The sequence below is a fragment of the Rattus rattus genome, chromosome 2 (genome assembly GCF_011064425.1).
Source record: "Rattus rattus isolate New Zealand chromosome 2, Rrattus_CSIRO_v1, whole genome shotgun sequence".
NCBI lineage: Eukaryota > Metazoa > Chordata > Mammalia > Rodentia > Muridae > Rattus > Rattus rattus.
Window position 1 is genome coordinate 195773006 of NC_046155.1, and position 120681 is coordinate 195893686.

The 120681-nt window shown below is 46.3% G+C and overlaps 1 protein-coding gene across 1 annotated transcript; it reads left to right on the forward strand.

The window, feature by feature from the left end:
- Positions 1-11594: 11594 nt before the first annotated feature.
- Cnksr3 (CNKSR family member 3) lies at positions 11595-102819 on the forward strand. Its single transcript, XM_032894769.1, has 13 exons — positions 11595-12187; positions 60200-60363; positions 67613-67815; positions 69139-69226; positions 77422-77463; positions 79745-79864; positions 81692-81751; positions 86606-86674; positions 87070-87216; positions 91956-92080; positions 94056-94264; positions 94728-94817; positions 100111-102819. Exons 1-13 carry the CDS (start codon positions 12136-12138, stop codon positions 100407-100409), a joined length of 1668 nt encoding a protein of 555 aa, XP_032750660.1. The 5' UTR covers positions 11595-12135; the 3' UTR covers positions 100410-102819.
- The last annotated feature ends 17862 nt before the right edge of the window (positions 102820-120681 follow it).

Sequence of the window (120681 nt, forward strand, 5' to 3'; positions counted from 1 at the left end):
TCATAACTGATAGAGGACCCAAAGAGCTTTTAGATGGATTTATGTGAATTGTAGATGTCAATATTACCTCAAGCAGAAATTAAAATAGAGAAAACTATGAAATAATTATGATTCACTAAAATGGTTGTAGTGATGTTAACAGAAGTAGCATGTTAGTGCAGGAGGCATGTATGTATTCATATGTGGGTGCATGCATGTGGGTGTGTAGGTACGAGTATGTGAGGTCTGAGGTCAAAGTTAGGAGTTCTTCCTCCATTGCTTTCCACATTATTTTTGAGACAGCACCTCTCATTGGATCTAGAGCTCAATAATTCAGCAGGCTGTGCTATCAACAAGTTCTAGATATTTGCTTGCACCCACCAAACTCTGGGGTTACGGCCACTATATTAACTCCTAAGTGGTACTGGGGATCTGACCACAGAGTTACATTTGTGTTGTAAGCATTTTACTGATTGTACTGTCTCCCTTCCATGGAATAACATATTAAACAAACAAAACAAAACAAAAAACAGGTTAAAAGAAGGGAGAGCTTGTTTAATGCTCATGCAAATGTCTTACATTTTGGTACAATAGAAGACACTGTTATCTGGAAAATTCTACTGGCAAAAAAAAGCAAGTATCATTGAAATTAATTTTGACCATATGAAGCTCCTGGAAAAGTATTAGGGACCAATGAATTCCCCAAACCACACTTAGTGTCACCTGATATAATCATGCCAAGGCTTAACATTATCTAAAGTGGTTGCCACTTAACAAACATGGCCACCCTTAGCAGCCCACGAATGTCACTTTACAGGCACATCTGCAGGTTGCCTTTTGGGGACTGTGTTGCTAAGCAATTTCTTATTTTAAAGTAATCACTATGTTTCCTCAGGAGAGCTTGGTATTTGGACAGAGGCAACGCAGAAGATTAAGAGAAGCGTCTTGGGGCTGAGGAGAAGAATCTGGAGGTCTTGAGTTTGAATCCCTAGCCCTCATTCGCCTGTAGTGCAGATGCTGGGGAACAAAGACAGAGGGAGTGCGGGGCTTCGCTGTGTAGATGGTCTAGCTGACCGTATCACTGACTATCTCTGTAATCACCCTCATTCCCAAAGAAGTGCATTCATGGGTACCGTGAGCAGGAGTTCTGTGTGTGTGTGTGTGTGTATGTGTGTGTGTGTGTGTGTGTGTGTGTGTGTGTGTGTTGTATATGTATGTATTTGTACATGGAGGCCAGAGATTAACATCTGATATTTTCCCAAGTCTCTCTCCATCCTAAATTTTGAGATAAGTTTTTTTGTTTTTTGTTTTTGTCTTTTTCTGAATCTGGAGCTCATCAGTTTGGCCTGACTGCCTGGCCAGCAGGACACAGGGATCATCCCATCTTAGCCTGATAGGCATGAGGTTATCATGGCTGAATTATGTGGTGCTAGGGATCCGAACCTGGGTCTTCATGCTTGCATTGTGAGCACTTTACCAACCAAGCCACTTCCCCACCCTTTGCTTTTGCTTCTGTCTTTGCACAGTGTTCTTAAATTATCGACCAATGTGGAGACCAGGAGTCTGAGTCAAATCTAGTTTCTATTTAAAGTAGTTAGTCTTAGAAAATGTGGAGAAGAGAGTAGCTAAAACTTTCCTGCAATAGCATGCAGACTGTGAGACACTGGTGAGTTGGAAGGCAAAAGAAGGGAGGAGGTGACAAGATGGCTCATAGGATAAAGAAGCCGGATGCCAGGACAATAAACCAACTTTGATCCCAGGGATCTACACAGTAGAAGGAGAGAACTGAACTGATTCTTCAAATTTATTCTTCTAACTTTGTGTGTGGTCATGACATATGCATGTCCATACACATTCTCATTTATGTGCACAGCAAACAAAGACACGAATGAATGAATAAATGAATGAATGAATGAATGAATGAATAGAATTTTCAAAACAATGGGAAAAGCAAGGACAGGAAATTGTAGAGCTAATGATGTATAAGGTGGAAAAAATAGATAAGATGTAGCTATCTATATATATATATATAACCTCTGTCTAAATTTTTCACCTTGGATTAGGGTTAACATCTTCACTTGCTTGTATTTTACTGTTTCCAAATAAGGTCACATGCTGGGGCACTGACCCAGAGGGGGTCAGGACTTTGTAATGTCTTTAATGGAGATATTCTGAGGTCTCAGCTACTTGGCACGGAGTCTAGAAGGTTTGCCTGGGTTCCAAGTGAACCTTTCCTGTTAGGTACATAGGTTCCTTTCTTTTCCCCATAGAGAGGGCCAGAGCCAGAGAAGGGACACGAGGGCCCCACATTGGTGTGTCAGGGAGCAGTGTACTCTATAACATGGCATATGTAATTAGTAAACACCAGCCTTCCCTTTCCCTCAGGTAATTCTGTGACCTACTGCCAGTAAGGACCTCTGGCTGGCTGGCACTTTTCTTTGACTGATGTAGCCTGCTTCCTGCCAGGGAATGAATTCTCCCCTGGGGAGTTCAGACAACAACTGAGCGGTGGTGGAGTAGGAGCACCTCTGTTTCCTCAGCCTTGGAAGCTTAATTCTGAGGAAAGGAAAGTATGTGGGTTAAGGTCAGACTTTCCTTCCTCATTTTAATGTTTTAATAAAAGGTTTTTATTTAATGTGGAAAATTATATATAATCACTGCATAAATATCTATTTATTTATCTGCTTTATTATTTATCTACCAATGATCCATCTACCTATTTTCTATCTATCGTCTATCATTTATCGTCTATTGTCTTATCTATCACCTATCATCTATCTATCATCTATCTCTATCATGTATCTACAATCTATCCTTGTATAATTGTCTATCTATACACATGTATTATTGATCTATTGATCATCCTATCTATCTATCTATCTATCTATCTATCTATCTATCTATCTACTACTTACCTATCTATTCATTGCATAAGTCTGTAAACAATGCCTATCAAGAATGTTCACTCCAACAGAGTAGACAATGGTAGTTTTCTTGGGCTAGGGAAGGGCTAGGTGGCAGAGATAACTTATACTATATTTTATCTAATTGTTTTCTTTCTAAAATGAGTTCTTCTCACCAATATTATGGTTTTTTTTTTTCTTTTGAGGGTTTGGATCATGATTTTTTTCTCTGTATTTTAGCTTTTGAAATTACTGACCAAAGGGCAGCTATGACTGTTCCCTGACAAATTCCTTTATACCACATATACATTTATAGCCTCCTCCCCATTGTCACCTCTTCCAAACACAAGACTGTCAACTCATTCCTTATCTCTACAGGTAGCAGCTGTTCATAAGGAGTTAATTGTCCCTTTCAAGATTGGCTTCCCCCCATGATTGGTTTATTGTTTTCATGTCTCTGACTCACACCCTCTCATTTCCATAGTTCCATCTCTCGTTTGTTTTCTACACTCTAGGAGTGTTTTCTCAGGGATATGTCAGCCAACCTGGTTTTAGCTCACACAACCCACACAAGACCTGGCATTTTCTCTTCTCCCTCTGAAGAGTCCACTACAGCTTGTGCAGTTTACTCTGACCCAATCCATCCCCAAAGCTGTATTCACACATGACCTCTTCAGTCACGTTCCGTAAGACCAGGATAATGATCCAGTTTCTAAAGTCACATTCTTTTTGACCAGGTTATTTTATTTTAGAAAAAAAATCTGTCTTTACAATATCTATATTATCTAAATAATATTTCATTGACGACTCTGGTACAATAGGGGATGGTGGTAGACATTCAACTCTCTGTTGAATGGAGAATGAGATGAGCACAAGCCTTTAAAGCTGCTTTAGATTTGCGTGACAAGATACACTGTAAACACAGAGCAGTGTTCATCAGTCTCCCTTGAATGCAAACACAGTAGAAGACACAATCACTGTGACAGACAACACAGAGAAAATTATATTACTGAATAAAGAGCCAATTTAGCAGAGAAGGTATTTGGCTGGGCCTAGTGGAAAATAATTAGATCCATTGAATAGATCCTTGGATGGAAATAAGAACGCTTTGGAGACAAAGGAAACCCACTGTCCCGTCTCTGCAGCTTCTCCAGTGCTGAAGTGTATCTGGCCACTCAAGACTTACCACACTATGCTCATGTTACTGCACCTCTGCATTGTCTAGTCATCAGTACAGTTGAACAAGCTGAGAGACCTTTCAGTCCATCTTCCCATACCAGACGATAGTTGTGGAGTTTTGCCTGCATACTCTCTCTAACACAAGAGTGTAGATAGCCTGGCTAGTTCAGAACTTATGATCCTTCTGTTTCAGTCTACCGAGTGCTGGGCTTATAGATGTATACCAGCACATCCAGCTATGAACATTTTTATATGTTCCAGAATCACACTTATTACCCTGATATGTTTAAAAACAAATTAAATGATCTCTTTCAGAGATTGCAAAGTCAGCCCTGTCTTTAATTGTCAGCTTGACACAGCCTAGAGACAAGCAGCTGACAAGAGAGCCTGGATTGAGGAACTGCCTAGATCAGATTGGCTTGAGGGCATGCTTGGGGCGGGGGAATGTCTTGATTGTTAATTGATGCACCTGGACCCAGCCCACCGTGGGCGGCACCATCCATAGGCTGGTGGTCTTGGGCTGTCTAATAAAACTAGTGAAGTGTGACCCTGAGCTTTTCTCTTATAACCATCACCTGTCAATAAAAAAAAAGCATATGGCCAATGATCTGAGGAAGGAAATAAGAGGTGGGACATCCTGCAGGGATAGAGAATTCTGAGTAATAGTAGAAGGCGGGAGATTCACCTGGAAAAGGTTAAAGAGATAAGACAAGGAGAGAAAACCAGCCATGTCCTGAACCCAGGTTAGAATAAAAGGGATAATATGCTAAAAGCAAGTCAAAGAACAAGTCAGAGCTTTCGGCCTAGGTGGTTTATTAATACATAATTAATCTCAGAGTTGTTATTGTTGGGAACTAAATGGCCAGGAGAAAAAAAAATGGATTTACTTTTTACATTTTTCTTCTTTTTATTTTTCTTGCAAATATACAATCTATTTAGAATTTCTTACTGAAACTACTTGATTTTTCTTTTTCATTTCTGAGCGAGCTTGTGAGCATAAACTTACACGTCATTAATTCACACTTATATTGAACAATATTCATTTTCTGGAATTATATGATCTATGGTTAAAATAAAATCCTTACATACTTTGATTTCGCTAGGATTCCACTCAAACACATCAAGCCAGTATGTTGAACAGGATAAACATGCAATTTTTATTTAAAAAAAATCTCCTGTGGTTCCCAAAGCAGAGGATTTTGGTGGTATGTCTTCCTAGGTCCTTGAAAGTATAGTTTCTATGTGGAACCTCATTACACAACTCTTCCTGGAGAGACATGAACACATTATTTACCTCAATAGGACACCAGCGACCAAATAAAGAAACCATTCCGCCCAAGTGTATCTTGGTGGGCTGGTGAGCTTTCTGAGGTTACGTACAGGAGCACAGTGACTCAAAGACAGCTGTGTCACTGAGTGGTCCATCCCAGCATCAGCCACAGCTTATGAAAGCTGTACACTTGCCCAACTTGAAAGCCATTCGATCACACAGTCTCTGTCCACCAGCAACTGGTTAATGTTGGGGAGGGGTCTCGTCAATATTCTCATTTTCTCAGCTTCCTTCCGAGTTTAAGGAGCCGCTGGAGCCCTGCAGGCTTCCTCAGCTTCCTGGGTCCCCTCCCTCTCTCTTCCTCTTTCAGGAGGAAATGTTTCAATTAAGTGAAAATAGCTAACAAAACAAAACAAAACAAACAAACAAAACAAAACAAAACAAAAAAACACCCAAAAACCAAACAAACAAAAAACAAAAAACCCTGCTTAGGGTTGTTGGCCTATAAATGCTCTAAAATGTGGTAAAAATCTAATATTATGTGGTGAGTTACTTTTTAGCCGGGAAAGCAGGCAGGAGACAATGCCTCAGGATACAATAAGATAAAGAAGTGGGGGGGGGGGAGAGCTCTTGTCAGGCTGCTTGGTTGAGACTCTTGTATGTGAGAGTGGAATTGCAGAGAACTCTGAACGCTGTGGCCCCGTACGTGTTGATGTTACAGGGCTAACCTCTTACTGAATGAACTGGTATGAACTGGTATGAACTGGTATGTATGGAGTTTATCAAGTTCACCCTGTCTTCAGGACAGCATTCCCTTTGGGCAGTCTGCCATGACTCTTTTTTTAAGGAGACAGGGTTTCTTTGGGTATCCCTGGCTTGTCCTAGAATTCCCTCTGTAGACCAGGTTGGCCTCAAACACACAGAGATCCACTTTCCTCTGCCTCCTGAGTGCTGGGATTAGTCACGTGCCACTACCATTTAGAAAGATACTGTGGCAGCTTGACTAGGGATTGACCAGGAATTTCACCTCTGGGCTTTTAAAGACAATAGGCTTTTCCCTTCTTTTCTCAGAAGAGAATGTTTTAAAGTTTCTTAGTGTATTAATTAGTAACCGAAGATAATACCATTCTGTGAATTACACCCATTTTGAAAAAAAAAAAGCTGTAAAACTCAGTGATACAGGAAGAAATGAGAAAATTGTGTTAAAGATGAACTTCACACTGTGCTGGCTACATGGAGGCAAGACAGACAGTTGTCTTCACATTGGTGGGAAGTTCAGTATCATGGAATCTGAGACCCTTTCTGGGTATGAATTGATAACCGGATTAACAAGGATGTCAAGAGTAGGAAGTGAGAGATGCCCCTGATAACTGAGGGAAATGTAACCTTCATCTGTCTTCTTGTTCTTGGTTCCTGGTGGGTCAGTGAGGAAGCCTCTCTGGTGGGGTTGAGTCTCTGATAGGTTGGTGAGAGAGGGAGCCTCTCTGCTGGGTCTAATGACTCTAATGTTAATTTCTTCCAGAAATATCCACAAAAGAGCTTTATCAGCTTCTGAGTGTCTCTTAGCTCATCCAGTGATGCCGAAAATTAACAAGGGAACTGGACCCTTGAACGAAAAGCTAGTTCCATCTGATGACCAGAGATGAGAATGAGTTCCTCTGTGTGTTTAATACTTCTATTGTTTTAAAAAAAATTGATGTTGATATAAGTGAAATCCTTAATTTGATAACCAAAGTATGAGCCATGATAATTGCAATTTTGATAGTTCTTGTATTTGCATATCTTTATTTTGTTTTAAACTCTAACTAGGAGGAGGGGTACTTGGGATACATCTTAGTAAAAGAATATTAGTCCTCAGCACTGAAAAAAAAAATCACGAAAACATACAAAGTTCTGGAGCTGGTCTTCCTTCAATAAAGCTCTTAACAGGACTGGCCTCTGCCTCCAAGTGCTGTGATTAAAGAAGTGTGCCACCGTACCCAGCATCTGTTTGACTTGAAATGGCCTTATAAAATATTTCTGTAAGCCAAATCAAGTAAGAAAAACATAGAGTAGTACAGACACAATTATTTGTCTGTCCTGTTAACATTAGTGAATTGTGATCTTCAAATCTGTGTTTTATTTCTAATGCTCAAGATTTATTTGGGATAATTTAATTTTAAAAAAGAGACTTACAGTGGTCTCTGTGCTTTCTCACCCTCTGCCTTTGTCTGTTGATATCAACATAAAACTTGTGTTTGAAACTAGGATCACTGGGTCTGGAACTGACGGTGTCATGTTTACTTGTCCAGAGAGATGATGAGTCCTAAGAAGTTGCATGGAGCTGTAAGAACAACAGGTGGGAATGGTGTTCTGTTCTTTTTAGATAACCTGACAGCTGCAATAGAAAATATCATGCACCCCAGGGGTCAGGGTGGGGGTGGGGGACAGGACTCACAGTCTGTCTATGCACTGTGCTCTTGTAGACTGCCTTAGCCTCGGAGGGTAAGAGGCTTAACTATTTGCAGGCGTTACTTCATGTAGCAACTCTTCCAAAACATGCCTCCAGATCTGTGGTTCTCAACACAATACGTGGGTTGTGACCTGATGGGGTTGCACATCTGCTGTCTTGAATATGGGATATTTACATTATGATTCATACCAAGAGCAAAATTACAGTTATGAAGTAGCAGCAAAATAATCTTATGGTTGGGGTCACCACCACCCGAAGAAGTGTGTTAGAGGGTCACAGCGTTAGGAAGGTGGAGAACCACTGTTCTAGATCCTTGAAATTTAGTGGTCAGTGTTTTTTTTTTTTAATTTGAATCAGCTCTTCTGAACAAGATTTCAAATAGAGGAGGCAGAGGGTGAACATTTGCTGGGCTCTTGCAAGGCCCTGGGTTCCTTTCTAAGCACTGGAAAATAAATCAACAAAAGCAAATCTGGTGTACACTGCTAAGACCTCAGGTTTGTAACCTGAGGCAAAGGACCACACATTCACCGCTTCAGTGGCCTACACACCGAGTTCAAGGTCAGCTTGGGCAATTTACTCAGACCCAGCCTAAAAGTAGAGTCAAAAGAATTTTGGACATACAGATTAATGGTAAAGTATGTGCTAATGTGTATGAGGCTCTGGTTTCACAAACCAAAGAAAGATAAAATAATGGTAAGGACCGATAATTGACATGAGGCAACTTTTATACCACTGACGTTGGTCTGTGAGATATAGGTGGGAGCCAGCAAGAGAAAGCCCAACATTAGCTCTCCTACTGTCTGGGGGATGATGTCATTAAGATTCCTGAATGATCAAAAGAATTCAAACAAGTAAGGATGCATTTATTTCAATGAAAAAAAAATGCCTGAGAGCTTTACCTCCTGGATTATCTGATGGGACGCTTGTGTATTTAGAGAGATAATTTCATTACTGTGGTGTGAAGAATCCAGGCCCATCGGAGCTGAGCTCGGAGACAAGCTCATCAGCAGCCTAGGTCATTTCCTTGACTGATGACTTTGCAGCCAGGTGACATCATAGATAAGAACACTTGTACTTCTCTGGAGGAACTCTGTACAACACTAGTCAATTTATGTGTGGGAAGGATTAAATGATTCTAAATGTTCTGATTTGGAAAAGGAATCTCATGATGGAAAGACAACCATCAAAAGAAGGGACCTCAGCTGAGAGGAAAAGCATTTGGAGCAGCTGGCATTTGAATACCTTCCCATTTCTCTCACTATGGGAAGTGTTTTGAACTGGGAAAGGAAGGGCTCAGAATCTTTTACACGAATGCCTATCCAGTAGTCATAGTAATGACTTTGTCTCCAAAGTGTTCAGGCCCTACTTCTCAACTAAAACCAATAAACTTTGAAGAGACTCAAATTATTAGTGTGAAATTGATTCCAGAACTCGCTGTTCTGGGTTCCTCTGTACCCCTTTGGTTTTTGTCTTCTGATTAAAAGCAACAGAGGGAAGAAAACCCTTCCTGATAAACACCTATGATGTCCAAGAGTACTAGCTGTGAGATTTTTTAATCTTCTTCACATGGTTCAGTATGGTACAAGCATTTATAACATATTTTTGTTGATTGAATAAATGACCTGAATATGCAAGGAGGCTCATAGAGAAAAGGAGAGAAGGAAATACAGAAGAACGGAACCTAGTCTCCATGCTGTAACATATCAAATTCAATCAGAAGATTTGTTCAGTTCCTTAGTTATGTGGGAGGAACCCTGGCAAGTGTACAGGCGGAAAGGAGGAAGGGTGCTCCTGCTGAAAGTGTGGGTACCCAAGAGCAAGGCCACTAGGGACAAGCAGGAAGAAAACTGGCAACTGTATAAATGATTGCTTTTACATACACATCTATTTCCGTAGCTGCTTATCTAAAATCCCTCCTCTTTGATCTGCCAAACTTTCTCTGTAAAGTTTGCATTCAGGCTGGCAGTCAGCACACCCTAGAACTTTCACATGCTAACAGCTATAATTAAGGTAGAGGCCTTATTTACATAGTAATTAGCCTGCAGGACTGGAAGAGTAAACACATTGCTAATTCATTTATATAGTTAATTGGTCTTTCGTGTTGGAGATTTTAAGTTGGCTCTCTTTGCATATTTTGTTTAATGTGCTGAGTGTAGATTGTGCTATCTGTGGGGTGAAATTCAGCAAGCTGGACTCTGGAATTCCAGCTTTTTAATGTTCCAGTACAACAAATGTAAAGGAACAAGAGGACATTGTCAAAACACCAAGTAAAATTCTACAGCAAAATCGTTTGATATAGCATTTGATCCTCTTTGTGATCCAGGAGTTATATGGCCAGATTCATAGTCTATCAACTTAGTTATTGTTGTGTCCCCTTTCGTAGGCAGCACTGTTTTGTAGATGAGTTACTTGCTTGGTCATCCTAATCATATAGTTGTTTTCAAAACTGTAGGCATAGTTCCCACTGTGTAAAGGTCAAGACGGTTCTTCACTCTGGAGGCCATTAAAGATGGTTAAGGAAAGACAGGTGTCAAAGATCATTTCTTTAAAAGAGGGCAAATACCAGGAATCTTCTCAAAGTCTTTGTCAAGTTTCTGGGTTGGGTAATTAATTACTTTTGTTTTAAAAAAAATCGCTATTTTTGGTACTTGTATGTCTTTGTTGCATAGACAAATTGCACAGGAGGGCTAAGACAGTTTGTACACTATACACCCAGAACGCTGACTGTACAACAGAGATCTGGGTACTAGTGGCGAGTCTCACGTGTAATAAAGAACACCTATCCTAACAGAGCAAATAGGAACGCAGTGTTTAGAACAGGGGAGGCAACTGCAGGCATTTACTGAATGAATAAACACTCCCTTACTCCAGAAGCTGAGCAGTTGGAAGAGGAAGAACAGAACCAGATCAATATACCCAAATACCAAGCAGCCTCTTCCTTGGATAGGGTTAATAGTAGCCAAGGGGAAGATGGGAATCAATAACTATAATTGAAAGAAGACTCACTAGGGGCCAGAAGAGTGTCTGCTTGTGTGTGGGAGGGAAAGCAAGGAGGGCAGGAGGGAGGTAAACACAGGTTATAGGGTTTTCCCCAGACCGGTGCCCTGTTTCCAAATTGAGGCTTGCAGTACAGAAAGGGTTTTCCTTCTCTTGTCAGAGACTGAAACTGGATAAGGTTCTGTTTTTTCTTTCTTTTCTTTTTGGCTCACTGACAAATTTCGCCTTAGGGTTAATGACTAATCTGAATCGAGCATTAGGTCATTTTGAAAATATGACTATTGCATTAAAACACAACTCGAAGAGCTGCGGTTCTAGTGTTATTAGAGCGAAGAGTTGATACAATGTAGCGGCCTTGAGAGCAGTGGTATACCGCCATCTTTTTGTCCAAAGCACAACTGGCCTACTTTAGGAAACTTAAAAGACCCCTGAATGGCTAAATGAGATTGCGACTTGAAGCTTTTAAAACAAGAACGTACACATCTCCAACCACGAAAAAAAGAAAAAAAACTGTTTACAGGATTCAGATGGTTCGGCTGCCACTAAACTGGGACCTCTTGGGAGCCAAGCGGCTCTCCAGGACTCCAGCAGCAGCTACAGCTCACTCCTTGAAAAGGAAAAGTAGAGCCGGGGAGTCCCAAGCTGGGATGCAGAAGGACAAGCAATTGGAGTCCGCGTCATCGCGGCCCCGCCCCTCCCACGTGTTGCTCCCACTCGGCTCCGCCCCTCCCACGTGTTGCTCCCACTCGGCTCCGCCCCCTCCCACGTGTTGCTCCCGCTCCGCCCCGCCCCCGCTCTTATTCCGGGAGCAGCGAGCGGAGCAGAAACTTTGCTACCCGAGCGCGCAGGCTCCGCGTTTTTCCCCTCCCGAGCGGCCCGCGACGGTGGCGCAGGAGGTGGGACCCGCTGGCGGGAAGGCTCGAGGCACCGGCGCACGCGGAGTGAGAACCTCGGGAGCGGACACCGCTCGCAGGGGCTGCGGAGGGCGAGCCGACCTAGAAGTTCCCGGCCAGGAGAGTTCCACGCCTGAGCAGCCCCGGGCCTGGGGTCTGAGGTTGCAACCTTACGCCCGCTGCTGCGGTGGTCACGGAGAAGCAGCTGTATCCGAGAGCGGCGTGGGGGAGAACTGCAGCTGGACGGCGGTAGCTGCGGGGAGCAGCCGTACCGGACATAGCTGTCCCGTACGTAGGGACCCAGGGCCGCACTCCCCTCGCTGAGCCGCTGCGCGATGGCTGGCTGACTGCGGCCATGCAGGCTTGAGCGGACGCCCGGGACACGCAAGGGACAACTGCGGGCGCAAGTTTCAGGACTCCGCCGTCGACTCCCCAGCCCAGCGGGCAGAGAAGTATCTTACCATGGAGCCCGTGACCAAGTGGAGCCCCAAACAAGTGGTGGACTGGACTAGAGGTGAGCGGGCCGTAGAGGACCCCGGCGTCCTGCAGCCGGGGAGATGGGGCGGGCCAAGAGTTGGGCACTGGGGTGCTCGGCCCCTCCTGCCGGCGACAAAGCAAACTTCTGCGGAGCGGCTTGTGCGCCCCTTTCTGGTGCGCCTGCTCCGATCGTTTTCTTTTCGTGGGGGTGCGCGTTGTGTGCAGTCGACGGGACACCCATATTTAAGCCAGGGAGTTATAGGATGGGAAGATCGTCTGGGAATGTGGGACTAGGGATTTGGCGCCAGGGCACTCTCTGCTCTGTTCGGGTACGGTGCCGGAGACTTCTGCCTGTCGTCAAACGCAGAGGCACAAGGCGTCTTTGTGTGGGTGACTGCCCCTGGATCTAGTAAAGGTTGCGGGCCAGAAGCAATCCGCGGGCGTGACCCGGCAGATGAGCAGGTAGACGAAGACTCCTGCGGCCAGCCCAGCCTGTTTGTTTGGGTTGGAGAGGGCGAACTGGCTTTCGCGCCTGTGAGAACCTTAGCGCCAGGACTCCCGCAGAGGCAGGGACTCAGCTCTGAAGGTGCCAGGACCCCCAAGGGCGCAGCATTTTGAGGCCAGTTAAGCACCGAGAGGGAGCTGAGGGTCTTGAATACAGTCCGGTTCTGTACAGTGCTTGGGAAGAGGAAACCAGTGGGTGCTGGGCGGTGCAGCAGGAGTGGAAGTGTCCCTGTTACTTTATCTTGTCTCTCATGATTGCTAGGGACAGTTGCCAGAGGTACTCAACTCTCTTTGTCCTCACCCTTTCGTGAAATCAACCACTGGAGTCTCAGGGGTCCCACTTCCTCACTTCAACATCTGTTTCAAGTTATCCAGACCCCCCTGGGTCCCCCCACTTGGCTCCCCCCTCCCCGTTGGTCTTCCAGGTGAAGAATAAGTCACAGGAGTTGTAGTGTGCTTCACAGTTGGCTAACTGCTCTGTCTTTGTCCATCTCCGCAGATGTGAAGTAGGTGATGCCGGTGTGTTCAGGTCATCTTTCAGACTGCCCTACCCATGGCTGTGGCACAATGGAAACCCCATCCTGTCATTTCTCAAGCCAGAGTCATATATAGGTCACTGGAAGGGGCTGTCCCAGCAGTGAAGTGTCTGGTGTATGTCCCATTATCCCTGGCTTCTCTGGAGGAAAACACAGAATACTGTCTTAGGAAGTAGTTTTTCCATTGGCCAGACTTTCCAGGACTCCCAAAAGTAAAGCCATGGTGAAAAGAGTGAAGACATTGGCCCTGGTGACACTGGCTGGGTGAGCAGTAAACCACACGGTTAGCAGCAGTAGACGAGTTATTTTAAGCCCATTCCCTTAACTTGAGTGTAACTTGTACTGAAGACAGTACCAGGTGCTCCGGCTAGCTTGCTGAGATGAAGCAGATAGATGGCATGTGTGACTGTACCACCACCATTGAGGGGTCCTCAGAGCCTGCCGAGCCAGTAGCTACATTCCCTCTCAAGTCCTTGACCTGTGGCTAATCATAATTGCCAGGTACTGTGTATGCAATGCCCAGGGTGTTTGAAGACTTGGTGTGAAGGAGTAGAAAATATTAACAATTTTCATACTTATTGCAATACGAGATGGTATTTTGAATAAAATTTACTACTAAAATGAGTTCCAGCCATTTACTTTTTATTTTCTTAATTACGGCCTCTAGAGTTTGTGGTAACATGGCTCAGGCTTGTGGCCCACGTTCTCTCTCTGTTGTATGGTACTGTTCTAGTCTCATGAAGAGGTGACAGAGGATCATGCTGGCTTTCCTGTGGCTCTGCCAGACTTGATAAGGTAACAGAAAAGTGGTAACAGGCACATAGGAGATAGGCAGACAGGCAGACCTCAGATAGACAGACCTCTCTCTTCCCTTTGTTTTTCCCTTCATCTTCTCTTAGATGGGAGGAAAATGTTAATTCTCATCCTATTATTATTATTGACTTAAAAGGAAGAAATGTTGTTAAATATTGGCCTTACGGCTTGGTTGAGGTTGCTTTCATCTAGAAAAACTTTTGTGCTGCCCTGAAGGAGAGCAGCCTGGCCCTGAGTGGCTCAGGACCCTGGATGCTCACTCTTTTTAGGTTACATATCTGTGGTGGCACTTGGTAGCATCCTAGGAAGACCTGGATATTTCGTGTTAGAATCTTCAAATAAACAAGCAAACAAACAAGCAAACGAAGGGTGGGAATACTTGCTGAACTCTTGAATGGCAAGAGGCCATGTTCTCCCAGATTACATGATCTATTAAGTGAAGGTTCCTTGCTATCATGTTGCACAGGTATTGACCTTGTGATAAATAAACAGTTGGTGTTGTTTGCTCAACAGGTTGTTTTTAGCTGTCTCGCTAGTCAGGCCCTGCTCTTTCTTTATGACTGCATCCCCCAGGAAAAGCAGCTTGTCATGTAGATAGATGTTGCCCCTCTTGCTCTTCTGTGGCTGTGGCAGTTAGGAGCACTGTCAAAAGCACCAACTGTAATCAGCTACAACAACAGCGTGTGCGCTTGTGTAAATATCACAAGAGTCATGCTAAGAAAGAATGCACTGTGCTGGATAAACACACCCATCTGGCTTTTACTATTAACTTTTGGCTACATCGTTGCCAGCTTTACCATGATATGAATAGATGTCTAGTAAATATTGACGGTCTCAGGCGCAGGGCTGGGTATCAGGTAAGCATCGGCTCATGTAATGGATACTATCACCTTTGAGGCAGGAGCTGCCATTTCACTCGCCACTTGGGGAAACCGAGGCACAGAGATGAAAAACTTGTGACACCCAGCCACTTGGTGAACAGTATTTGAACGAAGTGCTTAGATGCTGTTTTATACATTTTCCCAGAATTTCCTTCCCAGGGCAATGCAGACAACATACCAAGACTCTTCAGCACACTTAGGAGTGGGCCTGCACTGTTCTCATGATGTAATTTATTAATACCCTGTGTTGGTGAAAGAGCGCCATCAGCCTACAAGTATTTTATGCTACATGGTCTCTGTGTGTCAGAAAGAATATATGAGATGAATGCCTACTTCATGGTACCTGTCCAGCCAAACAACTTGGCTAATGGTGTCTTTCTTCCTCCCCTCCCCCTCCCCCTTCCCCCCCTCATCTTCTTTTTTTTTTGCAAATTTTATAGCATGTAGAGGCAGCCCCACAACAGAAAACCAGTGGGTTAGGCAACTGTGAGTTTTAGTTTTCTCTTGTATAAGAGTGAGGTTGGGCAGCCCACGGGCTTCTGCCATCCTGGCCTCATGTGGTATATATGCGGTATATATGTGCGGTATATATATGCGGTGTATATGCGGTGTATATGCGGTATAGTGTGTGCTGTGGTACCTCAGCGTGGATGGCTGTGCTGTCCCAGGTTCTTCCTGTGTCATGCCGGAAGAACAGGCTTAATGTCAAACCCAGTGACAGCCCAGACTCCTACTCTTTAGAGGTTCCCTGTGAAGGGCTGGAGGGGCTTAGTGGTTAAGAGCACTGGCTGCCCTTCCAGAGGACCCAGGTTCAATCTCAGCACCCACATGGCAGCTCATGATTATCTGTAACTCTAGTTCCAGGGGATCTGATACCTCACACGTGTAGGCCAAACAATAATGCACATTAAAAAATAGTTCCCTGTGAAACCAAGTCCAGTCTCTCTAGGCTGGAGAGGAAGCTGACTGCCTTTTGTGTTTATGTGTGGTGCTGGGAATTGAACCTAGGGCCTCACCAGTGGTAGGCAAGTGCTCTCCCACTGTGCCAGACTTTCAGTACCCAGTTTGGGAACATTGTAGCGATAAAAAGTTGGAATGCGGTGGTTAGGAAGGAAGGGAGTCCAGATCATTGATAGGCAGTGTGAGTGGATATCACGTGGCACTGAACATGGAATATAACCTACAGCCATAGATGTACTCCAAGTAGGGCATGAGTCAGTTTCCTACTTACAGACCAGCTCTGCTGCTATATTTTCATTTCTCTCGAGTATCCTCAGCTCAGAACCTTAAAATAGACGAGGTCTTTGTCTCAAAGCTTGGTTTAAACACTAGTTTTGTAATCCGCTTCTGCCCACAGTTATGTTTCTGCTTTCACACTATTGAGCAATGTGGTCAAGAAGGGAGATGCTGCTTTGCCCAGCGTTCCTGTCCTTCCCTTGGCTATGATCATCGAGAACTGGCAGCTCCTGGTCAGGGTGGTACTGAGTGAGCACACTGGGACACTTTTCCTGTCAGAACCCTCCTACCTGCTAGCCCTTGCTAGCTGGCCTCAGCCACTGTCTCCCCGCCATCAGACAGTGAAGGGGGCTCTTCCCTTCCAAGGCTGAGAGGGAAGGTGGGTGGCACTGGGGGCATTTGCTTGTCCACCACTCTTTCCCGGAATGCCTGAGCATGCAGCATATGGGCAACCTTAAAGGGTCTCACTGTGTGCTCATGGAAGGGCTTCACACTGTAGGTCAACTGGAGTGTGATATCTCACACTGTTGGGCACTGTCATTTCTCCCAACAGCAGCATATGGGGGCCAGGGTTTTGCCCAGTTGAGGGCCCAGTCCAGTTGAGGGTGTACCTGTTCTTTTAGCCTCTGTGGTCACTAGAATGGGGAGCTGTAGGCTCATCATTTTACCCTACGTCCAGAAACTTCTTTCTGAATATACATCTCCCTCTGTGGTTCTCTGATTTCCTGGGCTCCAGCATTAAAGTCTTCTTAATCACCATATTGGAAAAACATTAAATGGAGCATTTATTGTGTGGCACTCTGTTCCAAGAGCTTGCTTTAGACACCCTTCTTTGAATCCTCAGAAAACCCAACCAAGCATCAAGGTAGGTACCATTGTTAGCTCATATTAAAGAAACGGAGGCAGGAAGAAGGTTTGCTCAGGGTCATGGGTTTACAAGCAGGGTGTGCTTTGAAGCCTCCTTCTTCATCTCCGTGATGCCTCTCGCCAGCCAGAGGAGCTGAGTGGCGGGGAGCGTGGGCTCGGTTGGCTTCCCGGTTTGTCTCTGACTGTGTGATCTTATGCAAGTGCTCCATAAATTGCTATACCATGTTTTTATTGCTTCCTTCTCTTCATCCTGTAGCTTCAGGTCACGAACTGTTTGGTGAGCAGTGAGGTCTCCTGTGGTGGATTCTGACCATGCAGGAGAGACTTCTCTGCCGGTTGCCAACGGGTCAGAGTTGCGGCAGCTCTTACAGCCTATCAGGAGGGTTCTAGATTAGATGGTGATGCGTGCCCCTTGTGAATATGGCGAACAATTGGTCTGCCTTCCTCTCTTCCTCTGTGTGTGTATGTGAGTGTGTGCACGTTCGTGTGGACATAGGATCAGAAGTCAGCCTCTGATGTCATTCCTCAGGTGCTCTCTGACTTGTGTTTTGAGACAAGATCTCTTACCAGTACCTGGGGCTCATGTATCAGCTGGGCTGCCTGAGCAACTGGCCCCAGAGACCTCCCGGCTCAGCCTCCCTAGTTTGGTTTTACAAGTGCACACCCTGATGCCTGGTTTTTTCACTTGGCTTTTGGGGCTCAAGCTTGGCTTATCATGTTTGATTGGCAAGCACTTTCACCCAGTTGAGCCACTTCCCAGGCTCCTTGGCCCCTGCTTTAATAGCAACTCAACTTATAGCTAGCATAACATTAAAATGGCCCTCCTATCTCTACCCACACCCACCTGACATCTGGTCCATGAACCCTGCTGTTGACGTCTGGGTTTTCCAGGCCTACCATGTCAGAATTTTAACCAGATCACATGCCCTTTACAGTTAGAGGAACCCTCTTGTAGCACATCGCTGAGAACATGTTTTTAAGCTTAGCTGGGAGGCCCTGCCCCTGTCCTTGGGGGTTGCTGGTCTTCACACAAGCCCTGTGCCTAAGTTCTGAGTACTCACTCTTCGTCTGAGGATGCTTGACTTGGCCATGCATTAAGGGAAAAGCACCTTAAGGCCTCTGTTAATAAGCATCACCTAGCAACAGCACAGGTACCTCTCAGCGAAGTCCCGGAGCCTCTGTGATTCTCTCTCCTCCGGGACTTCTGGAATGCTCGTGACAACCTTGGATTTTGTTTGTTTGTGTGTTTGTTTATTTATTTATGGTTGTTGTTTAAGATGAGGTGCTGTGAGGGGCGGTGTTCACCGTGGCTGAAGATTATTTTCATGCGACTCAGCAGTACTTAGGACAAAGTGGGCCTTTGGCCAGTCGTATCTTCTACACTGACGTAGAGCCGACCCCTTGTAGCTGACTTTGAGATTTGTGTGTTTGTGTCTTGTTGGAGGGAAGAGATGTCGAAAGTCATCTCTGGAATAAATAACCAGAACAGTTTTCAAAATTTAGAAGTCCGTGTTGTTCTGAGCTTAGCTGCCCTGGGTTTTGTATCGTTGGAGAGGGGGCAAGGGCACTCCTTCCAGTGCAGCCTCAGTCTTCAGAGACTCCCTTGTTAAGCTCACCTCAGAGGGCAGAACTGTGAGCCTTCCCTAGCATGGCTGTGCCTCCTCTTCCTGTGCTCATCACAGCTGTGAGCTTTGTGGTCTCGCCTCCCTTTTCTCTCTTTCTCTCTCATTTCTGCTTTCTCTGGAGGTTTACCCCTGGGTTAGCCGTTTTCTGGGCTTGCATGAGGAAGTGTTTTATTTACATGAGCTCTGCAGAGTCCTTGGTTCCTTTCTTCCACCATCTTCACAGGCCTTTCACACACATCTCTGCGGGTTCTGAGTTGAGGCTTTGCAAGTTAGATGAGCCGTCCTAGATCTGGAGGCCGGCGTCTGCCTTGACAGGCTTTGGCTCCTCTGCCAGTCCTCTGGGACTGAGTGTCCGATTCCTTCTAGCCAGCACAGTGGGAAGAAAGGTGCGACTTCAGGGAGCTGCCCATGGCCTTTGCTCTGGCCACAGCTCCCTTAGAATCCTTGATATTAGGAGCTTCACATTCTAGGAGTTGGGACTTAGTGAAGTCTTGATTTTGCTCTGCTTTGTCAGATGGAATAAACCATTTCTCCTCTGGCTTTCTTAACTGTGCGTGTTTTATTTTATTTTGTCTTATTTTTTTAGTGGTGGGAATCAATCTTGAGCCACAGGCATGCTTAGATACTGAGCTACATTCCCCAAACTAATTTTATTTTTATGTTGAAGGCCACCCTCCTTGTCTGAGTGATATGGTCAGCACACGCGGCTGGTAGCATCGCACACATCTGTACTCAGGTGTTTAACTTTCTTAAACAATACTCGTGGCTGCTACGGGCTTACTTGGTGCTCCAGCTGCCTCGTGAAGTGTACACTACGCCTCGGGAGAGAAGGTTGGGCAAGTTGAGGGACTGGAGATGCAGAGACTTTGAAGGGGAGAATCAGACTCAAATTCTGCGTCTGACACACAGATGTTGGAAAGCTTTGTCACATGATTTTGCCAAGCTCCTCTGTATAGTTAGCTGTCCCATCTCAGAAAAGGGGCAGATCGTAAGCAACGCCTAGGGTTTTAGTTAGAATGAAAAGATACGGTCCAGGGAGAACACTTAGCATGATATGAGGTATATAAATATCCACACACTTACTACTTACTAATTCATAACGCTTCACAGTGAATGAATGGCATATAGTGGATGATTTTTATTTAGATATTAAATCCCCCTGTGGCTGACTGTCACCTCCCCCATGTCTCATAATCATTTGTAACAGGACAGCCTGCTTTTTATTTATTTATCTATTTTTATTGGTGAACAGGAGGCAAGTGAAGTAGACTTATCAGCTGTTTTCTGCCCTCTGCTGTTCCCGGTCACTTCCCTTTCCTTTCTTGAGAGGATTCCTTACATCCTCTGGGAAGAATGGGATACGAACAGGTGGGGTGGCTTCTTGTTTGGAAACCGTTCAGTGGCAGCTCTTACCGGGGTGATGGTCTACGGTGTGGTAGGAAGATGTGCTTCAAATTAACTTAACAAATGGGACCCCACCTCTGTCTGCACGAGTTTGATTCTAGGATGCCTGGATATTAACGGGTCTGGAGGCTCATTCTCATGTAAAAACATGGTGTTTGCATGGCACCTACATGGGTCCTCCCCTTGTGTTTTCAATGGCCCTTAGACTATTTATAATATACAATGTAATGGATATGTGAATCATTTTGAAACTATATTGCTTGATGATGATGATGATGATGATGATGATGATGATGATGAAGTGTATATATATTTGACACAGATAAAAGTTTTCCTCTCACAGTGATTCGTCGTGGGTCGCTTCAGTTTGCTGAAGGGGAGCCCATGGCTATGGAGCTATGGTGATTCACGAGGAAGTATGGAGTTCCAGGTGGTGCTCTGGGTCAGGCTTCGGCTGCTCTTAGCTGGATGAATGTGACGTGAGAGACAAGCACCACTCCACAGGTGAAGGAGAAGACATCCGTGCTAAGTGTGGAGCAGAGCAGAGGTGTGGGGGAGACCGGACAGCTGGTGAGGGCTCCCTTGGATGCTGTGCTCACGGAAGCCTTTCGGAAAAGGTGTCACACAGACGTCAGTGAGAGGAAGGAACTGGCTGTGGACAGAATAGGGAGAGGACCATCATGTGCGAGAGCAGTTTGTGCCAGGGCCCTGTGGAGCGGGTGAGCTCGCTGGGGGGAGGGGAGGGTTGAGGAAAGGAAGGGTGGTGGGCTTGCGAAGAGGAAGAATGACACTGTGGCAGGTGGAGTGGGAGAGGGGCCTTGAGAGAGAGGTCAGGCCATGTGGTTTTGTGTACATCGTGGACAGGTACCAGAAAACTTTGTCCTTGGGATGAAAAGCAGGGCCGTCTGTGGCCTTGTCTGAGGTGGCTCCTGAAAGATGACTCTGGCTTCTTGCCATAGCAGTGAACTTGGAATACAGCTGCTTGTGTTGTCGTATTCTGGGGACGATGTTTTAGACTGTGATGTGGGTCATGCTGGACTCTGAACTCAAGTTTAAGCCAATCCATCCATCTCTTTAAATCTCAGTGCTTTGAACACCACATTTGAAATTGGGGTGCCTGTCAAGTTCTTTCTCTCCTACAGGGTTAGATGCATCCTTCCCCCCCCCCCGCCCCCCCTTGTCCTGATTCCTCTCTCTCCACGTGAGCTGGCCATTCCAGCTTTGTCTCATTGCCTTCACATGCTCTGGTCACGTCATTGTTCTTTTCTGGCGCATTCTGCACCAGCTCCAGTGTCTGAACTTGCGCATTCCTCTTTGAATAGAGTTTCTGTGAAAAGTGCGCTTAGCCTGGTTCATTTTCTTTGACATCAAATGTCTAACTGAACAGTTTCTAACCTGTGCCCAGGAGGGCAGATGCAGATGTGTTTACTGGGACAAAGCAGCCCTTTAAGTTGCAGATCAATAGACGGAGAAATTAGAATGCTTTGCCTTTGAAAACTTTGAAAATACTTGAGTACAGGAACTCGCAGACCTGACTGAAGATATTTTGCCCAGACGATGGACTGTCCTAATTTTTACTCTAGAAAACAGAGCCATTTTAGGCTGAATAGATGGTATTTTGGGAAATCCTCAGCAAGCAAGGAGTTGAGCACATTTTTATAAACATGTAATATCTCACTTCTCAATAGGCAAGCAGGGAGGGAACTGAAAGCAAGTTCCCTTTTAGACCCAGTTTCTTGGTCGCCTTGAGTCGAGAAGACCGGCACTCTCCTGATGGAAAACCCCTGTGTTATCTATCGAAAGGAGGCAATATGGTCACCTGAGTCATGTTTTCCTGAGGAAAGGGTTGCAGTGAAAGGAAGCAATCTATTTCCTGTTTTAAGGGGTTTGCCGTACAGGGAAAGTTAATGCTTTTTAGGTTGGCGCGCGTGTGTATGTGTGTGTGTGTGTGTGTGTGTGTGTGTTTGTGTGTGTGTGTGTGTGTGTGTGTGTGTGTTTCCAACTGAGAGAGAATGTGTACTTCCAACTTAAGTATGTAATAATTGAACAATCTTGTGTTTTCTCCGATTTGTTTGGGGAGGGGTATGTGTGCATGTGTTTGTGCACCAGCGTTTTACTGAGTGTGTGAGTGCGTGTGAGTGTGTGTGTGTGTGTGTGTGTGTGTGTGTGTGTGTGTGTGTGTAGGTCAGATGATAATGGCAGGCACTGCTCCTCGCATTTATCTACCTTGCTGTTTATCTATCTACCTACCTACCTACCTACCTACCTACCTCCCGTCTGCCCGCCCGCCAGGGAATCTGTGGTCCTCCCTGTCTGCTTGCTGCTGCAGCTACAAGGGGATCTCACCGTGCCTGGCTGTTTGTGTTTTTACTGTAGGTTGCAGGTCCTTAAGCTTGTGAGGGGAGCACTTTACTGACTGAGCCATCACCCGAGCTCCTCAGGTAATTTCAGGTCACAGTGTCAACAGGAGAGTCTGGAGCATGCCTGTGGGAGCATGATGTATGTGGCAGAGGAGTTTGAGCAGGGAGTGTTGGGAGAAGCTGCTCCCCAGCACTCGCTGGAGCTGTCAGCACCATCTTGACATGGATTCCGACAGGAGCCTGTCACTAACTGTGAACAGACGATCATATGTGAGCAGCATTTCCGAAGAGCTCTGTCTATACCCTGAAGCTTAAAACGGTTAAATGAGCATCAAAAGCATACCTCCTTTTCTCCACTAGCAAGATGCCTAACGACATAGGGGATAAGGAGGCTTAAACCGAGAGCTAGCACTCAATCAGCCTGAAGCACTTTATACAAAGGCGACAGTAAAGACAAACCTCTCTGTGGAGAAAAAAGTCTTTATTCTTGTTTGTATCCGAACAGGAAACCATGCCTGGTGCCTGTAGATATATGATCATTGTCTTTTTTTTTTTTAATTCACTTTACATCTTGATTGAAGCCCCCATCCCTTCCTTCCTCCCAGTCCCTCTCCCTCCCCCAGTTTTTCCTCCCCCACCTCTTCTCCCTCCCCTCCCCATTGTCTCCTGAGTGAGTGGATGAAGAAACCTTTCCCTAGCCAGGCACCTGTGCACCCTCCCAGTATCTAAACCCCACTGTCCTGGAAACAGCTTCTTAGATCAGCATCACCTGGGGGTGTGTCGCATGTCAGGCCCCCAAACTGCATCTTCAGGTGATTCTGGTGTGGGCTGATAAGTCCAGAAACATTTCAGTCCATCCCTCTTCAGAGGGGCCAAGCAGGAATGAATGGCACTAGGCAGTCCCTCTGCATAATTCCTGCTGACAAGGTGTCTTTAGGTTGAGTGGTTAGGAAGGAGAACTCTAGCAGGGGCGGTTTTTGATGTGCCTAAGTATGTGGGTCACTGGGCCCGAGTTCCTAAGTGCTCTTTCTACGGGTGTGCAGGGGCCAGGTAAGGCTTTCGTCTCAGCGGATGCCCGGCTGGCAGCTCTGTCCCATGTCCAGTCTGCACCCATTGGTTGTGATTCTGCGTTGCTCCATGGGGGAACCTAGGACATGGGGGGGGGGTTTATAGGCCTGCTGCTTCCTTCTCCTAGGTAGAAGTACAGATGTGTAAGACAACACTTAAGTTATTTACTTATTTAGTTTTTTTTTTAAGTGGTGCTTAGGATGGAAGCCTGGACCTCGTGCATTCTTTTTTTTTTGGTTCTTTTTTTCGGAGCTGGGGATCGAACCCAGGGCCTTGCGCTTCCTAGGCAAGTGCTCTACCACTGAGCTAAATCCCCAACCTCTTTTTTTTTTTTTTTTTTTTTTGGTTCTTTTTTTTCGGGGCTTGGGGCTGAACCCAGGGCCTTGCGCTTCCTAGGCAAGCGCTCTACCACTGAGCTAAATCCCCAACCCCGACCTCGTGCATTCTTGTCAAGTAAATGGCCACTGAGGCGCAGCTTCAGGCCCTTCCTGAGAAAGGGCTCACTGTTATGTGTAGGTCAGGCTGACTAGGGCGTGCTGCCATGCCAGACCCAAGAAGCTCTTTTATCTCAGTTTAGACCCAGATCAGTTAGATGCTGCGGGAGTCAAGAGGGCCACACCGAAGTGAGCCCCGGAGACTGGGTCATGCATGAGCTTTGCGCCAAGAGTCTCAAACTCAGATACTGTAGGGTGAGGTGCAATGTTAGAAATGGAGCTGGGGTCTTAGACAGCATGGCACGGTGGAGACTGTAGCAAACCAGGCACAACACACGTTCTTCAGTTTCTTCTGATTACGGACCTGAACCTCCGAGTCTTTAGACTTCTGTTTTATGTTGTTTCAAAAGAAAACAGCTGGAAATCTGTGTGTGGTTGGTATTTCCCAATGTTAAGAAAACTGTTGGTGTTTTTGTTTTGTTTTTGTTTTTGAGTAAACTGGCTTCCTATGCAGTAATTCTTTGGTTAATTGCCTCTTTTTTTCACCTGCAGCCCACCCTGGTGTACCCATTTCCAATACTTCTAAGATGCAACATTTGCATGCCAGTATTGATAAGATGGATACCCTTGCCTGGGTGGACCCAGAGGACCTCTGGGTAGCTGTTACTCAGTGAAGATACGGGCCCTGGGCTTTCTTGGTTCAATTTATCTCCAGAATCCTGGATATGCAGTCGTGGCCCCCAGCAGGAGCTGTTTCTATCTGTATTTTGAAATTTTAGGTGACACTTAAATTGTATTATATTTCTAAGCTTAGGGGCAACTAAATGGGGTCGTTATTGGGTTATTAAATCACCAATTGTCTTAAAGTCCTTTTTTTCCCTTACAGTGCTCTGAATCGGCAAACAGAACCAGGAAAGACCGATCCCAGTATTAAAAACAAAATTGGAGTACCACTCCTCCATATAAAAATTTTGAGACTACTCTCAACAAATTTTGAATCATTTTAATTTTTCAGTTTGATCTGTAAATGTATAGATAATGGACAGGCTGAGTGTATATGTGGGGGCTGGAGAGATGGCACTGACTGCTCTTCCATAGGTCCTGAGTTCAATTCCCAGCATCCACATGGTGGCTCACAACCTTCTGTAATGGGAGCTGATGCCCTCTTGTAGAGTGTCTGAGGACAGCTACAGTGTACTTATCTATAATAAATAAATAATTCTTTTTTTAAAAAAGTATATGTGTGAACACAGATTGTATGCACACATTTATCTATGTGCACATATGCGTAGGAGCAGGACTGTAATTGAACTGAAACCTGTCTCCAGTCAGCTTACACTTGCTCAGTGATATGATGCTTATGGAAGCTCTCTGTAGCCTGCCAGTCCTTTGCACCGAGAATTACATGTGGAACACATGGTTAGGTACATGTTTTTCAGTCTTTTTTGAATCATTTGTGGTCATCTGCTGTTGACAACATCTGCTCTTAAATCATGAGATAATGAGATAACACATTGGTCGGGAAAGATGTTGGGACAGGGCTATGGAAAGTGAGGAGCCCTTAGTATGAGAGGCATGGGTAGAGGCTGAGGTAGTAGTTGTGAATAGTAGAGCCCTTCACTAGGGCAGAATTGAGGAGAGGCCATACCCCAGAGGAACACCGAAGTCAAGGTTTGTGACCCAGCATGGTGGTGTCATTAAAAGGTGTTCTCAAATGGGCAGAGGCCCCTTTGGGTGCCAAATGACCCTTTCACAGGGGCTGCCTAAGCCCATCGAGAAACACAGATATTTGCATTATGATTCACAACAGTAGTAAAATTACAGGAGTAATGAGAATATTTTGAAGGAGCAATGAAAATAGTTTTATAGTTGGGGGTTGACACGATGTATGGGATTGTATTGTAGGGCCCCATCATTAGGAAGGCTGAGAACCACCATGTGAGAGGGACCAGGGGAGAATGGTCAGTCAGTAAAGTTTGCCCTGTAATCATGAGGACCTCAGTTCAGATCCTCATCTCAAATAAAAAGCTGGGCAGGATGATGTATGCTTATTGTCCTAGAACTGAGGAGGCGGGGCCAGACATGTCTGAGGCTTACTGGACAGCCATCTAGCAGAATTGGTGAGCCCTGGATCCCAGCTCGCATTTGTGCTCACATTCACACACATACACACGCCCCTGCCACATTCATAAAAGTTAAGTGATGGTGCAGTTTGTGTGGTGTACCGTCTTGCTGGGTTCTATCCTTTAAGATGACAAAGTTCCTCCTCTCTTTGCAGGGCTCTGATTGTCTCATGTTTTAATGAATGCAAATGTCATTCTGCTTGGTACAGGAGCTGTGTTAAGGCAGAGGAGTGTTAGCAGGAATTAGGGTCCTCAGACTGAAGTGTTGTGGTACACAGGAGCAGGAAAGCCTGGATGCATCCTAAGTGGTTGGCCACAGAACAGAAGAGCACAGAACATTCAGGCCCCAGGACGGGTCTAAACAGGGCACAGACGGAGTGCTGATGGACAAGCTGTTTCTCTCGGAAGGATCAGGGAGTCTTGTCTGTTGCTTAGTGTGGTAGCAGCCGTAGCCAGCACAGCTGTCTTCAGAGGCTCTGTCGACAGGGGAGCTGGTTCTCTGAGCTTTCTACCTCCTTAGGTTGCAGTGCAAGCTGTGGGTAGGAGTGCAGTCAAGGGGTGGTCAAAGGTGAGGTCTCTGCACAGCCTAGCACTGAGCAGACGTGGCCTGACCTATTTTCTTACTCATCACCAGCCTGTCCAACCTTTCAGAACAGGTGTGACTTTTCTCATTAACAGAATCCCTCCTCACTTAGTGATGTCTACTATAAAATGAGAGATGGTTTTTGCCTATGATTGGTCTCATTTCTGTTAAAGCTTGCTAGTCTCTTAGCGCTGATTGGCCCAAACGGAGCTTTCAGTTGAGTGCCATGTCCCTGGCACCTGCCAGGAGCTGTGCATCTCTCCTCCGGGAGCCAAGAGAGTCCCATTTTCTCACCTCCCAAGTGTGGTAATGGGAAAGACTTATTAAGTTAGTGAGTGCTGCTGTGAGCCGAGTAACAATTCCAGGTTCATGATTTAAGGGTCTATCGATGGCGGTGTGAGGTGAGCGAGCCTCAGCTCCCACCCCATGTCCATAATCTCCCAAGAAAGACTCTCAGACCAGGTGACAGGTCTAAGAGGAGCTTGTATTTTGCATATCCTGAAAAGCCAGTAGGATTTACTGGATAGGGCTAGGAGTGGGTGTGCCAAGAACTGTCGTAAGAGCCGAGGATATGGCAGAGAGCACAAGGCTACAACATCTTTCTGGAGCTGATGGTCTAGTGGGGTAGACTGCTGACTGGAATAATTGATTGCATAGAGATGTGATAGATATATCCTGTATGGAAGGACCGTAGATGGGTATGAGGAGCAGCGGGAGTGGGGAGCGGGGTATAGTTTTAGCCAGGCTGACCAGGGACATTTCTCAGTGAGCACTGTGACCAACAGGTGGGAGAGCAAGTACCGAGTGCCCTTAGGCGGGGTGTGGCCGGCATGTTGAGGGATCGAGGGAGTGAGGAGGGTGGGAGGAGCTGGGATGGGAGATGGTGAGGTGCCTCAGAGATCATAAACTAGACTTTGGCTTTACTAGTGTTTTGGGGAGCCATTGGAGGGTTGTGAGCCAAGTGATGATACTGGGCTCATGGTTTAAAGGTGTAGCGATGGCCTGTGCACAGTTTGTCACACACTTTGTCCATGATCACGTGAGAGAAGACTCTTAGGCCAGGTGTAGCTCTCGCCGCCCTGAGGGGAGCTTGGGCTTTGCATATCCTGAAAAGCCAGTGGGATTTACTGAAGGGCTAGGTGGGTATGAGAAGAGATCCCTACCGTGTTCTGACTGGGAAGTAGAGTAGCCGGCCTTAGAGAGGTAGAAGAGAGGGGGAGGTGGGCTCCGTAACACTGTGGGTTTTAAACTTGTGATGCTTTCTACCTAATGTGTAGAGCGAGAGGGTGCATACACTTGTCTGGATTAGTGGAGCTGTGTATACTAGCTTGAGATGGGATGACTTCTCCAAGTGAGGGGACAGGAGATGGGGAAGGGATGGGGGAGAGGACACAGGGGAGGGGTGGGGGAGAAGGGACCAGTGCAGGCCCTGGGGCCTTTCAGATTTCTCTCAAGCTGGAGAAATAAAGGCCTGGGAGACAGCTGCAAGGACCTGAGGAGCCTGAGGACGCGAGTTCGGCCCCCAGAACTGTAGAGGAGTAGGTCTGGTGTGCTGGTTCACACCTGCAGTCCCAGTGCCGGGGAGGCAGAGGCAAGCATAAAGGAGGTGGGGGTCCCTGGAGAGCAGAGTGAAGAGCTGCCCAGCATTGCCTTGGGGATGGTAAGAGAACCGATTAACACCTCTGGCTCTGGGCATGACGAACTTGATAAAGTAGTTGGTGGGTTGGTGGCAGCAATTATCTCATTACATTTAAACACGGATGGAATTGGACTGAATGGATGTGCGCTGCATGCTTCTAAGTCTGGCATTCAAGCAGGCTGATCCAGGAGGTCACCACCAGTCAGGGCTGTGTCAGAGATACTGTCCAAGAAACAAACAAACAAACAACAACAACATCAACAAAAAGAAAGTAAAAAAAAAAAAAAAAACCAAATCAAACAAACAGAAACCATAAGCATCTTCCCAGATAAACAGCGCTCTGATAGATTTTCTCCTGTGACAGGTTGTTGTTTGGTTGTGAGATAGCTGATACAGTGGGAGAGGCTCACCCTCCCTGCACAGTGCACAGCACAGTCTCCAACTTTAGAAGCCATTAATCTAGTGAGTGATTCTGGACGAGTGGCTTTTAGAAGAGACTCGTTCAGAGAAATACTCTTTCCCCACTTTCTCCAGCTGTTCCACCTCTCCACGGTGTTCTAGAACCGAGGATTTAGAATGAGAACAACTGGCCGTGCACCTGGCTTCCGTGTTACCCTGTTGCTTACCCAGTTAAGCAGGCAAGACTTGTTAATGCCAGAGCCAAAACCTTGCAGGGAGTCCAGGTTGCCATTGATTGTCCTTGGAGTCTTGTATGATTTATCTGGTGCATCCAGAATGCTATGAGATCATATATAAATAATGTTTCCAGCCCATGGCTGGAAACTGTTAGAGGAGAGTTGGTGCAACAAGAGAGAGCCAATCAACTTTGAATATATATAGTCCATGCAGTATTTATTGACCCCTACAGAACTTGTCATTGGGAATGTTCTTGTCCAAGTGCAATGGACAAGAAGTGCCCCTGTTTCTTTAATTCCTTCTATCAAGTAGTGTGGTGCATAGGCAGGCCCACAGGTATTCAATATCCCAGGCACCCTGGAGGAGTGGGGGATGGGGTAGTGTCTAAGTCAGGTGTGAGCAGGTGCTTCAAGGAGAGCTCCCCTGTAGGAAAAGACATCCAGGTCAAGACCCTCGGATGAGCGAGAGGCAGCGAGGCTTACTGGAGGGGATGCATCTTCTTGGCAGAAAACCAGGAGTCAAGAAACAGTGACATTGTGCTGGTTCTGTGCTGGAGCTCACAGTGGAAAGAGAGGGGACTGGAGAGCTGGGAGAGGAGTGGACTAGATCACTAGGGTCCTTTTTGTGTCTCTGAGAGGCTGGAGCCAGTAAGTCTTCATGGCCTGTGGTTATCTTCCTTTGTGCACACACACACTGCACACATAATGCATATCTATATTATAGACTCACATGCATACATATAAATATATATAATTGTATTTTCAGACCCTTGCAAGTTGTTCTTTGATTCATAGTAAGGCACTTGCGCGCGCGCGCGTGCGCGCGCACACACACACACACACACACACACACACACACACACACACACGTTGGCCTTTCAGAACCCTACAGAACTTGTCACTCTGAATATTAGGGAAATATCACCTGAGGGCTCTGGAGGAAGGAATGTGTTTATTTCCTTTGATTTGTGAAATGTAAAACTGATCCTGACTTTAAGTATAAAGACATAAAACAAAGGTCTTTGTTTAAAAGAAGGACCCAAGAAAGACTGCCTGGAAAGACAGGAGTGGGGTTGGCGGGGACTGGGGAGAAGGGGAGCTGGCAGGGTACAGAGGGGAGTAGGGTACAGAGGAGTGTAAGCCCAGCTGGGGTAGGAGGGCTAAATCCATACTGTGGCCCTGGGCATATCTGGAGTCCAGGATGCCTGGACACTATCACCTATGATCAGCGTAGGTCTCCAGTTAATGGTTAATAATGGTTTGGAGCTCAGAATGTAGGCTTAGTATGTTCTGAGACTGCACTCCAATGGGATCAGCCAGAGCCTCGAATTTATATGCTTTCAAAGTGAACAGGAATATGGAGACCATTCTCCCAGCACCCTAGGGCAAAGTGCAAAGTCCTGAGATGAGCAGTAAGGTCCAGCACCTCCCTCCTCCCTCCCTTTGCCCTCGATGTACTTTGACCCAGTCTTCATGTTCACAAAACCACACACAGCAAGGACTTTAACCCAAACCCCAGAGATAGAGAGTATCTACTGTGACCATGTCAGACCCTAGCTCGGATGAGTCACCTACTTGCCATCCCCAGTGGCATGGGTGACCTTTCAGAGTTTCCAAACTCCTTAGGACGCAGTTTACACTTCAACTGTCGGAGCCTGATCACGGCTGGGTACAGAGAGACAGCTTGGGTGTCAGCTCAGGGGTGTGACTGCCAGGCGCTCACTGTCTCCCTTTCCAGCATGGTTGCTTTCCTCCCAGGGTTAAGCATATACTCAGCTCTGGGAAAACATCCATTCTCAACAGCCCGAAGTTATAATTCAGTGGAGTGTGGTTTTGAAACAATTTCACAGAGTAGACTTTTAGTTTTTAGCAATTATTGTGTTTAGAAAACAGTCCTTGGATTTTTGCTCCTGCCCGTTCCTCCCCCAACTTGATTTCCGACCACCCTTGGAGGAGGCGCATAGATGCTTTAAATGCCAGTTTAATACATTTTTTTCTCTTTATTTCAGCAACTCAGGATTCTGTGCTGTAAGTGCTTTTTGTATCTGTTAGTTCATGTTCGAATTGAGTTTTGTTTTGTTTTTTTTTAATTTCTTCTTCATCTTAAAGAAGTAAAATTCTGGAGCTGGAGAGATGGCTCAGTGGTTAAGAGCATGAGGACCTGAGTTCAACCACATGGTGGCTCACATCCATCTGTAATGGGATCTGATGCCTTTTTCTGGTTTGTCTGAAGACAGCGACAGTGCACTCATATAAAATAAATAAATCTTAAAAAAAAAATGTAAAATTTTTGCAATTGTCTTTCAAGTTGAAGGACCTGGGTTGGGCTTCTAACAAAAACACACACACACACACACACACACACACACACACACACACACACACACACACGATGGGTTTGGGATGGAGGGGCAAACATATTGGCATTTCAAAATTAACTCGATAACAGGTGGTATTTGTTTCTGCTGTCAAAATTCTGTCTCTGAAAACTTTGGTCCTGAGAATCAAAGAGAGGAACATTTTCATTACAAAGGAAGGAGACAAAGACACACCCCCTAGACAGCCTTATGGAGTCGGGGCGTTGGGGGGGGACACATGAAGTGCTGTAGCAGAGGATTTGTGGAAATGGTAGGGGGTGGGATCAGACCTTCCTAATGATCTGATGGCCACTAGAGCTCCTCAGACAGTTTTGTGGCTCACTAACCACCATGCAGTAGAAGCCAATAAGCCTGTCTTAATTTTCTTATAACAACAGATTACCTTGTTTAGGCCTCCGTCCGATTCCCTGGGCAGACTCCCAGAGCTATAAAGTGGTCCGGCGAGGCACGCCCACATTCTACTTGATCAGCTTGATTTTTTTTTTTTTTTTAATTGTCCAGTTGAGATCACTTTCACCTGCAGTGTCGGGCGTATCGCTTCGGTTCCTGAGGTGGATGAGGATGGTCTCAGATGATCAGGTCAAGGCCTGCCAGGTGAAAGAAAACCTTTGGCCTGCTGGTGAGGCAGCATCAGGTCAACCCTGGACGTCTCAGGGCAAGAGCAGGAATTGTCTAAAGGTGGTGCTTGTCACTGGAATGTATCTGGAGTGTAGGGTATTGCAGAGGACTATGGTTAATTACCTGCTATAGAGGCGTAGTGAAACTATATTCTGGGGAGAGAAATACATTACCTAATTCATCGTCTCTCTGCCTGCCTGTCTCCTGCTCTCTTCGCCGTCTTCCTTCTGTTTCTTACCCACCCCGCCTTCTCTGTGGCAGCTGCAGTATTGCACAATGGTTCTGTGCCAGGCTTGCCGGTTTGGTAGAATAGCTGCAGCCGTTCTTGTCCTTTACTGTCCCCATCCGTATGTGCCGTGCCCCACAGGCCAGGCAGTGCTTATGCTGTCGCTGAACTTTCATGGTTTGTGCTGAGAGTTGAGCGAGTGAGCTTTGGTCCCAACATCCATTTAGCAAATGCTTCTCACAGGGAGCCTCAGGATGCTGTACCTTTGTCCTGGCAGAGACAGCTCACCTTTTCAACCAGACAGTGTCGGTTTCACAGTGAATGAGGATACCCTACACTTCGTGGATAGTAAGTTACATCTCAGAGAGCCGTGGGAGAGAGAATACTGGGTCATACTGACTTGGTGCTGTGTGCCCAGCCACTGAGAAGAGAGGCCAAGTCTACCTCTTGGCTTCCTCAAGGTGGAGGGGAAACAGTGAGTGACTTCTTAAATGCCTCCCCTCAGTTCTCCACGAACAGTGTCTTGAGACTTGACGGTTGCCTCTCCTGGTGGGTAACTCGCACAATCCAACAGCAGAGGGGAGGCGTCCACTTCAGGCACCCTGCAAGGCCGTATTTCTGGTTTTATCAGAGTTCGTACCCGAGACTCATTTCCTTCTTCACCGAGGCTCTTGATAACTGGTGGGTGTGATGGCAGCATTAGGGTGTGTCCATTGTGTGACAGTGGCCTTTGGGTGTGTCCACTGTGCAGTGTGCACATCGCTGAGTAATCGCCCTGGCAGAGCAACCCCACATGGAAGATGTTCACCCTCGCCAGGCTCAGGTAAGGAAGCCAGCCAAGAAGTCATTTCGTAAGAGCAGCACCTATAAGCCCTGTGGGAATGGCTGTCGGGAGAATGGCAGTGGTCACTGCACCTCAGTTACCAGAGTCACATCATGACCGATCCCTACTGGTGTCAGAGGTGCCAGCCCCGGGTAACAGGAGAGTGTGCGTATCTGAGATGCTCCCAAACTTCAGACTCTGCTGTTTGACTTCACAGTTTAAGAACACGCACACAAAACGTTCCATAGAGAGTTAAGATGCAAGCTAGCCTGTGTGTGTATTCATGAGAATTGGCAGGGTAGTGTCCCTGGAGAAAGCCCCCTGGATACTGTGATAGTAGACCAGGGCTGTTGGCAGTCTCTGTGGCTAATATGCTGTCTTTCAATGCTGAGACCTGCTTACCTGTCAGTGTTCCTCTGGGACACTTAGTAAATTCAACTTACAAAGAGGCCTTGGCATGATGTAAGATGGGGGGCATTTAATACTTAAGTTTGAAGAGTTCTCTCCTCTGACTCTGTCTCTGTCTCTGTCTCTGTCTCTGTCTCTGTCTCTGTCTCTCTCTCTCTCTCTCTCTCTCTCTCTGTCTTTCGTATCCATGTATGTGAATGAGAACATACTTAGATTTGAGACATGGAGGACAAAGACAGTCTGTTTAGCAGAGGCACATTAATATCAGGCAATGCTGGGATTTAAGTCTTTTTTTAACTCTGTGACCTGTAAGTCAGCCTACCTGTTAGGAAAACTGGGTTTTTCTAACTTTGGGAAATGTAAGAAAGGGTACTTTTTCTGTGGCTGGAAGTTCAGCTCTGTAATCCCCACCGCCAGTATAATTTTGAGAAGCATTGAAAGCCTTAGATCATCCACCCCAGTGCTGTCCTTAAGAGTGAATACATTGGGGTTGGGGATTTAGCTCAGTGGTAGAGCGCTTGCCTAGGAAGCGCAAGGCCCTGGGTTCGGTCCCCAGCTCAAAAAAAAAGAACCAAAAAAAAAAAAAAAGTGAATACATTGTTGCCTTTTACAGTACAAAGGAACTGTGACCCTGAGGGTTCCATGGCAAAATGGCTTGGTGGAACTGAAATTAGAACTGAATGCTCTAGACTCTGGTTTCAAGATATTTCTCACTGTGCCGTTTCCCCATTCCCCAACTGTTAGTTTCTCTCCCTGTCCCTTGGCCCCAACCCCTAGGAAGTCCTTCCCACCACAGTATTTGTGCTGGAGGGGAGGGGAGGGACTTCCTGTCCTTCAACCAAGATGCCTGGGCCGTTAAAGGTGTGGATGCAGCCTTGCACACTTAGCTTCTGGGAGCAGACAGAACCACCTCAGAAATTTCCATGGCCTTGGAGGAAACAGGATGAAGGGTCGGAAACAGCTGCCAAGGGCGCAGAGGCAGAAGTGTAACCTCACAGAGTTCAGCAACCGCAGGGATGTCAACGGGAAGGCCTCTGACTAAACATTTGGGAGCTGTGGAATGGGATTTGTTTTCAGACATTGGCCCCTCCCTGCCTTTGTTCTTCAGTTGCCTGTAGATTTATTCTTACTTATCAAATGATCAGAAGTGCTTTCTTTAAAGATTAAAAAAAACCCCACACATTGTGTGTGTCTGTGTGCATGTATGCATACCTGTGTGTGTGTCTCTGTGTGTGTCTGTGTGTGTGTGTCTCTGTGTGTGTCTGTGTGTCTGTGTACCTTTGCATACCTGTGGAGGTCACATAACAGCTTTTCAGGCCTCCCTTGTCTGCTTCCACCATGTAGGTCCTAGGGATTGAATTCAAGTCCCCAGGTCTGGCAGCGTGTGCTTTTGTCTGCTGAGCCATCTTGTACACCCAGGCGTGCTTTCTCATAAAAGTTAGACAGTGTTGCTGCAGATAGGCTGGAAAAGACAGCCCCCTCCCTCCCTGCTAATCTCAGAGCGGGTGCCAGTCTCTTCCCAAAGCTGCTCAGACGTCCCCGTTCCTGGTCACACTCGTGTGTATCGCCGTTGTTCTTTGTAGACACAGATTGGTGCGTAGCTTGAGTCCGACCCTGTGGTACTTTCATGTTACATTCTGTCTTAGAGCTCTTCCATCACCAAACGTAGACAAACCTAAATCATTTTAGAGTAATTTTTGTGTCATCAAATCTAATTAACTTTATCCATAATTTGGATGTGTGTGTGGAGATCTAGACTCTTTGGAGCAGGCGGGTCCCTGGGGCCACCCAGCTGGTGTGGAAAGGGGACTCTGGATGTTTTGTGGCAGGCTGGCTGGCACCTGGCAGGGACTCTTGAGTCAGTTTGACAGGGGGAACAGATCTTCTCCAAGAGATTGTGACTCACACCAGTTCTGCTCAAAACGTCCAGTCATTTGTGTGCTGGGCTCTTGTGTGAGAGGTGGCTTGAGGGCCTTCCTTGAGATCTGAGCCGAGCAATGAAGAGCGCAGGGAACTGTTCTCCTGAAGCCTGCTTCATACTTTTGCAAATCCTTCTCAAAGGAGATTGCTCAAGGGGCTTGGGGACGGCTCGATGATGAAGTGCTTGTCTAGCAGGGTTTAAGTCTGATCCCAGCACCCACACACAATGCTAGCGTGTCAGCAGGTTCTTGTAAATCCAGCGCTAGGGAAGGAGAGACACTGCTCCTGGCGAGTCAGTCAAGCCTGTTGGTTAGCTCCAGGTTCACTGACAGACGCTGTCTCAAAAAGAATAAGGTGGAGAGTGAAGAGGAAGACACCTGACATCAAAATCTGATCTCATGTACATAGACACGGACACATGTACACACACACACACACACACACACACAACATACACACACATATATACACATACACACACATACAGACACACAAAAGACACATTTGCACACAGACACACATACATGCACACATACATATATTCAGTAGACACATATACACACAGACACATATACACAGATACACAGACACACGCAGCAGACACAGATACAACAGACACAGATACACACAGATACACAGCAGATACATGCACACACAAAGAAACATACTCATACATACACACATAGATATACACAGACACATACAGACATACACACAGGGGCATACACAGACATACACACACATGCACATACACACAATGGGGAGTTGGGGGAGCAAGGTACCCTTTTTCTGTTTCGTTGCTGAGATGAGAAGGGAGACCCAGGAAAGGAGGACAAAACGGGACTAAGCATTACATCATCACTGTCGTGGGCTGAGACATCGTGGGAAGCATCTGATGACAAATTGTTAAAACTGTCTCTGTGCTTGAGTTTGCCAAGCTCCAGCAGACCTGGACTTGACATTTCTGGCTACACCCTGGTGTGCAATGACAGTTGTCCCTAGAGTAGCAGTTGCTGTTGGAATGCTGTCATGACTTTGGTCCTTGTTGCTGAGACAGAGAGATGGCATGCTTTCTTGGCTTTACAGTTTGCAAGCTAACTGTTGTCGTTCTTTTCCTTCCAAGGTATAGAGGACAGGCCCTGTTTCTTTTCAGAATAGCAAAACACAGACACGCATAAACCCATGGTGTAAGGATGATGCCATTACAAATATGATGTCATCACAAATATGACACCATCACAAAGATGATGTCATTACAAAGATGATGTCATTACAAAGATGATGTCATTGTGAAAATGATATCATAAAGGAGATGTGATAGCCATGCCCAGTGTCCTGACTCTCTCTGCTCTTATTTCACAACGCAGTTAGTTCCATAGGGAGGGAAATTCCTCAAGGAAGAAAGACTTCTTGTTTTTCTTCTTCCTTGAATATTATTCCCCCACATGATATATATCATGTTTTCCCCTCCCTCAACTCCTCCCAGATCCTCTCTTCCTCTCAACCTACTCAACTTCCTGTTCTCAAACCAAAAGAAAACAAACCAACAAAAACAAAAACAAATAGGCAAAAAGTGTCCAAACCAAAGAAAAGGAAACAAAAATCAAACCAAACCAAACATGGAGTGTGTTTGGTGTTGCCTAACTCCTCCTGGGTATGAGGCCGGCCTGGAGTGTGGTAAGCAGTGCCACGCCGCTAGGTCTCCCTTTCTCAGCAGAGCAGATAACACTTTGGAAGAGCTTCCTGTGAAGGATGGGAGCTGCTGTCCATTTTCCCTTCTCAGGGCTGGGATTTGCTCTGGTTTGAGCTCATGCAGGTCTTGTTTGTGCTGCCTCTGCCTCTAAGAGTTTCTGTGTTCTGTTGTGTCTGGAAGATTTCCTTGGAGTCATCTACCTCTGGCTCTTACAACCTTTCTGACTCCTTACTCATAGATCCCTGAGCCTTGAGTGCTGGGGAGGGATTGATGAAGGCATCCCCTTTAGGACTGAGTGCTCCTAAGTCAAGGGAAGAGAGACTTGTGATGCATTGCCTGGATATTTTATAGACCTGTTGCCATCAAGTGAGTTCAAGAATTCCTCAGAGCTCTTGCCCATGTGATTTATAATCTGGTTCTAATCACTGACAATGGTGGCCCGACACGGAGTTGACTGTTTCTGGCCTTCAAGGAAACAGGCTTGTGGGAAAGAAAGATGTTAGGAAGAACATGGTGTATGGTGTGTTATCATAGCTCAGGAACTCTGACACTGGACAGGGCATGTGCTTCCACAGTGATTTCCTCTAAAGATACATCCATCCCTTAAGCACTGTCAGGTTGATCACACAAAGAACAAGCCAGAAAGATAGCTATCTCTTTATTATCTGTCTTTTAGCTTTGAGGAGTCCAAGTATATCCTGGAGTAGCCACACTGTAGCACAGGAGCCATTCCTACTGAGTTACTCAGTTTTCTGTAACTGTAACAAAATGCTTGAGGCAGATAATGATAAAAGGGGGGAAAGGTTTACTGGGATTTGCAGTTTTAGATGTTCCAGCCCATACTCATTTGGGACTGAAGTGATAAACTTACCAGGAAGCATCATTATGGTAGCAGTGTGTTAGGGTACCATGGCGGAAACTTTCATGCTTGAGGGACATCAAGGTCATGACCCTAATGACCCAACTAACTCCCACTAGGCTCCACCCCTTAAAAAAGGCTCCACTGTCTTGCGACAGTGCCAAGCTGTAGTATGTGCTTTTAATAGGTGATACTGGGTAGGACATTCACTACTAAAACTGTGCCATCTGCTGCAGGGAGAAGGCAGAGCCAGCCTGAGGCAGATGGACAACCCTATCTGGAATTCGCCCTCTAGCCCTTACCACATACCTGCAGGATGAGGACTCATCCTGGCCACAGGGATGAGTGTCCAGCGTACATTAGCCTCTATTTGCTGTATTTCAGACTAGCCCTGTTTGTTTGTTTGTTTACCCATTCATTCGTTCATTCATTCATTCATGCATTCATGCATGCCATGAAATGGGATGACCTAGCACTGCACACCCAGTGCTCAGTTTTCAATTCTGCTCCCCATGGATCGCCTTTGGTTGCTGATTACCAACAGAGGGAAGGTATGCTTCCCTTCAGCCCACCCTTCTGTTTCTTTCTGCCCCCCCATTACCCCTGCCACAACCCCTGCAGTTGAGTAAACCCAGAATCTGTCTGTCCAACCTCAGTATTAATCCCTCCCAATGTGGAGTGTCCCAGGGAGCACGAAGCTAAACACACAGTTGCAGTAAACTGCCTACTGTGAAAGCTCAAGGTACTGTGGCCCAAGCTTTTAATTGGAAAGTCTCTTCCAGGTGCTGCTTCTCTAATAGCAGTGGAGGAAAGTTAAAATTGCATGTGAAAGCACAATTTGTTATTATCGTTTTTAAAGAAGCCATTTTGAAACAGTGCATCAGAAACAGAAATGTTTCCTGGGTAGGACGCCCACAGTCTTGGGTTCTTGTTGCAGGCTCTCATCCTTAAGTGCAGCAGGGGGCTCAGTACTAATCATTGTCAGCCCTGGGTGACTCATGCATTCCTGGCCACTCTGTGTTTATGTGGAATATGGAAACCATTGCCCCCTCTTTCTTCCATGCCCTGATTGAGCAGCTGAGGTCCTCACTTGTTATTTTTAAGGGGCCTTACTTTCGGGGCTAGAGGAGGGACAGCTGGCAGTATGGCCCAGGCTAACGTTCCAGAAGTTATAACCTCCTTGGGATCCGAACCCAGGACCTCCCACGGGAATGTGAACCCTTCTCGTCTATGGCTCATTTGTCCACCACGGGGAACACGGAAACTGGGGTAGCGGCAGAGCAGCTGAACCGAGGAAAAAAGGACTCTTGTCACCTTTATTGGGAGCCTTGTGCTTTATGTCCTGTGGTGTTTTCTTTTCTCCCTCACTCCAGATGCCCATCTGTTTGGGAAGTACAGGGCTGGGGACAGGGTGGCTGAGTTGTGAGAGGCTGCTGAGAAGGGGAAAAGTGTGTCCTTCTCCTCCACTGCTTTATGTGTTTGTCTTTATGGGTGTGTGCGTGTTTTACTCGCAGTGCTTACATGTAGGTGCAGAAGGCAGAGGAAGTTACAGGCTTGTGTGCTACCTGATGTTGTGGGTGCTGGGGACCCGAGCTGGATCCCTGGAGCTTAACGGCTGAGCCACCTCTTGAGCCCGCTCCTGTTGTAAACAGCACGCTCTTTTTGAAAAGAAAGTTTTAACCCACAAGATTTAAGGGCTGAGTTTGGCAGATGATCACAGACTGTCGAGTTGAAGGGAGGCTGCTCCCCCGGTGGCGTCTGTGTGACATTCCCATTCCGCCAGCTTTCCTGTGTCTTGGCAGATGGAGTTTCTTCCTCCCGAGCAGAATGTTTCTCCAACTGCACAGTTAGAGCCGCCCCCTGCATGCACCACGATGCGTGGCTAGGTGTCAAGATCATTTATGGGGGGAAGGGCCCCAAGTGATTAAGGCATCCAGCTTCTACAAGAAAAAGGAGTGAGCTATTTTTGTAGAAGTTTTCTATAAAAGACTTGTTTGGAAGCTTGGGTTTTGTATGAAGGCAGAATTTTTTTTTCCTATGGAGGCTTAAATATTTGTGTGTGTAGGTTTATGTGCTTGTGTGGTGTGTGTGTGTGTGTGTGTGTGTGTGTGTGTGTGTGTGTGTGTGTCCTTGATTGTAGTTTTGATGATTGAACCTAGTGCATGCTGGGCAAGCACTCCTCCACTGAGCTCTTTCCTCAGCTCGGGTGCTGGCTTTATATAAAGAAAGTGAACGTTTCACACATTGGTGAGCTGAGCTGCGGCCGTCTGAAGCACCTAGTACCATGGACCCAGATGTGTGCCATAGCACAACCCTGAAGCCATTCTTTCTGAGGGATCAGACAGTAAGTACAGGATGCCAGGTCCAGGAGGGCAGAGGGCAGGGGCTGGGGCTGCTGCAGTGGGGGGCAGAGGTTGGGATGTGAAGAGAGGGCCTTGAAGAAGAGGAGGAGCCTCAGGGAACTGTGGGATGAGAGAGTCCTCTGGGCGCACAAGGACAGATAGCACAGCAGTGCAGAGGTGTGCTTCATTTCAATGGCGAGCAGGAAGGTATCGTGGGAGAAAGCTGGTTTATAGGTGGCAGGGGTGGGGGTGGGTTGGAGGTGCAGGGGTCGGCTGCGGGGAGGAGTTTGGTTCTCCACTTGGGCCAGCTTTTTGAAGCCCGTGGCTTGTTCAGTGCAGTTTCATCCTGTTATTTCTGTGGGAGTTCCATGAGCTGAGCAGGCTGATCTCAAGTTGTCCCTCCCAGTGTCTGCCGTTTGACTACAGGAATCTGAACCTCATCTGCAGCAGGAATTTGTAAGCTGCTTTGTGCACCCGACAGGTTGCCTGCGCGCATCGCAGGAGCTATCTAGATTTGAGAATGAAAGACAGACAGACAGACAGACAGACAGACAGACAGACAGACAGACACACACACACACACACACACACACACACACACACACACACACACACACACCCCAGTTAATTTTAATATGCCTTGATTAGCTCCAAGGCTGGGCAGTTCTAGTCCTCTACTGGGCTAGCATACATTTTCCTCAAGTACTCCTGGCTCAGCACCTTTTAAATCTGTATATTTTATCTTTGCTGCCGTTTTACATTCTGGGCAGTCCCTCCCATAGAGCCGTTCCCTTTCCACCTACAACTTGGACTTGGATGAATTTTCTTCTCCATCTCTAAATCTGATCCATTTCCCTCTGACACATAGTGATCTTTCCTCTCTCCCAGTTCCTAGCCCTTGCATACCTGCCCAGCCATTGGCCATTGTCTCTGATCGATCAAAAACCAATTTGGAACAAGGATCTTCAGCAGTTTGGACATGGAGATTCCTGATTTTTGGGGGTGGATTAAATACAAGCATTAGAACCAGTCCCCAACACTCATCCTTTGAACTATGGAAAGGAAATTGGGGGAGCCACACTGGTATATTGGGGTCCTGGGAAGATACTGAATTAGAGAGAGCTGGTCCTTCCTTGAGACACTAGGTCTGTGCATATTGAGGGGAAGAGACCATTTAACCTACAAGCCTGTGCACTGGGCTGCTTATGATGTCCCAAGCTCCCCTACATTGGTGAATTGTCAGTACTGATCACTCTGTCCTACCAGTGAAGACATACTATATAGAGGGATTTAAGAGATTGTGTGTTTTAAGTAAACGGTGGCAAACCAGGATACTCCAGTAGGAGTCGTGTGTGTGTGTGTGTGTGTGTGTGTGTGTGTGTGTGTGTGTGTGTGTTCAAAGTAAATGGTGGCAAACCAGGATACTCCAGTAGGAATCATGTTGTGTGTGTGTATTCAAAGTAAATGGTGGTAAACCAGGATATTACAGTAGGAGTCATGGGTGTGTGTGTGTGTGTGTGTGTGTGTGTGTGTGTGTGTGTGTGTGTGTTTAAAGTAAATGGTGGCAAACCAGGATACTCCAGTAGGAGTCTGTGTGTGTGTGTGTGTGTGTGTGTGTGTGTGTTTAAAAGTAAATGGTGGCAAATCAGGATACTCCAGTAGGAGTCTGTGTGTGTGTGTGTGTGTGTGTGTGTGTGTGTTCAAAGTAAATGGTGGCAAACCAGGATACTCCAGTAGGAATCTGTGTGTGTGTGTGTGTGTGTGTGTGTGTGTGTGTGTGTGTGTGTGTATTCAAAGTAAATGGTGGCAAACCAGGATATTCAGTATGGAGTCATGGTGTGTGTGTGTGTGTGTGTGTGTGTGTGTGTGTGTGTGTGTGTGTGTGTGTGTGTGTATGTTTAAAGTCAATAGTGGTGAACCAGGATACTCCAGTAGGAATCATGTTGTTAATCAAGCTGTACCCACATTGATTGGTTAGTAATGAAAAGGTTTTAAGGGTGGGTTTTTCTCTGAAATGCAGTGGATGTTTCCAAATGAAGTGGGGTGTTTCATGTAAAATTGTTTTTTTTTTTTTTTTACATCAGTGTCAAGATGTGACCCTGTAGCCACCGGAGGCTTGTGGCTATGCTGTTTGACAGTTATGACAGATAAACCGAGAAGTTTGTAGTTCTCCTACAGGACTGTGTGGGTTATAGCATCCCATTTGCTAGACTCAGTGGACTGGGCTGTCCTCTTTATATATATGTCCTTTCTCATGTATGTGAATCTTCTGATAGCAGAACTTCATAATATTAAGTTGTTTTCCCCTCTGATTTTGGGGGGGGGGTCTTTCTAAGGCATTTCTTTCCTTATTTTGTTCTCCTGGCAGGCGTTCAGACTACTCATGGGTTAATGATCTCTCCATTGCTTACGGAAGAATGAAATATTCTCAGTGCTGGTGTCAGGCATTCTGCTAGTGGCAGGGCCTGTTGGGACCTGTGCAGGGCCTGTGTGCTTGTCTTGCTGAGCGACCTCAGAATGTCACAATTGTAAAGTCACCATCCTTAAATTTTAAGGTGACTGATGTCTGTCTTCATTCCTTTCTACTTCCTTTTGCAGGTGGAAGATATTTTTGCTTTCCAGAGGAAAAGTCAGGCAGCCCTGGGAAGGTTTCTGGGAAGGCCTGTGGGTGTGCTTTACTGCATGTGCAGACGAAATGCTCATTGAAGCACTCACACTATGCGTTTCAGGGTTATAGAACAATGGATTATCCTTACTGGGGAAAAGGGACCCGGAAGTGTCCTCGCTCCCCTTCAGGGTCCAGTGTGGGTGGGGTGGAGGGTACTGGAGAAGTATCTCTGATCACAATTTATTTTTCTCCCATTATCTTTAGTGATCGTGGTTATTTGTTGAGCATCCATCTCGTTACGGCACAGCCGCTGGCGTGATGAATAGTTTCTTTCCAAAAAGTAAAGCTGGCATCGGCGGAGGTTGGGCGTAGGGAATGAATACAGGTTTAGGGGTGGTGCCGAGTTGCTCAGCTGCAGGGACACTGTCCCGTCCCTTGAAGGGTGACATTTGTTAGAGATAGGCTTGTAAGGTGACACATGAGGTATAGAGGGTGTCAGATGTAGGGCCCAGCCTGCTCATCGCTGTCCTTTGGCGGGTGCTATCCTAGAACATCTGTTACTGTGGTGAAACCCTGACCTAAAGAAACTTGGGGAGCAAAGAAAGGGTTGCGTTCACCTTAACTGACAGTCTGTCATCCAGGGAAGCCAAGTGAGGAACCTGGAGGCCGGGGCAGACACCATGAGGGAATGAGGCCTACTGGCTTGCTCCTTCTGCTTTGCTCAGCTACTCTCTTATATAACCCAGGCCCACCTGCCTGGGGAGGCGACTGCCCACAGTGGGCTAGACCCTCCTGAATCAATTAGCCATCAAGAAAATGCCCTGCAAACATGCTCAAAGGCCAGTCGGATGGAGGTAACTCCTCAGTTGAGTTTCCCTCTTCCCAGGTGACGAGACCTTCCCAATTCCATCAGGACTCTGCTGGTCAGGAGGATTGGGGGAGGGAGCTTAGGGACTTTCCAGATGGCTGTGAGCTGCTGAGTGCCATGGCTGGGTAAGAGATGGTGTGGGCCCCAGGAGAGACTGGGGAAGCTCGGATATATTTCCTGCAAGTCAGGCTACTGGGTCTGAGCCTCCCAGGGAAGACAGTGGGTTCTGGGGTTGCATGAACCTGGCCTTCTAGACCAGTTCTGCCACTTTCTGGCTATGTCATTATCAGGAGGTTTCTTAGTTCCTTTCGCTTGCTTTGGTTTCCCTGCAAGGGAAAGGGAGACAGTGAGACCCATCTCTTGGCTTCTAGGTATGGTGGCTGGACTTCTGTTTCACCTTATTTTATAAGTACAGTGTGTGCTCAGAGAGGCCAGCCCCCTCAGGCTCTGCCCGCCCTCTGGCTCCTCCCACTCTCTGGCTTGCTGATAGCCACTGTGACCCCAGCAGGAGATAACACATCACAACACCCTCTTCCCACGCTTCTCACTTCCTTCACCACACCGTTGCCTGTCTGGTGTAGACTTTGAACCTGGTCTGAACTTTTGGTATCATATTTGATCCGTCTCACCTTTTGTTGATGGTCTTGTCCTCTCACCTTCCCTCTGTGTAGCCCTGGCTGTCCTGGAACTCACTTTGTAGATCAGGCTTGCCTTGAATTTAGAGATCCGCTTGTGTCTGCCTTTCAAGGACTGGAATTAAAGGCACGTACATCAGCCCTTCTGTGTAGCTTCGCCCTTTAGCTTTCCAGCCATTCTTTCCAGTCTGCTTGTCTTGTGTATGTACTTGACTAATGTTTCCGGCCCATGCTGAACTGGAAATGTGTTCCTCTGAGAGTACCAGCTCCATGTCTTGGAGCAGTGGGCTAAATTTTATAGGTCTAGTCTGTACCCTGGTGATAACCCACGGCTCTCCCTGGTTTAACTGAGGAACCAGGGGCAGTGGGAGTCGTGGCATGCTGTCCATCAAGCTTGATTGCCTTGTCTCCTTTTGTCCTGCACCATTGTCGTCTCTGGCCAGCAGGCCCTCCATAAAAGTTGACTGAGAGATGCCTGCCTCTAACTTAGTATTTTGGAAGTTACACAGGAAAAAAATAAAAGAGGGACTGGACTGGGCCCCCATCAGTTATTGGGAAGTTCTAGAAGGTTGTAGAATCACGGTACTGTACTCCCGTGCTGTTTGGAGGTACTATTTGTTGTAGTTCCAAACGTGACCAGGTTCCACACTTACTGCCTCGTCTCCTCTGTCGCCTGTGTCTCTAGGAGAGCTCCAGTGTGTAATTTCTTTTTTTCTCCTATGTATATATATATGTGTATGTGTGTGTGTGTGTGTGTGGTGCATGAGCACATGTGTGTGCACCCATGTGCTCTTAACAGTGGCCAGAGAAAGAAGTCAGGTGTCCTTGGCCTGTCAATTTCCCTGAGACAGGTGTCTGAGTGACCCTGGACGGGGGCTGGCAGTCGGTGAGACCCAGGGGTCCTCTTGCCATCTCCCCGCACACTGTTGGGCTCATAGGTGTGTGTGTGTGTGTGTGTGTGTGTGTGTGTCTTTCTTTGTGAGGCTTCTTATATGGGTGCTGGGGATTCACACTCAGATTCTTGTTCTTGCTTAGCAAATGGATTTACCTGTTGAGCTCTCTCCCCAGCCCTGGCTCTGGGGCTGGAATGCTACAGTCGGGTGATCATGTCTAGCAAAGTCCTCAACCCGCATCATATGGGGGTGGAAAAACAAAAGATCCACTGGGTGTGTAGAAGACAACACCAAGGTACGCTCCTTAGGCATGCTCTCCAGGTAACTAATCCAGTCCCATGAGAACGGCATTATCCCTCTTTAAGGCCTAATCCCCTCCTAGAAGCCCCGCCTCCCAGTACTGTGAGGCCGGCAGCCACATTGCAATCAGCATTTTCAAGTAACAGCACCCGCCAAGTCTTACACAATACCCAGCAAAACCTAGGACATTTGAACTCAGGTACTCCACAAATAAGAACCTACCCTATGTTTGACTGTCGTCCTTGTTGGGGAAATGGTGTTGAGCCAAACACCCTTGGTTCTTGTCCTTATAAGCTGTGGTGTTGTGGAGCCATGGTCCACAGGGGAGACCCGAACATTGGCTTCCACAATGAGTTGTTGAATGAAGACCCACAGGAAGGGGCATGCGCTGTGGAGGGATTGAACTGAAGTCTGAAGGCCCAGACACAGAGGCTGTGGGAACTTACCATTTAGTAGCCATTCCTTTCTGTTCACAGAGTTTGCTATTCAGTGCTTTATTGAGCTTAGCTGGTGACAGATAATAATTAGCCTTGAAATCTCCGTGTATCCAAATGTGCTATTATGGGCTGTGTTTTCTAAATCTAACTTATGTGTGAATAATATATGTGTTGGGCTGAGTGAGAGTTACTGCATTTCATGTAAAGGGCAGCCAGCCAAGGCACTATGTGAGCTTTTAAATTTGCACTTGGGGCCAGTTCTGTCTGTCAAACCTATCCAGGCAGTTTGTCACCTCGAGGATAGCGCTGTCTGGGCTTGCCGTCCCAGGGCAGGTGCTCCTCACTGTAATTCATATGATGTGTATTTGTTCTTGAAGTTGTTTTTGTTGAAACCTGAAGAGCCAGGTGCCTGCTGCTGGAGCGCGGACAGATAGGTGTATTGGAAATTTTCTGAGTAAAGCTGGTTAACACTGACAGGGACTCCCGCTCCTGCCCCTCAGCTGAGCACAGTAGGCTTCCTCAACCTGAGAGCAGCACGGAGATGTGTCTGTGTACACACACCAGCATTGGTGGTGGCTGCTGTGCAGTGCATCTGCTGGTCCTGCCCACGAGTGGGGAGGCTAAGGCAGGGATTTCTAAAGTGTGAGACAGTTGACAGGAAGGGCAGGTGTAGCTGCTCATGGCTGCCTCAGTCACAATGTTACAGCCGGCCTGTCTGGTCTGATCAGGTCAAGGGTCAAAGGAAGCACAGTCAAACTGTTACTTTCTTCACTTGTAAGTTTTACTCAGGGAAGTCCTGAGACAGTTACTTCTGTCTGTCTGGGTCTTTCCACAATGTTGATATTTTATGGCAAGTTATTACTGATATATGGCCATGACTTAAAGTTTATAAAGTAGCATTAAAGTGGATACATTTCAAAAGAGATTATTTTCTTTATTTTTAATTACCTGTCTCTGTGTGGGTCTGTGTCTGTGTGCGTGCAGTTGCCTGCAGACCCCCGGAAGCCAGAATTGCAGGCAGGTGTGAGCTGTGAGTGCTGGCTGCTGAATTCTGGTCCTTTGCAAAAGCAGTACATACTCTTAATGGCCCTCTCCAGCCCTCAAATGAATCAGTTTTTAATAATTCAGTAGTCCACAGAGTGATGCAGATTTGGCAGAATCCTGAAGATGGTGCTTGAATGACCAACATTTGGAAATATCACTTTGGTTCTGTCTGTATTGTCTCTCTGTCCTTTAACATTTGGTTTTGTTCATGTGCTAATGTCTGGTAACATGGCTAAGGTACTACTTCCTGTGGCTATAATGAAACAGTGAGTGCCCTGGTTGGTGAGGAACTGGAGAATTGAGAACCTTTATAAACCTCTGATAGGAAAGTAAATTGAAACAGCTCTTCAGAAACAGTGTGGCAGTTTCTGAAACCGTTAAATGTATCATTACCATAGTTACCATGTCTCAATAAGAGAATTAGACTTCTTTTTGCATAAAAACCTGTACACAAATATTCATAGCAACATTATTTATAGGATCTAAGACATAGAAACTGTCCAATCAGATGTCCGTCAGATGAATGGATTAATAAAAAGGACGTAGTATCTCCATCAGTGTAATATTAGTCATGAAAAGCACTAAAGTACCCATGCATAATGTACCATGGATAAACTTTGAAAGCATGCTTCTCGAAGTAAGCTAGGCACAGAAGTATAGCTTGTGGTGCTTATTCTGTTCATTGTGTGTATTTAAGGTTTTGTTTCTTGTCGAACTAAGGATCATCTTACAACTCCATGTATATGTAAGTTCAGAATGGGTAAATCTCTAGGGGTTGGTTAGCGACGACTGAGACTCATGAGGAAGGGGGACAGAGGAGTGACAGCTAACGCTGATAGAATTTCTTTGGGAGGGGGTGATGGGCATGTTTTCAACTTGAACAGTGGGGTTGGTTGTACAACTCTGACTACTGACAACCACCAGCAAAGAACATTAAAAAGGCAAATCTTAAGGTATGTGAGTGGTATTTTAGTGGTAAGTATCTGGGTACAGAAAGCTGGTGGCTGGCCACAGGAGGCTTTCCCTTACGTTGTGCCTCTGCTGCTGCTGGTATTGGTCTGAGCTGACTCAGGGGGCATCTCCTGTGTGTGGAGGGAAATGTCTGTCCCACCCAAAACGCGTTTGTTCCGTGGGAAGAGCCATGCCTTTCCCAACAGGAAGAAGCGGAGATGATTAAAGCCCCATTATCCGTGAGTCTTCCAAGCAGAGGGAGGAGGGGACACGAGGGGGAAGCCTTCAGTTGCTGTTTGTCTTGCCTAAGGACTGGTTTTGAGAACCCAGGTCTTCTGAGGCTCTCCATGGAAACAGGATAGCCGTTGTCTCCAAATCTTCCCTTCTTGGCTACCTCCCATGTTCCTGATTCTTCCTCCCCACACTCCTTACCGCAAGCTTTCTCTCTGGAGAGTAGTTCAGACTGTCTTCCTCCCTCATTCTCTCTTGACTTTCCTATCACAGATGGTCTATAGCTTCTTTGAGCCCCAGACATGGTCCCGAGGACCCCGGTTCCAAACTCTCCAGTATGGCATTCGTGCTGCTGTTTCTCTGGGCCAGGTGCTTCCTTTGTGTGTAGTGAGGCACAAGTCAGAACACGAGCTGGAGCCACTTGAGAGCTGCGCAGTCCAGTGTCTGTCCTCTGCCACTGTAGGCTGTACACACATACACTGATCTGTGTCGACTTATCACTTCTTCCCGCTCGTAGCCATGAGTCTCTGCCTTTGTTTTGCTCTGAGATGGTAATGGCATACAGAGACGGTCAAGTATACTATCCCATCCCCCAAAGGGGATCCTTTTTTGGTGCAGATGTTTGGGGACAGCTAGGAGAGAGTTGAGAATTCTTCCAATAATTTTAAATCTTCGAAACAGGTCATTTTATGTGGGGTGTTCCTTCCCTTCCCTGTCAGATGTCTAATGCTCTGAAAGGCCTCTTCTTGGAGTTCGTAAGTAAAAGAGCTGAGAAGGAATCCTACCCTGAAACAATATTGAGTCTGTCTCCTCAATATGGAGCGTCTTAGAGAAACCCTGGGCTGACAGGTTCTCAAATGTGTTCTCTGACCCCCATGGTGGGAGATCCATTGCTTTGTGCATGGCTGTGAAGACTCCCAGGGGCCCACAAGGACACTAAGCTGAGTCTGCTTAAGTGATGAGTGCCATTTCCTGCTGCATAAAACTGTCTTTTCCATAGCATTGACCGGGATGCCTGTAAGTGTTCTGTATCAGAGGTCAGAGGGTGACATCTGGCCTGGAACGAACCAGCCCCCAGCTGTGAGCCCTCGCTGTGCAGAGGTGTGTGTGTGTGTGTGTGTGTGTGTGTGTGTGTGCTGTCCATCAGGTGGAAGGAGACATTGAATTGCTACCCTGTGAATGTGGTTCTTGTATGCTGATGAATCTTAAATCTGCTTTATTCTTTTGAGTTTTCTTTCTTCTTTGCTTTTTCAGTTTTTTTTTTTTTTTTTTTCCTAGACAGGGTTCCTCTGTGTAGCCCTGGCTGTCCTAGAACTCACTCTGTAGATCATGCTGGCCTCAAACTCAGAGATCTGCCTGTCTCTGCTTTCCAAGTGCTGGGATTGAAGGTGTGTGCCACTATACCTGGCTTTCTTTGGGTTTTTCTATCAGAGAAAAATTAAGTTTCATTCAACCAGTCTTGGGTGAGATGTCTGGATCCGTTCCATTCTGCATCAGAGATAAAGTTAGGTAAGCAGTTGCTCACGTGGACCAACGGAGACTGAGGTTGTAGACAAGCGCAGAGCACTCCGAGGGCCACACGTGCATACTGGCTCCCACACGGCCTCTTCCTGGCTCAGGGTTTTGCTTCCTTTCTGGTATGGGATGCAGGCTGCGTGCACTTACGATGTTCCCATAGGCCCTGCTCTTCTCCTGTGAAGCTCAAAAAGCCTCTTAGATGTGGTCTCTCTTCCTGTGTCCTCCAGCTTTGAGGGAAGGCCAGAAGAGAGATGTGGTCTCTCAGGCTCTGTCTCTGGGAGGCTGATGGCTCTGCATCTCTACAACCAGCCTTAGTCTCAGCTGAGCAACACACAACCTGGCTTTATGCACAAATGGTATTTTAAATTGAACCCAGAGCCAGGAAATATGTGATATTATGAGTGCTTGCTCTCACTGGGTCTGTGTGAACACAGGCTCCTCACAGGTTCACGGTGTACAAATGGTGCCACTTCCTTGCCTTGGTGTGATGATTTGAATGAAATGTCACTCATTTTCTTGTACCCGAATACTTGGCCCCTAATTGGTGGTACTGATTGGGTAGGTTTAGGAAGTTTGTCCTTGCTGGCAGAAGTATGTAATTGGGGGTGGGCTTTGAAAAGTCATGTGTTGTTTCCAGTGAACTCTCTCTGCTTCCCGTATGTGGTTCCAGATATGAGCCAGCCCTCAGCTCTCACCTTCAGGTCCAGTTGCCATATGCTGGTGCTCTTGCCCTCAGTGATGCTGATGCCCTCTGGAACCATAAACGCAAATAAACCCTTCCCTTTGACAAGGTGCTTGGGTCATGGTGTCTTATCTCAGCAGTAGAGAAGGAACTAAGACACCTAGTGATGGGGTTGGCTTTGTAGTAGGCAGCTGGAACTTTCTGTTCACATGGCTCTGGATGAAGGTGCGAAGAAGGCAGCATGGGAAGAGAATAAAGTCAGAATTCGGTACAGCCTGGGTGGAGAAGATGGGGTTGATGAAGTGACCATGTCATCTATGCCTGCCGGGCCCCATGGCTAGTCAGAGCCACAGAATGGGTCTGTTCCCAGCTAGGACATGTAATTAGCAACACCGAAGTAGCAGCAGGCAGTGGGCATCTGTGTTGGTCCTCACAGTGTGGTACAACCAGAATGTCCTGGAGAATTGCCTGCCCATGTCCAGTTCTCCCCTCGGGGTAGCCAGGCCCACTGTGCACAGGGCTGGACTGGAGAGAGGGAAACTTAGCTAGGCTGCTTGTTGGTGAGATCATACAAAGAACATACACTGGGAGCAGCTTAGGAGAGCTGGTTTAGCTTTTTGGGGGGCTGTTTAAGCCTTTGTGGGGTGAGTAGAGGCTACCAGGGTGAGTGCACATTATTTGCTGGGGCTAGGGTGCTGAGGATGCCTCATTTGTATGAGGAAGAATTCTAGGTGTGACTGGACATGATCTTATAAGGGGGAAATGAAGTTAAACCTGGCTACCAGCTAAATGCCCTCCTGTGGTGAGGAAAGGGTGGAGAGTACAGGGTTATATGTGCACTGAGACATGCAGGCACAGGGCAGTGGGGGAGCGATCTTACTCCTGCAGATCTCAGGACCAGATTTCCTTGGTTTGGACACGACCCTACTCTTGTTATAGACTTGCTCCTCCTTGTCCCATGGCTCCCTGGCCCTGCAGAGACTGAGTAGTTACTTCCGTTAGTAACCTTGGTCAGGACTGGGGAGATGGTAAAGTATCTACCATGCAAGCATGAAGACCCAGGCTCATACAGTGGAGGGTGAGCAGAGACAGGCCTGGAGTGTGCCCGCCAGCAAGTCTAGCCAATTGGTGAGGGCCAGGTTCAGCCTCAAAAGATAAATGGTGTGTGTGTGTGTGTGTGTGTGTGTGTGTGTGTGTGTGTGATATCAAAGATAATTCCTGACATTGATCACTGGCTCCCAATATACATGTACCCCATTCCCCACACTCCCTGGTTGTGAGAGCTGGCATTCTCCAAGCCACAGTTAGAGCAAGCATGTGGGGATTTTGTGCCAGAGAGCTAGCGGGAAGTGCAGTGCATAGCTGGCAAATGAGGGAAACCTGCAATGAAAACAGGGAGCCAGGCAAGTGGATCTAGAGGGATCATGATGGGTGGGGCCTACAGCCTTACCCATCACCACCAGCCATCCAACCAGCTCTTCAACCTCGTCTGCGCCTTTCATTTTCTTTGTCATCTATTGAACCTTTGTAACAGTGCCAGGGGAACAAATTTGTCCTGTGCAAGAGCAATCTCTCCCTCTAGGCCCCTATTCTGTGGTCTTGTGTGTAAAGTGTGTAGAAACCATATACATGTGAAGCATCTAGGCAGATCCAGACATGAAAGGTAGGCATGGAGGATCAAGGGGACTGACTGTGGAAAGTTCAAGATTTTCTTGGTTGTTAAGAGTCTAAATTTGTAGCATAACACTGAATATACTAAAAAACACGATGAATCATCCCCTTTGCCATGGTGAATTGTGTGAGATCATGGGAATGATCTCAGCAAAATCTCTGGTAAAAGCTCACCGTGGAGGTCGACGTGGCCTGCAGAGAGAGTTGCTTCACTCTCTCCATGGCAGCTGGCTGTCTGGCACCACAGCTGTTGGGGCTTCCTCTGCCCTCCACACCTGAGTGCCCATCTTCCCCCCTCACAGCCCGAGCAGCAGCTATGGGAGTCACTTTCACTTTTCAGACCCTCAGATGTCCCTGAGGCACACCACCTTCCAACAGTTCAGCAGCCTGGAGAATGGCTGGGTATGTGACCAGCCTAGTAACGTACGGGGCCCTTGACAATGCTCTGCCTCTCTCTCCTTTCTCCCCTGCCCCTAAACTCTTACCTTTCCCCTCTCCCTCCCTTTCCTTTCTCTTTTCATCTGTCTTTATTTTCCAAACATTTAAATTATGCATTATCTATGCAACTGGCCCGGTTTTAAGGGCTTTGAGGATCATAACCTCTTTATACATTTTAATACATTTAATCATCCAGCCAACCCCCATGAGGAACATACTGTAAACCTTGCTTTCACACTAAGAAAGGCACAGAGTCAGGCAGCAGTGGGGCCTCCCGCTTCTCCCCTGGGTGATGAACTGGGTATGTTGTGTCTTTTCTGGCTGCAGTTATTGACAGGTGACCTGTAGCTCACACCATGGCACCATTCCTGCAGGACGCGGAAGAAGTAAGCACTGAGCATGCATGATCTCCACAGTCTCTACTTGCCTAACCCTCCCTACCCCCTCACTAATTTCTGCTTCGAGCACTCCAGGCAGGGATCCGGTGCCTAGAGAACAGTGTCCTGCCTTAGCTTTGCCTCTGGACTGGTGCTCCAATGACTCCCTGTCATTGAGCTGCTTTAATAGCAGCCTGGCCAGCATGCCCTAGGGCCACCACAAGGATCCAGGAGAGCTGTGGGGAGGTCCCCTGGGAACAGAAGCCCTTATTCATTCAGGTTAATTGAACCCTCAGCCTCGGAATTTGGACCATGCAGTTTGATATGATGACTGGGCTGGAAGAGGCTTATCCAGGGGCAGTTTTCCATGGGGTTCCTGAGGGCAGGAGATAGATCTATCTCATGTGGAACTTTCCACTGGATAAGACTGACAGCAAGAAGGAGTGAGGCTGAGGCCCAGGTGGCAGGCTTGTTGCTGGAACCATTATGTCAGTGTGCTTGTCCCTGATGCTGTGAGCTTAAACTTGCTGTGTAGGGGACTGGTGAATGCTCCTTTTATTCAGCCTAAGATGGTCAGCAATGTGTGTGTGTGTGTGTGTGTGTGTGTGTGTGTGTGTGTGTGTGTGTGTGTGTGTGTTGTTGGTCAGGTGGAAGGAGACATTGAATTGCTACCCTGTGAATGTGGTTCTTGTATGCTGATGTGTTTGTACGTGCTGGCTAGATCTCCAGCTTGTGTCTGGTAGCTGTGCCCAGGGAAGGGGTGGGATGGGGAGGGTGCCCTCCCTGCCTTAGAGGGGAGTGTGTGGATCCCCAGCCTTCAGCTCATGCGGCAGAAAGCCTTTCTCCTCCACAGCTAATACCTGTTTCTCTGAAGATGGAACAGATTTATTCATTTGCTAATTATTCTCTCAGCTCTGAGGATGTTTGGACTTTAGGTTTTTGAGTGGTTTCTTCCTTTTCTCCATAGAAGTAAAGGAAATTTGTTCCCTTTTCCTGTCTCTCGGAATCGTTCATTCTTAGACTTGTTGTAGGACTCCTGGCTCCTTGGTGCTTCCAACCCGTTGTTGAGACCTGATGTCTGGTCCTGGTCTGGTCTTCAGAGTAGCTTAAATCCGCAGCTCTCAGGGGACAGGTCAGACCAGAGCTACCACTGGCAGTCTGAACCGCATGCTTACTGATCTGTAAGTGAGGTGCCAGGAGACACACTCAACCTGGATGACAAATCAGGTTCACTTTGAGTCAGCCATGGACAGGGGCACCTCCATTGGGGAGGTGGAACTGCAGCATGGATCCACGACTGTACATATCAGTCAAAACTCGTCAAAATACATATCGGATATGGGAAATTTTACAGTGTGCAAATTATATCTCAGTATGTAACTTCAGGAAGACAAAGGGAGTCTCCTGGAACATGTTCAGAATTTAAAAATTCTCTGTCAGACATATTAAGAGAAGTGAGGATAATTTGGGTCACTTAATTTCAGATAGACTGGCTTGGTCTGTTTTTCTGCCTGGTTGGTGTGTCACCACTGTGAACATGTCACCGCCGGAAGCTTAAGGAGGGGCCTGCGGACTTTTCTCTACAAAGGGCCAGGCTCCCAGGCTCAGTCCGGCCTTGGCACACCCACTCAGCACTGCTGCTGCGCATTAGTATGCAAAGGGAAGCATACCTGTGCCCCCCTGACGGGAGACAGGCCCACACCGGAACTGACCTCAGCAAAGCTGAGTGTGAGCAAGGCTGTGATGGGCACCATTGGTGCTTTTGGGGGAAAGTCATCAGAAATGAGCATTCTCTCAGCCTCAGTTACTGGGTGAGTGGGTAGAAGGTGGGATCGCAGAGAAGTAGCACTATGTTTGCATGGCCTTGGCTGTGAGAAGGATGGGTTTGCTCAGAGGACTTCCGGAGGGTCGTGAAGAGGAAGAGGAGACTGAGTACCTGTCTTCTAGATTCCTGTAGAAACCCAGGCAAGGGCCGAGTGTAGCTGTGGCAGTTCAGAAGGAATGGTGGGGGTGAGGTTGAGTTACCTTCTGTTCCTGCAGCAGAATACCCGAGACAATCAGCTTCAGAAGAGGAAAGCTTTCAGTCGGCTCTCAGTTTTGGGGTTTTGTTCCTTTGCTGGTTGCTTTTAGGCCCTTGGTGTGGCAGCTCATGGTGGTGGGAGCGCATTGGTGTTGATGAGACTGTGTACACATCTCGACAGCTAGAAGGAGCCCAGTATTTCCTTCGTGGGTAAGTCCTGAGTGACTTACCTTCCTCCCCAAGTCACACTCCTAAAGTGTGGGTAGGGACCGAGACGAGACTTACATAGAGGCCTTTGGGGAGCGCTCTCTCTCTCTCTCTCTCTCTCTCTCTCTCTCTCTCTCTCTCTCTCTCTCTCTCTCTCTCTCTCTCTCTTGGGCCGTGTGAATGATGAGGGATGCCTAGCAGGTACAGGTGACTGCAGCGATGGACAGAGAGTGGGGACCTGGGATTGAGACCCAGGGAAGATGGTTTTAAGAATTGAGCCTAGCGTACTTTGTCAACCTCAAGGTCATTAACCCAAACAGGAAGATAAAGTGGCAGTGGGGGCCAGGGGGAGCTAGTGTGTGTGTGTGTGTGTGTGTGTGTGTGTGTGTGTGTGTGTGTGTGCGCGCGCGCTCGTGCATTATCATGAGAGGTGGTTGGTTCTTCACACATATGGGTCATGCTTGCTTTTCCTTAAGCAAGTGACTCTTGTGCACATAGCTCCTATAGGAAGTAGACTTTCAGGGGCTAGAGAGATGTCTCAGCATCTGGGGCTTCCAGTGGACTCAGGTTTGATCCCTAGCATGCACATAGTGGCTAACAACCGTCTGTAGCCCAATCCCATGGAGTCTGATGCCTCTTCTGACCCTGAGGTGACCAGGCACACACATGGTGCACATACATGTATATAGTCAAAACACCATGACATATAAAAAGTAATGCAAGTCTGAAAAAAATTGAAACCATTTGTTTCTACAAGTAATATAGCGAGTGCTACACTACTAGGCACATGGTGTTCTTTAAGAAAGAAACATTTTTAAAACCAGAAAACCTTTATATTGGTTACTTTTCTGTTGGCTGTGCTAAAGCCTTCAGCCAAGGCAGCTTACAGGAGGCTTGTGGTTCCAGAGGGTGAGAGTTCGCATATCAGGGTCACAGCAGGAGTGAAAACTGGAGCGGGAAGCCAAGTGCTCACATCTTGAACTGCAAGTAGGAAGCAGAGAGAGCGAACTAGAAATGGCATGAGCCTTTAAACTCTCAAAGACAGCCTCCACTGATACTCTTCCTCCAAGAAGACCATACCTCCAGCCCTTTCAAACAGTTCCACCAGCTGGGCACAGACATTCAAAGTCCCAGAACTTTGGGGGTTGTTTATCATTTAGACCATCACGTGTATATGTGTGTGCATTTGTATGTGTGCACATGTGTGTACCATGGGAACCAGAAGACAACCTGTTCTAATCAGTTCTCTCCTGTTACTCTCTGTGTCCTGGGGTTTGAACCCACATCCTAAGGCTCGACGGCAGGTGCCTCTGTCAACTGAGCCGTCCTGCCAGCCTGGTTTTGATGTTTTTAATAGCTTGCCTTATATTATCTCTGATGTATAGCCACGACTTTAAGAATCTCGCTAGGACTTGGTGTGACAAAACTTGTGTTAAAAGTAAATAACAAACATTATAATGGGCCAGAACCAGCCATTTGGACTTCAGCATTCTTCTTTCTCAGTATAGGGTGCTCGTTGGGTCCCTACACTTTCAAGCACATAAGAATCTGAGAAACCCAGTGAGCTTACCAGAGTTGGGTCACATTAGTAAACTGAAATTCTTCCTGATTTTTTTTTTTGGGGGGGGGGTCATGACATATAAGTAAAGTTTTTACATTTTCTTTAATTTGTTACGTGGAAAAACCTAGTCTTCCCTGCAGACTGGGAAATAGAATTTAAGTTCTTGGTTGCTAAGGGCCCACCCCTTTCCCTGCCCCTTGCACTGCAGACCACCACCACCAAGAGGCTAGGTAATCATACATCTCTTATAAGTTCCTCAAAGACTAGATTGACAGTAGGTACACTTGTGAGCAGAGCAGCAGAATGGCTTGCAGCAGGCCCCAAAGCTGTTAGAGTGGTTTACTCATGTCTGAGCCCCCTCTACTGTGGGGCTGTGTAATAGTTTAAATTAGCTGTTTGTGAATGCCTAATTGTATTCTAAACAATAGGATCAATGAACAACAGTGCACTGGGATAATACAGCTCTGTGGCAGTGCTGTTTAAGAGACAGCCATTCAGTGTCTATGCTACCTTACAGGAAAGAGTGTGAACCACACTAGGGTATGTCCTTACAATGCTTGCACTCGATAATCCAGCTTCTCCAAGCTCCTGGTGACTTGAGCTCAGACTGCTTACGCACCTTAGAAACCTCAAGGCTATGCTCAATGTTCTGTTATCTTCAGTTGTCAGTTTCTGACTGTTGTAACCTGTGCTCTAGAATGTTCATTAAAACCCATTTAGGCTTTTCTAGGCCCCAAGTGCTTCCTTAGCGTCCTAGTTCTGCTTCTGACACCCTGTTTCCTCTGTTTTTTGTGGAAATTCAAGCAGGACTCTGGTCTTTTTCCTTACTTCTTACCTTACTGGGTGCTGTTTACCCAGTAGCCATGGTATATAGTTTGTTCAGTGTAAAAAAAATTTTTAAGAGAGGTTTTAATGTATCCCACCTGGCTTCAAACTTACTGCATAGCGGAGGCTGGCACTGAACATCTACCTTCTTGCTTATCCATCGGTTGAGTTGGGGGGTGCAGGTGTGCTTTACCATGCCTGGTTTTATGTGGTGCTAGGGATGGAACCCCAACCTATGTGTGTTAGCCAAACACTGTAGCATCCAGGTCACACACCCAGCCCTTTGCTGTGAGTTTAATGGTAGAACTGATTCTATCGCACAAACTAACGTGAGCCAGTCTGTTAGCACTGTGCCTGAACTTTGAGTAGTGATCTTTCCTGGCACCACGAGCAACATCTGTATGAGGGGAAAGGTTATACGTGTGGATGAGTGTGGACTAGGACAGCTAGCTAGCTCTGTGTGCTTTGCCTCCAGCTCTCCTGTCAGAGAAGTCAGCGATTGTGAGGCTGACTGGACACATTTATAGCTTCACCCTGGCCACAGCATGGCCCCTCTCCTTGGCTTACAGATGGCCACCTTTTCCCGTGTTCTCAGCTCTATTTGCCTTGCAAGGACAGGGGTTGAAAGTGTGCCAGCAACTTCACTGGAGCCTCTCTAAATATATTCTGCGGTCTTGGGAGTTAGGCTGTCTGTCGGTATTCCAGTTTTAGTTGGACACTGTTCAGTCTCGAGAAGGTTAAAGGGTGATGTAATTGTCATCAACTTTTATGGCGAATGAAACATCCTTTTAAAGTTTAGGAGTAGGCTAGGGGAGGCCGCATCTTGGAGGAGAGGAGAGTGCTGGGTTTGCTCATGACAAGGCTTAGAGATGTCTACATTTTAGGGCGGTTTGTCTTCGCTTCCTCCATTTTTGATCATTGAGAACTGAAGGTCCTATGGACTGCTAAGGGTCTGCGGTTGGACATTAGTTGGTAGGCCAGGATTGGGGTGACCTTTGACCCCAGTTGGGGCATCTATCTCCATACGTGCAGGTGCTCTTAACTTCTACTGTCTGACTAATTTGTGTGCCACAGACAGCACTCAAGGATGTTGGGAGTGGGTTGGGTTTGCACCAGTGTCTGCAGCATCCTGCTGTGACTAGGCCCCTCTTGTATAGATATCTGCTTAGTTAGGGTTTTACTGCTGTGAACAGACACCATGACCAAGGCAACTCTTATAAGGACAGCATTTAATTGGGGCTGGCTTACAGGTTCAGAGGTTCAGTCCAGTATCATCTTGGTGGGAACATGCCAATGTCCAGGCAGGCATGGCACAGGAGGAGCTGAGAGTTCAATATCTTCATCTGAAGGCTGCTAGAAGACTGGTTCCAGGGAGCTAGGACAAGGGTCTCAAAGCCTTTGCCCACAATGACACACTTCTTCCAACAAGGCCACACCTCCTAATAGTGCCACTCCCCTGGCCAAGCATGTTCAAACCATCACAGCTGCTTGTAAGTTTCAGAACCCTTGTTCTCTTCTGAGTGTCCTGTCAGGAGGACGGTGGCGGAAGTTTGTGAGGCAGAGACAGAGTTTATCTTCCATGTCGGATTTTAATATCTATGGGCTTGAGCATTGCCAAAAGTAAATGAAGCAATTTATATATACCTTTTCCAACTTTGAGAGCTACCCACTCGCATGACACAGGTTTTAAAAAGGTCGAATGAGATACATACATATGCTTGCAAGAATGTCTGTGTGTCTGCACACATGTGTTCATCTACGTGTATCTGTGTTGGGCTCAGGGATGTTTTCCACAGGCTTTGATCAGTTATATTGAATGCTTGTCCTTCATGTAGAGATTGAAGTTGTATTAATAGTGTCTCTTTGCACCTCATATAAATATAGTCTTTTGAAATACTAAGACAACTTCTTCCTAAGATCAAACAGATTAATTGCTTGGGAGTAATATTTTTCCCCCATAATCACATGATAAGAAGTTGGCCTGGGAGTTCCGTGTTCAGGAGTAAAGATTCCCAGGGCTGCTGAGTCGCCTTACTTTAGCCACTTTATTAACTTTAAGATGAGACATTATTTGAGTAGTGTTTGACCTGGAAAAATCCCTGGTGCTGGGGCCGGTGTCTTGTCCCTTAAAGTCTGTGTTCACCACAAAATTCCCAGTTACAGTGGACAGACACGCAATACAAACAGGCTTAAGCTAGACAGGGAATTTGTTTCAATTTTTGGGATAGAAGGCTCTCAGAGCATTTTCCCTTTCTTTCTCAAAGGAGTTTATTCTCAGAAAACTGACCAAAGGAGTGCTGCCCCACCACCAGGGTCGTGTCCTGTGACTTCTGACTGGGTTCTGTCTTCTCGTATCTGCATATCATGTATCAAGGAAGATCATGATTGGCTCGGCTTAAGTCACTTGATTGTTACTGGGGTATTGTTGCCAGGCGGGCTATGTATCAGTCACAGTTGCCAGCATCTTGATTGGCAGGCCTATTGGGAGAGGAGTGCTGTCCCGGGAGGGGAGTTGGTTAGAAATCAGATAGCTTGTATTTAATACAGATACACATGCTTCAAGTCTGTGGGGGTTGGTGTTTACCCTTTTTGTTGTCCGGAAATGGGAAGTGTCTATCCTAAAGCCATGCTGGGCTGGATCCACTTGAGAATTTGCAGTGCCCATGTCCAACCTGTTCGAGATAAGATGTCACAGGGAAGGGAGGGGCCCGTCGGTCGGAACACATGTCCGACAGTTGCTAAGACTGATTTAACGTGGGCTCTGGGCCACCATGGCAATAACGGGCTTTTCATGTTTTCTTTTCCTAGGGTTGGATGACTGCCTGCAGCCGTACGTCCACAAGTTTGAGCGGGAGAAGATAGATGGGGAGCAGTTGCTAAAGATCTCCCACCAGGATCTCGAGGAACTGGGGGTCACGCGGATCGGACACCAAGAGCTGGTGTTGGAGGCTGTGGACCTTCTCTGCGCACTGGTTAGTCTGGGAGAAGGGGAGCTGCTCTGTGGTGACTCTCCAGTCCTCTTGGGCTCAGCCCATCCTCACATTCTTAAGAGGATGCAAAGGAGTACCGGCAAAAATCAGAGGAGGAAACAAAGCAGCTTCTAGAGGAAAGGCTAGCAAACGAGGAGCCGTGAGCTTAGACTGGCACACTTTTATGCACATATGCATGCGTATGTGTGAGTGCTCGATTAAGTGTTAAATGCACATGCGTGTGTATGTGTCAGGGCTGAAGGACAATTTTGAGTGTTACCCATGGAAATACTGTCCACCTTTGAGACGGTCTTTCTCGTCGGCCTCCAGCTCACCAGTTAAGAGTAGATTATCTGACCAGTAAGCCCCAGGGATCCTCCTGGCCCCACCTCTCAAATCCCTGGAATCCAGGTTTGTGGCATTGGGCCTGGCATTTTTATCTGTGTGCTGGGCATTGATCTTAGGGCCTCACACGTACAGTAAGGTGAGTATCTTACCAACTGTTTGAGCAATCTTCCCCAAACCCTTTCTTTTCCCCTTGAATGAATGCACTTAAAAATCAGCACGCAAGGTATTTGTAACACAGTGTTTTTAAACAAAGTGCATTTGAGTAGGTTCTGCTCCCTTCTCTCTCCTCCATCCTTGCCTCCCATCCTCTTCAATCCCACCTCAGGCTCTTTTCCTCTTCATTGGCACATTTATCTCTTTGTTTACCCGCGCTTCCCTAGCATCTATCTTTATCCTGGTCTTCATTCTAGCGCCTTAGCCTTCATCCACGTTTACACCCGCTCACATAAACATCACACCCCCGTCAGTTAATAAAGTTTTATTAGAACCCAGTGTGCGTAGTCATGGATGCATGTATTATCCGAGGCTGCCTTTGTGCTGCAGGAACAGAACAGAGCCTCTCTAACAGAGACCACGTGTCCCTCCAAAACCCAAAGTGTTTACTGTCTCATGTACAGAGAAGTGTGGTCTGTTACCAAAAAACCGTGTCTGTGTTAGGCTTATTTTCGGTCTTTTGTAAAGCACAGAATGATGGGGACAGCTGTTAATGAGGATGCCGTTTTCAAAGTCGAAACGAGAAATGCTAAATGTTCACGTCTGTTTCTGTTACTATAAGAGGCACCGTGAGTTTCACAGATACTCTGTTTAAATAACCGGTGTTTGTGCTCGACACGACCAACCAAAGAAATGGCAGCTGGATGGGCAGGAATGTGAACTTTGCTCCAGAGCTTCGGTGTACAGGGTGGGTGTGTGAACCCTGCCCAAGTCCTGTGTGGCTGTACCTGTGGTTCCTAGGCAATCCATTCAGCTGTGGCGTAAAAACACCCATAAAGGCATTTGTTTACAAACCGGCTGGCATGGGTGAGGCTCAGGTCCCTTGTCATGGTGCCATGCTTAGGAAATGTTCACTTAACTGTCGGGCTTGGGTGCCCTCCCCCTCCCCAGCATTCAGGCCGGGTTAGTAATACTCTGAAGCTGAGCCAAGTGGGATATACAATTACATCACCCAGCACGGTGGGAATGGAGGTGGCGTGGTGATGTCGCCCCTGCTGGTCTGCGTTCCACCGATTATATAATACTCCCTGCAGTGTGAGTGTCCTTTTTTCCTTAAAATGGATAGAGCCTTGTCTTCTGCTCTGAGATGCTCCGCTCTTGTTTAGGAGAGTAATGGGGAAATTATTTGTGGTTGATAAACGAGCTGTCACAAGGGAGACGCAGTGGCCAAGTGGTCTGCGTGCTGGCCTGGGAGACAGGATTTTTGGATCCTAATCTTGGCTCCGCTCCAGGCTACTCCTCCTGTGATCCCCGGGGGAATGTGGTGTCTGTTCCCCTCATCTGTACGCTAACTGTCACCGTCGGTGCGGCCGTGGACTCGTGGGTGTTCTGCATTGCTGGGGATATGCCCAAGCATCCTGTTTATTATTAAAACTGTCTGCTCTTCAGAGCCAAACATGCTTGGGTTTACTTCTGTTACGCTTTCTGGGAAACACAGCTTTGCAGTCTTTGCTGCTAGAATGTTCTGCGCATTGTGTCTGTCTTTTCGGTTGCTGTATACTTTAAGGACAAGAAAACTGCTTTGTGCGTCCGGGGGTTGGGGGAGGAGAAATAGCAGCGGCCCCGTGGACAGTCTCTCTGCGCTTTCCTTTTTGCTGCCTCTGAAAGCGTTGCACCAAAGTGAACAAAGCTGGACCCATGCCAGAACTAAAGCCGTGTTTCATCCCCTACAATTTCCTACTAATTTCCTCTGTAGACCAGGCTCTGACCTCAGTCTCACGGGGGCTACTCTGAACAGCAGTGTACCTTGTCTGCATTGCCGGGGGAAGAGGCTGCAAGTGAATGGTTGTCTGGGTGGGAGAGAGTCTAATATGGTTTTATTAAGTAACTTTAGTCTTCATATAATCTGTAAAATGGTGCTACTTTCATCCGCTGCCCTGTGCACGTTTGGATGGTTACGTGGGTGAGTGTCTTGCATTGAATAATTTGCTTGCTGGTCAGTTAAAGTGGAGCTGTAGTTTGGCCCTGGTTCTGTACAGAGGTTTCTAGGTAAACTAGTTTTAGTGGCTGATTTTTTTTTTTTTTTTTTGATGGGCAGGAAGTGAACAGAATTTGGATTAAGAAAGGATGTAGGGTTAAGAAATCACTGGAGAGTTTTGGAACAATGATAAGGACAGATAGAATGGAGAAGGACCTAAACAGAGAGAGGGAGTCTATAAATAACTGGTGAATTATAGTTAGATAATAGTTAGATACCATCCCAAGTTCAAGCCGCCTCCCCCTTCCCCCACTTGCAGGGGCAGAGGGTGACTGACACACACCATAGCTGCCCTGTTCTCATGAGGGAGCTTTTGCCACATCTGACTGCTCATGGGAGGACTAACTACAATTAAATAGAAGTCAGCTTTTCGTTGTGCTAGCTTTATCACAAGTACTAAGTAGCTGTGGGTGTCAGTGGCCGCCATATTGGAGCACAGGACTGCCGATGTTCTGTTGGACAGCATTGGCCAGAAACATTCAGTGGGCAATGAGAAACATCATGGAGACCCATGTTCTTTGCAAAGCGGGTGGAGCTCTGGTTTCTTGAAGATGGAGGTGGAAGATAGGTGTCTCTAAGGTTCATGGAGGATGAGGTGTGAACAGGGTTAGAGTTGTACCAGTGTTGAGTGATGCCACCCCAAGCTTGTAGTTCAGGGAAATGGCTGTATGGACCAGCATAGTATGTCTGCATTGTATCCCTCTCAGGCCGTTCATTGGTCATCATTTACCTGTGAATCGTCATTCAAAAAAATCTCTCTCTGGTGGAGAGATGTTAGGCAGCGGGGAGTCTTTGCTGGTCATTTTTATTTGACTCGATCTTGCTGCGACTGATAATGTACAGAAAACTATAAGTGACATATTTCTTGGGTTGCCATGCAGTAATGGAGGCAGTGGGTTTACCTTGATTCCATGTTACTTGGTCACACATATTAGAGCATGATCAGAGCTTGAAGCACCGTAGAGAAGAAGAGGCAAGGCTGTGTGTGGTACCTTTAAAGTATGTTTAAGCTCAGTGTCTAGAAGCCTAGTGATCTTACCTCTTTCCTTCATTTCTGGCCAGTTGAGAAAGCCCCCAGCTCCTCACCCAGACCTGGAGAGGGTTGGTGATGACTAGGTCCTAACAAAGTCACACCAAGGCAGAAGGAGCCGGAGAGGGCTTTTAGAGCTGTATTTCATTTTTTAGTTTCTCCTCCTCTTTCTCCTCCTCTTGCTCCTCTTCTGCTGAACACTCTGACACTGAGGTACCTTAGCTCAGTTTGAATCCTCATGGCACCTTGTGAAGAGCAGCTTGTGAAGGAGACAGGTTCTAGGAGAAAGACTCATGAGAACAACCATCAGATCTCCTCTGAGAAAGTGTTCCTTTTCCATTTGGTTGTGGCCCTGAAAGCCCCACATTTCCTGATGTCCCAGCCACACTAGGACTCTTCCCAGCTAATTCATGTCTTGTTCTCTGTTTTGAAGTAGAGACAAATGGGAGGGGACGTCTCCCCACTCCCAGCTTTAAAATTATGCTCAAGTGTACATATACCTCATCTTTCTAGTTTTGTAGTTTATTTAGAGGGGAAAGAAACCAACCAGAACAAACCCAGCCGAAAAAGAAAAGAACCAGTTGTAAAATAAGCCTTTTCCCCTTTGTTTTTATTTAAAGCCAGTTAGTGTCTTCTGCAACAGTAAGATGTATTCTAATTTCCACTGTGCCCTGGAAGTAAGTGTCATATAGGAACAGAAATTCCAAGTCTTCCTGGTAATGTTGGCTGTCGAACACTGGCCTCCCCTGCTTTTAGTGAATGTCCATAGATGTCGGCACCTGGGTAATTGGCAGAGTGAGGGAACGTTCCCTGGCATCCTGGGCACAGGCTTTCCCTTCCAAACACTCTGTGTCCAGTAGACGCCTTACCCATCACTTGTGAGGTTTTGATATTAAAAGTGATGGTGGGAACATATCCTTATTTCTTCTTCTCTGCTGAATGAAGATATTCTATTTTAGACTTTAGGGGAAAAAACGTCAGTGGCAGGGAAAAAAGTGAATACAAGATTTAGATCGAATATTGATGTTAGTACAGGAAATAATTTTAAGTTTATACAAACTTTAAAAGCTGCTGAGCTAGCTCTTCTTTAACGTTTTAAAACGTTATTTTCAATCTGTGTGTTTGGGTGTTTTGTCTGCATATGTGCCCAGTGTCTGCAGGGGATAGAAGAGGGCCTTGGATTGCCTGGGAAGGAAGTCGTGATGGCTGTGAGCAGAGAATAGAACATGGGTCCGCTGAAGAGCAGCCTTAACCACCAAGTGATTTCTCCAGCTCCGAAAAGTTTTTTTTTTTAAATTTTTTTTTAACTAGAAGCATTATACATTTAAACCTCCCATGAAGTCTGTTTAGAGTCATCTTCACTAAAGCCAAAGCCCTGTGTTGTTACTAACCTATCATTTCTTAGTGAAAGAGAAAGTTATTGCAAACTCTTGAATGTGTGTATACTGTAGATGTATATTGATTGTGCATGTTTGCTGTGGATGTGTAGACTGTGCATGTGTGTTGTGGATGTGTAGACTGTGCATGTGTGCTGTGGATGTGTAGACTGTGCATGTTTGCTGTGGATGTGTAGACTGTGCATGTTTGCTGTGGATGTGTAGACTGTGCATGTTTGCTGTGGATGTGTAGACTGTGCATGTGTGCTGTGGATGTGTAGACTGTGCATGTTTGCTGTGGATGTGTAGACTGTGCATGTGTGCTGTGGATGTGTAGACTGTGCATGTTTGCTGTGGATGTGTAGACTGTGCATGTTTGCTGTGGATGTGTAGACTGTGCATGTTGCTGTGGATGTGTAGACTGTGCATGTTTGCTGTGGATGTGTAGACTGTGCATGTGTGCTGTGGATGTGTAGACTGTGCATGTGTGTTGTGGATGTGTAGACTGTGCATGTTTGCTGTAGAAGTGTAGACTGTGCAGGTTTGCCCCTCTCTGTCCCTGACAGGGGTGGCTGGGGTCGTTCAGACATGTCCTGATGCTCCAGAAGAGCTAGGTCCATGACTAGAGAACATCCATGAATTAAGCTTCTTCGGTTTGCACTGGGTCTGCCAGCTCTTCCTCATTCTTCTGTTTCTTTGGTTTTTGAGATGCAGCATGTAGTCCTACTTCACTTCAAACTATCCATGCTCCTGCCTCAGCTTCCTAGTTGCTGGGTGAAGTGTGTGTACCCACACACCTGGTCAGTTTGTCTTACTCTTGTCTGCTGTCCATCCATCCTATGTTCATCTCGTGTCTTGGCTTTCCCCTGGGTTGTGTGTTGGGAAGTGGACGGACTCGGCATGCTGAGCCAGAGGTTGAATCCCAGCCTGTCTTTGGTCACCCGTGTAGTCAGGTGTCACCATTCTTGGGCCTGAGTCTCTTCAGCAGTTAAAGCGTAATGCAGGCGGAGCCTCTGTCTTCTGAGGACGGGAGACCTGTGAAACATTTGGAATGTCGGCGCGAGATGCTCATCTCATCTTCTCTAAGGTCACGGTCAAGGCACAGACACTCTAGCAATACAATATGTGATTGCCTCCCTGTATAGAAATCAAAGATGAATAATTTTACGTTTATAATTGAGTACCATCCACAAGATATGTTATATGCATGCAGATATTCCAAAATCTGAAACCATCCAGAATCTAAAACATTCGGATAAGAGACACTCAGTGTGCTGGCTAGCTTTGTGTCAGTTTGATATTAGCTAGAGTCCTTTGGGATCAGGGAAACCGCTATTGAGAAAATATCCCTTCCAGATTGACCTGTGGGCAGAGCCTGTGGTGCAGTTCCTTGGTTGATGATTCACTGGAGGGTGCAGCCCACTGTGGGTGGGACCACCCCTGGGCTGGTGCTGAGCAGGCCATGATAAGCAGCACCCTCCAAGGCGGCTGAGTCAGCTCCTGCCTCCAGGCTCCTGCCGTGATTTCCTGAAATTGATGTTTCTAACGCAGGCCTGCTTGTAAGCTGAACATGGCTCAGAGAGCACAGATTAAATTGTGGGTGAGCAGATAGAGTTGCCGTTTCTCCTTCCCTTTCTGTTGGAAATCCATCTCTTCATCACCTGCGGTGCTGTGGTGAGCGCCACACAGACAACCCTGGCTTGGCCTGTGGTCCAGATGGGGCACAAATAGGTGTCAGGCTGGAGAGTAACCAGAGGCACTATACTTATCCCAGGGAACACATGCAGTGGTATGTTCAGGAGACATTGTTAGTTGTCGGATCTGGGGAGTGAGCTTCTGATGTCTGATATGTGCGTGTGCATGTGCATGTGCATGTATATGTGTGTGTGTGTGGGTGTGTACGCGCAAGTGTGTCTGTGTATGCACACACATGTACTTGCTAGCATCCTGCTGCTCAGGAGAGCTTTCCTCACAAGGGTAACCCTACCACCTATCAGTTAGACAAAGTTTGCTCTGGACTGAGTGGTCAGGAGTCCTGGCCCAACGAGGTCATCTGCCCAGGCCTGAGGGATAGGGATGGACTCTCTTTCCTTGATCTACCTGAAGAGCATTTCACAATAAGGGGCTGGGGAGAACACAGCCCCATGAGACAGGAGGAGGCTAAGGGAGAGCAGAGTACAGGCCAGAGTGTGGGAAGGTTGGTGGGGTGGGTGGGGTGACTTACTCCAGCTACTCAGGGTCTCCCAGGTCATTTTGAGACGTTGTTGATAGTTTCGAATTTTTCTCTCTTGAATCTGTTTACTGCAGAATTACGGCCTTGAAACTGATAACATGAAGAACTTGGTTCTGAAGCTGCGGGCATCCTCCCACAATCTGCAGAATTACATAAGTAGCCGGCGGAAGAGCCCGGCCTATGATGGGAACACGTCCCGCAAGCCCCCCAATGAGTTCCTGACTTCTGTGGTGGAGCTCATTGGTGCTGCCAAGGCCCTGCTGGCTTGGCTGGATCGGTAAGCTGTGCTTTAATGCAGCCTGGGGCAGGGCACACGGAGGGCCTGGGTCACTCAGCAGCCTCAACCTTGCCTCAGGAAGAGAAGCCATTGTCCCTGGGTCTCCCTCTCCCTGGAATTCAGGGGTCATGGGTCAGAGGTAGATATTAGGGTGCCTTGGAAGGTCAGCAACAGGAACAAATGAGCGCTAGGTCAGAGGCAGTGGAACTGAGCTAAAGGTTACTTTACTGAGATAAAGCATTAGCGCTGGAGTGTGGGGATGGCATGGAGCAGTTAGTGGACCCGGCTTGACTCACTTCAGTTCAGCGTCTTGTCTTTTTCCATTCTGATTCTTGGTTTGTTTGTTTGTTTGTTTATTTTATTTTTTTTAAAGATTTATTTTTATTATATGTAAGTACACTGTAGCTGTCTTCAGATACACCAGAAGAGGGTATCGGATCTCATTACAGATGGTTGTTAAGCCACCATGTGGTTGCTGGAAATTGAACTCAGGACCTCTGGAAGAGCAGTCAGGGTTCTTAACCACTGAGCCATCTCTCCAGCCCCCTGTTTGTTTATTTTTAAAGTAGAATATTTTTATTAATTTTTTGAGACTTTCATACAATGTTTCTTATTCCTATTCAACCTCCCTCCTCCTCACAACTCCTCCTGGATCCACTCTCCTCCCCTTGTGCCCTCTTCCCCAGTTTTCCCTGAGCCTTGGCTGTAGGTGTTGTGTTGTAAATGTTTCACCCGGGGGCAGGTACCCCATGACAAGTTGATCTCTGCGTGTTGACCAGTTTGTTTTCTGTAATGATCTCAGTCTACTGTTAAAGAAACTTTTTTGGTGAGGGGTAAGAGATACATGTATCTGTGAGTTTAAGGACAGGATTAAGAACTCAGTTAGACATTACACTGGTTTAGGAAACTGCAGTTGGGGGCTCTCCTGGATTCCGTGGCCTCAGCAGTCACAGGAAGTTGGCTAAATTTACAGGCGTGAAATCATTATTGAGCAGGCCTTAAGTGCAATTAGACAGCTGCTAGTGCTGCTGGGATCTTTCAGAATAGCTCACCATGATGGTTCTTGCTGCAGTTCATAGGTAATACAACTGGACAGTTTACCGGTTGCTTTTCTGCCTTGGCAATTTGCACGGCCTCTTTGGATGCTGTAAGAAGAGCAGGTCCTCGGGTCAGATTTCTGTATTATATGTTCAGAAGAAGATGCACAATGCAAGAAAACCTAAGCCTGCAGTGTAGCCATGCATTACAGTGTTGGGGTGGGACTCTGGGGGCGGGATGTCTCCTCTCCATCCCTCATTAAAGAGAGTTCTTGTTCCTTCCCAGGGCTCCATTCACAGGGATCACGGATCTGTCGGTGACAAAGAACAAAATCATCCAACTGTGCCTAGACCTGACCACAGCAGTCCAGAAGGTCGGTAACGTGTCATCACTGGCTTCTAGAACGTTCTCCTCATGTTTCTTCTTTTTCCAAGGGGTTCCCATATAGGTACAAAGTGTTCAATCCTCCCCTCCCATCAGAGTTTGATGCTTCTGTGAGAAATGACCAGCAGCCTCAGGCTCACAAATGACTGTCTTATACTCACAGATGCTTCTGTATCTCTTTGAAAAGAAACTGGAATTGTGGAATAACCAAGTCCCACTGTCTTCGTGTTCTGAGTGCTTTGCTATGCTTTGCTGATTCTGACTTCATTTGACCTCAGTTGTTGGGGTTAGAGGTCAGGATGGGACAGCTCATGCGGCTGTAACAAATAACCCCAAACCTGTAACAAATAACCCCAAACCGGAGCAGTTTATTTACATGTAAATGGATATGCCCCTGGGAGATGAGCTCTGGTTCTTCTTACCTCCAACAATCAGCATCCTGCTTAGACTGTCCCTCTGTCCCCCAGCAGAGAGACACCGCCTTGGTGGTTCTTACGCTCTGGTATTGAACTGATGTGTCAGTTCCCCCATGCCTTTCAGTGAGACATGGATGTTTTCACCTGTAAAGTTTTGTGTTACTTTGTAATTTGTCTAGCTTCTATGGTATTAACTAAAAAATAGGATTATGAGTGCTAAGACCAATTGCAGTCCTGTTACTTGGCATATATAGCAGATTCTTAAAAATCATTTTTGGATTGAATTATGAATATATAAGGAGGAGATTTTTCTCTTTTCTATCTATTTGGTTTTTTTTTTTTTTTAAAGATTTATTTATTATAGATGAGTACACTGTAGCTGTCCTCAGATGTGCCAGAAGAGAGCATCAGATCTCATTACAGATGGTTGTGAGCCATCATGTGGTTGCTGGGATTTGAACTCAGGACCTCTGGAAGAGCAGTCAGTGCTCTTAACCGCTGAGCCATCTCTCCAGCCCCCTATCTATTTGGTTTTAAAGATTATCTTTTTTCTTTTTCTCCGTCCCCTGTGTGTATGTATATCTCTGTGGATGTTTGTGTATGTACATGTCAGTGCACATGAGTACGGATGTGCAGAGTCTAGAGCAACAGATCCTTCACAGCGGGAGTTAAAGGTGCTTCTGAAGCTCCCATTTGGATACTGGGAATCGGACTTGGGTCTCTGATATTAGCTCCTAGCTACTGAGCCGTATCCCGGTCTCTCCTTGTGATTTTAAACTCTGTGATGTGATGATTGTTTCTATGGTTGATCTGATAAAAACAAAAAGTCCTTCCCTTATTCCTGACTGCAGCAACAGAGGCAGAGGTGTGTGTGTGTGTGTGTGTGTGTGTGTGTGTCCCCGTCCGTCCATCCCTCTGTAAAACAGAATAGAGTGTGGCTTCGTTTGTGCCAGTTCTTTGAGATCCAGTCGTGAGCAGCCACCGAGTTTGAAGCACATTTGATCTGCCAGAGGTGCCCAGAGGCACTGAAGGGATCTGGTTTTATGACGTATGAGGTCATCTTGATGGAAAGAGTCTGACATCAGCTGTGATACATGAGTGTCTGAGACCATGGTGGAAGGGTGCTCTCCCTTCCAGTTCCCTCCCCTTACTGTCCTGGTTGCTTGTTTGGGTTTATAACTGAGTTTATTCGCAGTCCATTACATCCAAGTGTAAGAGGTGAATGGTGAAATTAGCAAATGGGCCTCAGTGGTGACTTGTGTGCCCTGTGATGGGTCCTAGTTGGTGAGCCTGACTTGGACACTGGAGGGAAGGTGTCAGGGCAGAGGCAGAGGCAGATGCAGGGCAGGTGAGGAGGCAGATGTGGGGGTGGGGTGGGGTGGGTGGGAGATACATTGCTGTTTGTTTTTATAGAAGAGTAGCTTTGTCTGAGCAGGTTAATCTTGGCTTCATAGTCATTCAGACAGTTCCTTCAATAAACATTTACTTGACTTCTGTGCTTGCCACTGTCCTAGCACCAGGGTGCCAGAGCAAATATATCTGTGTCTCAGTGGACTTGGTGTGTGGGGTCAGAAGTAAGAAGCGAGGCCAGAGAGCAGAGTACCTGTGTGTGAAGTTAGCCAGCTGAGGAGGGATGGGCGCGGGAGGGAGGGGCCAGAGGGTTGACATCTGTGGCTGCAGGAAGCCCCCTCAAGAAGATAGCATTGGAATAGCTGATCTGTGAAGCTGTGCTCACCTGGCAGAATGGGCCTGTTGCAGGACCTCAGTTTGGAGCATGTTTTGTAGAGAGTGTTTGAACACTGCACTGGTGATCGGGAGACTGTAGCCAGCCCCCTTCCACTTGGGAGGCCCAGGCCCAGTGTGGTTGCGTCTTCGGCAGAGTGTCCTTCCTACTGTTGTCTCATGGCACATGGCACATGACGGACGGTGATTTCCGAAGAGCGTTTCAGTGGGGAGATAGGCAGCTGTCACCACAGGTCAGCCCCGGGGCCCTGGACATCTCATTTAACAGTCATGAGCCTTCACTTTCTTATCTGTAAGATGAGAACACCAGCGTTCACCTTATCAGATGGCTGGGTAGAATTTCTAAGGTTCCCCTCCCCAACCCCACCTTTGAGTAAGAAAGGCAGTGTAGAAAACGTGACGTGAGATGGCAGGTGCATGATGCAGCCTTTAATCCCAGTACGTGAGAGGCAGAGGCAGGCAGATTTGTGAATTAGAGGTCAACTTAACCTACATTGTGCATTTCAGGACAGCCAGGGCTACATAGGAGCACCCCCTCCCCTTTTAAGATGTGAAGAAAAATGACGATTAAAAATGTTAAATGATCATATGTGCCTGTGTATGTACATACATACATGCATACATACATATGTGCGTGCGTGTGCGCACACACACACACACACACACACACACACACACACAAATAGAATAAGATGTCCATAAACCTGTATGTAAAGGAAGATGTAAATATAGCTGGTAATATCCTGGCAGGGAAAGAGGTAGACACAGAATGGAGGAGTGGGTGGGGTAGGGGTGGGGCTAAGGCAAAAGAAAGAGTGGGAAGCAAGGAGGGCAAGATGGGAGGGAGGGAGGGAGGCGGGAGAAAGAGAGGTTTAATTTACAAAGTCATACATGTAAGATACACTTACACATGTCATAATTAGGTATAATATGAACAGGTGTGATTTCTTTTTTGTATGTTTGTGTGTGGTGCTGAGACTAGAGAGGGCTTCTTCGCGCACAGGTGGCAAGTGCTTACCTACATAGCAAGTGCACTGAGCTGCACCAAGCAAAGTACAGGGAGTTTTAAAAACCGTATCTGCCTCAAAGGCTGCTCTGCAGGTGGGCGTGATATAGCACAAAAGCACAGCACGGGCTCAGAATGTGCTAAAGGGGGGATAGAGATCTTGGGTTTTGGATATTTTGGGGAAATAGTGTTTTCCTGAGTCAGACTAGATGAGTTAAAGAGAAATAAAGAAATTAAAGAAATATATATGCTGGCCCTACTTTCTGGAACTTAGTTCTAATTTGAACAGATTTTCGTAACTTTGAGTTCATACATCTATATATGTGTGAATAAATATGTGTGTGTACACACACACATACATACACACACACATATACTTTTTTAAGATTGATGACTTAAGACATGTAAATATACTTGGGGAATGTCACTTTCTGGACTTTGGAAAAGATATGTCCTTGGCTCTTGTCCAGAATCTATTTCCTTCCTTCCTTCCTTCCTTCCTTCCTTCCTTCCTTCCTTCCTTCCTTCCTTATTTATTTATTTATTTATTTATTTATTTATTTATTTATTTATTTATTTATTTTATGTATGTGAGTACACTGTAGCTGTCTTCAGACGCACCAGAAGAGGCATTGGATCCCATTACAGATGGTTGTGAGCCACCATGTGGTTGCTGGGAATTGAACTCAGGACCTCTGGAAGAGCAGTGGGCTCCTAACCACTGACCCATCTCTCTAGCCCCCAGAATTTTTTATAGTAATTGAAACCATCGTTTCTCTGCTGAATGTCAGTGTGCATGGGTGGGCACACGTGCAAACACACACCTCCCCAGAGCAACCAGCTTGGTGAATGAGTTCAGTGTCCTTTCCAGTGCAGTGTGGTGGCTGCTACAAGAGGAGCTGTTTCAGAAACTGCACTCTTTCTCTTATTTGACCTGTGACCTTTCCTGGGGACAGTAAGGAACGGGAATCATCTTCCTCTTCAGTGGCAGGAGCCTGCTTCACTAGAGCCTTCATCTCAGGCCTCTGTCCATGAGAGACATCTGCTTTCCCCTTCCTCTTTACGTCTGGATGCCGCCTTCCCTCAGCATGTGAAGTAGTGAAGAGGGATGCCCACCTCTGCTTGTCCTTTCTCCCCTTGCAATGATTCTGTGCACTTCTAAGCATGCTTCCGCTGTAGTCAACATCGAGCACAGGGGTTGGTCTGCCAGTCCAGTCTTGAGGGCTTAAGGTGAGAAGAAGGAAACAAAGGCAGGACGGGGTTGTGACCTACGTTTCCAGCTGGACTCACCTCTGTCATCGCATGATGACTTCAGATGTAGTGGTGCAAGAATGAAGAGGCAGCGGCAGGGCGGAGTTTCTGTCTAGCAGGAAATAGTAAAGGAGCAACATTTGAAGGAGAGGGGGACAGCGGGACAGAGCAGAGGGAGGGAGACACCATCACTGACTGGGAATGGCATGTCAGGTGTGTCTTCCCGCGTGAGCCCTGTGGTCACACTGAGCTCCCTACAGTTTCTAGGATGCTGAACTTGCCTTCTTATTTTGCTGGCAAGAAAGAGAGGCAGAGGGTTTAGCAGGCAGGCTGTACAGGGCGCACCATTTGTGAGGTGGTAGACTGCGGACAGGGAGTAACAGAGACCCACCTGAGGCAAGGTGCTAGTTGCCCTGGGTAGCCCTGACTGCTGATCCAGGTGGCCCAGGGCTGTCAGCTCTGCTTCAGTGTGTGACTCATGAGGGGTGACTTGTTCAGGAAAGTTTTCTTCCTTTCTGTTGCCACCACACCAGATAATGTGAGGTCATATCTGCAGCTGTTTCCTTTCGGGGTGGGGAGGAATGAATGGGCGTGGGAAGCCATCTTGCCCTTGGTAGAAGGTAGTGAGTGAGTCCTCACAGACACTGGTCAACAGTTTGTGATTCTCACTTGTGCCTGTCGGTCTCTGTGACAGTTGGATCGATGAGTTTTAAAAATCAAGTTGTCAGGACCAATGGGTCACGCCTCAGCCTTGACTCCAGTGGCCTTCTGACTGGGTGACTCTCCAGGGAAGCCACCATTGTTCATCTGTGACTTATCGGCCTATAGTTGTTAGTTATGTTGCTCTCACGGGGCCTCGTGAATGGATGGTTTCTGGAGTAGCTGTTTATGTAACAGCTCTGTGGTAATAGCGGATGGCCTGTTGTGGAAGTGGATGGTTTAGTTCCTGTGCATGAAAGCGCAGGTAGAAGAACACTGTCAAGCTGCACTTACTCGTGGTTTACAAAGTGGCTCATGTAGCTTGGGTCTCTATCAGAGTCACACTTGTGTGAAAATGTGTTTCCGAATTTCTTAATTTTTTTTTTCTCCCTCATGCTATTCTCATGAGACTGCTCTTCTCATGAGAGCAAGCATCAGTTTTTGGGAGCGGCAGTAAAAGGCTGTTACTGTGTCTTCTACTTTTATCTGGTAAAAGAAAAATTAAAATTTTAAGGAGACAAGGAAATCCTGATTCCGAAATCATGTGGGATAAAAACTGGTAGCTGTCCTTGCTATCGTCGGGAAAAATGTCCTAAATATGACGTTTCAATCCGAATGAAAAAAACATCATCTGATGAATTAGAACTGATTTGTATGTTTTTATACACCTTATTCTCAAAATTGGCTCAATTTGCCATTGTACTCAGTGGCACAAAATAAACCAGTTCTCTGGGCAGAGAGACAGCTGAGCAGTTAGGAGCACCTGCAGGATTCCAGCCTCTTCTTGGTTCCCAAGCACCCAGGACTCCAGCTCTAAGGGATTTATCACCCCCTTCTGGTCTCCAAGGGCACCAGGCACACATGGGGTGCACAGACCTCTGTGCATGCAACACACTCACGTGTGTAATAAAATGAGCAAATCTGATTTTAAAAATTAACAAGACACTAGCTTCTCAGATTTCCCTTTCACGTACCCCGTGGTCCGAGTTGAGAGCCCCCAGTGCAGATAGTTCTAGAAGGCTACCTGTGGAAGTTTCATTCTGGAGCGGACAGTGGTGCTGCCTATAATCGCCTGTAATCGGCTAACCCTGCTGGCACGGTGCTGTGAGTCTTTTCTTCTTCCGCTGAAAGAATAATGCTTTGAATTCCATCCCTTTATTCAATGTCATCAATAGCATACCCCAAGACCACTTTTTTGGCAGTGTGTTAATGAGTGTTTTGTTAAACTTTTTCATCTTGTAAGGACTAAAGTATGTGATTTTAATCTCACTGGTGCTTAAAATAAACTTTTGTGGCTGAGTTTGCCCAAGGTCTCATTTGAAAGTTGTTCTTATAGACAGGACTTGAGCTAAGGACTGCTGGCTTGCTGGCCCACAGCAGGCTGAGACTGGGATCACACTGGGAGCCATAGGCAGGATTCTTGTATTTGCCATTTTTTACTCTACAGACTGGCCAATAGGTAGATTTCAAGTCTGTGGTTTTGTCTGGTGACAGGACTAGAACCAGGGCCTTGCCTTGTGCACACCAGGCTAGGACTTCACCACTGAGGTGTATGTTCCTAGAGTCCGTTTGTAGATTTTGTTTATAAGTGGGTGTTCACAATCGAGAATCAGTACCACAGATCCTTGGGATAAGCTCCGTTGGTGAGCAGACACCAGAGCCTCAGGAGAAGAGAAATGTTAGCTCCACATTCACTCAGAGCTCACTTCTATATCCATGTCTACCAGGACTGCTCAGGGTCAGCGCTTGGTGGTGGCAAGATATGTCGGGAGCCTTCAGGAAAGATTGAACCCAATTCTTCTTTCCTAAAAGATTTTATTTATTTCTTAGAATTTTATGCTCTACTGCTATATTTACAACATTTTTATCCCTCCATCTGCCCATGTCTCCCTTACTCTGTCTCAAATTAATGACCTCTTCTTTAGTTCTTGTTATTACAGACACATCCATCTATACATACACATATCTACACACACACATCCACATCCATCTATATACACACTCCCCCAACTATACATACACCCACACCCATCTATACATACACACATACAATACATCCACATCCATCTATATACACACTCCCCCAACTATACATACACACACCCATCTATATATACACACATACAATACATTCACATCCATCTATAAATACACACAGACATACATATACATATATACATACATATATACATACACACACATACATACACATCTGTCTATACATACACACCCACCCAACTGTACATACACACACCCATCTATATATACGCACACACATCCACATTCATCTATACACACACACACATATATATCCACATCTATCTATACATACATACACAACCTTCTGTACATCACACACACACACCCCCATCTATTCATACATACACATACCCATCTATACATGCACATACACACCCATCTATACACACACACACACCCATCTATTCATACATACACATACCCATCTATACATGCACATACACACCCATCTATACACACACACACACCCATCTATTCATACATACACATACCCATCTATACATGCACATACACACCCATTTATACACACACACACACACACACACACACACACACACACACACTCTCTACTGAACCTCTTTAGTACTGCAGGTAATTACGTGCTTTCACTGCAGGCTTTCCCTGGAAGAAACAGGTATTCTCTCTCAGCAGCCACCGATTGCTGTAGCTCCCCCCAACCCCCGAGCTGGGGAGGGTGAAATTTCTCCTGTCTGGGTTGTCTTGTCACAGTGCCATCACATAGGTCTTATTCAGACAACCATATTGTTGTGATTCCTGGGGGCTGCTTCCCTGTCATGTCTAGAAGACATTATTTAGCATCAGGAATCCTGGTCCAGTGGCTGTCACCTCTTGGTTTTCCCCAAGTCTAAGGAGTGTAGGTTGTGTGGTAGATACACCAGTTGAGACTCTCTTCTGCATGTGACCAGTTGTGCTAAACCAATTCTGAAAAGGCTTTTCATTCTTACACTTACTTTTCTTTCTTTATTATCTATGTAACCCCATAAATTATTATTTCTTCTTCTTCTTTAGGATTGCCTCGTAGCAGAAATGGAGGATAAAGTTTTAAATGTGGTAAGTCTATTTTCTTAAGGTTACAATACAACTCATTTTCCAAAGGCCGTAGGGATCATACTAATTACATGCACTGGCTAATTATGTCAAGATGAACTTTGAGACACTGGCTTTGGGATTTGAATCTTCATTAGATGGAAGAGTGAAGATTGCTTAATGATATTCCTGTTTATGGAAATTCCTGTGCTTATTGGCTGCACTGAGCTCTCTGTTTCTGTTTCATTTTTACCGTTGCTTTATTTTATTTTATCATTTTTCTCCCCTTCTGGAAAATTCATCGGGGTGCAATTATGCACCAGCTGCTTAGTATGCAAATCAGGGCGAGAATGATGTGCGCACTTCATTGCAGAACTCTTTCCATTAAAAAGAAAAACCTTGGCAAGAACTTTAAGATAGGGGAGAGGCATGTCCTATGACTATGTAAAGAACATTCTGGAAGGATTCATCATCACTTCCTCCTTTTGACACAAGCGGCCTGTGCCCTTTTGATAAAAATCCTCCTCCCATTTGGTTGAGGAATTTGGCAATGAAACTGCTATAAATACGTTTTCCATAAATAGGGAAGCTAAACAGAGCTAGAGGAGTGTGAGAAGGTGCGTGTTACGGATCCCCCCTTGGAAAGCAAAGTCGCTGTTGGAATTTCCGGATGCCTGTGGTCATTTGATTTTGGAAGGGTAGATGCTTTGATTTCGAGAATACGTGCACACTTCTGGTGGCCTCTGTAGGAAGACCCCTCCCTGTCGGTATTCTCCTGTCCCTGTTTCGGTGTTACTCCATAGTGTGACATCGAGGGGTCATTGAGGCCATGGAACCAAAACGATAAAAAGGTCAAACATTGCAACTGAGACGTCATAGGGAAATCTAGGTGATCTGGGCTTCAGAGGAGTTTTTAGATAGAAAACCAAATGGAGAGTCTATCAACAAGAAAGAAATAGTGGACTCCGTTCCAATCACAAGCTCTCCTCTGTGCAGCTCACCTTGAAGACAGTGAGGTGTCAGGTCACAGGTGGAAGGAGAGGATTTTGAAAACACCCAGAGGAGACCCAGAGCATATGAAGTGTGTTCATTTGTGATCGGGGAATTACAGACTGAAGCCAGGAGACGCCACTACATGGTCAGTAGACTGGCTACACTTCAGCACTGACAACGGCAGATGCTGACAGTCATGTGGACCATGGCCCCTTGATGCTTGGAGGGTTGAAGAATTGGAGCCGTTCAGAGGACAGTTTGTCAGTTAGTTGCAAAACTAAGCATATTCTAACTGTATTATCTACCTGTTGCTTTGTTGGGCGTTTACTCAAGGGAGCTGTAAATTTAATGTCAACAGAAATCTGCCCTGAGTTGCATGTAATGTTTATAGCAGCATTATTTCTAATTGCCCCAGAGTGGAGGCAGACAAGCTGTCTTTTTATAGGTAAATGGATAAACACATATGGCATATCCATAACATAGAATATTACTCAACAATAAGAAATGAGCTATCAAAATCGCAAAAAGATACAGAGAAAACTTGAATGTATCTCGTTAATTGAAATAAACCAATAAGGAAAAGCTGCACGCTGCATAATTCCAGCTGGTTGATATTCTGGAGACAGTGGGAAGATGAGTGCTAGCCAGGAGTTCAGGGCAAGGAAGAGGGAAATGGATTATTAGGTTGAGCACGGGAGATGCTGATGGCAATGAAATTACCCAATCGAATGCTTTAATAAAGGATAAAAACATTAAATGTTTGTCAGAACCTTTAGAACAAGCACCACAAACATGAGTACTAGTGAAACTGGTGGATTAGATATTGGTTCATCAGCTGTAAAAATATACACCACCAAGTAGATAGACGTTAATGATGGGGGAAGCCGGCTTGGAGAGAAGGAGCCTGGAAACAATATGTTTGATGCTTGTTTTCCTTCCCAAACCCCGCAAACCTGGAGTTTATTACAAACAACACAACAACAAAACTGATTTAGAGTAGAATATTTCCCCCTTGTCAGCATGAGGGAGCCCTACATTAATAACCTGTCAGGCGGCCAGTGGCTTCCTCATTGCCTCAGGGGCTTCTCCCTGGCCTGTGCTTTACAGTGGTTGTAAAAAGCCATGCTGTTTAGAAAGCTGAAACTGTATCACATTCCCAAAGACCGTGACATAGAGCCCCACTGCCAGGCGTTCCTTGAGCAGGATTATCCCAGCCAGTGCTGGGCAGAGCCAAAGATGAGACGTGGGGTGCATTGCTCTACAAACGAGCTTGAGATAAACCTGGCTAATGATTGAACTTCCTCAATTCCAGGTCAAGGTCTTGAATGGCATCTGTGACAAAACGATGCGCTCTACTACGGACCCTGTGATGAGCCAGTGCGCATGCCTGGAGGAAGTTCACTTACCGAATGTTAGACCCGGGGAAGGCCTGGTAAGCATCTCCTTGGTTTCCGGTACAGGAAACAGGCATTCACCAAAGCACTAAGCTGTGTCTTACTGTTCTCACTGTAGCTCTGAATAGTGGAGTGATATGATATGGTATGATATGATATCATATCATATTACATTATATTTCACATCATTAGGGATTTGCTACCTTAAACTTAATGTTAAGATGGTTATCTTTCAAGTGTAAAAGTAAATATAATTTTAAAATTGTACCCTCTGGTCTTAACAGATTTGTTTTTAAGGCCTTAGCAATGCAAGGAAATATAAAACATTTCCACAAAGGATAGATGGTCCGTGGGAACAAAACATCTATTCTGGAAGTCTCTGTCAGCACTTAGGATGGGTGTGAGGAGAGGCTGGTGGAAGGAAGTGACTCCTAGGAAAATTTCAAAAATTTTCCTCCTCCTCCTCCTCTCGTAGGGTATAGAATAGCAAGCCCTTGGGATGCATGCAGGTCCTTCTCATAGGCAGCAGGAATCCCGGGCGATTAATTTGCAGAGCTACAGAAAGCCATGAGGTCACTGACCAGCTTAGAGCCTCGGAGAGAGCTTCCAGTGGGCTTTCTCATAGACAGGCCTGCTGAATGGATGACTGCAGATGCTGATGCCCGGTGCCCAGTGCTGAGAGCACGGGGCTTGCACAAGGAGTGGTTGTAGCTGCTGCTGCTGCTGCTGCTGCTGCTGCTGCTGCTGCTGCTGCTGCTGCTGTTGCTGTTAGTGATGGATATGAAGGGGGAGGCAGAGTCAGGGATGTATACATTGTTGCAGGGAATTTTAAGGCAGTCTCTTAAATAGGAAAGGAAAAACATCCCTTTCAACAAGCCTACATTCTTAGTGGGTAGAAGTGCACCATGTTACTTGGCTTTCATAGTAAAGGACGGGTTAGCATAGTTTAAGTCTAAACCAGGAGTTTGAAGCCAAGGATTGAATCAGATCCCTGCCCTGAGTGGGATCAGACAGAATTGCCCTTTCCTACTATAGATCCATCTCAGCGGTGGCTGGGGGAGGGATGTGTAGTTCTTAGGGCGGAAGCACACTGAGTGCAGATTGAAGGCTGGGGGGAATGGTGGGAACATTGAGGGGTGTAGGTTACAGAGCAGTACACATTCAGAATAGATGTTGGGTAAAACTGCTGTTTTACCCTCCCTGCTCCCCTTCTTTGTCTCCCCTCATCTTGTAATAGTTCAGTTGGGACATTTATATTTGGGCCGTCGAACCGTGAAGTATTTGTCTGATAACACGGTATTATCCGAGTTTGCTTAAAGGTGTCTCTCAGGAAAGCATATTCTCCCATCCTCCGGCCTTCCCTAGCACAGAGCAATGCCAGTGGCCGATTGCTGTGTTGTCCGTTCACACGCTTCATCTGCAAGCCCATTTTACATTACAATAGGCTCTAATAAATCGTCCCAAGAGTACCACCGATACCCGATGGAACCAACTGCATTGTTTCTCTGGGAAAAAGCGACGGTCAGAGAAGAATAGCCCTTGTTCCTAATGCCTGGCTCCCTGAGCAGGTCTGAGAAAATGTCTCCATCCTAGAGCTGTGGCAGAATTCTGTGTGCCCAGCACACACATTATAACATCAAAGAGTCACCTATCTGATCTTGTCTACTGGTATTCAAATGTCCTCCTCCCTCCTCCCTCCCTCCCTCCCTCCCTCCCCTCCTCCCTCCCTCCTGCGCTTTGGATGGAGTTTCCGGTGTTCTGGAAGCCTACACAAGTACATAGTACTCAGTGCTTTGAAAGTTCACGTCTCAGTGCAGCTCCTGTGAACGTTGGAGTAAAGAGTTCCATGTTCTGCTTCTCCCTAGGGCATGTACATCAAGTCAACCTATGATGGACTGCATGTGATTACTGGAACCACAGAAAATGTAAGTGTGCATCCGTGAGTGTGAAAGCCCTGTGTGCTGAGACACACTTGACACAGCTCTGAACTCTGAGGTTAAACCTGTGCATGATGTTATCTCCATGTTATCTGGTGCGAGAGCTGATGGTGGCCGATTGTGTTTATCCCATCAGCGGATTGGCTGCTGCTTCGAACCAGCTGTTGTCAGTTTATTATTATTATTATTATTATTTAAATTGCCCTTTATTGTTCTGGTTCACTTGCCCAGTCAAGTTTCTTTTCTTTTCTGTTTTTTTTTCCCCCCTCCATTCTTGTGCTAATTATTCCTTTGGCACCATAGAGGTGGGAACCTGAAAGTATAAAAATAATGATCTTTGTTTTCATGAGTCACTCAGAAGAACTGGGTTTGGTGGCCGCATGTACAGTGTGCAGTGTGGGTAGTGCATGTTTCTGTACGTGTTTGCATGTGTGCTCATGTGTATGGGTATGCATTTGTGTGGAGGAGAGACATCAACCGTGAGAGTGTTTTCCTCAGTTGCTCTCGACCTTATCTCTTGAGATCAGATGTTTCCTTGAACCTGGAGCTCACTGATTGGCTAGATGGGCTGGCCAGCAACACCCAGGAGTTCTCCTGTTTCTGCCTGGATCGCTCTAGGGTTAAAGGAGTGAGCCACCGCGCCTAGCTTTGTACCTGGGTGCTGGAGATCTGAAGTTAGGTCCCGGCTGTGCACAGCAGGCACTTTACCCAGTGTGCCATCTCCCCAACCCTGGGCTCCCTCGTTACCCTCTCAAACAGTGTGAATGTGAAAAACAGATAGAGCTAGGTAAATGTATTTGTCTTGCAACTTGAACTGTGGGTTGGGACATAGGCATGAAGCAGGAGCATCTCAGTAGCTCTCCTGTGCTCGTGTAAAAGAAACGTGTGTCCTTGTGTAAAAGAGACATGTGTCCTTGTGTAAAAAAGACATCTATCCTTGTGTAAGAAACATGTGTCCTTGTGTAAGAGACATGTGTCGGAGGCTTTTTGATCAAGGGAGGAGGACATAATTCCAAAATATAGGGAGAAATTTGTCAGCCTCTTTTCTCCCATCTGCTGAGAGTGGTGAAAATGTGTGTCTAATATCAAGTTTCACGTTAGTCCTTTTGATCGAGTGCGACATGAGCTTTGATGAGTGCTTGCTACAAGCTCTTGAGTTTTATAGTAAGAAAATGGCATTGCTTGAGTAAATCCTAAATCAGTCTTGTAGTTCTGATAGACAATTAGGTGGGAGATGGTGTGCCTTTAAGTATTCCCTGTTGGAGATAAAATAATTTTTAAATTAATTATTCAATAAGCTAAATTATTTTGTGAATGTATTTGCGCCTTAAGAGTCCAGGTGACAGCAGACGGCAGAGGGAGTCAAATCCCTTGGAACTGGAGTTGTAGGAGGTTGTGAGCCACCTGATAGGGGTGCTGGGAACCAAACCCATGTCCACTGCAAGGATAGTAAGTGTCTGTAACCGCTGAGCCATCGCTAGCCATCACTCGGAATTTCTCTACCGTTTCACCCCGTGGGTAATAATGGTATGGGGAACTTTAAAGGATTTTCGTCTGGGCATACTTTCAAAGGAACAAACATCATCCTTTGTTATAATTTGTCTTCACTTCCTGTTGGCGTAGGCCCCCACAACCATGACAGGAACAGACTCAGGTCCTACTTCACACATTGTGTTAGGGTTAGAGGGATTCAGAAGGATGGTAACCATTTGAGTCTTTAAAGGATGGCGCTGTACGATCTTGTACTTCGGTGACTATGTTGGTCGGCTTGACCAGACTTTGGGCAGTTCCAGACTCTCAGGTCTTCTTGAAGCCCATTTACTCTTTGACAAATGTGTGGTATGCTGAAGGCAAGGTTGCTCTCCCTCCTTGTCCCGTTTCTGTTTAAAGACGAGAGTTCGATGGGAGACAAAACAGTGCTGCCTCTGAATCAAATGAAATGTCAGATATGAATAATGAATGTTATTTCCTCCCCAAATTCCTACCAGAATCATAAACCTATGGCTTATCTGTGTATAGGCTGTTCCGGTGTTCCCACCCAGAACTAAATGGAAGCCACCTTAGCATGGAAGTGGCTACCATCAAGTTAAAGATTAAGGAAAATGCAAAAAAGCTCATTTAATTCCATCGGCAGCCCATTCAAATATTATCCATCACTTTAGTTTTTCAACATGCATTCGCTGAGGGCCTGGAATATGCTAGACCCCGGGCTAAGGATGTAGCTGAGAAATAGTTATGATCTTACTTCTCAAGGGTATGCTCAGGATCCGTGGGCAGCCCCAGGCCAGCCCTTCAAGTGTCAGGGGAGGTAGTTGTAATTTCCCTTAGAGTCTCTGGATGAAGGTGAGCAGTGCTAGTCTGAGATCACCCATTTGCTGCACTCTCCAGGCTGACAGAAAGCCAGCAGGTCCTTCTTAGCAGAGCCCTGCATGTTCTTAGAGTGACCAGAGCAGTCAGGTCAGGCAGATCATTCTGTGGTGCTCTCTATCTGACTTCTTTTTTGGAGGTAGTGACCTTATTCGAGAGCCTGAACAGCCCCCTCTGCACCCCAGCCTCCTCTCTTAGAAGAGGCGGGAACTGGTTGTACTTCAGAAGAATGGGGCCATTGTCCTTCAGGCCATCACCTTTCTGAGGGCACACCACAACAGGCATTGCCATTCTGTAGTCCAGCTCACGGTGAAGATAGGCGAGCGTTCCTGACTTGGGGGAAATGTTGGTGTTGGGCTCTCTGTTTATCAGTGTTCTGCCCAACACTCACTTGATGGACATTTGAGAAATGCAGGCACGAGCATCCTTCGGAACGGAGGTCGGGGAGGACAGCAGTTCATGTGTTTTGAGATTGCATGCCTATAAACAAGGACTCCTAGGCCATCTTTTATAAAATGACGCTTGCCCCAAGTGAATTCTCCGCTCATCAAGGTTTAGTGGGTGGTGCTGATGAGGGTCAGCAGGGTCAGACCTACCTCAGGAGTCCACACGCTGGTGCAGAAAGGAGCTGAAGTTTAAAAGCAGCTGAAGAGGAAGAGGCTCTGGTTGGTGTCCCCTCCCTGTGTTGAGTTGGCTGCTAGTCCTGGGTGAGGCTCAGCTCGTTCCTGTGGTAACAAATGAGCTGTTTTTGAGAATACCCAGCACAGTTACCTGAGCTTTCAGCTGATGGACCAGGCGTTTCCGCACTTTAACACCGCCTGCCTGCTAATTCCTTGTTGAGCCTGTCGCAGCAGCCGAGTGAGAACAATCCAGCAAGTGTGTTTTGAGTCAGGTTGCCTGCCCCCACGTTCAAAGGTGCTATTTTGCCCTCAGATAACTGTAAATTTGAAGTTTCGCCCACTCACATATGTTACCAAATTAATTATTGTGACCTAGAAAATGTCTAATTAGAAACCAAAGTTTCATCCTTTCCCCTTCATCTTGTGACGCGACTTAAACAGAGTTTTCATTCACTTAATGAACAAGAATGCTCCTTGCACCACGTCTGACAAGTGGCCTGTGTCCTTTTATGGTCTTTTTGTTGTTGTAAAGCAATGGCTTTCAGAAGGGACAGAGCATGCTTTGAAAAAAAAAAGATTTATTTTATGTGCATGGGTGTCATGCCTGCCTGTGTGTGTGAAGGTGCCGGATTCTCCAGAATGGAGTCATAGGCAGTTGTGGGAGGCCATGTGGGACTTGAACCTAGGTCCTCAGGAGCCAGTGCTCCTGGCTACAGGAACATCTCTCCAGCCCTACATTCCTCTCTTTTTAAAGATCGTTCTGCATCATGGTGTGTATGCGATGCATTGTGTGTGTGTATAATGTTGTGGGTCAGTGTGTTTTCATTTGTGTGTATGATCACCAGTGTGATTGTGGATGCATTGTGTATATTGCCATGGGTGTGCGTATGCCACTGTGTGTGTGTGAGTGCGTGTGTGTGTGTGTGTGTGTGTGTGTGTGTGTGTGTGTGTGTGTGTGTGCTGGTCAGAGGACAACCTTGGGTTTGCCTTCAACCTTGAGACGGGCTCTGTCATTTGCACTGAGTACCTAGGTTAGCTGGCCTGGATACTTCCAGATTCCTGTGTCTGCCATTTGTGTTACTATAGGAATACAGAGCACACACACACACACATGCTCTTGCTACGTGCAGCCTTGGGCACCTTAAAGCCCATTCCTGCTTAGCTACTGAGCCATCTTCCCAACCATAGATTCTCTTCTTACTAAAGCCATACCCGTTTTGAATATAACCTGATGATCAAAAGGAGTCTTTCTTTAAAGAAGTAACATCTCTGTTAGCTTCTTATTTTAATAGGATCATGGTGATATGTAAAACAAGATAGAAAAATGATTTGTTTGTAGGAATTACAGTGCTCTTCACAAGCTAAATGGTTTGCCTAGTCCTGCTGGGTGAATGCTGAAGGGGAGATGTGTAAGGTTTCCCAGCTATTATTTACTGTTATAGGTGGACGCGTGCCTTTTGTCAGCTGACTGTTTCAGTATGCCCACGTACTTCATATTTAGATGAACTCAGATGTTAGTGGAGAGGCTATGCACGGTAACCAACATCATAATAGATTAGACAAGAGCCACACGCCAAGGCCCATGGGCTACTTTATTTATTTATTTATTTATTTATTTTTTTTTTTGTTCTTTTTTTTTCGGAGCTGGGAACCGAACCCAGGGCCTTGCGCTTCCTGGGCAAGCGCTCTACCACTGAGCTAAATCCCCAACCCCACCATGGGCTACTTTAATACGTTGCTTTTGCTTTTTCTTGAGGAAGCTTTATTTCTGTTGCTAGTTCTTGTACAGAAGAAAGAAATAAAGGCAGAAAGAGAGGACTAAACACCTAAGCCAGGTCTCTTTGTTTTTATGCAGTCTCCTGCAGACAGATCTCAAAAGATTCATGCTGGTGACGAGGTCATTCAAGTCAATCGGCAAACAGTGGTGAGTTCGTTTACTGGGATATGATTTTCCTCTCAGGAAATGTGTGCGTGCGTGTGTGCATGCGTGTGTGCATATGTGCAGATGTGTGCCAGAATATGGCATCATGTCCTAGAGCTGTAGCTACAGGCAGTCGTCAATCACCCAACATGGGGCTTAGGAATCAAGCTCCCAACCCTTTGCAAGAGCAGCTGATGCTCTTAATGGCTGAGCCATCTCTACGACCTCCATATTAAAAAGAAAACAATACAATTTTCCCAACCCGTTGTCACTGTTCGAAGCAGTGCTTAGCTACACATATTTGCTCATGACTTGAATTTCCATAAGATAAGTTCACTGGTTAGACTTTCATGGCTGTGACCACGCCTCCCTCCTCCGTTTCCTTTCCCTCTTTCAAGGTCGGGTGGCAGTTGAAGAATCTGGTGAAGAAGTTGAGAGAGAATCCCACAGGCGTGGTGCTGCTGCTGAAGAAGAGGCCTACGGGCTCATTCAGCTTCACTCCGGCCCCGCTGAAGAACCTGAGGTGGAAGCCACCCCTCGTGCAGGTATCTGTGACCATTGTAGACCTTCACCTAGACTGGGTTGTGGCAGAGGTCTTTAAGAAAAGGGATTGAAACTGAAGGTAACTGGTTTTAGGAGCTGGTTTGCCAGCCATCACTCCCCAGTCCTGCTTGCATGCAAACCTAAACTCCGGGTCTTTGCTGAACAGTGTGGCAGCCACTCACCGTATGTGACTCTTTAAATAATTAAAGTTCAGTTCAGTTCCTCCATTTTACCAGCTATGTTCCAGGTGCCGCCACAGTGAACGCCACAGGCAGAAGGGCTCGCCTTATGTCTTGTCACTTGTTTTCAGCAAAGTTCTGTGGCTTTTCCTAAGGAGACACGAACAAGTGTCCATTTGTCCCCGGTAGGGCATCCGTGGCTCACCAACGAAATCATTCCATCCAAGTCTAGCTGAGTGAGATAGTCGGTTTATCGGGGCTCCTTACAGGAGCATGGTGGCTCAGAGGCTGCCCCATCACTGGAAAGCCCACCCCAGCATGAGTGACAGCTCACCAGAGCTGCATCCTTAGCATTCCTGGTGTGACTCACTAGCGGTTTCGTTCACCCTTCGAGTGTGTCTCTCCCCAGCAACCGTTACTTCCTGTGTAATGTCGGGGCAAATTCTTACAACTTTTAAGAGTATCCCAACCTTTGTGTGTTTTGTTTGCTTTCTGACTCTTAGGAAGAATGTTTCAGCCGTGGGGCGATAGCAGGTGGCACTCAGTGCAGGACACAGCCTGGACCTGATGCTAGAGCCCCCATGCTGCTTGGCTGAGGGTCAGCTGGGTTAGGGAGTTTAGTTCTTTGGTGCTGGGAAGTGGCTGCACACTGTGGCTTAGCACAGTTCAGAATCTCCAGCCCATGGTGGTATATAAAAGGCAGACCAACAGCTGGTGAGTTTTCTTACTTAAAGCCCCTGTAAGTATCACAGAGGTCTTTGTGTCTTGGCCCAGAGGTACCTCCCGACCCTCAGCAAACCCCTTTCAGCCACTGTTTCGTCTGCTTAGCAACACTGTAAACTTTTGGGTTTGTTTTTAGAAAAGGTCCTCAAGCCAAATGTGGTGATGTATGCCCTTGACACCCTAGCAGGTGTATCCCTGTGAGTTCATGCTCAACCTGGTTCACAAAGTGAGTTACAGGTTGCCAGGACTACAAAGACCTTGTCTCTAAAAGGTCCTTAAACCTAGAGTGCACTTCGTTTGTAGAGCTGCCTGTGACTTTTATCTTGCACCTTCATGTAGGGGGTGCAGGACTTCCAAGCTGTGCATCTGAGCGTTTTGTGACACACAGTGCTGCAGCTGTAGCCACAGGTGTAGATCCTGAGTGGACTCAGCAGCGCCAAGTAGAGGCCAGAGCGTGTGGCCCCATGACTACGTCACCTAACGTTCTAAGACGAGGGAGAGGTGGCTCAGCTGCTCTCGCAGAGGACTCAGGCTCCATTCCCAGCACCCCCACAGCAGCTCACACCTTCTGTAACTCCACTTTTTTTCTGGCCTCCACAGTCACTGCATGCATGTGGTGCAAAATCACGCATGCAGAAGAACAGACATGTACATGAAATCAAATGTGAAAAGAATGAATTGGTGCATAAACTACATGTTCAGTGCGGCATTTTAAGATCTGCGTGTATTGTCATTGACACATGCATGACCCCACATGCCTGGGTTCATGGTGAAGATATTTTAGTCTCCTCTCTCAGCAGTTTTCAAGTATACCTGTGTTAGCTACTGCCATCCTGAGACCAGACACTAGAGAGCCATGAGAGAGAGCATGTCAGGGACGGCAGAGATGAGGCCCTTCATGCTGACGGGGACAGGCACCTTCAGCTGGGATGTAAGTGGCACCTGCAGATGAGGATGGGTCTCACTCTTGAAATCCATGCACCCCCACAGCACGGGTGCATGGCCTGCAGGCAGAAGTTGTCTTAGGTCAGTTCTCAGAGTTGTGATTTCTTCCAAGTGAGCTTTAAAGGTAGATGCTACAAGGGGAGGAGGAAGGCACATGAAGAAAGGACAGGTCCAGCCTTGGCCGCTCTACAGGACAGAGGGTCCTGTGGAATCAGGCAGCTGTAGGCCAGATGGCCCTCTTGGAAGACATGGCCTTGTTTACTGGAGACCATGCTCTGTGGAAGGGATGCCTCTTGGGTTTTGGCTCAGAAGATTGAGATCTCAGTATGGGGACCCTGAGTTGCCTTCACAGTCCCCTCAAACTCTCTGGAGCGGAAGGTGGTAGGTGCAGTTGAGCTAACGCAGTAGCAAAGATAGGGCGTCAGGCAGAGGGCATGGACTTCACCCTCAGGTGGCAGGCTGACACCTAGTTTTATGCTGTTATCTGTGTTACGTTGCTAGGGTTGCCATAACAAATATCTATAGGCTGAGTGGTTGAGGTTCAAGGTCAAGGTATCTATAGGGTTGGGCCCTGCTGAGGCCTGGCTCTCTGGCTTGGAAATAGCCACCTTTTCTCTCTGTCTTCCCGTGATCCTCCCTCAGTCTTTGCGTTACACAGATGAGGTTGGATTGAGTACATCCTAATGTCCTCATTTCAACTCGATCTTGGCATGCAGATACAGTCGGCGTTCAGAGGTACTGGGGCAAGGTCACAGGACGCCAACATAGGAGTTTTGAGGGGGCAGAGTCCAGCTCGTGCTTACATGTAGGCCCAACAAGCACCATGTAGGGGGCAGCCGTGAATGTGCAGATGTGAGGCGATGACTTCGTGATGACCAATGAATGATTTGCAGGGCCTTGGAGATGAGGCCCTGCATGAGTCCACAAGCAGCACCGCCTGGGTTCACATGCCAGCTCTGCCACGTGTTGTCTGTGAGTTGCGTGAAATTGTCTCCCAAGCCTCGCTTTCATAGTCATTGCCGCTGAGTATTAGAGATGGCCCCGGGGCAAGCAGGATGGGAGGTAGGTGGGGGGAGAAGCAGATGTCACATGTGGTAGTAAACTTGACAAAGGCGAGAAAGCCAAGGAGCCATCATGAACAGAGAGAGAGAGAGAGAGAGAGAGAGAGAGAGAGAGAGAGAGAGAGAGCGCGAGCGAGCGCGCATGCACAGTCAGCAGGACAGAATTTGACTTGGCAAAAGGAAAATGCCTGTGGATGTGTCTCGATCCCAGGGAAAGTTAAGTATACATAGAGGCCATGTTTCCTGCCTCAGTCTTTAGTGCTCATTGTGCCTCGGTGCTGAACAGTCCGGGGAGGGCGTCATTTCCTCCTCCTCAGTACCCTTAGCGTGTCCTTTCCCTGAGAGATGGCCACCATTCTGTTTTCTAGGCTGCATCCTGACAGATGAGGGTTTTCCTAAACAGAAGTCATTCTTGATGTTGGAGTTTGGGGATGGCGGGACGTCTTACGGGAGTGCTCCTCGGATCTGGATTTTGGCCCTCTGTTTTCACATACTGATTTATTGGATATCAATGAATTCCATACTGAACTGAGTTAGGCTAGGGTTTGGAGATTATCTTAGAAGATAGACAGAGCCCATGCCTCTGTGCCTTTGTATCCCTCTGAGTGTAGCTGTCACTTTGACGACTCTCTTGGTGACCATAGTTCTGTCCCCACTCACTTCCAGTGTATCCATCATAACCTAAAGTCAAAAGGAAGTACTTTTCCCTGCCAGTGTCTAGCATGGACTTGCTGGCCTTCACGGGTGGTTCCCATACTAACTGTGAGGACCCGGCTGGTCCTCTCCTAGCTGGAACTGGCTGGTCAGCGTCATTGTTAATTGTAGAGGAAACCATTGTAGAAGGGCTCATAGGGGATTTTAGAGTGTGAGTCCTTTATGCATGTGCAAGACTTACACAAGCCAGACAAAATCCCAGCAAGGACCACCCAGCTCATGAAGTCTTACCCCTCTGAGGAGCCCCTGGCAACTAACGGATGACTGCTGGGAGAGGGACTCCGTTTTCCTCAGGGATGTGGGCCCTGACAGGCTACCCAAGCTGCAGCAGATGGTCCTGCACCCATTCATTCTTGCAGTACTAAGTGGCCATAAGTTAGAGGCCTGATGATGGGGAGGGGGAGAGAAGGAGAGAACAAGAATTTGAGAGGAAAAGAAGGAGGATGGTTATGGATTGGACCCAAACATGGTCACATATAAATATTAAATATTTAATAAAAATGTAAGTTCCTTGAGGTCAGTAATGTAATTAAAGTTAAAGGATTTAATTTTTAAAGTTAATTTATACATGAGTGTTTGTACTATGGGCACCCACTGCTAAATTCAACAGAGTTGTGTGTTTACTGTGTGGCAAGCATGTCACATGCCCTTCATGTGTGTTATTGCGGTTACCACAGCTGCCCAGCTGGATGATGATCTTGTCCCCATCGATCCCCGTCATACCGATGACGCACAGGATTTGAACGAGCTGCCCCGGCAATACACAGCTAATCTGAAGGCTGGCCAGGATCACACCCACAGCCCCAAGGCCACACTCCTAACCAGCAGGACATGGCTGAGTGCTTTTCTCAGCCTGTAGGATGTCGGTTTTACAGAGGAGGAAACTGAGGCAGGGGGTTTTAAGTGGTTTTCCTAAAGCGAGAGTTAAAAGCTGTGGCTTCTGAGTCCTCTGTGAGCCGAGTGCTTCATGGGAACACGGGCGCTGAGCACTGTTAGTATTCTCAGCGCAACATCTGCTTGTACTCTGCCCTGCCCTGTGTGGGGTGGGGGACAGTTACATCAGGAATAATCTCCAGGTTGACCTCTGCCTTTCCACTCTGTGTGTGGCTCTCGTTGCAGACCTCACCCCCGCCCACCACAACCCAGTCCCCAGAGAGCACCATGGATGCCTCCCTGAAGAAGGAGAAGCCAGCCATCCTGGACCTATACATTCCTCCCCCACCTGCGGTTCCCTACTCTCCCCGGTATGTTAGCTGCCTTTTCATAGAGTGGACTGCTAGCCACTGTGTGGGGAGAGGTTGAACCAGGGCGGGGGTCTCACTTCCTGGGGCTTGAAAGTTGTACATTTGATGGTGAGGTGCCCTTTAAAAAAGAGTGCCAACATATCTCACTTGTGAAAAGTTTAAAGAAGTCTGTGCTTTTGGGCCCTTGGATGGGGCTGCCTAGGGATCCCTGTAGCTTAAGATCCTCAGCTCCATGATAAACCCATTTGTAGAGAAGACACTAAGAGTGTTTGTGTGAGAGTCATTAAAATTGTATCCTGATTTTACCAAGAAAGACATACATATGTGCACACTCGACACAAACATATATAGATATATAAACACAGGCATACATGCATATGTACACACACATACACAGATGCACAGTCACACATCATACATATACACAGAGACACATATACATATACACGCATACACCCACCTACACATACAGATACGTAAAACACATACATGCACAAATGTATATACTTACATATACACATAAACATCTACACATACACACAGACCCACATACACATATATACCAAGATGCACACACACGGCACTCTGAAAAGTTGTGAGGTGATAGGAACTGAAATGTGTGTGAGCAAGGCGCGTGTGTGCTTGTGTTATCAATTCTTGGTTTGTGTCTTACCTGTGATGTGATGTAGCAGAGCGGTCACAGGGAGACAGTAGTAATTGAGATGTGTGCTCTAGGCTAGCTCATATGGACATGTGCTAGGGATAGTAGCTGCCCTGTGGTTTCCCTTGGCTTACCCAGAATAAATGACGGTGTGTAGAGATTTACCTCTTGTGCGGTGATCAGAGGCATCTTTAACAAGTGGGCCTCGTCCCTGATTCACGGGATCCTATGGCACAAGTTCAGACCGGATTAAAGCTGCAGGGGATGTTGTCGATTTGCATGGGGACCCTAGGACCTTACAGGCCAAGGGTCATTGTGTCAGGAACTGCGGGGCTGGAGCTCCCAACCCCTCGTGTTCCCTGGGTTTCAGTGAGAGTGTCATTGAGTGTGTATCGATAAGAAGGGTGCTATATGCGTGGGAAGGAAGGGGGCTGGGACTCCCTTTGGGGGAGACATATGGTTGTACATGCACACAGAGGCCACCAGTGAACACCTTCTCTGAGGTATGAGAAATGCCAAGGGATTGAGACAGGAGTCACAGAGCTTGCGAGTTGAGAAGGTTATGGGGTGAGTTCAAACTGTAGGAGACAGAGCCTGAGAGGCTGAGGGCATGAGGATAGGGCAGCAGGCTCTCCGGGGGATGCTCTTACAGGCTTCGCTGCCCAGCTTAGCTTCTTCTGTATCCTGCCTACTTGGCTTCTACCGATTGCCTCACAAAGCCTACCAAATGCAAAGAAAGAACTGTTCACGTGGTAAACCTGGGCTCAGTAAAAACTGAGGTCCACCGTCTATCGAAGTTTAGGTAAGATTAGGATGGAGTTGCTGATCCGACTTAGCTTTTTATTGAGTTCAGAAATAGTCTCTCTCCTCTGCTTTCCGGGAAGCACCCTTTACAGCGTTGAAAGAATTCCCAAGTCTAACAGCCTTCATACATGTCAAGAGCCACCGCTGTATTCAGGCGGCGAGCCTACGCTTGCTTGAGGAGAATGGCACTGCAGCTCACTCCTCAGCTGCGGACTCTTGTCATGGAGATTCACCTGCAGCGCAGAGTGGGGAAAGCAAGAGCCATGTTTCCAGGGTGTATTTGTTCTGTGTAGACATACGTGACCAGAAGGCCATGTTTTACCAGACTTAACGGGTTCATGGCACTTGTTCTTCAGCAGGGGCGTCTGTGTGTACTTGAAGGGGCTACTTACAAAGTAGTGCTTCTTCCCCAGTGGGAAGGAGCCGTGTGCCCATGGTAGCCGAGCTCCTATTCGCTCTTCAGAAAGAGCCACTCTGTGAACACCCTGATCACCACACGCTGTCTTCCAGGGATGAGAATGTGAGTTTCAGCTACAGAGGACACACTAAGAGTAAACAGCCACTGTCTGGGCGCAAGGGTTCCGAATCCCCTAACTCCTTCCTGGACCAGGAGAGCCAGAGACGCAGATTCACCATCACAGACTCTGATCAGCTGCCCGGGTACTCGGTGGGGACCAATATTCTGCCCATAAAAATGAGAGGGAAGACGCCGTCCTATGGTACGTTCTCCGCGCACATCACGCCCTGCTGGCCCTTCTTACTCCTTTCCCCACCCCTTCTTTATTTGGGGCTCTGGCATGAACTTGGCAGTCTCTGAAGGTGATTTGAGGAAAGCATCAACCTCAAAGAAATCTAAGTGTGGGCCACTTCTTCATGTGGCTAAAGCAAAGCCTTGTTGAGCTGTCGCTCTGCCTGGCATCAAGGCCCAGCTGGGTGAGCTCACGTTACAGGCATTAGAGACTCAGACTCAAGCCCAGCATGCCTCTATCATGATTGCTTTCAGTGTCAGTGTGGGGCTTTAAAATGTGTCACTGCTTGTCGATTCTATTTAAGTGGGTATGACTCTGTGTGTGTGTGTGTGTGTGTGTGTGTGTGTGTGTGTGTGTGTGTGTGTGTGTGTGTGTATACACTGTCTAAAGTTGATAATGTTACTCACCTTGCTTCATTGTCTGGTCTCTGAAGGCAAACCCCGGCCTCTGTCCATGCCTGCAGATGGGAACTGGATGGGGATTGTGGACCCTTTTGCTAAACCTCGAGGTCATGGGAAGAAAGGTATGTTTCATGTACGCAAACCCAAAGTGCGGAATGGTGTTAGTAGACCCAGACCACCCATGCTTTATTCCCGGAAGTTGACATTTCTGACTGGAGACCCCACTTAGTTCTTCAGAGGCGCAGCCTGTCAACAGAAACTCATGCCCACAGAAGGGTCCCGAAATACAGCTTGTTTCTAGAATGGAAAAGTACCTTCCTTTGTAGCAGTTGTGAATCAAGTCAGCATCCTGGCTTTTTCAAAGGCTCTGGACACAAAGGATCCACTTTTTAAGCAAAACATCTATTAAACACCTTAATTACGTGACTTTTTTTTTTAAACTTGATTTTTAATGAACAAACAAATCCTCTTTAAATTATTAAGGCATAATGTCCAAAAACTGTTTTTAATTTGCCCTGTAATCAGCTACTTATCACACTACTCTTGAAGGAAACATTTTAAAATGTTTTTATCTGCTGGGCACAGTTGCGTGTCCCAGCACTTTCGGGACAAGGACTGGCAGATCTCTGAGTCTGAGGCCAGTCTGGCTTACTCAGTGAGTTTGAGGCTGTCCAGGTTTACATAGCAAGACCCTCTCAAAAATGAAAACAAAACTTTTACCCATTTTTCGAGACAGGCTGGGATTCTCAACAGTGGGTGGAAACGCTGCATTGCTTTTGTAATGTTGTAACAGAACAAGGGGGGGGCAGAGGAAGATGGGCTTCAGGCTGAGAGAGAAAGAGCAGAACAAGCTGCAGAGGCCTAACCTTCTGAGTGAGTGGCTCCTACGGTCTCCTGGGGGGCTCTTGTCAGCTGTGCACTTTGTACCAACACGACCAAGGACAAGATGCCAGTCTGTGGTTTCCGAAGCTCTTGGTGTATAGAGAAAAGTCTTCTTTGCAGTAGTCAGCAGGTGGCAGGGCTGGCCTTGTTTAGATTTAAGATGCTATTTCTTGCCACTCCCTGCGTGTGGATCTAGACTGTTCTCTTTCCTATAGGGAGAGGTGGAGTGCAGGGATTGGGCTTATAGGAACTGGCTGACAGCTTTAGAGCAATGATGCCTCTCTGCATGCGGCTGCTTAGGAAGTAAAATAGTAAAGTTGCTGGGATGGAGCCCTCACACTCTGGAGATATAAATCTTGATGGTTTTAACCTTCAGAATTCTACGTTAGCCACCACAGTCTAATCACAGGACTTTCCATACCCTATAAAAATTCTGTACCTGGTGGCCTTCATGGCTAATTCTGCCATTCTCAGTCCCTGAGAGTCCCTAGTCCATGAATTTGCCAATTTTGTAAGTAGACATTTGCAGTATATGAAACAGGATATTTCTCAGACGTGAGCAAGGGATACACTGGCAGGGAGATACATGAGGGTGAAAAGAGTTTGTTCAGCAGTGCTGGGAGACAGGAGTCTTTCCTTAAGAACTCCCCTTGGTTTTAATGACAGTGTTTGCTGGCTCAGGCACACCTCTGAGCATTCTTTCATGAGGCCGTGTTTTCTTCTTAGTCTGAAGCACTTGACTTTAAAGCATTTTCTACTTCTAGAACAGAAACTCTGATCGTTAGAGTCATTATATATTGGCTTTTTCCCTTAAATGAAGGGTTTTTAAAATTATGTGTGTGTGTGTATAATTTTAAACAGTTTTTCAATTTAAATATATTTTGACCACACCCTTCCTCTCACCCATGACCTTCCAGATCCTCTCTTGCTTCCCACCCACCCAGGTTTAAATTGTTTCTCAAAAAACAATCCCCAAGAAAACAAATTAAAACCATACTCAAAAAAGAAAAAATAAAACAACGCCAAACTGTAATGAAATAAAAGGCACACGTAGAAGAACTGTAGAGTCTGTTATGTGCTAGTCAACTATTCCCGGATGTCAGGCCTGTTCTGCAGAGGCTGATGTATTGAGCCTCATCCAGTTGAAGAAAACTGATTTTCTATTTCCCAGCAGGTAGAAGTGACAGTTTAGTTGCTAACCTATACCCTAGTGTCTGAGTTTCTCTCTCTCTCTCTCTCTCTCTCTCTCTCTCTCTCTCTCTCTCTCTGTCTCTCTCTCTCTCTGTCTGTCTCTCTCTCTCTCACTTACTTATTTTATGTAGGAGTGCTCTATCTGTATGTACACCTGCATGCCAGAAGAGGTTATCAGTTCCTAGAATAGATGGTTGTGAGCCACCATGAGGTTGCTGGGAATTGAACTCTCTGGAAGAGCAGACAGTGCTCTTAATCACTGAGCCATCTCTCCAACCCCTATTCCTTCCTTCTTCCCTCTCTCCTTCCCTCCCTTCCATTCATTTAAAAGATAAAAAAATTAAGTGTAAGATTAATAAAAAATTATCTCATTGAAGTCAGACAAGACAAACCAACAGAAGGAAAAGAGCCCAGAGAAGGCAGAGGATCAGAGAGCCACTCGTTTGTACACTCAGGGATCCCATAAAAACACCAAAGTGGAAGCCATCATATATATGCAGAGGAACTGGTGCAGACTCGTGCAGGCCCTGGGCTTGCCGCCTCAGTCTCTGTCCATCACGTTGGGTTAGAGGGCCTTGTCTTTTGGTGTCCTCCATCCCTCTGGCTCTTATGCTCTTTCTGCTTCCTCTTCTACAGGGTTCCCTGATCTCTGAGGGGAGGCATTTTGTAGACGTCCCGTTTAGTGCTAAGTGTTCCAGGGTCCCTTACTCTCTGTAATCAGTGCCTGGCTGTGGGTCTCTTTATGCTACCGTCTGCTGCAGGAGGAAGCTTTCCTGACGATGGTTGAACAAGGCACTAAGCAGACTATTCACTAGGACCCATCGGTATCTGGGGAAGCAGGGATAGAAAGAAACACATTTTTTTTTTCTGTCTTTGCTTTATTATTTTAACGGAAATAGAAAGGCAAACAGCTCTGGCTCTCCAGTTCTGCTGGGCCATCGTGTTACCTCTTGGTTGCTAATGGAGCCTGAGTACATTGGCCACTTCATGTCACGTGACCAACAAACCTGACAGAAACAACTTTAGAGAGGAAAGTTTATTTGGGTCAGAGTTTCAGTTCATCGTGTGAGAAAAGCGTGGCAGGGAGGCTCAGACTGTGGCATGAGGAGCCTGAGGTGGGAGTTGTTTACATGCAGATAGACCAGAAAGCAGCTGCTGGAACCGGGAGCTGGACTGTCTTCCTCAAAACCTTACGCCTCATGACCCGCCTGCCAGCCGGGTCCCACCTCCTAAAGCTCCCACAGTTCCTCAAAGCAGCAGCAGAAGCCAGGGCACGAGTACTAGGAACATAAGCCCCGGGGGACACTGCAGAATCTTACCGCAGCATTCCATCCCTGTCTTCCTCAGGCTCGCTTCCACCTTATAATACACAAGGCATCTGTGCCAGCCCTCACCACAGCAGCTCCAATGCTGTTGGGAAGTTCAAAGGATTCTGAGACTCAAAGGCAGCTCTGTGAGCCCCTGTTGAAACCAAGAGGGAAGTTACACACTTTAGTATTCAATTGCAGAGTAAACATTCCAGGACAGCACAAGACTAAAACCTGGCCAGGCAATATGTCTAACTCCTCAAAAGCATAATAATCGTGATATATGTCAAGGGGCTTGGACGTCCTGCTCCATAGCCCTGCTCCGATGGCAGGCATGTGGAGTCTCTTAGAGTGGCTCTGTTTGGTACCTGCAGCCTTCCTTGGCAGATGCTCTTCAACATTTGGGGGTCTCCATTACAACTTAGGTTCCACATTCATAGTTCCACTTATTGACATCTTGGGGGCTCCCTGCAGGGAATTCTATTCTATTATACACTGGCTAGCCTCACAGTCTTTTTCTTCCAAAAAAAGAACCTGTGGGTAAACTCTCTTGACCCTTTAATTCCTGTGTGCTGTGTGCCATGCGGGCAACACTGAGTTCTCCTGCAGCCCTGATTGAACCCCAGTTGCAGCAACCTCTGAATGCTAGGAAAACATCCTAGGTAGCCCCTTTACTGCATGGTGCCTTGGAAGCATGCTAACTTAAAATTGTATGTATGCATGTGCAGATGTGTGTTTATCTGTTATCTGTGGGGGTGCATGTATACGTGTGTGGTTTGTGTATGTGCCTGTGTATGTATGTCTGTGTGTGTGTGTGCATGTGTGTTCATGTTTGTGGTGTGTGTGTGTGTGTGTGTGGGGGGTGTCTGGTATCTGTATGTGGTATGCATGAGTGTGTATGTGTATATGTGCATGAATATGTCTCTGGTGTGTGCATGTATGTGTGTGTGTGGTGTGAGAGTATATGTGTGTGCATACTTATGCATCTGGTATCTGTGTGCGAGAGTATGTGCTGTATGCCTGTGTGTGTGTGCATGCTTGTGTGTGTGTGTGTGTGTGTGTGTGTGTGTGTGTGTGTGTGTGTGTGGTTCATGGTGTATGAGCGTGTGTGTGTGTGTGTGTAGGGCCAGAATGGATGTTGAGCTAGAGGACAACTTTCAGGAGTTGGTTTTTTCCTTACCATGTGGGTTTTAGGAATTGAACTTGGTGGCAAGCGTCCTCACCCCCTGAGCCATTTCACAAGCTTGTTTTTCTCCCCCCTTTTCAAAGGACAGTTCTTGAAATGGGTTTTCAGCTTAACACCACAAAGCCTTTGATGGGGAGGTCATTGTACCTTGAGATGTTCTCATCATCCCAGCACAGCGTTGGCTTCTCTTTGTGGATTGTCTAACAGCCAGGCAGGCTGTCTGCAGCTGCAAACAAATGCTTCTCTTTTTTAAGTCTTTGTTCTGCTTTAGCTCTTGCTGTGGGCTACTTAGGTTAAACTTTGGTGAAGAATTTGTCTATGCTCTAGCTATGTCCTGAGGTTTAACTCAAAAATAAGAGAATAGCTAACCTGAAGAGTTTAAGACAGTGCAGCACTCAGGCTGTGGTACAGCGCTCCCCCCCCCATCTCTGTCTCTGTGTCTCTGTTCTCTCTCTCTCTCTCTCTCTCTCTCTCTCTCTCTCTCTCTCTCTCTCTCTTTGCTTTGAGCCACGTTCACAGTGAAAGCATGAGTGGTGTAGCCTCCAGAGGACCACCCATTGTGAGATAGATCTTCCGTCCAGGCTCTACCTCCCAAAGGCTCCACAGGCCCTCAGCACGGTGGAGTCACTGAGGACGTAGTCAGTCCATGAGTTGGCGGTGGAGAAGTGCCGGCATTTCTCATGAAACCGTAACGCCAATGGTGAACCTCTGTGGTTGTCTTGTGGGCCAAGGGTCTTTTATAGGCCTTTGCAGGGCAGAGAGCTGGGTATGTGTTCACTTGCAGCAGGCGTTAGGTCTGGGAGTTTTTGTTCTGATAGACTATTCTTTCTGGTCTTCGTTTGAAAACAGGGGAAGACGCCCTCTGCCGGTACTTCAGCAATGAGCGGATTACACCCATCATTGAAGAAAGTGCCTCTCCCGTGTACCGGTTCTCTAGACCCCTGACTGAGCGGCATCTGGTTCGAGGTGCGGACTACATCCGAGGGAGCAGGTGCTATATCAACTCTGATCTACACAGCAGCGCCACCATTCCATTCCAGGAGGAAGGGCCCAAGAAGAAGTCGGCCTCCTCATCGGCCAAGGCATCTTCTGGGGAGCCGTCGCTGTTGGTCAGCTGGCTGACTCGCCTCAAGCTGTTGACTCACTGAGGTTGCTGCTCCGCCAGCTTCCTGCCTGTCTCCTGCTAGCAAGTGCCTTCTTCCTCAGTGGACAGCTCCTCCACACTCCTGCCACAGTGCTTCATGGCGACCTTACTTCATTCCATTTTGTTTTTAAGGTTGTATATTGCCCTTCCTGGAGTTTTGAAGTCACCAGAGGGCAACAAATCCGGTGGATCTTAGGTGCTGTTCGTGGAGGCAGAAGGAAGGACGGACACGGTTTAGTTTTTGCCTTCCCACTGTGGGAACGTGGAGACATACTCTTTAAAGTGTCAGGAATTGGCAGCATTGTTCACTTTTGTTTTCTTGGGCAGCGGGGACTAAAATTGATGGGTTTTGTCACATAGATATGTTGGTTTGTGGTCCAACTTCTGTATCTGAAAAAGCTGAAGGAGGAAAACTTCTGTTTTGATTTTTTAAAGCTGTAGAGCATATGTATCAGGGTGGCAGCGCCCACTGCAGAGTGAAGTGTCTGAGGCTGTTTGGAGCACGGCTTACCTGCAGGTCAGCTCTTACGTGTGTTCACCCCCGCTTCAGTAACAGCCTCCGTGTAGGGGAGCCCGTCACAAGCTCACGAGCACGCTTTGATGGAACCTTGCGTATACAAAGACGTGTGTGCGTTTTGTGAGAGGCGTCGCAGTTACGTGTATGAGGGAAAGAAGCTATAAGATTTGCTGATAGCCAAAGCGTAGTTCCGGAAGCTGAAGCAACCGGATTTAGAGGCATCGGTCAGTTTGCGGTATTGGCCTGTTTGATGTCTGTGTTCTAGGGGGAAAAAGCCTACAGGCCTTCCCAGGTGTGCACAGTTTTGCTAGTTAGAAATATCTTGGAAGGCCTCATGGTCACTGATTTTCAACTAGCATCAGGTATTTTGAAAATGTATGTCTGGATATTAACTCTTGTCTAAAACCAAATGTACAATATTTTGCTAGAATGGAAAAACCCTTTCTTGTTAATTTAAGTGTTTTAAATAGAGTTGTATATTTTTCTTACTCTTAGTCACATGTAATTGAAATATTTCTGTTTTGCGTCATATGTGAAACCCAGGGGAAAGAGCATTAAATGTTTTCAGATTTACACGTGACCCAGTGTGGCCGTTGGCAGCCTGGACGCGCATATTAAAGATGGAAATAAACCCTCCCAAGCGTTTTAGGATTTTATGAATTTGTGGTAGAGGAGCTAAGGAAGCAAACATAAATGACACCACAGAAAAGGAATTTTCCAGGGTAACCTTAGACAGAGCTGTAGCCCGGTATCCACATACTGTCCTAGCCGCTGGGGTTGTCCACTGACCTGCCCGAAGTGTGGTTCACAAGAGGGTCACTGGAGTTAATAAGGCTTCCTCCCCCATGTAAATGCCTCTTTGGGGGTGGGGGAGTGCATGGTAAGGGGCACAGCAGCCACTTCTGCTGGTGCCATTGTTTTTATACCCACACCAACACATTCCCATCAGTGTCTGGGGCACTTTGAGAAGCCAGTGTGTTGGCCGGGGGCAGGAACCAGATGCGACAAACAGGGATAGAAGGGGCCTGTGTGGTGATTCTTCTGGTACATAACCCGCAGCCGTGAGCAGAGGATAGGAAGGGCCTCTGGAGGCAAGCAGGGAGCTATGCTCGAGGAAGAGTTGGCCCCTGCCAGTTTCCTGCTGGCCTGAGTGGGCTCTGTCCCCAGACCCATGCTTGCTTTTACTGTCTGGTCTGAAGGAGGGCTACAGTCCCACTGGTTAATGGTATTCAGCGCTTCCGACAGCATGGTTAGTGTGGTGGACATTTTTCTCTGCAGAAAATGTCTTCTAAATTGAAGGAGCGCCCTGAGAATGAATTCTCAGAACTCACACTTCACTCTCTTCAGCGCTCAACTCAAATTATTACACCAGATGGTGCCTCCCACACACACTCTTCCTGGAAGCTCTGGAGGAAGTCCAGGCAAAGTTCTGGCTTCCTCTACAGCTTCCGCAATTTCTCCTTTCTTTGTATTTTCATCTGGGGTTTTTACCTGAATTATGTTTGAAAACTCTATTGCTGCTAAAGTTATTTTGTAAACCTCTGCTTTTGAGATATATAGGTAATAATACATTTCTCAGAATGGGACTGGGGCGATACCTTGGTGGGTAGAGGGCTTGCTGAGCAAGGAAAGCATCCGAGTTTGGATCTGCAGGCCCAGCTCCGATCCCTGCAGGTGTGGTGACTGCCTGTATTCCCAGGCCATAAAGATGAGGGCTCCAGGAGCAGGCTGGCCGGCTGGAGTCTACATTCTGGGTCACTGAAGGATCAGCTTTCAGTACGTAAGGTGGAAGAGCGGCCAAGGAAGAAACCCAGGGGCAGCCTCTGATCCACACGTGCATGCGTGTGCACACACACGGGGAAACATGCAAGCATTCAAATAAAGACTTTCTTTGAAATGAATGAATACGCCTGGGCTCTACAGTTACCCCCACTTTGATGGCGGGAATGGTTTAACACAAATAAAGGACGACGGCAACTTCCTGGTGACTTTCGAGTCCTGTCAAACCCAACCCAACACCATCCCCCATTTTAAGAAATGTTTTTCATTTAAAATTTTTAATTATATTTTATTTTGTGTTACTTTAAACTTTTTTAAAGTTTATATGTGTTTGACCATGTTCTCCTCCTCCCCCAAATCCTCCTAGATCCTCTACCCCTCCCTCCCTACCTAACTTTAAGCTCTTTCTCAAAACAAAACAAAAAACAAAAAACAAAAAAACAAAAACAAAAACTCCAAACTAAGAAAACCAAAAGAACCACAAAACAAAACAAAATGGCAAATGAATCCAACCAACCACACTGTAGTCAAATAAAAATGTACACACACACACGCACGCACGCACGCACGCACGCACACAGACACACAGACACACACATAGACACACACACACATAGACACATAGACACACACACATACACAGAGACAGACACACACACACGCACAGACACACAGACACACGCACGCACACATGCATGCACGCACCAAACCTGTAGAGTCCACTCTACGCTTTCCAATGGCTCCTGAACGTGAGGCCTGTCCTGTAGTGATTAATATACTTAGTGTCACTCTTGGAGAAAACTGATTGTTCCTCTCCCAGCAGGTCAAAGTGACAGTGGCTAGGTTTTCTGTCCATCTGTCCGTATGTCCATCCATCCATTCATTTGTTTATTCATTCATTTTTACAAAATATAATAACAGTTACAAACTATCACACCAAAGTTGGACAAGGCAAAGCAACAGAAGGCAAAGAGCCCATGAGAAGGCACAAGGATCGGAGACCGGCTTGCATTTAGGAATAAAAACATGGGGCTGGAGGTCATTATATACTTGCAGAGGATCGCACAGACCCCTACAGGCCCTGTGCCTGCTGCTTCAGATTCTGGGTTCCTGTGAGCTTTGCTCACGTTGATTTAGACTTAGAGGATCTTGTTTCCTTGGAGTCCCGCCTGTTTCACCACATCACTACAATCACCAAATGCACTCATAGGTGATAAAAGATGTACACATAGAAACGTTTGGTAGGTAGTATGTGACAGGACGTCCCAGCTGGAACAAAGAGAAATCATAAATAGATCAATATGTAACTGCTCTGGCTAACGTTATAATCAGATAGTAAAACAGTGCATGGTGTACACACATAGACATAGTATAATGTCATGAACGTGGGGCCTGGAGCGATGGCTCAGCGGTTAGGAGGACTGGGTGCTCTCCAGACCACCCACACCACCATCTGACTCACAATTACCCGTAACTAGTCTTAGGGAATCTGGTGCCCCCTTCTGCCCTCCTTGGTTACTGCATGCACATGGTGCACAGACATGCATACAGGCAAAACGCTTGTACACATAAAAGTTTCTTTAAAGAGAGGAAATATGATTATGGTAGCTGTAAATGGAGCCCAGGACAGGCCTCCTAGATAGGTCATTTAATACCAGGTACCTAAATGATGTCGATACAATTTTCCAAAATGTGGAGGGTTCCAGAAAGAGTTCTACAAAACATGTCTATAATACCATACAGAGCTAACTCTGTCCCTGGCACTGTCCTTGATAACATCCTTGTGAGTTGAGTACTGTGGACACTTTCATCTGAGGGAGATGTCTAAGCATGTGCCACCCGTGGTAGCGGAGCTGGGATTGAAAATCAAGGTGGCGTGGCTCCAGGAGCCTCATTCATCAGCATTGCTATACAAGTGGACTTCAGTGTATCAAACAATCGCATTCCTGAGAAACCCTAAGCACGTTAGCCTAAGCTAAAAGTCCTCTGTTGACACAGAAAAATGAGGTTACAGACTCAGATGGTGGTGGATTGGATTTGCAATGACACAGGTATTTAGAAGGCAACTACACGTTGTGCTACGGGGCTAAATGGGGCTAAGGCTTTATTGTGTTGGCTGCCTGCACAACCAACACAATAAAGGATCCCACCTGGTAAATGCAAGCAGACATCCATCCACGCGGCTTATTCAGGAACACTGCCTCTAGGGGGCAGCACCGCTCATACCAACGTGAATGCTGGGAAGTCCGGTGTTGTTATTTAGTGTTTCAGCCGTGTTTATCCCTTTTCTGTCTGCTGTTTTCTGTACCTTTCTTTCTCTACCCAAAATGATATTTTATCATCTATTTTGTGAGTTTTCTGTTTTTATTTTTATTTCATCACCCCCCCCCAAACAGTGCATATCCCCAATTTTCATTTCCATCACCTTCTGTAAACCCTGTGGTCTATCTTCATAGACATAGTCTTTCACCCCTGTCTTAGAGACACCATATCCACAGCAACCCTTATAAAGGAAAGCATGTAATTGGAGATGGCTTACAGTTTAAAGGTTCAGTCCACTGTCATCGTGGTGGGAAATAGGGTGGCTTACAGACAGACGTACTGGAGATGTAGCTGAGAGTTCTATATTCAGATCAGCAGACAGCAGGAAGAGAGAGTGAGCCATTGGGCCTGGCTTGAGCATCTGAGACCTCAAAGCCCACCCCCCTTTCCCAGTGACGCACTTCCTTCAACAAGGCCACATCTTCTAGTACTGCCTTGCCCTGTGGGCCCATGGAACCATTTTTTTTTTTCCAAACCACTACAACCCCTAAGAGTTTGAAGGAGTAAATGTCTTTGTTTAGAGTTTGAATATTACCAAAAATGAAGAAACCTTTTGGCTGCCTTTTGCCAACCTGGGTGCTGTAGTAAAGATGTAGGCCTCGATTTGATAGTTCACTTGCTGTGTGTGTGTTTTATTTCCATAGATAACTGGTTCACATTTTCCCTAGTCTGCTAGTAAACAAACTGCCTCGTTCCTTTGGGGTGAGTGAACCCAAGCCATCTTAAAAGCCATCGTGCACTTGGGTGCAGCTGCTCTCTGGCTTGGCCATGGTTTTAATAGTCATTCTGGGAATTACTCTGCCTAGTCAGGTTGGGTTTTGCCACAACCAAAGTATGGAATCCGAGGTCAAGTCTGAGATGCTGACTGTTTCTGTTCTAGTTTGCACACAGCCATCTTGGGTGGGTGTGGGGGGAAGAGAGGGGTAAGAGGAGAGAACAGGAAGTGGGGAGGAGAGAGAAGGAGGGAAGGAGGGGAGGGGAAAGGAAAGAAGTGAGGAGAGAGATCAAGAGGCGTGGGGAGGAGAAGAAAGAGTGCACACCAACCTTATTATGAGGGTACACTAGCCTTAGTTTGAGGGTTTACTCTCCTCAAAGCCTCCCCTTCTAGCATGTTCCTAGTGGGACTTAAGCCTCCAGTGTGGGGAATTTAGGAGAGAATATGGCGACATTCTATGTGTGGTGGTTTGAAAATTCTTAGCACATGGGAAGTGGCACTATTGGGAGATGTGGCTTTGGAGGAAGTGTATCACTGTGGGGGTGGGCGACGCACACTTAGCACCTAGAAGAGGAACATCTTAACATCTTTTGATTGACAGCTAGCTGAAGAATACCCTGAACCTGACATTTTCAATGTGTCTTCAAGGGTGTGGAAGGCCTTATGTGATCAACCAGGCCTCTAAGAATCTGGGACCTGCAGGGACTTGCAAAATAGATTCTGTAACTTGTAATATAGGTTCTTAAAAATTACCATTGTATTATCTGGCAAGTTCTCAGTTTTTAATTTTGTAGTGGTTCTATGTATTTGGGCTTAGATGTATTTTTAGAAGTGGGCTGATGTCACTGTGTGAAATTTAATGTAAGTAAAGGGGAAAACGATCATGTCACATTGAGGCCAGAGAGCCTCATTTTTCTCCAATTTTAGGCAGTGTGGTCTATCCCAATTTCTATTGTTCTGTATCTCTCCATTCCTATAGAAGAAAGTTTTCTGCTACATTCCTTCCCAAATAATGACCAATGACCTATCTATTATGAACAGAGGTTAAATTCTGTCTGGAACTAACAAAATAATGCCACACATCCAACAGGCTACAGCCTGTCGTGTAGTCTTTCAGAATCCTTGGGGTTCTCTGCAAATACATGCATATGGTTTGGGTTTCCTGAGTTCTGATGCAGACTGTAGCCTGATAAGCCTTTCATATTCTGAAAGGTCATGGCTGTTTCTGAAGTTCATCTTTTGAGTGGATCCTGTGTCCTTAGGTTGCTCCTTTATGACTGATGTCACAGATGAGACCATAACAAGTGATATGAGATGGAAGGTGGGTACCAACCCTATGTTCTTGTTATTGTGCCTGTTGGCTTGGATGCTTTGAGGAGGACAGGCTTGTTTTGAGGGAGCTCTCTTTTCTGAGCACCATGTTTCTTTGAAAAGTTGTGGAGTTGAAGTCGAGGGAGATGATTCAAAAAGAAACCTTAAGGGATTTTACAGAATGAGGAAGGAGAGTAAGTCCTGACATCTCAGGTGGTGAGAACATCACCATCACAGTGCCCTCTCTCCCCCATCTCCCACTCTCTCTCTCTCTCTCTCTCTCTCTCTCTCTCTCCCTCTCCCAGAGCCCCTGTACAGAGCACTGTAAACAAGGAAGTTCAGGTGAAGAATTGATATGAAGGAGAAAAAAAATCAAGAGAAAAATATTTAAAAGGAAAGGAAGAATATTCTTCTACCGAGTGGACTTGCTAAATGAGTTTCCAATTTAACTTTGCTATTGGGGGAGGATGATGGTATTTTGTTTGAAGATATTTATTTGCCATTGTGACGTATCTTGGTTGGGACATTTTTGACAATTTAGGAAGCACCAGACTTTTAAAATCAACTTTACTATAAAGTGATATCGTCCATGAAGTAAGAAATTGTCCTTTTATATTTTGTGAATGTCAGGCTCTGTTTAAGAGCTGCATTCCATTTTCTCAAGCGAGGCTGTACCAGGATAACAGAGGAAGGGCTTGTGGAGTTAACATGGATGTAGAAAGCATTGACTTTTGGAAATTGGCATCAAGGAACCAGAAATAGTTGAGGAATTAGCTTTTGAAGTCAGGCAATCCATCTCATCCACTTATAGACTTTGGTCTTGAAGTAAGTTGTTTATTTCTGTCCTACAGTCACCTATGATGTGGAAATGATACTGGAATCTACTGCCCAGGCTTCCATTGGTTGAGTGGGAGCATGTAAGGCCCTCTCTTTAGATGCCAACTCTTGTCTTGCTATAACAGCAGTGCTTTTTGTCATCTCATCCTCTGGTAAATGAGACATTCAGGACCAGCCAACAGGGAATTACTCACCGTTTCGTCTATAACCCACAAAATAATACCCTTGTCCATTCTCAGAGGCTGCCGTGGAGTCTGTGGCTTGGCAGTGTGGTTGTCACTGGTACATAACATTGTCACTCAGATGCTTGGCTGAGTCAGAACCCAAGAAAGGGTGACTATCCATGGTTGGACACCCTCTGAACACTGGAGTCCTGTTTGAATATGGGTTTGGCTTATCTCCGGTTTATCTTCCCCCTCCCTTAGATGAAAACACAGGAAATCTGAGTCTGGTTCCCAGCCCTAGAGATTCTAATTGCTTTTGCCACCCATCTCTCTCTCTTAAAGGGGCACCCCAAACTCATTCTCTAAAAGGGATGATATGGAAAGCAAATGGGAAAAGAAACCACAGGGCCAATAAAGGATCTGAAGAATGGTTGCTGACCTGGGTTCTTTGGTTTGCTGAGCTCTGTGTGATTCTCAAGGCTGGACATATGCAGTTTCAACCATCATGAGAGAACACTCAGAAGCTTAGCGAGTACAGAAGCTGGGCCCTTCTGTGGACTCCAGAAGGACTTTTGGGAATGTTGACTTCCTGCAAATCAGTTTAGTTATCTGTGCCCCTAGACCAGGCAGGGTTGTGGCTATCTTTTTTATGGTAATTTCCTCTGTCCCTTCCTTGATTTGTGCCCCCTCATCTGTTAGGCAGAACCATACGACTTGATGGGTACTTGGCCATGTCCCACTGGTACAGTCCACAGTCTAAATGACACAACCCATTACAAAGGCCCCAAGACAAATGATACATCCTCTTAGCCCCCAAGCAAAACTCAAGCCTGTTCTTTGTTCTGTATTATGGGTACATTTTGTACTGTTTGTCTCCATGAACCCTTCACTTCCACTGGACTCCTGGTGAGGACCCCTCAGGTCTGATTTTATCAGTTGTCCAGACCTGCTACTGTTAATCTCTACTCACCAGGGAAGGCAACGATGACATCAGGCTACAACTTGTTGCCAAGGACCTGAAAGGGGCAGTTGACATTTAGATCAGAACTTAAAAAAGGACTTTAAAGATGGAATTGAAGCTAAGACCTTACTTTCCCTTTTACTCCCTGGGCACTTAAGTGAACGGAAGAAGATATAGGCTAATAATGTTTGTAGTGCTGTGTTTTACTTCAAAGCGTGACTCAGCCAGTTTCAGATTTCCCTCACTGAAGGATGCTAAGCTTGCTGAGGGAGCATTCCGTGTTTTGAATTGAAGAGACATACATGCCTTTAAGGAGGAACTAGCTGATGTGTTTTCCTTAAATCCTTGACCTAAGGTTTTCCAGAGTCACCTTTAATCTCAACTTGAAAGAGGGTGATTGGGACCCAAGAAGTACAAGTATACATACAAACACTAAGCTGGTGTGATAACTCAATGGGTAAAGGCACCTGCTTCACAGACCTGACACCCTGGGGCTGAGTCTCAGGGCCTCAGAAGTCATTTAAAAATGAGAAGAGAGTAAAAACTCCAAAAAGTTATTCTCTCTCTCTCTCTCTCTCTCTCTCTCTCTCTCTCTCTCTCACACACACACACACACACACACACACACACACATATACACAAAGGTTTTTTTTTTTTAAAAACCCTCTGAGCTTGTTGATTCATTATGAAATATTTCAATATCACATACTGAATGACAGAACCACAGGGAAGTGTTGTCCCTTATATTTTGGCTGCAACAAACTTCCTCTATTAAAATTGTCCAAGACTGAAAATTTAGTTTTAATGTGCACTGGGCTCTAAACAGTGCCAATCTACTCTGTGGTTATAATCGGAAATTCTATACCCACGAACCCTGCCCTCTAAAAAGATGACCCATGCCAGAAGAGGTTCAGCTATGATGTAATCCAACAAAGAAAAAGGAAATTAAAAGGAAGACAATGAAATAGACTCGTTTTCAAATAGTGTTCAAAGACGTTGATTATCGCTGTTTTCCTCCAGTTACTACTTAGAAGTGCCATTATCAAACGCACTCTTGTAGAACTAGCTGACAAAGGAGATAGCTTCTCACTCGTTTCTCGGGGGCCGTGATTGAATTCTATTCTTGGCCGTGGAAAGTAGTACATGCTAATCAGAACACTGTGCTGCTCGTTTCCTGCGTGGAGCGTGTTCTCCCAGAGCTCCGTGGAAGCTCTGCTCTTCACCCTGGGGGCCTTCCTTCCGCTGGGCTCTGCACCGTGGTTCTTGGCTTCCAGCCTTCTGCTCTGTTCGGTAGGCTTTGTGGGTTAGTGAGGCAGTGGAGGAAATCTTAGGATTTCTCCAATTTGAGGCTCCCAGGTTACCCCTAGCTGTATCCATGTCATCCACTAGGGGGCTGTTCCTAGGACTGGGGCAAATTTCCTGGGAAATTGGAGGAATAAAGAAACAATGGAGCCCACAGAGCTTGCTGGTTGGAAACTCTTGATGTGGACCCTTTGAACCACACGGGAGGTGTAGGTATACTCGACAAGAGGACTTGAAACAGAATTGGCAATGACTGACTGACTGACTGACTGATGGCTCTCCTAGGGGTTAGGGAGGAGTCTCTTTCCTTGTGGCTTTCTGTTCTGTGTTTCACTGATTTCCGCTCTTTACCTTCTCCGTTTCTCTACTTCCTTTGGTGACAACAGTCACCCTCTTTCCCTCTTCCTTCTCCTCCTCCCCATCATTGTTTCTCTTCCTCCTCTTCCCTTTTCATCTCTGTTCAGCTGATGCTGTAACAAATAGTTTCAAAATGTCAGTCCCCCCCCCATACACACACACACATACTGAAAGTTTATATTTTCTTCTCTCAAAGTCCACATGGATGTCTCAAGTTGGGTGACCCTCCACAGTGACCTTTCTCTAACTTGGGGAGCTTAGGTAGCTTCTGTTTCATAGCTCCTCCAATTGGAGCTGTGAGGCTCCCCTGGCCTTACCTCCATGGAAGGCTGGAGCAGGGATACCCAATCCCCTTGGCTCCACAATGAGTGTCACAGCTGCTTTACCTGACAGAACGGTGATAGGATTTTGTTAAGATCAAAGGTCTCTTCTGCACTCCTCAACTTGAATACTTACTTCACAATATGTAATTTTTTTTTTAAGAATAATGGTCAAGACTGTATATTTTCCTTGAAATGTCCCAGTGTTTGGCTTGGCAATGTTTTCATTAGCATTCTAATTTAACTAATCTTACATTCCTGTTATTATTTATTCTTAGATGCACATAACATTTCAAAGTTGATGTATTCTTTATTACCCTGGTGTAAGGAAAGGTTTTTACATACATACATACATACATAATATATAATACATACATACAGACAGACACACACTGTAGTGAAATGGGTAACTATTAACAGAAAATGCTGCTTCAGTCAAGTAGCCTAAAGTGAAGAATCTCTGTATCAAAACTTAATGAAAATGAGATGAAAGCTACAAATTAGAGGAAAAATAGAAATCAAAAAGGAATCAGGAATCAGGGAATCTTAGAATACAGGAATCCGGAATCTTTAAGGGATCAGGAATCTTCGGGGATCAGGGATCTTACAGGATCAGGAATATAGGAGTAATTCTCCCAAATCAGCAAGCCGGAGGGCGACAAATCAGCATAAAAGCATCCCAAGGACATTTAGTAAGATGACCTGGAGGAGACCACAGGGAGACAATGTGTAACTGTTAACGCCCCACTTGATTTACCACAGTCACTTGGGATCTCTGTGGGAATGCGGGGATGTACTGGGGCGGGGGTTGGGGGAGGCATTGAAACCTGGTATGCAGATAAGCAGTTAAATTAATGTCTTAGGTTTTATGGCTGTGAAGAGACACCAGGATCACAGAACTATTATAAAGGCAAACATTTCATTGGAGCTGGCTTACGGTTTCGGAGGCTTAGTCCCTTATCATCACGGTGGGAAGCATGGCAGCATATAGACAGGCATGGTGCTGGAGGACGAGCTGAGATTTCTAAGTCTTGAACCCCAGGCAGCAGAAGACTGTGTGGCTGGGTGGAGCTTGAGCACACGCAACCACAAGGCCCACCTCCACAGTGACGCACTTCCTCCAGCAAGGCCACACCTCCTGACAGTGCCACTTCCTGTGGGCCAAGCATTCAAATGCATGAGGCTATGGGATATACACATTCAAACCACCACAGTTAGCGTTCAATATCCTTACAGCAGGTGTTCGAGACATTGCATTCCTAAGAGTTAGAGAAGAAGATGCAAACTACTCGAGATAGAAATGTCAAGAAATGACTTGTTTACTTATTTCTATGTGTGTGTGTGTGTGTGTGTGTGTGTGTGTGTGTGTGTGTGTGGGTGTTTTGCCTGCGTGTAAGTCTGTGCACCACGTGTGTGCAGTACTTGTGGAGGCCAGAAGAGGACACTGAATCCCCTGGAACTGGAATGACAGGTAGTTGTGAGCTGCCATGAAGGTGCTGGAAATTGAACCCAGGTCCTCTTCAAGGGCAGCCAGTGCTCTTAACCATTGGACCACATCTCCATCCCCAGAATTAGCCTTTGAGCTGCTCTCCTAAAAGGATAGGCTGCTCTTGCACTGCCTTTGGGTACTACTAATGGCCTGCTTCCTAAGACAGTGAGGTTCAATCAAGTGTAAAGCTTAGACCCACAGTTTGCTGTTGCTGGAGATGAGAAAGGATGAGGCTTCTCCACCATGGATGCTGACAGATAGGACTCTACTCTAAACCCAGCTGCAAGTTTCTCTTTACTCACACTAAGAGAGGCAGCTGAAAGGGTACGATCTGCTCACGACAGCCATGTAGTGTCCATAAAAAGTGGTCTTCAGGGGTTCTGTGCTCTTTGGCCATTTGCCTTAGGTTAGATAACACAACCCAAAGCCCACCAACAAGTATAGTATAGTATATACATTATATACTATATATATTATGGTATAGGCTTCATGCAGTGGTTCTCAGCCTGTGAATTGTGACCCCTTTGGCAAACTCTTATGTTCATAAATATTTACATAATGATGCACAATAGTAGTAAAATTACAGTTATGAAGTAGCAACAAAAGTAATTTTATGGTTAGGGGTCACCACAACACGAGGAACTATATTACCAAGTCACAGTTAGGAAGGTTGAGGACCACTGCCTTACTGGAATATTCTGCAACAGAAGAAAAGGAATGCTGTTTACATCACAGAGATGAATTGTCTTAACAGTGCAACCAAGGGTAAAATAAGCCTTAGAAGGTGAATCACTACACAATCCTTTAAACATTCAAAACTGACAAATAGATTGTTTATATGTAGCCTGTTAATGGAAGGCTAACCTTAATAGGAAGGTTATCTTTGCTGAGGATGAATCGAAGGAAGGGATCCACAATTACATAACAAGCAAGTGCATCATACCCACCTCTGAAAGCTGAATCAGCATCAGGGACCTAACCATCGATGCTTTAGATTCAACCCCAGGACACCTCTGGTGAGAAATAAAGAAGAGAAACCAAAGAACAGACCGAGTGAAACAGCATGTTATGGGCTGGCTTGAACCCTAACATCTTATCCAGTCACCCTGAACGAAGCTGTGCTTGGAAATCGGGTTTTTTAAAGTGGCACTTAAGTCAAACTGAAGTCATTATTGTTGGCTCAATCCAATGAAATGATTGCTCTTGTGAGCACAGCTGTGTGTATGTACAGAATAACAGCCGTGTGAAGATAAACCACCAAATACAAGTAAAAACAAGAGACCCCAGAACACAGGACCCCACAGATACCTCGATCTTGAGTTTTTAGCCCCGGGATTATCAGAGAATCAATTTCTTCTGTTAAGTCATCCAGTCTGTGGTACCGCTTTGTGGTAGCCCTAGCACATTAACTCGTAAGGTAATGCACAGACTCATTGGTTTCCACTTCAAAAACCAACCTTGCAGAGACTCAACTGTGTCCTACTTAGTGGGACTAATGTGGGAAGTTACAGAGTGATACCATGTGATTGGATTCAGAAGGGTAAAGGTTGTGTTCTTTGCGTGTTTCCCATGTTTGGTCTCCCACTGGTGAGTTTGTCATGGGAGCTTAACATGTTGATGCTTACACCCAGTGCTTAGCTCAATGCCAGTGGCTATGCCCAGCAATGCAGCCTTTTATCTGATCCCATAAGTGATTGAAGAAGTCAGAAGCTCTAGATGCTCAGGTGACTGGCTTCACAGCTGTCAGTCAAGGGATGACCTATCCTAATGAGCCCTGAACAGAAGACCTGGCTGGCCCGTTTGAGTGATGGTCAGGTATGGCCAGGGGCTGCAGGAGAGCAGATGAGTGAGGAGAGGTGATATGGGTAAGGCCAAAGGAATGGGAAGAAGTGCAGGAGATTCGTGACTGATCAGTCATTTAGGTTAAGATAGGGACGTATGCTCTAGTGTGCATGGGTGTGTGTGTGTGTGTGTGTGTGTGTGTGTGTGTGTGTGTACATGTGCACATGAATGGCTGTTCATCTGACTTTTTTCAAAATGAAATAGAGTAATAATAAATTAATGACTGTGATGATACATAATGAATCAAAAATTAAATTGTGATTGGTTCAGTTATGTATTCCTGGACTTATTTTCCTGTGGGCAGACTAGCCCTGCCCGAGTCTTCCAGCCATGAATCTGTGATGGTGTGAACTTCCTTCATGAGTGTTTTGTAGTTTTCTGAATACAAATCTTTCACCTTCCTAGTCAATTGTGTTCTCAGTCCTATTTTTCTTTCTGTTTTGTGGTGTTACTCTGTTTGACAATGTTTTCCAAATACTTTTTGTGGAGAGTTTACTTTTAGAGTTTAAAATGCCACTGGCTGATTTAAAAAGAGTTTTATTTTTATTTTATGGGTATGCATGTTTGTCTGTGTACCATATGTATGCCTTGATGCCTAGAGAGCTCAGAAGGAGGGATTTAGATCCTTGGAATTTGGGTTAAAAACAGTGGTGGTTGCTAGACCTCAGGTCCTCTGGAAGAGCAGCCAGTGTGCTCTCTCTTTACCTCTCCCTCTCCTTCTCCCTCTTCCTCACCCTCTCTCCCCTCCTCCTTGCCCTCTCTCCCCTCCCCCTCCCCTCCTCCTCTCTCTCTTTCTTAAACGAGCTCTAATTTTTATTTGTTCACTTCTTATATTTGGAGCACTCTTCAATGACATCTTTGGCCCAAGATTCTTTGCTGAAGTCTTTGACCCTTAGAAAACTGCAAACAAATAGTTTACATTTTTCCCCTCTTGGTCAGTTTTATAGAAGCCTAGCATTCCCATGGTTTCTTCTTGTCATCAACCTTCATTGGGTTGATTTGGTGCTCATCACAGAACGCCTCCACCGGCCACGCACACAGGCCCATCACAGTCGGATGCAAACACACAGAGATGGGTTTGGTGCTTGTCTAAGACTTTGGGGGCTTCAAGAATATCCCTTGCTAGACCATGAGATAGTGTTAGATCATCATGGATGAGGGTGGTCTTCCACACCTCTCGTACAGTAGTGTTCATGTCTACAGAGTCTTCCTGGGCTACTGCAGCCAATTACTGCTAAGGTCAATTCTGAATGTACTATGCTACTTTGCAGGAGAGAAAAACAAAACATATCAACAAGAAACAGTGTTCTCAAACCATAGAGCCACCAATCCAATGCACAACTAGTTCTTGATGTCAATTTTGTATTCTGAAACCTGAAACTTTCTCAGTTCATTTTTAGTTTTCACACATTTTTACAATGAAATATTAGGGTTCTATACAGAAGTTCATATCCTGTGCTAGCAAGGAAAACCAATTTTAAAATTCATAAGACATCACAAAAGACTACACATAATTACATAAATATTAAGAAGGAAGAAAGTCATGGAGCCTCATTTTTAGATTGCAAAAGTATTACAAAGTTAAAGTCGTCAAAACAATGTGTACCAACATGAAGTCAGACATACTGACTAAAGACAGACATAGTGACCTGTGGAACAGAATAGAAAGTCCAGGAATAAATCCACAGTTGGGATGCCACGAATATTCAATGGAGAAGGGCTCGTCTTTATAATAAACAGTGTCAGAAAATAAAAAAGGATAACCACACAGAAAAGAGAGAACAGTAGCCCTACAGAAAGGTAAAACTGCAGGGGGCTGGGGGGAGACTAGGAGTGAGGGAGGGAGAGCCATACTCACACCTGTCAGGATGACCTATTTTCCCAAAGGGACAAATGGCAGCAGCTATAGGTGAAGATGTGGAGAACTCAGAAGGTTTGCAAGCGTCTGGTAAGAATGCAAAGTAGGCAGACCCTGGAAAACAGCGTAGAAGCCTTCAAATCTTACAAGTGGATCTGTTAGACCCAGGAAATACCAGTACTGGAATTTATTCAGAAGACTTAAAGCCAGGATCCTGAAGAGATGCTAACATTTCCATGTTCACTGGTGCACAATTCACAGCCCAGCTACAGAAAAAAAATATGGAAGTCTACCAACAGCCAAATAGATAAAGAAAATGTGTGTACAACAAGAGAGTTCTTTTAGTTGAGAACACTACTAAAAGAAAAATAAATCCACAAACAACAAAAAAATAAAAAAGAAAAACAAAAAACAACCCAAGAAACTCCAACGTACAACAGTGCAAATGAATCTTGGGCTCATTGTACTCAGTGAGACAGATCACAGTCATTTATGATCTTTGTGATGGTTATTTCTGTGAACTAGAAACAAAATGGTGTCACCCAGGATGGGAGAACCTCAGTTGAGGAATTTCTTCCAGCAGATTGTCCTGTTGGCATGTATGTAGGTCATTTTCTTGTTTGATAACTGATGTGGGAGCCCACTGTGCAAGGTGCCATCCCCGGACAGGTGCTTCTGCTGCGTGCTCTAAGAAAGCAGGCTGAGCAAGGCACGAGGGCAAGGCAGTCAGAAGCACCCCTGCATGATTCCTGCCTCCATCCTGACTTCCCTTGGTCATGGAGTGTGATTGGGACGTGTAAACCAGATGAACTCTTTTGTCCTCACGTTGCTTTTGGCCATGGCCTTTATCACAGCAAAAAGAGAGAAATCAATTTAGTGACATTATTCGAGGTGCCTACAACTGTCAGAGTCAAAGGATCAAAGAATAGAGGGAGGTTGCCAAAGACAGAGGGAAGGGGCAGATGGGAAATTATGTGAGTAGGTTATGAATAAGTAGGTTAGGTGAGTTCTGGAGGTCTGCGATGTTCAAAGTCAATGACAGTGTTGTTCAACTGTCTTTTTAAGAGAGCAGATTGCATGGTTAAATGTTTCTTATCACAATAACATAAATGACTAAAACTGAAGAGAAGAACACTACTTTTCCATTTTGGGAGCCTCTCACTCCCCTTTGCCGTCAAGAAAGTCAATTTAAAATTCTTAAAGGTACAACAAAGCTGGGGTTATTCTGTAACAATTAAGTTATGCAATCTCTTTAACAGTTTTATTAATGAGTATTTTTTTCAGATCTTAGTGCAGGAAACATTTGATTATAGAAACCTATTCTCTTTAAATAAGATCTAATTAGAAACTTGTGTGTGTGTGTGTGTGTGTGTGTGCGTGCGTGCGTGCGTGTGCGTGTTTCTACTTTCCAAGACTTTGTTAAGTCCTATTAAAGCAGACTTGTTACCTGCACACATTCCTATTGCTCGTGGGTTATGCTCATATCAAAACATTCAGCGATCTGAGGTTGTCACAGGCCATGGTCTTGACTTTTGTTCCTGTTTTACTTAACATTCAACTCCTACTGTCTCATTTAAATAATGTATTACTCTAAATATCCAAAACACCTTTCTTCAGTCTTCAGTGCAGCAAAATGCCTAAGTTATTTGATTAGTTTCATGAGATTGTCTACCTTGGGATCAGCTTATTCTCTTATGGTTTCTCATTTATTTAAAGGAGATGTGCTTGCTTCACTGACACTTAACACGGGGAAGGGGCCCTAGTCACAACTCCTGTGTTAGTCTTCCTGTTAAAGAATCAGCAAAATGCTGCATCAGTGAGTTACTTACAAACATGCAGGTTGACAAAGGTTCCGTAGGGTAGGGCAGCATCCCAACCAAGGCTGGCTGCAGGGCTGAAGAGGTCAGAAGGAGGAAGAGGTCCCTGGAACCCAGAGAACATGCAATAATAGAAGAGTGGATCCCTTGCTAGGAGGTGTGGTCTTGAGTGAACATCACTGTCATTGATGGAGGGAATACCAGCAACACCCCTCCCACATCCCTCAGTTAGCAGGACCCAGGTTCAAAGATCTGGGGAGCATGGAAGGGTCTAAGCTGGTGGTCTGAAGCAGCTGGGTATGGGGGTGCAGGCAGCACAAAATGAATGGGAAGAGACAAAGGGAAAGGTTCAGCACACATACAGGGTAGCTGTGATATACCATGATAAACACATATTTAATAATTCTCTTCCAAGTAGGTTAAACTTCAGTGGCTCAATAATTATCATTTACTTAGAAGAATCTTCCTTCCTTCCTTCCTTCCTTCCTTCCTTTCTTTCTTTCTTTCTTTCTTTCTTTCTTTCTTTCTTTCTTTCTTTCTTTCTTTGTCCTTAAAAGACTAGACTTTGATACCTCAGTTCTACCTTCAAAGGGTCATTTTATGGGGAGAGGCTTGCCTAGTGTATTCCACGGAAGTTTGTTGTCATTTTGATTCTAGGAATGGTCAAGGCAAGGTGACAAAATGATGTGCCTTGTTTGAGAACTGGGAGCAAGGAGGACGAAATACTGAGAACCTTGTGCAGATCCTTGATCCAGTGTGATGGGGAAGAGGTTGACGATGTTGGACAGGGAGGTTTTGGAGTTGTTAACAGAGAGACCCATTTGGGAGGTTTAGATGTTTCTTTCTCAAGAAACAGACTAGAGACTCTTATTTGCAATTTTGCATATAGTGTATTGAACTTTGTTTCAAAGAACTCTGTGTGATTTGAAGAGATCTGGGTGAGAGGGCAGCTGACACATCCGGGTGCTGTAGAAGGGATCTAATTAGCTGTGGTTAAATGTGAGAGAGTTGTGTTTTCTCTGGGAAGAGCAGAGGAAAGAAACTCCTTGGAAGGATGAAGAAGATCCCACATGAGAACTGTGAACACGGCTGGTCATTCCCAAGGGGAGTTTGTCTCTTGTCCCCAGGACAGATCCCCAGACTGTACACAACCTCACCCTCTGGAGCCCTCTTCCTAACACATTCCTTCTGCTCAAAATGCCAGGAGCTGAGATCTGCTTTTCAAGGTCTTATTATATCTGAAAACTGGAACCCTGTAACGATGAAGGTTTTGCATGGGGAACCATGTCTGAGCACTTGGCACTGGTGTGCAGCAAAGTCTGAGAGAACAGCAAACTGAAGCTCTGAGGGGGGCTGATTAAGAGGCAGAGAGATCCCGGGTGGGAAGGCAGAGTCAGGAAGGGGTTCTCCTCGTGGTGTTAAATGTCACTGCAGCTTCTTATGGAGAGAAGGTGAGTTGGCTCAAAGACTTTTTGGCTTTGAGAGCCCAGCTAACTCCAGAAGGTGGGGTCTGGTTTTCTCCGTACCACCTGGCAGGCTGGAAGAATGTCTGGAATATTCTTGCAGGAGATTCTCTCACACATTTCTCTGGAATGAGAAGAACCCACTGCTTCTTCAGGCCTTGGCCACTAAACAAAGTTTTATATGGATATTTTTGGGTCATTGCTGTGTTGAACTTAGCCTGGGTCCTGCTTTGCTGACTTTATAATTAGACTTAGGGCTTTTGCCTCCCTAGAAGGTCATAAGGAAATTCCAGAAATTCTGTGGGCGCTCTCATGTCAGGCATTCCAGAGAGCAAAGCAAACAAAATAAAAATGCAGGCTGGCATTTTTCCACCATGACGGTTACTGTTGAAAAGTAGAAGGGCACGATGATTTTGTTTTCCTGTGGAAATACCAACCAGAAGCACCAGAGAATCTGCAGGGGGAGGGCTTCTGCCTCCCCCTGCCTTGCTGTCCCCATCCACCTGGTTCTCATCCCAAAGTGCAACTTAGTTTTGGAATCTCAAGCAAAAGACACAATGAGCCTCAAGGCTGTGAGACATTTTGCAAAACCTGCCTGTACTAGTCAGGGTTCTCTAGGGTAACAGAACTTATAGAAGGAATTGCTATAGATCTCGAGAAAGGGGATTTATTACAATGATTTACAGGTAGCGGTCCAGCTAATCCAACAATGGCTGTGAATGGAAAGTCTAAGAATCCAAAGTTGCTCAGTCCCACAAGGCTGTATGTCTCTTCTGGGTCTTCAACATATTATTCAGAGAGTAGCATACATGTACATGCACATGCACACACACACACACACACACACACACACACACACGTACCCTTGTGTACACAAAATCACCATTATCTCCATCACCTGCTTCCCAACCCTCCTGTGGCTTCAGCCCACATTGCATAACATAATGTGTGATACCAATAGGTCTATTTTGACAAGGACAGAATGGTCTGTGCTTGTTCAAGGTGGATCTCAGATCACTGGATGGTTAGGGGCACTGGCCATGGTGAAGACATTCAGTAATCATATGCAGGGGGCCAGGCACCAAGAAACTGTAGGGTGCGGCCACACTCAGCACTGACTTGCCTGCCACATGAGTGTGTTCTCTTTGAAGTGATTTCCCATTCACTGTTCACATAACTGGCAGCCTCCATGGACACACTCCCTGGTTACTCTGCTCAGCCC

Coding starts and splice junctions, on each gene's coding strand:
- Cnksr3 (XM_032894769.1), top strand. CDS start 12,136: ATGGAGCCCGTGACCAAGTGGAGCCCCAAACAAGTGGTGGACTGGACT. Junction 79,865..81,691: donor TTAGACCCGGGGAAGGCCTG/GTAAGCATCTCC, acceptor GCTTCTCCCTAG/GGCATGTACATCAAGTCAAC. Junction 92,081..94,055: donor GCGGTTCCCTACTCTCCCCG/GTATGTTAGCTG, acceptor GCTGTCTTCCAG/GGATGAGAATGTGAGTTTCA.